The sequence below is a fragment of the Eumetopias jubatus genome, unplaced genomic scaffold (assembly GCF_037043125.1).
Source record: "Eumetopias jubatus isolate StellerSeaLion01/CBP00866 unplaced genomic scaffold, mEumJub1_p1.0 scaffold_7, whole genome shotgun sequence".
In the NCBI taxonomy this organism is placed as follows: domain Eukaryota; kingdom Metazoa; phylum Chordata; class Mammalia; order Carnivora; family Otariidae; genus Eumetopias; species Eumetopias jubatus.
The window spans coordinates 108,328,281-108,433,210 of NW_028274813.1; the positions used below are offsets into that span (position 1 = coordinate 108,328,281).

The 104,930-nt window shown below is 50.4% G+C and overlaps 1 protein-coding gene across 1 annotated transcript; it reads left to right on the plus strand.

The window, feature by feature from the left end:
- The first annotated feature begins 22,066 nt into the window (after positions 1 to 22,066).
- On the plus strand, positions 22,067 to 80,383 carry CORO2B (coronin 2B). Its single transcript, XM_028100349.2, has 11 exons — positions 22,067 to 22,267; positions 60,942 to 61,058; positions 68,285 to 68,434; positions 69,090 to 69,254; positions 71,079 to 71,195; positions 71,332 to 71,436; positions 71,965 to 72,061; positions 75,630 to 75,742; positions 76,088 to 76,178; positions 76,415 to 76,554; positions 80,140 to 80,383. Exons 1-11 carry the CDS (start codon positions 22,067 to 22,069, stop codon positions 80,269 to 80,271), a joined length of 1,428 nt encoding a protein of 475 aa, XP_027956150.1. The 3' UTR covers positions 80,272 to 80,383.
- The last annotated feature ends 24,547 nt before the right edge of the window (positions 80,384 to 104,930 follow it).

Genomic DNA, 104,930 nt, shown 5'->3' on the forward strand with positions numbered 1-104,930 from the left:
TGTTAGGGATGCAGTGTGGCTCACGAGGCCAGGCTTTGGAGACCAGAAAGAACTAGGTTCAAAGCCCAGCTTCGCTCCTGCCAACGATGTGACCTTGAACAAGTCGTTTTACCTTCTGAGCCTTGGTTTTCCATCTTTAAAATGGGGATAGAGAGCCCTTCCTCTTAGGAGAATTCAATGAGACTGAGAGGGGGACTTAGCCCAAAGCCTGGTTTATAGTGAGTGCTCAGTATGTTAAGTACTACTGTTGTCGGTGATGATGGTGGCGACTGCTCAGTGGGTGGCTGTGTGTGTAAGGTGGACTCGAGTGTGTGCAAGTGTGCACTTGAGTGTGTTTTTGAGAACATCCGTCTGGGTGGCTCATATGACAACAGCGTGAGGAGGCAAGGGCTGGCTTTACACGCCCTTGAGTGTGAGACGACTAGACAACCTTTGGCTGAGGGCTGCTGGTGGCTGGAAGGATGGGATGAGTGAGCCTGTCATTCGCTCTGAATTGGAAAGGACACTTGAGGTGTCATCCAGTTCAACCTGAACCTGATATGGGAGCCTCATCTCTGACACCTGTGCCAAAGGACCTTCCAATTTCATTAATTGCCTCCAGTGATGGGGAACTTACCACTTGCAAATAATCCATTCTGTCGTTGGACATCTCTGGCTACTCATTAGAAATAAAACCGTCACCCCTGTAGAGTGCCCGCAGAGTCACAAGATACATCCCCATCCCTTCTTCTCTCCTTCCTTCCCTCCTTCCTTCCTTTCTTCATAGATATTTGCTGAGCCCCTATTATTTCCAGGCACTATTCTCAATCCTGGGAGGGCATCGGGGGAACAAGGCAGACACAGGTTCTATCCTCATGAAATTTGCAGTTTTGTTTATTTTATCTCACTACCTCCCTGGGAGGTAGACATGGTGGGATTAGAACTATACCCATTTAACAGACTGGGAAACTGAGGATGGTGATAACGATGGTGACAAGCAAAGATTTAAAGAGTTCTGGAATGTGTCAGGTGCTTTACATACTTTATGGACTCTAATCTTCACATCAGCCATATGGGGTAAGCACTATTAATATCATCCTCATTTTATACGTGAGGAAACAGGCTCAAAGAAACTGAGGCTAGAAGCTGCCTGCCCCGGGGTCACACAGCAAGGAAGTGGCCCACCCGTACTGCCTGTGGGATTAAGGTCCTGACACTTGCCAGAGCAGCAGAGCTGAGGCCCGAACTGAAGCAGCTGGACTGAGACCCCGGGCTCTTTGCACACCATTGGAGGGTTGTTCGGGGACCCTGGCAGTGTCCAGCGTGTGCAAGCTGACATGAGTGAGCTCCGGCCCTCCCCACCCACAGCCATATTCAGTCTTCCTCCTCAGCCCTGCCCTGCTTCATCCCAAGAGGGCACATGGTTCGAGTGTGTACAGGAGTTACAAGAACCATAATGAGGAAGGGAAGACCCCACTTCCCTTCTGAAGGAGCGGCAGTGGGAATGTGGCCCCAAAGTGGGCCAGAGCTTCTGGTTTTCTGGTTTTTCCAGAAAAGGAAGGAGTCTGGATTTTTATTTGCAGTGTCCTGATTTTTTTAATGTTGGCAAGTAATTCAGAACAATTTTAATCATTGTGCTGGCCCTTAAGCCCCACATCTGCAGGCCAGATTGAGTCTGTGGGTCTCTGTCTCATGGGCTGGGGCTTTTGCTGCGCTAAGTGCTAGGGATGCAAAGAGAAAGGATTCTTGCCTCCGAGTTGATCACACATCAGTGGGAGAAACCAGGCTTGTAGAGCAGTAGAGCAGTAATTACCCACTGGGGTAAGGGTCCCAGGAGCCATGTAAAAAGATATTTTGAGAAGACAGTATCATACCTCGTACCCAGCACTGTCCTGAAAGTCTCCCCAGATGAGGTTACTTTGAGGTGAGCCTTGATGAAGGAGTAGGAGTTTGCCCATAGCAGGGACGTGTCATTCGGAAGGATTAGCCTGGGCAAGGACTGTGGGCACGGAAGAGGCTGCCCCCCGCCCCCGAGAGAATGGCAGGTCAGCAGGTGTGAGTGAGCCCTTTGGGCACAGAGGTGGATTTATTATAAATTTCCTTCGTGGATTTGACCCTGAAGTACTGGTTTTTCAAATCAGGAAGTCGGCACGGCCTGGGTTGTTTTGCTCTTATAACATATTCTACCAAAGATCTAACTGTCCATCGTACTGGAAGTCTTGCCATGTCCTTCGGTGGACACGTTGTGGTGCTATGTCCAGCGGCTCGCCCTTTTCCCTGGGAGGCCCGGGGCTCTGGGGCTTTCTGGCCCTTTCTATCAGATGTACTTGGAGGACCAAAGCCAGCTCCCAGGGGAGACTGAGGACCAAACTGCACAAACATGTAAATAGCTGAAAGACGGTGCTGGTGGCCAGCGAGTTGGAACGATGTCATTAAGCCTTAAGGTTGGAAACACCGGGATGGGGGGGCGTGAAGGGGGTGTCCAGTGTCCTGGAGGAAGTGAAAAAACCTCGAGACAAGTCCAGACTCACATTCTAAAGCCTTTAGACTGGCGGTTTGTCCTTCTCACTGAGCAGGGTTTTTAAAAATGCAGATGCCCAGGCCCTGGGACCAGCCGCCCGGGTTAACTCCCAGTCTCACCACTAACTGCAGGAGCTTCGCTCAGGGCCGCAGAAGGAAGAGGGGCCCAGGGCATGCAGCAGCCCCCCTCCAGGTGAGGCAGAGCCCCTGTCATGGGGCGAAGGGGTGGCAGTGTTCCCCCTTGCCCCCCACACCCAGCTGGGCCCGCACGTGGCTCACCTCCCACCAGCTCTGGCATCCCAGAGGTTGCTCTGCAATGGGGAGGTCACAGAAAAGAGAGGCCTGAGGCGGGCCGGAGCCGTGTCCCATTCACTCACTTATTCACTCAGCAAGTGTTCGCTAAGCCTCCACCATAAGGCCCCACAGGGGATGCCACCGTTACAGCCCTGGTCCTTGCGCTCCAGAAGCCTCCAGTCCAAGAGACATTGGCCTCGCTGTGCTGTGCCTCTCACACAAAGTTGGCATAATATGGGCGGGGCGGGGCTAGAAATATAAAGTGTTCTGATGGCCCAGGGAAGGAAGGCGTTGATCTGCCTGGGAGATCTAGGAAGGCTTCCTAGAGCAAGCAGCCCCGGGGATTCTTAGGCAACTCAGTTATTATTTGCTGAGTTGAACCTTGCAGGTGCAGCCTGTTCCCTTCATCTGCTTCCCTAGCCCCGTTTACTTCCAGCCTCTCTGTATTGGAGCCAAATTGATTTGCTATGTGTCCTCAAGTTCCAGGGGGCTCTGTGCTGGGGGGCTTTATTCACCCTCCCCTTGATAACCTGCCATCTTCTCTCCTGGCCCCTAAACTGGAAACCCAGCAGGAGACCTTGTACAAAGAGTGCCAAAGCTCCTGCCCACCGCCACCACCAAAACGCAGCCACATCAGCACTGGAGGGGAGGGAAAAGGGGCAAGAAGGGGTAGCTTGATTTCGGTGGGTGCTTCGCACATGTTAGTAATACCAATTATAAATGTTCGACAACAACAATACACTAACATAATGACCAACATTGAGTGCCTTCTGTGTGCCAAGCACGTCGGGTGCATTATCTCATTTAATTCCCACACTAGCCACCAAGAAGTGCTATGGCAATACACCCAGTGGAGCTGGAAGGCTTGGGTTCAAATCTCTCCTCCACGTCTTCTATATGGGACCCTGGGCAAGTTACTGAACCTCTGTGCCTCAGTTTCCTCCCGTGTAACTAGGGGAAGATAATAGCACCTACTATAGCTCTGAATTGCTATGAGGATTGAGTTAACATTGGTAAATGCTTAGAATAGTACCTGACACATAGCAAGTACAATGCTGTGTCAGATACATTACACATGGATTATATTGCTTCATCCAGGTTAAAACAAAGAATCAGGAACAGCTAAGTCAAGGGACTGTACAGTAGTTAAGCGTATTGAGCACATAATATGTGCCAGGTAATGTCAAGAGCATTCTACGTGCATTTTCTCACTTAATCCCCACATCAAGCCACCTCCTGTGGTTTGAGGAAGCACCACTAATAGCCCTTATTTCTCTGACAACTTGTAATCGTAGCCAGTTAGTGGTAGAGAAAGACCTTCAACCCGGGCGGGATGAGAGCACAGGAGGGTAGGACCCCCCGTGTCTCCCGGGATAGCTGTGTGGTTCACCTCCAGACGGGGCAGGGAGGAATGAATTGGAATTGGGGGTGATAGAGGTGCAGTGGCATTAACCAGCATGAGCAGAGAAGAGCCCAGGGACTGACACCTACCGGAAGGTGCTGGGTGAACCACGGGATTATGCTGGGGAGTACTAAGTAGGTCTTGGTGTTTTGTGAAGTTGTTGCCCCCTGAGCTAGTCTGCCCCACATTGGAAGTTCTGGAGTAGTCAGTGTCTGAGAATAGCATTTAGGTCAGAAACACAGGAGGGTAATTAGAAAGGCTCCATGAATGGCTACCGTGTACAGTTGTGCAGGTTGTGCCCTGCACAAGGGCACCTGGCAGAGAAGCAAGTCCAGCTCACGTTTCACTCACCAAGCTATGGGCTCTGATCTGGGTCTACATCTGCCTAAAGGAAGGGGCACCATTTTTTATTTTCACAGAAGTGCCCTACACACATGGGGTGGTCTTGACTCCAGGGGAGGGGGAATTAGAGAGACTTTATCTGTAGAGATGAGTCTGCAGAGGTCAGATGTTGCCAGTGGGCTGGCACCTGGGGAATCATGGCTTTGGTTTCCATAGTGACCTGGAGGCCCTGAAGGAAAGAACGCAGCCTGGGATCTTGTCGATGGAAGACTGAGCAACTTCTGGGGCTTCCTAATGTGCTCACAGAGTGGATGGGGACCAGCAGAAGCGTCCATGACAGGAGCAGCCCCTGTGGGGATCAGATCAGGAAGGTTGGGATGGGGCTGAAGAAGATGTTAACCCTGTGACCCTGACCCCAGCTCTCTGTGGAGTCAGGGAGGTTAGGCTCTTGAGCCAGCAGTGTGTGTGTGTGTGTGTGTGTGTGTGTGTGTGTGTGCGCGCGCATCGTGTGTGTGTGTGCGCGCGCATCGTGTGTGTGTGTGCGCGCGCATCGTGTGTGTGTGTGTGTGTGCGCATCGTGTGTGTCACTACCATGAGGGAAAGGAAAAACGGTACCTCAAAAAGAACGAATCCCAACGGACAGCGGGAGGGTATCCTGCCCAAGGCACTGCCACCCTTTGGGAGCTGCCCAGTGCCCACGTTTTGTCACCCGCTTTGCTGCCATGTTAGGGGGGAGGAAGGGTGCTGGTGTGTGTTTGCTCATCGCCCACCAGGCCCGGGCCAGATGTTTTAGACACATGACCTCAGTTTCCCCTCCACCCTTTTCCCTCCTCCTTTCTGTAGCAATGATAGCTTTCAGTAGAATAGAAAAGGCGGGGCGGGGGGATCTCCTTTCAAGTCTCCACAGCGTTGCTGGGCCCGGGATGTGCTGTGTGGAGCGGCTGTGTAGCAATAGGCACTATGAATCGGATTCTCGCTCCCCCCTGACACCCCCGGATCCATGCGACTTTTCCAGCAAGCACACAGGAAGAAGAGGCAGCTGCCTCAGCCCACCCCAAGGAGCTCTGCTGGGAGAGGAGAGAAAACCTGGAAGGGCAAGGGAGGGGGGTCCTGGTTTTCTTCATCCTCTGGCAGAGGTCTGGGCTGGGTAGTATCTGGGCCTCCTTACCATCTCTGGGTTTTTGACTGTGGGGGTGACACAGAGACCTCACAGAGACCTGCCATGGGCAGTGTCCAAAGACTCAAACATCCATTACCCCCTGCCCTTTCTTCTATCAGCTGCGATGCTTTGGGCTACAAGTAGCAAAAAAAGGTCAACCAAGAAAGACTCAAGCTGTAGGCATGTTTCTGTTTTCTCGAACAAGAGGTCTCTGGGAAGGAGGACTGAGGGCCAAGTGGGGGCTGCATCCAGGCAGTGCTCCAGGTGCTCAGGGAGGGTGAGTCCCTGGGGACAGGGTGGCAGGGACCTACTGGGGCCAATTCATGGTCGTCTTGGAGCCAGCACCACACAATGGAGAAAGTCCTGACATGCCCGCACAAGGAGAGCCCCTTCTCGAGCTGCCAAAGATGAATGGTGTCCCTCCGCATTGCCGCAGTGGGTTCTCTGTTGGTTCTAGAAGCGGACCCTGTTATCGTTACTAATAGGAGGCAAGAGAGTGAGCGGCAGGCAGGTCTCGCAGGCTCCCAGGGGCAGCCACGTGACCAGGCACCGGAAGCCGGGAATGACGTTTCAGATCTGCAAGTGCCCAGGATCCCGAGGGTTATCTGTCTGCTCAAGCCTGGCCTCGGGGATACTGATGAGGTCTCTCTTACTCTGCCTCTTGCCTCTGGAGCCTCTTCCTCATTGTGAAGGGACTGGCAGCACCCTCCCCCATGCGAACCCGCGCTCTGTAACCCCAGGGGGCGCTATTCACAAAGTCACATGTGCAGTGCACGGCCTTCACGGCCTTACATGGTCGGCCCTGACAACTTGGACGCGCAGAGAAGATAGAGATTCTTTATCTTCTCCAAAGCTGATGTGCTCTCATTCGGAAGCCCCACCTCACAGAGTCACGGTGATAAAACACATTCAGCCCAGTCCAGCGGAGTCAGTCTGATTCAGTCATTTAAATAGTCTTGTGAGGTAAACACTCAGCCCCTTCGGAGTAATTTGGCTTCTGCTTGAATGATGCCAAAGGGCTTATCTTTCAGAGCTCCTCCTCCTCTGGCTCTTTTTCAAAATGACATCTGTGGATATAGATGGCTGAGGCTTATGTGACCTCAGGTGTCAGGGGAAGGGGGCCTCTGGTTCTGTGCTGGTCCTTACACGTGTCTTGGCTGATGTCCACTAAGGTGTGGCTGGTCTGTCCTATCCCAGAGCATTCTTTGGGCACCTACCACTGAACTCTGCAACTGACAGACTCATGGTCCATTTCTTCTTGGCCCTAATGACAAGGTCCATTCCCAGCTGGGCCTTTGTCTCATATCCACCTTGCCCCCGGCCTCTGATGCAGTTGGCTTGTCCCTCACAATAGCAACTTCTTGGTCGCATGTGGCTCTTAGACCTTCCCTGCCCTCCCTCAGAGGTGTACAGGGACTGATTGCTGGGTTCTCTCCACCAGCCAGGAGCTGAAGGGAGCTCAGGCTTGTACACCCAGCCCCCTCTGGCCATTCCCCTTGGCCATCTTAATCCTGGGAGGCCACATCTTGTTTGAATAGTGATCTCCTTCCAGAATCCTTTTTTCTTTTGTAAAGTAGGCTCCATGCCCAGCGTGGAGCCTAGTGTGGGGCTAGAACTCACGACCATGTGATCAAGACCTGAGCTGAGATCAAGGGTCGGACGCTCAACTGACTGAGCCACCCAGATGCCCCTCTTTCCAGAATCCTAACCAAGAAGTTGGAGGGAAACCTCTCCATCTACCAAGCACATTGCCCCTGAGATTTTGACCCGAGGCATGGAAAATCAGGACACACTCCTGAACATGAACTTCGGTTCTGATTTCCCTTCACATTCTCCATCTCCATCTTCGAGGAGTGGGCTTTCCCCTTCCTGTGGTGGCTCACCAGAGTCAGCCAAAGGAGACTCTTCATTTGCTAATAGGGGAAGATGGGAGTCCAGAAAAGCCTCTTAGGTCTGGCTCTTAAGACTGTCGTGTAGCTGCAAAATCCTATTTTGGATATCAGAACCTGCATTTTTTTTTTATTCCTGCTTTAACCGTCCTAAGCCTTTCTGGATAAATGGTTGCTGATAAGAGGAAAAAGGAGAAGGTCACAGTTAGCCAATGCAAAGGAGTAAAAGATGCTTACATATCTAAAAAGTAAAACTGACCCTCTTTATGCTTCTCTGTGTCAGGACGCCTGGGTGGCTCAGTCGTTAAGCATCTGCCTTCGGCTCGGGTCACGATCCCAAGGTCCTGGGATGGAGCCCCGCATCGAACTCCCTGCTCTGTGGGGAGCCTGCTTCTCCCTCTGCCTCTGCCTCTGCCTCTGCCTCTCTCTCGGTCTCTCATGAATAAATAAATAAAATCTGTATGCTTCTCCAGGTCTTCTTCTCCATCCCCCTTCTCTGGGCCTGTGGCTCCTTCCTCTGCCACCAACTGCTGGCTCCCCGTAGCTCACATGTAAACCCTCCAAGGAAGGAGTTGAGTGGTTGAACTAATCACCATTGAGTGTGGGTCTCCCCTACTGTGCAGAGCTCTGGAGCTGGGCTAGAGGTCCCTGTGGGACACAACATGGCCACCTCAATGAGGCCGTGTCCCTCCTGAGTTTGGGAAGCAGTGGCTGTCATAGGGGACTCGTTGGCCAAAGATCAAAGAAGATTCCCCTTTCCTTGCCAGGTCTTAAATTAATTAGTAGGTTCTTTTTATAAGGCAATGAGTGACTGAAAGGTAGAGAACATCATGAGACAGTCATCAGTCAGACGGTTTTTTAAACAAAAACCTTTTTATTTTCTCAGTGACATTAAGTTTCATCAAAAAGTTTCCACTCTAGTTTCTAGACCTCCAGCTGATGAAGTTTTTCCAGTGTCTTGGAGGAAATGGCGACTCCTACACACACACACACACACACACCCCGCACACACACATCCCTAGGGGGGATAGTGGAGGGCGAGCAACATAAAGAGTTAATCTCCAAATCAGCTGTGTGCATGTGGCCTGGTGTCTGCTTCTCTGTGGGCAAGATGATGGCCCACTTTGTCTGTGCCCAAGATGGTTAAGAGTAACATGAATGTCTTCAGCTTTCGGGGCGCCTGAGTGGCTCCCTCGGTTAAGCATCAGACTTCAGCTCAGGTCAGGATCTCAGCAATCTTGGGATGGAGCCCCACGTCAGGCTCTGTGCTCAGTGGGGAGTCTGCTTCTCCCTCTCCCTCTGCCCCACCCCCTGCTCGTTGTCACGCAAGCGTGCTCTCTCTCTCCCCCAAATGAATTAAATCTTCAAAAAAATAAAAAGGTCTTCAGCTTTCCCTTTCTCACTTGGGACACTGAGAGATGGGTCAGCTTCCTCTGTTCTCTAACGGAGACCCTACTACGGAGCATGCAGACTGTCCTGCTCATCCATGGCCTCCCTGGATTGCAATCTAGATAAATTATCTCTCGGGAAGGGGGAGGCCCAGGCCTGGTGACCACATTACCCCCTCCCCCCCAACCTGTAACAGTTTATCAGCCCGTCTTTGTCTTCACTACCAGGTAACAGGGGGCCAAGGTCTTGTTCTGTGAGGTACGTGGTCCTAGGACCCCTGGCCACAGGGACCAACACGTGGAAGTCTCCTCAGCAGGCCCCCAGGGAAGCTCGTGGGACTCCGCCCCACAAGTGGCTCTGAATGCCCCCTTCCCGGCAAGTACACCTGACACATTGTTTCGGGAGTTTTCCGTGACAGGAGCAGCATCGGCCATGCGAGGTCTGACCACACATGTCTGAGCCCTGAAGTGCGCTGGCTTGGGGATGCCTGGATGGCAGATCCCGCCACGGGGAAGAAGCCCAGCGATAAGGGGCTGGACCAGGTGCCCTGCACATGGGATCCCCAATCATCCTAAGCATCAGGCAGTCCATTTTACAGGTGAAGAGCCTGAAGGGTCTCCCCAGCCCAGCCTTTAGCCTCAACTTCCAAACAACCTTTAAAAAAAAAAGTTGCTTAGCCTCACCTAGCAAGAGACCAGAGGGCCACGGAGGAGGGTGTGAGAAGTCAAGATTGTGGGGAAAAGAGAATCAGGCTGAGAACCAGAAGTCTTGGGTGGAATGCCATCAGCCCTTATTAAGCACTTACTGCATGCCTGGCCTTGCCGCTCTGCAGTCTAGGAATGCAGAGTAAAGCCGTCGAGGAACAGTTAGGCCAGCTCTTTGATTGACTCGCCCTACAGCAGGGCAAATGAGATCACCTTAAGTACTTTTTAAGGAACAAATGGATTTATATAATAACTTCCGTATAGTAGTTCACACAATGCTCCCCACATGTCACTATTTCACGGGGACCTCACAACTATCCTAGGGAGAAGGTATGGATTCTATCATTTCACAGATGCAGAAACTGAGACTCAGCAAAGCAAAGGGATTTATGAAAGGTCACAGAACTAGGGCTTCAAAGGGCACAGTGCTCTCTGCACCACGGCTCAAGGACTTACGTCCCCCTGGAGCACCTGACAGCTTGTTAGAAATGCAGAGTCTTGCCGCCCCCCCCCCCCACCCCGGACTTCTTGAATCAGACACTCTGAAGGTGGGGCCTAGTGGTCTGTGCTTTACCAAGCCCTCACTCAAGTTTGGGAAGCGCTGACTAAAGCACTGTTTCTCAACTTTTACATCTCTGCAGATCACCTGGGATCTTGCAAAACTGGATTCTGCTTCAGCCCTGAGTGGGGCCTGGGATTCCGCATTTCTGATCAGCCCCCAGAGAATGCCGGTGCTGTCGGCCCACAGATAGTACACTGAAGAGCAGGAATCACCTGGGGAGCTCGGTTCAAATGCAGATTCCCTGGTCCACTCCCGGAGAGCGTGATCCTACAGGCCGGAAGTGGGGCCCAACCACGTGAATTTCCACAGATACCTCCGGTGACTCTGAGACAGGTGGCCTGGGGCTCACCTTCTGAGGATCCCTTCTCCAGAGTTCAGGCTTGCAGACATCCACCCCAGCCTCATTTTCAAAGGTTTGCCTCCTCCACTCCCCATCTCCAGTGGCCTTGAACCACCCATCTGATCCCCTGCCAAACTGTGGGTTAAGGGGTGTGAGTGGGAGGCCATCCGTGAGCCAGTGGGGGCCTCAGTTCCTCAAAATAGGTCAGAAGTCTGGCACAGATGAGGCTCAGTGGCTGCAAATAGAAACCATCTGTTGGGCCTGTGCTTTGAGCTCCCCTGCTCTCCTCCCTCACTGGGCAGAGGAATATAGAACTCAGAACCCCAGTGGTGGGTGGGCGCTTCTCTGAGCAGGGCCTGCCCACCCCAGACCCTCCCGCCGGGCCTGCCTGTTGAGGAAATGAGCGGCCCCGTGTTGCTCACAACCCTATCCTCTCACCACACTTCATACCCTACCCACAGGAGTCTTACAGATGTGCATCACATAACCTTGCTGTGTGACCTTGGACAAATCACTTACCCTTTCTGGGCCTTCGTCTATAAAATGAGAGGCTGGGTTTTCATGGACCCAAGGGTGCTTTTCTGCTCTGACAGGCTATGGAAAAAGGCTTTCAATGTCAGCACCCACAGGTAGGAGAAGTCGGGCCCCTAGAGAAGCAGACATTTCCTTCTCCTGGCTTTCTGCCCAGGTCGGATCTTACAAGTTGGCTGCTGATCCTGCGGATTTCCAGAAGGGGATGGGCAAGGTCTGTGATCTGGGAGTGCCAAGGGGGCTTTTGGAGGCTTTGAGGGGAAGTGACGCGGTCCCCCTTCCTTATTCCTCTCTTCATCCCTTCACTCATTCGTGCATTTACTAAACATGTAGCAATATTGTATTCAGCCTAATGGTAAGCCCTGGACAAATGAGGGAGAATGACACCTAGTTCCTGCCCTCCATCCCATCCAGCGTGACTGGGGAGCAGAGATGTAATGTAGAGCCCAGGTGTCAGACCTGAGTTCAGACCCAGCGCCTCCATTTATGTGGCCTTAGAAGCCCAGGTGCATCTGGCCTTGGGGATTATTATTGTATCTATTCCTAGGGTTATTATCAGGATTACAGGATGTAATGAACATAAAATACTTGGCTCACAGCAAGCACTTAAACATTGGCTATTGTTATGGGTGTGCTGAGCCAGGAAAAGGAGAGCACAGGACAGAGCCTGGGGTCTTGGGGAAAGACTTCCCCACTCGGCAGCCATCTTGAGGGAGGTGGGAAGCTCTCCTGAAAATCTCGGAGCAGTGCAGGCCGGCAGCCTTCTCCTCACGTGTCCAGTCCTGCTCAGCAGAACAGGAAAGACTGCAGGGATTCAGGGCAGAAGCCTGCTCCAGGAATAGACTTGATGTCTGGCTGGACTTGCATTGGGTGATGGGCAGTGGGCAGCATCCTTGGGAGCTGGAGCTGGATCCTCCCATCGGCAGGCTGTTGAGAATGTGCCATCCCAACCATGTTCATTCCCACTTTGATCTGCTCTGAGAGCATAAGGGAGGCAGGACAGAGCTGGGAAGGATCCCTTTTCATGGCGGAGAAAGGCTTGCACAAGAGGCTCTGGGAATCCATGGGGGCGCTGGCCCGGAACCCAGGCATTCCACGTTTGCTGGGGGTGGAGAAAAAGTCATTGGGGTGACTCTGGATCATGGCCTTCCTTGGTCCCCCTGCATCCTGGCTGGGAACTACTGGGTATGGAGGTTCAGTTTGATTAGTCTCTGCTAGGATGTGACTTTTGGGGGCTAACCGATATTCTACCAGTGCTGTCCAAGAGAATTTTTTGCAGGGATGAAAACACTCTGTAATCTGTACTGTTCAATATGGTAGCCCCTAGCCACATATGGCTAGTGAGCACTCAAAATGTGGTTAGTCTAACTAAGGAACTGAATTTTTAATTGGATTTTACTTTAATTAATCAGTCACATGTAGCTAGTAGCTACCACATGGGACAGTGCCGCTTGGCCCACTCCTAGGTACAGGGGCTAGAGCAGATATCCTCAAAAGCTGCCGTCCACAGGTACACGCCTTTGTAACACGCCCCTCAGATGATTCCCGTGTGCAGTCAAGTTAGGGAATCACCGGACCAGGGATCTGAGAGACACTGTACTGAGGGAAGTGGTCAGCATCCCACAACGTATGGGAGCCTCACACCATCTGTCCATCGGTCTGTCTGCCTTTCGGCCTCTACCTCTTTTTCCGTCATCTGATTTCCACTGCTGTTTAATCCCAGACCAGCTACACATTCAGTGATGCCACAGTCACGGTGGGAGCATTTACACCACGGAAACTGGTAAATACTAACAACCAGGGCGCCCCCTCCCTCAGTGAGCTGGTTGGTAAGCATTTACCAGCACACCCCTGCCCTAGACCCACTGACAGGTACGTTCTTTGAGTCTTTGCCATGTACTGAGCATAGTTTTAGGCATTGCTGATGCTGCAGTGAGCAGGGGAGACAGAAATGCCTGCCCTCCTGGAGCTGACATTCTAGTGGAGAAGGGCACAACCAGATGTGTCAGATGCGTCGTGTGGTTGATGATGGCACGTGCCTGGGGAAGGTCTCACTGAGACATCACCTTTGAGAAAAGACCTACAGGAAGTGAGCAAAGCATTGCAAGGAGGAGGAGCAGCATCCTCCTGAGCAGGTCACGTCACAGACAAAAGGAACAGGGTCTCAGACGGGTTCGGGACCTCATGCCCGGTGGGTGTGGAGCCAGAGTACGAACGTGGGTCACCTGACCACGGCCGTGCTGTGGAGCTGTGAGCTCTGGCCTAAAGGTGGAGCAGGGTCAGTGAGCCAGCCTCCTGCCTCCTGGGTCCCTGTTGACACTGGGTGTGCCGTGGGAAGCAGAGGATTCAGGGGGAGGCCCTACGGAGCTCTCTGGAGGCCCAAACCCAGCAGATCCAGCAGCCAGAGTACAGGTCAGAGAGAACATGAGCGGTCCAGCATCTCCGTGCTGGTAGTTGCTCAGATGGCCACGGCATCTTCTCAGGAGTACTGAAAGCCAGTGAGAACTTGGTGTCCTGGGCTAGACCACAATATGGCGGAGCTGTGTGGTGAGCCATTTGGCCCAAACACCTCCTGTGGCAGAAGGAGCGATTGGTAGAAGGCCCCCAGCAAGTGAGAGGTTGCGCCAGCTGGAATGCAGGTTTCTGGCATTTTCCTCATACCAGAGGTTCTCAAATTGGGCTCCACAGGGGCCCAGGCTTCCACAGTGTGGTCGCAGACCACTGCATGAAGGTGCTCCCAGCTTCCTTCTCGAGTTGTACACAAGCATCTCCAGCTTCGCCTGTGTACACTTTGGAGGTCTGAGTAATGCTCTATTGAGAGAAAGGGTATCCCCGCTGAAAGGAAAGACCATAGCCCTCAGTCTCACAGAGAAGGAAACAGAGGCCTGGAGTCGGTCAGTACGACTGCCCGGCCTGGTGCGCTTCTCAGGACCCTGAGCAACAGTCACTTCTGCTCCCTCCAGTCTGGGAACATGTGCCGGGTTCCGCCCGTGTGTCCAGCCCTGGGCTCAGAGACGGAGGAGGGCCAGTGAGTGGCTGTCGCTCAGGGACCCTGATCATTGTGGTCGAATGAGAGGAGAATAGTGATACTAGACCTGCCCCTTGTTATAGGCGTGTGCCATTCGCAAAGCACGTCCCCCTGTGTTCTCCTGTCCCATCCTCACAGAGATTCGGGACAGAGGTGCGGTTGACGCCCACATTGCACCGAGGAGGACTCTGAGCCGGGGGAAGGAAGGTGACTTGACCCACGTCATGCGGCTAGTGATCCCCACAAGACGGAAGAGGTCAGCCTTCCTCTGGCAGCTCTTGGACAGAAAGTGGCTCTCCCACGGATCCCGATGGGCTGCCACAGGGCTCCTGGGCTCCCTGGCTGACAGGGCTCCCCTGGGGATGTAGCCACGAGCTTCCCCCCTCATCTGAGTCAGAGACAAGGAAAAAAAAAAAAAAAACCTGCCCTGGTACATTTTTGTGTTCCAGTTAAAGGACTGAATTTTAGTCATCATCATCTAGAAAATGCACCCGCTGGCCGCAATAAATCATTTTTAGGATCGGAGGAGAGGATACAATTTGCTTCCACGTGGAGTGTACATAGTGATTATCTCAAAGGAGAAAAAAGACAGCCTCCATTTCTTAAGAGGCTATAAGGGCCATTCAGCTGCGAAATGAATGCTTCTTCCTTCCGGGCCCTCCCCGTGTCAGAGCGAGACCAGCATGGCGCTGGGCCCGGGGAAGGGCCTCCAGGGAGCCGGCCCAGCAGCTTCGCACATCTGGAGGCCAGAGCCTCTCCCTCCCTCCTCCTGACCCTCAGCCCAGCCCAGCCCCCTCCTGCTCCGGGCAGATCCTGGCCTCCCCAAGTAAACACTTAACTGAGGTCAGAGCCTCTCCCTTGCAGGACCAGGGGAGAGGTTGGAGCTAGTGTTTGGCAAGCTCCTAGCCTGGGCCTGACACCTTGCAGGGTACTTTGGATTTGGTCATTTCACTGCATCCAGTGAAGTGAGCCAGGTGACATTATTTGCGTTTTATGGGTAGGTAAACTAATGCTCAGAGAGGTTAGTCACACAGCCAACAAATTACAAGAGAGTGACCTCTGGATTCTTTCTGACTCCCAAACGCTGCCTACTCGATAGTTTCTTGACACTTCTGTAGCATGCCCTGCGTTATATGGAGCCCGCGTGGAGGGATAAAAGTTGAGGGAGAGGCCAAAGGAAGAGAAGATGTGTATTATCTTGGAAAGAACAGTAGACTAAGAGTCAAAAGGTCTTGGCTGGTCTTGGCTCTGCCACATTCATAGCTTGGGACTTCGGGCTAGTCTCTTAACACCTCTGAGCCTCGAAGTCATCACTTATGCTCTATATTTGCAGGGAGGTTATAGTACCTGCCCAGCTCTGCGCACTGGTCAGCTGGGGTGGAGGGAAGTGAACGAGGTGGTGTCTAGACTGGGTCTTGGCTATGACACAGGTGGGCTTCTTGGGGCCATTCTGCAGGCACTGGTCCCCTTGCAGATACTGTGCCGTCCACAGCAAGGGGAGCCATACTGAATTCAGGGGCCTTGGCCTCCCGGCGACAAGGGGCCCAGAGGACATGGGGGCTGCATGACTGCTAGGACAAACACTGCAAGGAAGGGCATGGACCCAGAAGCTCTAGTGGGGGAGGGTAAGGACCAGACCCTCATCCTATGGGCAGGAGTGGGACATCAGCTTGAGAAGGCAACTTGAAACTTCAGGAAGCTGAAGTCACAGCCCTGGGGTGAGGTTCCTGGGGGAGACTCCAGCCTGTCCCATCCGGGGAGCTGGGCAGCTGTGCCTGATCTCGCCTCGCACCCTGCCACCATACTGAGAGTTTATTCAACCGGCGTCACTGTGAGGGTCCTGCTAGACAGGAGTCCAGGACCAGGCCTGGGGTGGGGTGCGCAGAAGGGGTTGGATGATCAGGTAACCCCTAAGCTAGTAACAGGAGAGAGAAAACACACAGCTAAAGCTTAGAATAAGTAGCACTAATCAGCCCTTGGGACACCCTAGGGGGAGATGGCAGTTGCCATGGGAGTGGTTGTCATTCACGGTCACCACCGCCCAGCTGACCTGGCATCAGGCTCCCTGCCCTGGCCAGGGTGACAGAACGAGGACCTTCGCTGGGCACTCTGGCCCCCACGCCCCTTTCTATGACAACACAATGCCTTTCATAGAGGAGCTCTGTGATCTCATCTTGGGGCTGGAAGACGGGCTGGTCCTATCCATTATTCCACGCCACCCTGATCAGAGGTCATCCACCAGAATCTCGAACCCCTCCAGGGATGGGAAGCTCATTACCTCTCAAGGCAGCTTCCTCTCCCATCTCAGGCAGCAGTAACCATTAAGAAAGTCCTCCCTTGTAGGGAGCTAAATGTGTCTCAGTCTGTGCTGATTGCTCCTGAAAGGTTCAGAGAGAGAGAGTGTGTGTCCCGCCCTCACCAGAATTAGCTGGGACAACCCACCAGGATCGAGGCTGTGCTTGGGGGCACGGGATAAAAGGCAAAGGGCCAGGTTCTAGGTCATCTCTTGGCTGCCACTCGGACTTCGCTTTGAGGTCTGGGCACCTGCTGCATCCCGGCCTCGGCATGGCCTCCTCCTCTGGCAGAGGGCGGAGTGCTTTCTGTTCCCTGCCCCCACATGCAGCCAGCTGATCTCAGAGTGAAGTCAGCCCCTTGGGAACTGCAGGTGGAAAGGTCAGCCCCCCAGAGCCTGTGGTCACCCTGCTTGGGTCCACAGTGCGTGTCTGTGCCTGATCCGGCCTCCCAGGCCTTCCAGCCTTCTGTCCACCACCCTCCAGACCCTGGGTGCGCCTAGCCCATCCCTCCCTGCCACCAGTCGGACCAGGTGCGTGTGACTCATTCTCTCTGCCTTCTCCTCCATCCTCGCCCCCACCAAAGCCGAGCGATGAATAATAGGGTCCTCTTTCACCTGAATTGAATCAAAGCTTTACACCTGACTCCTGAAGTTTACAGGGAATATGGGAATGACTTTGAATCTGTCACAACACAACATGTGATAGGTCGCTGGGACGTTTTATTACACAGCTGACTCGGTGTCTTCAAAAAGTCAATACCACAAAAAAGAAAAAAAAAGGAAAGAAAGAAAACAACAACAAAAAAAGGTGATGGGAATGTTCTAGATTGAAAGGAGGCAAAAGAGAGATCACCACCAAATGAAACCCATGGGACTAACCCGTGGCTCCCCGTTCTGGTTGTTCATGATATGGAATAGCTGTAAAAGGCATTTTGGAGCATTTTATATATGGATTGGGTCTTCGATGGGATTGAGGAATTGTTAAATTTTCTTAGACGTGATAATAGTAATGTAGGAAATTGTCCTCCTTTGTAGGAAATGCATGCAGGTGTAATAGGAGACAAGAGTCATGTGTGCAACCTCCTTTCAAATGATTCCACAAAAGAAAAAAAGGACAGACACGCACATGTGCGCGCGCACACACCCACACGCAGAGAGAAAAAGAAACGCAAAATGTTAATGACAATTAACCTAGGTGCTGGGTGGTTATTTTACCATTCCCCCAACTATTTTTATGTATTGAAATCGTTCATAATAAAAGGTTTGAGATAACCTGATCTGGGCTGCAGAGTCAGAAAGACCAGGTTCAAGTCGCCCCTGTGCTCGCCATCTGAGGTTGGGCTAGGTGTTTCCCACCCTGTACAAGGACAGCCGGAGCTCCCCCATGGGGATTGTGTGCAGCCCCGTGCTCTCTGGGTGCCTGGTGCAGGCGAACGGCCCCTACCCCCATGAAGCCCACCCTGATCCCCCTCTTCCCTGACCTCCCATCCCCATAGCACTTCTGTTCCGCAGTCTGTTTGCCACCAAGTGACTGTCCGACCACCATGAATTTGTCAGGTACGGGCTTTTCCTTCTCCGTATTTGAAAGCAGGACATGTGCCCGTGCTCTCCTGGGCCCCCTCAATGGCCTGGGCCCACGGGAACAGCGGTGGCATCGTTATCTCATTTTGATTCCTCAAACAACCACATAAAATCAGAAATTATGGATCTCATTTTAGAAATGGAGCACCTGATACTCAGAGAGGCAAAGTGTCTTTTCCAAGGTTAGCAGGAGTCAGAGTTGGGAGTGGAAACCCAGGGTCCAGCACTCTGCCGTGCTCTTGCTGTGGGCCCGTGTGGGGTGAGGCTGCAGGCCCAGTGATGAGGACCACGATCGGCAAGGGCCCTTCCGAAGGCCCAACTAAGAGATCCAGCCCCAGCCTACCCGCCAGTGGGAAGACACCAGCAGCGAGCTTGCTGAGAACAAAGCCCTTGGAAAAACTCTCTTCCTAGGAAGCAGGCTGGCATCGTTCGAGGGCCTGCCGGGGCCCAACCCCAGGAGGCAGGCTCGCTGGAAGAACAGGCCTGCTGAGTGCAGGCCCCAAGCCCCAGGGCTGGGCTCAGGCCCCCCAGGATGCCGGGCTGTGAGGGGCACCAGTGGGTTATGTTCAAGGAGAATACAGGTGCACCCACTAGGAGCCTTGACCACAAATGCTTCTTTGTGTACGTACGCTCGGGAATGGGGCAGTGGGGAGATGGGGTGGGGGGAAGAAAAGGCAGAGAAGGGGGACAATGCAGGAAGGATGGGGGAGAGAGTAAGGAAAGAGTGGAGGAGAGACGGAGGAGGAAGAGGTGAAGTCAGATGGGAAGATTGATCCAGGTATAGCCAGCACCAGTGGGCTCCACCCAGGGAAACATGGGTGTTGTAGGGAGAGTTCTGGAGAGCCTGTCAGGTCAGCTGGTCTCACTGTTACCGGAGCTCTGGAGCTAGGCATTTCTCAGGAGGCCCGTGTGGACCCCCCCCACCCATGGCAGACCCAGGCTGGAAGCCATGAGGACCTGGGTGCAGGCCCCACCCCTGAACCTGCAGGCCTCTGGGGATTCAGAATAAGCAGGGAGTACAGGTCGGGGGACTCACAAAGGCCAGCCCTTCCTCTCCTGCCTCCTATTCTGCTCTGTTAAGTGAGCATCCAGAGGGGTGCCAGGCCTGTGCTATGCATGTCACGGCATCTTGGCCTTGACTCCTCGGCACTCGTGGAGGTAGTGGGGATTATTAGCCTCCTTTATGTAAGAGCGGGCGGAGGTAGCTCAGAGAGGTTAAGCGGTTTGCCCACGTCACACAGCTAGGCAGCAGCAAAGAGGGCCCTGCATCTGCGGCCACGTGGCTCCCAGTCTGGTTCTTGTTACCCTTCCCCTCACAGCACCCATGAGACCCTACAGTGAAGCCCGCACTGGGGAGGAGTGTAGTGCTGGGCCATTATCGACAGGCCTGGTTCAGCCCATCCCAGGTGCCAGGCCAGGGGCTGTGCTTGGAGTGGAAAGAGAAACTGTCATCCGGCTCACCAGATGTGGACTAGGAAGTGGCTCCTCGAGCCTTATGTGCTGGGGGAGGCTGAACCACACCAGCTGTCTCCCCCTGGGTGGTGGGGCTCCCTTTGGAGAGGGGCTGGACCTGTCAGGGACTGGGTGCCCAGCAGGTCTCCCCATGGCATCTGGGACTCGTGTGGGCTGCCCAGGAAGAGCGAAGACCAATCTGCAGTCCGGCTCAGAGGCCCTGGGATCACCACCTACTGTCACGGAGCTGAGATTGTCTTCCCGGGAAGAGAGAGCTGGGAACACAGTGGAGACTAGTCCCTGAGGGAGAGGTGCTGGCTGTCCAGGGGCTCTGAGGAGTCTGGGGCTGTGGAGTCCGAGTTGAGCTGGGCCCTCAAGGCTAAGGGTGGGCTGGGCAGGGAAGAGGCATAAAGGCTTTCCAGGCTGGGAATGCACCAACAAAGAATAGGAGGTAGAATTTCTCTTTCTTTCTCTTTCGTGGGAACTGTGGAATCTAGAATGTTCTACCTGGAAGGAACAGAGCGATTCCTAGCACTCCCATATCAGATTGAATTTTTGCCAGGTCTATGCTATATTTTTCATATTGTATTTTTTGTATTTGATTCGTTATTTTTTAACTTAGCCTTATTAGCGGTAATATCTATGAAATCATGAATTCGGAGTACAAGTTTTAATATTTCTAATGCAAATTAAAATGAACACCTAACTACTAAAATTAAACACTTCATCTCTGTACCGTGTAAGGGGATCACAAGTGAGCCCCTGGGACCCCACCCTGGGCATCGCTGATGTAATCCTGATGCGGAGCTGATGCCCTGAATGTGCGAGGGGCTTGCGTGAGGTCATGCAGCCAGTGGTGCTGACCGGGCTCCCATCCATGTCCAGCAGGACTTTGTCCTGAGTAGTCCCGGCAGACCTGGGCAGGGACCAAAGCAGGCAGATTGGAGTGGATGGCGGTGTGGGCCGAGGCGGGGAGGGAGGGAGGAGTGGCGAGCAGGGAAAGCAGGGAGAAGTCCCCTGGCAGGGTGCACAGCGACCCCGGGGCAGTGGAGAAAGTGGGGGTGGGGGACCTCCCCCACACACCGAGAACCTCCTTATTGGATCTGAACTCCTTCCTTCAACGAAGAGAACTTTGCAGCTGGGCTCCTGGCTTTATTTAAATCAAATGCAAAGTTTTGTTTTCAGATTCCCAGAGTTGGTGTCCTGATTCTGTAGCGGTGCTTCCTTTTGGTTTTCCTTCCCGTGGAAATTTCCTGTAGGGAAATCACCCTTGCCTCGTTCTGTACCGAGATGTGGTAGGAGACAATAGGAGAATTGTCAGGAAGGGGAAGGCATTGGTCGTGGCAAAGTTGGGCCAGCAGCATATTCATTTACAAAGTGCTGTTGAGCTCTAGCTGTATGCTAGGCCCTGGCTGGGTACTGCGGGTGGCCTGTCGCACCTGGAGGCACGTCTACCCAGAGAACACCTACTCGGGTTCCGTCTGTGAACGTGACCATTTGTAGGGCTTCCCTTTAGGAGGCACCATCCTGTAGCAAAGCTGGACTCCATCGTGGGCTGCCCACTCGGTCCTCCAGCCGCCCTTGTGCACATCTCTGTTCTTGGCTGCATGGCACGGGACACACATGCAGTAGGGGCCAACTGGTTGCTTTGTTGGAACCTGTGTTATCGATGGTGGGTAGAGAGGGGGTTGGGCTCTCAAACTTCAATGTACTTCTGTTTCACTGGGCATTTCCTGCAGGTGGGAGAAAAGCAGAATTAAAATGTTAATTTCTGGCCCCATCCCCCAAATATTGGGTTCAGTAGGTCTGGACCGGGACCCAGGGATCAGCATTTCTCACAAACAACATGCAAGGCTGAGATGATTTTGACACAGGTGATCCTTAGACCACACACTGAGAAACCTTGCTGCAAAGGGTATTCGGACACAGGAAAGAGTCTCAGATTTCCAGTCAGGAGACCTGTGTTCAGGGCTCTACTTATTAGCTGTGTGGCCTTGGACAAGTCACTTAACCTCTCTGTGCCTGAGGATGATGATGATGATGATGATGATGATATATAGGACTAAGAGATTTCTGAGGGTGCATTTGTGGATTAGAAGCTCTAGAGAGAATCAGAGGAGGGATGATAATGGATGGTTGTTTGTCTCTGCACAGAAAAGGGGACACCCCCCCCATCCTCACCGACAGCAGTGTTCTTTGTCTCTGCGGCCTCCCAGCCTCCTCTGTTTGTACCTCCCATACTGAATTGAGCACAGTCTTTGATATGCAGGAGGCTTCCCATACGTGTTGTTGGGGGGGTGGTCTGCTCCGTCACGTCAGGTCCCTAGCAAGTGAAAGGACCTTCCATGTTTTCCGGAAAGTGCAATGGGAGTGTGCACCAAAGGTGGGAAATGTATGAGTACCCTCATGCCAGTCTTCACTCTTGTAGGACTTTCTTTATTAAGAGAGTTAAATCCTCTAGCACGGGGCCGGGGCAACAGAGGGCCCCGCATTCTTGGAGGCTTCCTCCCCTCTCTCCACTTCCTTCCCCCCCGATGCCCAGCCCAGGCCCCTCCAGAAGCAGTGACCTGCCTGACCCTTGTCTCTCCTGGTCCCTCACAGATGTCCTGGCGTCCACAGTACCGCAGCTCCAAGTTCCGGAACGTCTACGGGAAGGTGGCCAACCGGGAGCACTGCTTCGACGGTATCCCCATCACGAAAAATGTGCACGATAACCACTTCTGTGCTGTCAACACCCGCTTCTTGGCCATTGTCACCGAGAGCGCGGGAGGTGGCTCCTTCCTGGTCATCCCCCTGGAGCAGGTAGGACCCGCACCTCCCTAGCTCCGGCAGCTGTCCAGAGCAGGGAGAAGCTCGCCTTGGTCACTGTTGGGATTGTTGCCTCCATTTCTCTCTGTGCCCCCCCCCCACCGCCCTTTTACTGTCTCATCATGTGTCCAGTGGCTGTGCCCTCCCCAGGGTTTTCCTGAGATTCGCCAGAACAAGCGCAGGCCAGGATCCAGCAGACCTGAGATTTGTTCCCAAAACTTCCCCAAAGATTGCAGTTGGACAAGTCACTTCCCTTCGGATACATGGGGCTCCCATTAACACTCGGGATTGGAACATCTGATCTCCAGGTGATCTCCAAGACCGGGTCCCGCTCCGCAATTCTGTGTCCTGGGTTGTCCTTTTTGGTACAGAGCTGGAAGGGATGAAGACCCAGCCATAGGCACATGGGGCATCTGCAGAAATGACACACTCATTAAAAAAACATAGCGAGTTCTCCACTGAGAGGCTGGAAATAATTTACCTTCCCTCTTATCCCCACTTCCTAGCTAAAGGTTTTCCCCCTTCTGTCGCTGCCTTTGTGAATATAGCAAATTAAATCTGCAAAGCCTAGATCATGAAATTTTGAAGCTCTGCGTTCAGGCAGAGTCCCTGGAGGCCCGTGGGAGGTCACGCGCCTCAGGGAAAGTGCTCGCTGTCAGCCTCACTTGTTTATGGCTGAGCTCTCCCTTCCCGGCCTGACTCATCTCCACTCCCACCCTCCGCCAAACCGCTCAGGGGAGGAGGAGGTACATGCGGAAGGAAGCCTTAGTTCTCGAAATCTACCGTCAGCTGGTGGTGGAGGATGGATTTTTCCAGTCTCTCCTGCCCACAGTGGGAGAACACAGATTTGAGAAAGCCTTAGGCCATAGCCTCCCTCCCACCAAAGGGGGCACAGCCGCAGTGACACCAAGAGGTCTGAGATCAGAGCCCGATGGACAGAGAGTCTGAGGAGCCATGGCCTTGGTGGCAGGAGGTCTGGGTTCTAGTTGGGTCTGCCACTTGCCAGCCATGTGATCTCGGGCATGTCACTTACCCTCTCTGCACCTTATCTTCCTGTAATAGTAAAACGAGGATGCTGAATCTTCCGTCTACATGCGTGTTGTTGGCATGGAGTGGGATGATAGACATGGAAGCTCCTCGTGAACCACATAGCATGTTAAAGATGTTTGCGTATTTTCCTGGGAAAATCTATTAGCTCTGCTCATGGCCTTGGCCTGTAAATGCCCAGCATTTATACAGCAGCTCTAACACATTCGGAAGGACTCTGAAATGTAGCTTGTCTCCCCTCTCAAACCAGATGGGCTCAGATACCTATTACCTTGGGGGCCAGCTAAGCTCCAGCCACAGCAGGTCCCCAGCCACGTGTGGGTCGGTCTATACAGGGGCTCAAGCCTATTGCGGGCACCCTGTGATGCTCCACTGTGTGGCTTACAAAGGTCAATAGCCAGTACCTCACGCTGTAACAACAATTAATTCCAGATGTGTTAAAGGTCTAAACACTAAAAGAGAAAGAAGAAAAAAGGAGAGAATAAAAGAAAAAGAAAAGCTACCAAGTATATTATAGGAAAAGAGAGTATTTTTTAAATCATGCAATGAGGAAAGGCTTTCTAAACAAGACAAGAATCCCAGGACCATAAAGGAAATGATCTATAGATGAGAACAAATTTTTTAAAAAGGTAAAATTTCTGTACTACAGTAAGACATGTAAGGAAACTTAAAAGCAAACCCCATAACTGATACAGACAAAAAGATCCATGTCCAAAATAGATAGGGGTTCCAGAAAAATCAATAAGCAAAAGAACCCTGTTTAAAAAAAAAAGGCAAAGGATATGAATAAGCAGTTCACAAAAGATGAAAATAAGTCTTTTAACCTATTAAAATAGGAAGCGATTTAAAAGAGTAATTACCTTTGGTATCGCCAAGTGTGCGAGAAAGCAGGTGCCCAAATACATTCTCGGTGTATTTGATGTATTTACATCAAATTTACAGGTAACTTAGCACTAACTATTAACATGTAAATGCGCACGTCCCCTGGCTTAGCAATTCCACTTCTAGAAATCTATCCAACAGAAATATTCTCAAGTATGCCCAAAATGTTTGTAACATTTTTTAGTACTCCATTCTTTTTTTACAATTTATTTTCTACAGAGATAAAGTTTCTCTCTCAAATTGCTTAAAAGTTTTGAAACTCTTCCTCTCAGTTTCTATAATGGTATCAAAGAGTTTTATATTATCAGTGGCCCTAGTCTAGAATATGATCAGATTTTGTAAACACTTCAGGGACAGCAGGGAAAAAGGTACTCTACAGAGTGTGAGACTCTGCATAGAGATAAACAGTGTATTTGAACACATGCATATATAGCCAATGCACACAGAGCTTTTCAACTTTATTTGTTCATATTTTGTGATACATTGTGTTTAATTTGATTGCTAGGGACCGGTGGTGATGGCTCGCTCTACCAGTTGGTTTCTGTTGTTTTCTCTGAATCCAATAGATTTTCACTTTATATAAGTGCATGATGGTTTGTGCAGCACTTTTATAATGAAAATTGGAAGCAACCTGCAGGTCTATCAATAAGGAAATGTGTGAAAGAATTAGGGACATCCACATAAAGGGATACCAAGCAGTCATCAAAATTGATGATGTAGAACAGTTGTTCCCAAGTGCTCAGCTCAGAATCATTTTACACTTTTTAAAAGTATTGAGGATGCCAAAGAGCTTTTACTTAGATGGGTTCTATATCAATATTTGGCATAATCAAAATTTAAAAAAAGGAATTTAAAAAATATCTATTTGTTAATTCACTTAAAATAACATCAGGGGCGCCTGGGTGGCTCAGTCAGTTGAGCATCCCACGCCTGACTTTTGCTCAGGTCATGATCTTGCGGTTGTGGGATCTGGCCCCACTTCGGGCTCCGCACTTAGCACGGAGCCTGCTTGAGATTTTCTCCCTCTCCCTGTGCCCCTCCCACTTGACACATGTGTGCAAGCACTCCCTCTGTCTCTCTCAAATAAATAAATAAATAAAATCTTTAAAAAAAAATAACTTTAATGAACCCATTTCATGTTCTCCCAAAAAACATTTTTATGAAAAATAACTTTTTTCCAAAACACAAAAAATTAATGAGAAGAAAGGCATTGTTTTACCCTTTTGCAAATCTCTTTAAGTTAGTCTGGCTTAATAGAAGATTTGCATGTTATATATGTATATATTAGAAGACTTGCGTGTTTACTTTTGCATTCAGCCTGTTTTAATACCATGCACGCAGCCTCTGGAAACTCCACCATACGCTCCTAAGTGAATGGCAGTGAAAAGGCAAATAACGTCCTAGTATTATTAGGAATATTGTTTCAACCCAACAGAATCCGTGAAAGTCTTGGGAACCCCCAGGGACCCCCAAACACACTTTGAGAACCACTGATGCAGGGGAATTTTTCATGAGAGAAAATTTTATGACATACTGTTAAGGGAAACAAAAAGGTAAAATATAATTAATCCCATTAGAAAATTTCTATGTGGGGCGCCTCGGTGGCTCAGTCGGTTAAGTGTCAGACTCTTGGTTTCAGCTCAGGTCATGAGGTCGAGCCCGTGTTGGGCTCCATGCTCAGCTGGGAGTCCGCCTAAGATTCTTTTCCTCTGCCCCTCCCCTGCTCGCATGTGCTCTCTCTCCCCCACGCCCTCTCTCAAATAAATAAATAAATCTTTTAAAAAGAAAATTTCTATCTATCATCCAGAAAAGACTGGGCGAATATATACCTAAGGATAATAATGGTTATCTCCGAGTATTGGGATCATGAAGTTTCTTTCATTTTCTTCTTTTTCCATAGCTATAGCTTCTTAACTTTTTTTAGGTGAACACTTAATGTTTTGTATTTCAGAAAACAAACAATAAAAGCAGTATGTTGACATAAAGAGGGAGCCCCTGAGGTTTGAGAGGCTATAGAGAGGAGCTCAGTTCAGCCCTCCATTTTGTTCGTTGCAAATGTTTTCTCCCAGAGTTACACACGCTTAAGAGCTTGCTGGTGAAAAGGCTAACAAGACAATGAGGGCGAGGGGTGGCAGTGGGGTGGGTGGGTGAGGCAACTCTTTCATCCGGGGGATTCACTTAGTTTGGGTGTCTGAGACCATGTGGAGCAAGTTTCCACACCCAAAGAGTAGCTCCTTAGGAATCGGGGCAAAGGCCTGCCGTCCCGTGCTGCACGGGCCACAGCTGTCAGTGTCCTGCCCACAGTGGCCACGTCGAGCCAACAGGCATAGCCCAGCTGGTCTGGGGACAGGGCTTACCAGCCATAAAAGTAATGCCAAATTCAGAACCCGCTTATTATCGGTCAGCAATAGAGATGAGCTGTTCCACGTTGGCCAGTTTTCTAGGAAGAAGGTTCTATTATTTTAGCGCCAGGTTCTTTTCCCTCAGTTTGATAGAAATCTCTCTACAAACAGCTTCCTGTGTTTTTCAGCACAAACACCGAAAAGATTTTGGCCCTTTCTTAGCGGATCCTAATCATTGCTTTGAGCAGCGTTCATTATGAGCTGTGGACTCCTGGGGATGCACTTTTGTCCCTACACCAAATGACTCCAGGCGATTTTCCCCGAGCCAGCCGGAAGCCACAGAACATTGTCTGCTGTTGTCGTTCTTTTCTGAATTTTTCCGTCTGCTATCAGGTGTCCTTCCCATTTCCCTTCTTGCTTCTCTGAGAGGTTCGGGCCAAATGAGAATAGCACTACCCGGGACCCCCAGATCCCTGCCCTGAGACTGAGCCTTCGGAGGGAGGCTCCAGCTGTCCCTTTGTTCAGGTTCCCTCGAACCGAAGCAAGCCGGCTTTGCCTAAGATGCCAACATTTGTAATGGAAAAGTTTTCTCCGGGCTGGGAGGCACGTCCACAGAGACTCCAAACGACAGCCGTGCGGATGTTTTGCCTTTGCACAGTGCTCGAATCCAACAAAATCTGACACTCGATCCTCCTGGGTGGTGGGTCGAGCCATCCGCATTTCACAGCTGGGGAAACCAAGGCTGGGGAGACGGGCCTCCCGTGGGTCAGCGCGGGAGCCGGACCTGAGGCCAGCTTCCTGCTTTCCAAAGGCGCAGCTCTTTGCAGCGCCCCTGACGCTGGTGAACAGAAACGCTCCGGATGGCTGGCTGGTCTTGAAGAAGTGCATTTGTCTTCCCCGGGGCTGTCGTTCGGGCTGCTCTTGGGAAGGCCGGGGCCTGTTGTTTCCCTAGTTAACATTCAGCCGCTAGCTCTCTCCTCTCTGGAGTGGAATGTTAAGCTGCAGATGGGGGAGCAATCAGCACCCTGATTGCCTGGCACAGCTGGAGGGGCCTTATGAATATTCCAGAGACCAGGCACTGTGCCCAGCGGCCTGATTAACCACTTGGGCCTCCCCAGGTGCACCGCCCCTTTCCTGCCGCACTCCACCCGGGCTGCCTGCCCGCCTCCAGATCCGGGCTGCAGGAAGGCCAGAGCTGGGAGCAGAGTCTTGCCCGCCGAAGCTTTAGGCAGCTACCCGGTAGCCCCACGGGCACCTGGTGGACGAAGAATGAGACCTGGCCTGGACGTCAGGAGTCGGGCTTGTCCCCGTGGCCCAGCGGTTCTCAGTCCCGGCCGTGCACTAGAATCAGCAGGACAGATTTTGAGAGTCTAACGTACCTACTGCTTTTGACTCTCACCTCAAGTCCCATGATGAAGATATAGTTATTCTCCCCATTTTACAGATGACGAAACAGAGGCTCGGAGAAGTCAAGTGACTCCTTTGAGATTGCACAGCCCACAAGTGGCAGAATTTAAACCCAGGGCTCTCCCAGTGCTCACCTTCCAGAGGATTAGGCAGAGGATGACTGGACATGTGCCTTGTATTGTTACTACTGTTGTTTGAATGTCTCCAAGGACTTCCTTGGACATTAATTCAACCAGTACTTTATGAGCTCCTCTGATATGCCAACACCATTTGTCTATCCCTGCTGGAAGCCAGGAGAACGGGTATTTCCTAGACTCAGTGGGAAGCTTCTGCTCTGAAGGCCTGAAGCAGCAATTTCAGTTGGCAGGAAGAGATGGAGAGAGGTGTCTTGAAGCAGAAACCAGACAAGATGGCGTCCTTCCTACAGTCAGCAGACTGAGTCATGGACTGAGCACTCAGCCCCGTAGGGGGCACTGGGGACCCAAGTTACATCTGGCCTGGTCTCTGAGAGTCTCAGAGGACTTCCATTGGTGGGCCAGGCAGGTGGGAGTTTCCTGAGAGGGTCCTGCCTACGTATGTCTTGCTCACAGAACCAACCCCATGGTGCGTGCTGGAAGCTTTTGAACGTGCCCATCTTAACGGCTCCCTGCCAGCCATTCAAAATGATTGGACATTATTACATTCTCCAGGAACGGGGACCCTGGTTAATTTATGTTCAGATTTAGCTGCCTATAGTGCAAAATAACCTGATTCTGGGATCGGGATGTTACGCTTAGTCTCCGGGGAGAGTCACTTCTAACCCTCGTGCAAGCTGAGTCTTAGTGACCTGGTGGCAGAATATTTCTCCCTTTGACTTGGGTCTGGGGTGCTGTATTCTCATCCCCCAACCCAATCGGTGTGGCCTCTCTTGCTTTTTGTCCTGTCTTCGGTGTTTGAGGGTAGGAGCCTAACCGGGGCTGGGCAGGTGTTCCCCATCACCCAGCCCTGCAGGGGTGGGTGGTAGAGGCGAGCTTGAGCAGGAATGGGAGCAAAACGCCACAAGGCTTCTCAGTGAGGAGAGCAGAGCCCTGGAGCAGGAGAGCAGCACAGGACAGGGGCTAAGAGATCAGGCTCTAGAAGCTGACAGACCTTGCTTGAGTCTCTGTCTTGCCACTTAGTTGCTTTGTGACCTCGGGTGAGTTACTTAACCTTCCTATGCCCTAGTCTTCCCTTCTGCAAAATGGTGGGTTTGGGCCACACGCTCTCTCTGGTTCAGTTTAGCTCTGGTGGTCCCTTCCCCTCCCACACCGTTTTGTTCAAATATGCCCTCACGAGTGTGCTGGTAGGCACCGCGCAGAATACAAGAATGGCTCCTTCTCATCCCTCAAGGCCCAACTCAAACGAGGCTTTCCCCATCCCAACACCCACCCAGAGACAGTCTGTGACTGCCGCTGTTAGGCTACTTCCTAAATGCTTCATTATTGTCCTAAGCTGTTGGTGTACCCATCCAACTATCCACCCACCCACCCATCCATTCAACAGATGTTTATTGAGCACCTACTATGCTTCAGTCCCAGTTGCAAGACCAGGGATACAGCAATAAACTCGACCAAGTGCAAACAAAACCAAAACTTCAGGAGTTTGCGCTTCAGTGATTTGCTTTGATTGGCCTGAGAGCCCTGAGGGTGGGGAATGTGTCTGACTTGTACAAGGCCTGTACACAGTAGGTGCTCAGCAAGGGGGGCATTGGGCTGACCTGAGGCCAGGTCCCAAGGCTCCCATGCCCCGTCTCCCTAGCTGGGGTTTTCTCTCTGCTGGTCCTGGAAGCCCCTCTCCTGCAGGTCCTAGGGACAGTGCGGTGCCCTGCGGGGGGCTTCCCAGCCTCAAGAGGAGGCTGCACCCTTCCCCCTAAAGCCCTTAGAACAGTATTGCCGGCCCAGCTGCTCTTACTCTGGAATCGACCGCAGAAGTTGGCAGACCAGTTAGCTCCATGACTCACCGTATGTTTGAGGCCTGATCATAAAAGAAGGACCAGAAATGAGTGCCTAGCTCAGTGCCGAAGACTGTAGTAAAAATCAGACTTTCTGCTCCCCTGAAGCCTTTGCTTCCATTCCAGATTTCTGGAACACTCCCTCTCCCTATCACTGCCTGCCTCAGCACTGAGCTCCTCAATCCTGCTGGCTCCCATGGAAAAGCCCCAAATCTCCATCCCTGCTCCCCTCTGCAGACAGGTCTCCCCCTCTCTGGGGGGAATTCAAAGAGTCTTTTCCAAATCCATTTTTCAGATCTTTCCTCAATCGTTCTTTGTTCTTCACGCTGCCTTCCGCTTGGTGCAATTTGCATCTCAAAGCCTGTGACAGCCTGAATGTACAGTAAGTGACTTTGGGAAAAGGGGGGGAGAATTGTGCTCTGAGAGAGAAGTCACAACTTCATTCCATTTGTCTGAGGGCCGAGATTGACAGCCTTGCTTTGTGTTTTTCCCTTTTTTGGAAGAACGACTGCTTATTTTTGAGAAAAGTGAAGCCATGCTCTTCAGCAGACATGGAAGTGTTGCTCCCTTATTTTAGTTCACGGTTATGGGATGGGACCCTCTGGATTGAGGTACAGGGGGCCAGGGAGGCAGCCTGACTGATAAATATCCTGAGAGGTCAAACAATCCATCCCTCTGCCTTGGGTCAGGGCCTCTGTGGAGCTGTCTCCCTGGCTTCATTCTGAGCACAGCCAGTGAGGCTGTGAACTTGGGCCATGGACCTAACCCACTCCCCCACCCCACCCCACCCCGAGGCACCAGCCTGGACACCAGACCAATTTGCCAGATAGCTGGATCTGCTCTCTGCGTTCCTTCTCAGGCCTGGAGCCTCCCACGTCTTTAGAAATCGTAACTCCATCCCTTGGCTGTGACCCCCTGGGCAATGTACCCTCACTGTGCCTCGCTTTCTCCATTTGTGAAATAATAAGATTCTCGTTGCTCAGGGGGCCGCAATGGTTAAACAAGCACTCGGCCCATTGCCGGGCACATGGTGTGTGTTCAGGAAGCAGGAGCTTGGTGGGGACAAGGGCTTTTGCCCACTCCCTCCTCTTCCTTGGTCCACGTAGGCCCAGAAATAGCCCGTGGGCTCCCCAGCCTGCAGCCAGCAAGGAGGAGGCTTGTCTCTGGCCTTCTTAGAACTGTCTCGCTTGCTACAGTCACTGAGCATTGTAGAGAGGAAGGCACTCACAGCCCCGTCATTTGTGCCCCAAAGGGCCTGGGGATGGTGATGCAGGGGCACACAGTTGGGACTGATGGGAATGCCCGCAGGAGGGGGAGCTTGGGGAGGAGTCTGGGCACATTCTGGTGGCTGATCGTGCACCTCTCAGCCTGTTGCTTACCTGGAGTCCACCTGTCTGCCAGGGTTAAATGAGATAAGGCATGGAAAGGTTTACCATCGTGTCTGGTATACAGCAGGGGCTCAATAAACTGAGCTCTCATAACTGCTATAACCCCCTTCTATCATAACTTGCAGTTCTATCAGAACCGCTATCCTACGCTTCACATCACGGGGAGAAGAGGTGCTGGGGATCGGGATCGGGACAGGGGCTCTCTGGAGTCTAGCCGGCTCGGATCCGAGCACAGGACCGCTGGGTGGGTGTGAGCTTGAGATTCTGTGCTCTGAGCCTGCCTGAGGCCTCACAGTCCCCGGAGCCTTTGCCCCCCCCCCCCGCCCACCTCCCCAGTGCCCCAGTTCCAGCCTTGAGTTGACACGATGCCAGAGTCGGAGGACCCTCCAGTGTGGGGGATGTGATCACATGGTCTCAGTACCAAGTTGTATCCCTGAGAAATCCTGACCCCAAAGAGAAGCATCTTACCAAGGCTTCAGGGAGCCCCCAGATGCCCTTGGGGCCCTTTCCCAGGGGTCCTTGCCAGAGGCCCATATCAGACCTACCGAGGAATTGGTGGCAACAGTGGCTTCCCTTCACCAAGGGAATTTGCCTTTGGTTAAGGTTAGGGTGAGATTTAAGGAGACCAAAGCCTTGAGACCCAAAGGAATGTGTGGCTAATGGGAGGATTTCAGCCCGTGAGATCGGTTTACCCAGGACAGCCATCCCCAAGCCCTGGAGAGGAACTTGCCTGTTCTCTGAGGTCTGGGGCTGTAAGGGCACAGCACCTGGAGCTCCCTCCTCCAGTGTCCATCGACTCCCGACACTTCAGGGAGCAAAAGTGATAAAGGGTACAGGAGGGGCGGGGTAGGGAATGGAACGAAGGTGGCCTGGCTTGAAACAGGGCATCTCCCCGGGGGGCCAATGGGGCCCCCAGGCCTTGGCCAAGACCCCTCCTAACTGGTCCTTCTCATGGCAGCTTCCAGAACAATGAGTGTGTGTTTGCCTTGCCTGAGAAACTCCAAGCCCGATTTAGTTTGGGCTAAGAGAAGGGAAGTTTTCTTTGTAGGGTGGCCTTCCTAAAGTCCCTGCCCCCAGCTCCATCCCAAGGCTCTTAAAGGGCCAGGTCACCTTAAGGTGCAGGGAGAGGTCACAGCACTCAGCTTCTTAAAACGCAAGATAGGGACACCTGGGTGGCTCAGTCGGTTAAGCGTCTGCCTTCGGCTCAGGTCATGATCTCAGGGTCCTGGGATCAAGTCTCTTGTCGGGCTTCCTGATCAGTGGGGAGCCTGCTTCTCCCTCTCCCTCTGCCCCTCCTCCCGCTCATTGTCTCTCTCTCTCTCAAATAAATAAAATCTTTAAAAAAAAAAAAAACCACCAAGAGATGGCTTTGTGGCATCAGCATCACATGGTGCTAGCCCGTCCTCCCCCCTTTCTATTCCACTCAGCCAAGACCTTGATTTCAGTTGCTAGGCAACCCATGCCTAAGTTTCCAAGTGGGTCATCTGAACACGGGAGGGGGCAGGTAGGGACTACCGTGCTTAGAACCCTGCGTTTTATAGATGGAGACACTGAGGCCCAGAGAGGGCTAGGGACTTGGTCAAGGCTGCACAGCTAGTTGGTGCCCTGTGTGTCAGGGGATCAGCTGGGGCTGGAAAACCTTCATAATCTCATTTCCCCACGCACCTTCCCCCCACCACGAGAAGCACCCAGGCAGCAGCAACACCTTGGGGACTTTCTATGAGAAGCTTCCATCTGCCCAGACAGGGAGGCAGACGCCCAGGGATGAGGCAGAAAGGCTCTGGCATCGTGTGCCTGGATTCCAACCCCAGCTCCACCATTCACTAGCCATGTGCTTTGGGCTAATACCTAATATTCTGTGCCTCAGTTTCCTCAGCTGCAAAATGGAAGAAATGCTAAGTCTCAACCCCAAGGCCATTGCGAGGATTCAGTGAGGTGTCACATAAAGCTTGAAAGGGCACCTGCTACAGGGACTCCCCACCGGGGTGCCAGCCCCCAGTCCTCCAGCTTACTCCTTTGTCTCCAGTGACTTCAGCCCCAGTCTTTGTTTTCTGACGTAACAGATACCGCACAAAAGTTGTCAAACTTTGGTTTTTAACACTGGTACATTTTGTCCAAATAAAACAAGTTCTTCATTTTGTTTTTAAGATTTATTTATTTATTTGAGAGAGAGAGAGAATGGGAGGAGGAGCAGAGGAAGAGGGAGAGAAGCAGACTCCTCTCCGAGCGCAGAGCCCGATGCGGGGCCCGATCTCACAACCCATGAGATCATGACCTGAGCTGAAACCGAGAGCTGGATACTTGACCGACGGAGCCCCCCAAGCCCCCCAAATAAAGCAGGTTCTTAACTGTAAGGGGGGGCAATCTGGATAAGCCCACGGACCCCTTCAGAGAATAACAATTTTAATCACACAAAATAAGATAAACAGGATTAGAAGAGAAACCGACTATGTTGAAATATAGTTATCAAAATGTATGCCAGAACTGTGACATAGTATTATCTGTGCTTTTATATTAACGCATTAAGTAACATGATCAAAGTGGAGGACCTCGTGAGTACAGTCATTTCAAAGCAGTGCTGAGTATAAACCTTATTTCTGGGCAGCAATAACAAAATAATGTTATCTGAAAATATCTGTGATTATTGATGAAAAAGTCCCAGGTTCGGCTAATCTTACTGGGATTTGTTGCCTACATTTATAAACAAAAGAAATATTAAATTTCAGTCAGAAGCTAGTGAAATTTCTCTCCTGTCCAAGCTCACAGACCTAAAAGGTCTGTAGACCCAGATAAAGACCCCTGAAATAAAGTCACAAGTAGACCATCAGTGTATAAAATCAGGATGAGTAGAACTGCTCTGCGGGAAGCTTGGTCTGGAGGACCAACAGAACCTGCCTGAGCACCCCTCCCTGCTAAATCCTAAGCTTTGCTGGCAGTGAGGAAACCTGACTTCCCTGACTGGTTCGGTGTGGGCTTGGACAAGTCCCTTTGCCTTCCTGGGCCTCAGTTTCCCCATCTGTAAAAGGAGACATTGGACCCGTCGTCCTCTAAGATCTTGTCCGGCTCCGAAGTCCTGAGAGTCATGCTTCTCCCCTCCCCCCCCCACTGGGCCCCCCAGAGACAAAGGCCTCAGAAGTGTGGGTTTGCAGGAGCCCTGGACCAGAGAGAGGGAACAGCTGGGGCCAGGCTGGCCAGTTCCCAATTGTTCAAAGCAGGAGGAGGAGGAGATGCACGGTGCTCTCCAAAGCGACAGCTGGGTGAGCCTGGCTGGGGGCCTTGTCCTCGTCTACCATCTGTGCCTCCTTCCTGCAGTCCGCCAGCAGGGGAGGGGGGTGCGGATGGGGCCCGAGGCCAGGCAGCAACCTGGGTGAGAGGGGGAGGGGGCTGCCAGGGACGAGCACGGTGGCTTAGTGTTGGGTGCTTAACTCTTTCCACCCTCCCTTTTTCCACCCTGGTCTTAGAGAGAGTTCTGGAGAGGGGAAGATACGCAGCCCTGGGTCCAGTTAGGTTACTTCATGGCTGTGTGACCTCTGACAAGCTCCTTGACCTCTCTGAGCTGCACTCTTCTTTGTCCGACAGACATCATTCTTAAAACTGCCCCTTGGGATCTGAATGAGATTTAAGTGACATGGGATAGGTAAAGTGCCCCGAAACAGCACTGACAGAGATAGGACTGTGGGCTCAGTGCTGGAGGTCATCCCAAGAGGGCTTACACCCCCCGGGAGCTCCTTCACACCTTCGCTCTGGCTCCTTCCCCCTCCGGACTGCCCTTACTCACCAGTATCTGCAGACAGAAAGTTTTACCCATTTAGAATAACATCTATCTATACATAAGTACTTATTTTCAGGTAGTAAAACCTTCACATAGTTTAGACTTCAAAAGCAATCAAAGGACATACAGTGAAGAGTCTGCCTCTCACACCTAGCTTCCAGTTTTCTTTCTTTCTTTTTTTTAAGATTTATTTATTTATTTGAGAGAGGGTGTGTGTGCACAGGAGCAGGGAGGGGAGGGGCTGAGGGAGAGAGAATGTCAAGCAGACTCCCTGCTGAGCGAGTGGAGCCTGACAACCCTCGATCCCACGACCCTGAGATCATGACCTAGAACCAAGATCAAGAGTCGGATGCGTAACTGACTGAGCCACCCAGGCACCCCCTAGTTTCCAGTTTTTGGTGTTTTTACCAGGAGGCAACTAGTATAACAGTTCCTCAGGTGTCTTTCCTGAATAAATGCCCAGAAATTGAATTGATGGTTCAAGAGGTTTGTGATTTCTCCCGAGAAACACACACACACGCACACGCACGCACACACATGCACACACACGCACGAGAACTTCTTCCTGACATTGTAAGTAGGCAGAGGTTGCTTAACAGGGCACAGAAAGCAATAATTATAAAAACCACTGACCATCTGAGCAAAAAAACTTTTGCTCATCAAAAGATACCATTAAGAAAGCAAAAAGGGGACGCCTGGGTGGCTCAGTCGTTAAACGTCTGCCTTCGGCTCAGGTCATGATCCCGGGGTCCTGGGATCGAGCCCCGCATCGGGCTCCCTGCTCCGCGGGAAGCCCGCTTCTCCCTCTCCCACTCCCCCTGCTTGTGTTCCCTCTCTCGCTGTCTCTCTCTCTGTCAAATAAATAAATAAAATCTTAAAAAAAAAAAAAGAAAAAGAAAGTATGTTTCTAAGAAAGCGAAAAGGCAGACCACAGACATGGGGGCAATATGTTCAGTGCATATTCCTGGCAGAGGACCGGTGTCCATAGTATATGACGGGTGAAAATAAAGAGGCAAGCCTTAGATGAGTATTGTGTAAAAGTGAATATCCAAAAAGCTGATCAGCCTACGGAGAGGTGCTACTTTCTCGGGGTAGTTTTGATTTAGCATTTTTATTAAGACTGAGGCTGAAAATCTCTTTACGTGTTTAGACCTATTTGCACTTCATGGGGTCATTACTCACTAGGAAAATGCAAATTAAAACAGGCGTTAGTACCATACACTCACTAGAGCAGTCAAAATTTAAAAGACTGACAACTTCAAGTGTTGCTGAGGATGCAGAGCCATTGGAACTGTCCTGATTTGCTGGTGGGATGTAAAATGTTACAGCCACTTTAGAAAACTGTTCTGAGTCTCTGATACAGTGAAACAAATGTCTACCCAAGTAATCCCACTCATAGGTTTAAACCCAAGAAAAATGACTACGTATATCCACAAGAAAAGACTCGTAAAAGAACGTTCTTAGTGGGGCGCCTGGGTGGCTCAGTCCTTAAGCGTCTGCCTTCAGCTCAGGTCATGATCCCAGGGTCCTGGGATCGAGCCCCACATCGGGCTCCCTGCTCCATGGGAAGCCTGCTTCTCCCTCTCCCACTCCCCCTGCTTGTGTTCCCTCTCTCTCTATGTCTCTCTCTGTCAAATAAATAAATAAAATCTTAAAAAAAAATTGAGTCTTGGCATACTTTTAATTTTTTTGCTAAGATGATGTGTGGGAAACTTTCTCAGAGTGGCTTCAAGTAGCATTTCTATGAAAAATGAAGTTGGAATATCTTCATATGTTTAAAGTCTATCTGCATTTCTGTTTTGTGTGAATTGTCTGTCCATTTCCTTCATCTGTTTTTCTCCAGGGTCATTGATTCTTTTACTGATTGCATAAGTTCTTTATATATCAGGGAAATTGGCCCTTTATTTGGAATATGAGTTGCAACTGTACCTTTCAAATGGTGTTTTTTGCAATGCAGATTCCTTCTTCTAAATCTCAAGAAGTCTAATTTACCAGTCTCTCCCTCTGGATCGTGAGCCATGGTTAGAAAAGGCTTCCGTTCTCCGATGTTATACAGTAGTTTTCTCACTATGCCTCCCAGTACTTTATAATTTCATTTTTATATTCAAATCTTTGATACATTTAAATTTCCTTTGGCATAAAGTATGATGTATAGATTCATCTTATATGTTTTTCTACATGGCCCTCAGGTTGTCTTAATACCACTTAGTGAGGGCGCCTGGGTGGCTCAGTTGGTTAAGCGACTGCCTTCGGCTCAGGTCATGATCCTGGAGTCCCGGGATCGAGTCCCACATCGGGCTCCCTGCTCAGCAGGGAGTCTGCTTCTCCCTCTGACCCTCTTCCCTCTCGTGCTTTCTATCTCTCGTTCTCTCTCTCTCAAATAAATAAATAAAATCTTTAAAAAAAAAATACCACTTAGTGAGCCCTCTGTCTTTCAGATCATCTGATTTGAGATGCAGTCTTTGCTACATTCAGCATTTCTGGATGTATTTGGGTTTATTTATGGACCATCCAATCTTTTCTACTGATTTCTCTATTCACATACCAGTATGACAATGCTGTGTTACTAAGGCTTTATAATGTGTTTTAATATCTATAAGGCTGGTCATCATTCATTTTCTCAAACATTAGCTGCCTCTTCTTGTTTGTTATTTTAGTATTTAATTTTAGAATCTGTTCATATAGATACAAAATGAGACCCTCTTCTTTTTATTGGGATTATGTTCAATGCCTAGGAAAAATTAAAGAGAGTGGACAGTCCTATGATGTTGAGTCTATGATTGCAGTTGACTTGTTCTGGTCCTTTGTGCCCTTTTGTAGTACGTTAAAAATCTTCTCCATACAGATCTTATGTATTTCTTGTTATCTGCATTTACTGCTTTGCTGTGGGTATTGTATACAGGGCCTTTTCCCCATTATATCTGTGAATTGGCGACTGTCTATTGGAAAGCCATTCGTTGTCCTATGTTAATTTTTTATCTCACCATGTTACTGAATTCACTAATTGTTGATAGTACTTTGTAAGTGTTTTCTGTTAGGTGTTCTGGGGATACTGTCTTATCATTTGCAAGTTTCACCTCTTTACTTACAATTTTCTGGTATACCTTTTCTTTTCTGATTGCATTGGATAGCACCTCCAAGAAAGTGTTAAGCAATAGTGGTGTCTTTTTTTTTCCAAGATTTTATTTATTTATTTATTTGACAGAGAGAGACACAGCGAGAAAAGGAACACAAGCAGGGGGAGTGGGAGAGGGAGAAGCAGGCTCCCACCGAGCAGGGAGCCCAATGCGGGACTCGATCCCAGGACCCTGGGATCATGACCTGAGCCAAAGGCAGCTGCTTGACGACTGAGGCACCCAGGTGCTCCCAATAGTGGTGTCTTTTTCCTAACTCTGATGACCCTACATCACATGTTTACCCAGTATATACTTGGAGTTGAGAAAGATAGCTTTCTTCCACCAACATTTTGTTATGAAACTTTGCAAACATTCCTTAAAGTTTAACTGGTTTTGCAGAGACCATCACCCAGATTCTATCAATAGCATACTTTACTTGCCAATGCTGGGTGCCCTATTTCTTTGAGGCAGGGAAGGGGCTTCAGACAGAGAATTCCCTGGAGACGTTCTGTGGGGCTGAGCATCACATGACGCTCAGATGTACAAATACCGAGAATGAGGCGCCAGGCCACTTAGTGCCCTGCCCAAGGTGTCACACGGGCCTCAGAAGTAGAGGGAAGGGCCGCCTGGGTGGCTCATTCGGTTAAGCCTCTGACTCTTAGTTCTGGCTCAGGTCATGATCTCAGGACTATGGGATCAAGCCCTGCGTTGGGCTCCATACTCAGCGGGGAGTCTGCTTGAGAGTCTCTCCCCTCCCTCCACCTCTGCCCCTCCCCGTGCTCTCTCTCTCTCTCTCTAAAATAAATAAATAAATCTTAAAAAAAAAAGAAGAAGAAGAAGTAGAGGGGAGCCCAGATGTCAGGACATGAAGTGGGTGAGGTGGTGCTCAAGTGAAAGAAGACAAAGGATGACAGCCTCCCTCAACACCCCGCCCCCCGCCAGCATTCTGAGCTTCTCCCCAACCCCCAGCGCTCTGAGCTTCCACAGGACCCGGGGACTGCAGCAGCATTTCCGAGAGATATCCTCTTTCCTGACAGCTGGTGGGGATTTTCTTTCTTCCGTCCTTTCTCTGTCTCCTGCTCCTGCCTAGCTGACCCCTCCTAGCAGAGCCCCAGACAAAGAAAGGGAAGTGAACTGAGAAGGGACTTCCCTGGGGCGCCTGGGTGGCTCAGTCAGTTAAGCGTCTGCCTTCAGCTCAGGTCATTTTTCCAGGGTCCCCGGATCGAGCCCCACATCGGGCTCCTTGCTCAGCGGGAAACCTGCTTCTCCCTCTGCTCCCTCTGCTTGTACTCTCTCTCTCCATCAAATAAATGGAGAAATAAAATCTTAAAAAAAAAAAAAAAAAAACAGAAGGGACTTCCCTCCTCTGAATGACCTGTTCCTGGAAAGCTGGAGTGGGCAGCAAGGTGGAGGGCTGGGGCTGGGGAAACGGTAAGGAAGGGGTCGAGGGAATTTTGTGCCGGCCCAGGGTGGTATACAGGGGGCTTCTGCATTGTCATTTTTATTTATAATATTGCAGTCCCCCCTTGAGTTTAAATAAATAAATAAATAAAAATTTTTATGTATACATTTATGATTTTTATATGTAATTTATATATATAAATATATACATACATATATATACACGGGTGTCTAGTCAGATAGACTTGAGTTCAAATCTCGGCACTGCCAGAAACTAGCTGTGTGACCTTGGGAGAGTTACGATTCTCACTCCTCTCCAGGACAGTGAGAGGGCCTGCAGTCCCAGGGGAAGGGCGAGTCTGCACCTGCCCGAGGGAGGCCCTTGGCAAATGGGCACTGGGGGCCCCTCTCCCCAGCCTTGCCCCTCCCGACTCTCTCCCACTTGCATGGGGCCGTCTCCCACTCTGAAAGTTCCCACTCCCCTCCCTCTCCCGGTGAAGCTCACAACTGTCCTGGCTCCACAGAATCTCGCCCACCCGCCACATCCGACCCCCGTCCCACTCCGGAGCTGGTCCCGGTCTTTGCTACCCCGTGCCCTTCTCCCTCCATCCCACACAGCTTCAGGGTACCACCTAGGGGAAGCTCCCCAGAGCCACCGTGCAGCCACCAGACTGTTGACACCTGTCCCTGCCACGTAGCTGACCTAGTTCTGTGTTCACACCTGTGGCTGCTGTACCTGCCGGGCTCCTCGGGGCCAGGGACAATGCCCACTCATCCTTCTATTCCCAACACCCAGGGTTCCTCCAGGATACTGGACCAGGAGCTTTGGGGACCAGGAAGCATTTTGAGTGACAAGTCTTGGTGACAAGTCTTGGCCAAAACCTGATGTCTGCTGGACTATGAGCTATGAATGTAAGGCCCTGGCAGAGGGGCATGATGGGTGAGGCCCTGGGGACAAGACAGAGGCTTCTGGAAGATCCCAGCTCAGCCACCTGCAGCCATTCCCCCGCATGAAGGAGCAGCCTGAATGGGTGTCTGGAAGCAGTACCCAGTGACCTTGGCGTCACGAAACTGGGTTTGCCCTGGGCTTCTCTGCTCACCCACGTGCCCCCTCTCAGCCTGTTTGCCCGATCCGTGAGATGGGAGAGCACCCTGAAGACTGTGGTATTGTGGGCACTGCCTCATGCTGGAGGAACACAGAAAAAGCTAGTCCTGTATGTGTTAGGGTGCAGTTGCTGGGCAAGGGGAGAGAATTCAGACCAGTTAGTTCCATCTCTGTAAAAAGAATTGGAATATGTGGCCATGAAGTCATGGGCTTTGGGGCTTAGAATCCTGACTCAGCTACTTCCTAGCTAAGCTATTAGACCCTAAAGCCTTGGTTTTCTTATTTATAAACTAGAGGTAATAAATCCTATCTGACAGGGCTGTTACAAGAACAATTTCTTACACCTGTTGAGCCCATCCAGTGGGCCAGGGATTGTTCCATGTCTTAAAGGAATGCTCACTGCAACCGTATGAAACAGGGGCTGTCCCGTGCTACAGAGGAGGAAACTGAGTCACAGGACAGTTAGGTAACTTACCCAAAGTCACACAACTGGAAAGTGTTAGAACCAGAAGAAACCTGGATGATGTGGGTCAAGAGGTCAGCAGTCACTGACATGCTAAACCTCAGTCAGCAACATGGCCTGGGTCATCTGCCCCACTGAGTACCCTGACTTGGCAATCTGCAGCGGGCAGGGAGGGACAGCAGCAAAGGGAACTACTGGAGGTCAGAGAACCTTCTGGATCACGCAAACAGTACAGACAGTTGTGCAGACAAGGTTCCTGTTCTCAGGAGCTATGTGGGCCAGTAACGGAGACCGACAGTAAACAAGGGAACAAAGTAGTCATTAAGATTATTTCAGGGCGCCTGGGTGGCTCAGTCAGTTAAGCGTCTGCCTTCGGCTCGGGTCATGATCCCAGGGTCCTGGGATCGAGTCCCACATCGGGCTCCCTGCTCCGCGGGAAGCCTGCTTCTCCCTCTCCCACTCCCCCTGCTTGTGTTCCCTCTCTCACTGTGTCTCTCTCTGTCAAATAAATAAATAAAATCTTAAAAAAAAAAAAAAAGATTATTTCAGACAGTGAGTGCTGTGAAAAAAAAAAGCCCAGCTCAATGATGTGATAGAGACTTGGGAGGGTTAGATAAGATGGTTAAGAAAGACCTCTCTGAAAACTTGATGGGAAGGAGCCAGTTATGTAAAGACCACAGGGAAGAATGTCTTCGCAAGAGGGAACAGCATGTGTTAAGGCTCGAGGCAGCAAAGAAGACCAATGTAGGGCATCGTGGGTGAGTAGCAGAGAAGAGATGCAGGAGACATGGACAGTTAGGCAGGGGCTAGATGACCCAGAACCTGGAGATCATACGAAGGAGTGTGAGTTTTTACCTAGGTGCAGTGGAAGCCATTCAAGCTCAAGGTTGCCTCTTACTTGAGCTAAGCAAAGAAATACACATAAAACACATCCCTTAGAAAACCTGAGACAGGATTTGACCTTGAGAAGCAGGGTATCTTGTCCACATTTGGACCATGGCTCATTTGCTGGCATATTTGCTTATCTGCAAATGGGCAACAGGGCCTCTCTCTGGTCAGGGCAAAGTGGAGGTGGCTGTGAAGAGTGTGGTAGATTTGTTTCACCCAGTGAGGGGGATGCGTTCTCTGAAAGAAATTGCAGCACTTTGCATAAAGGCGGGAGTGGGCCAGAGTCAGGAGCACTAACAAGAAAAGCAGTCCTGTGGTTGCCCCCGCTTTTGGTATACCACTGGATGGCCCCACTTCCTTTGAGAACAAAGAGCAAGGTTATCTCTGAGCTAGCTATGATTTGATGCCCCTGGACCAGAAACAAATATGAACTCACTGGAGAGATCGTTCCAGGGTGGTTGGAGGGCTCAATAAAGAAATCCCTGACAGTTTTCCTGCTAATAAAAAGGTTGTGTTTATTACAGATAACCATTATAAGGAACTGGATAGGGACCAAGAAGGTGAAGTGAAAATGTTCAGAATCATTAGTTTTTGTATTTGTTTTCTACTGTTGCTTAAGAAATTACCCCAAAACTGAGCTGGGGAGATCTGGCTCAGGATCTCTCGGGAGGTTGCTCAGAGGCTGTCAGCTGGGCTGCAGTCATCTGAAGGCTCAACTGGGGCACATAGGTTTCCAAGCTCACTCACATAGCTGTTGGCTGGAGGCCCTAATTCCTTGCCACCCGGGTCCCTCCATAGGCTAAATGTCCTCACTCATGGCAGCTGACTTCCCCTGAGTGGCGATCCAAGAGAGGAAGGGCCCCAGGCAGAGACCATTAGCTTTTACAGTTCTCACCACATCCCGTTAGCATCACAGAGCAACCCTGATAAAACTTGGGAGGGGACTACACTGAGCTGGGTCTGCCAGGAGGTGGAGATTACAGGGGGCCACCTTGAAGGCTGCCTCCCACACATCCCAGAGTTAAAGTGCTTTACAGGGATAGGTAGTGTTCTGAGGGGGAATGGGGACAGGGCAGGCGGATGATGCTCACTCACAGAATTTTGACTATGCCTGACTTTTTCAGAAGCTCAGGAATGTGTGATGGGGGATCCACAGGGATAGCAAATAGGGAGGGATGAAAGGACCCTACTCCACTTAGTCACTGAGTGCACCTTGGGGAAGACTTACACTATAAATAGTAAGATTATCCCCGTGGAAAACAGAACAACTTGGTCATTTGGAGTTGGGGTGTGTGGGGTGTGTGTGTGTGTGTGTGTGTGTGTCTGTGTGTGTTGTGTATACTTTTTGGATGTCTTCAAGTTGTCTTCTTTGAGTATGTATAATCATCTGACTCTCCAGAGAAGCCACAAATGGTGCAGTGGCTCAGCTTTGGAAGTGAGAAGGAAAGGCACCACTAGAACCAGAAAGAATGCTGGTCCAGAAAGAACAGTGGCCCGGGGAGAGGTGCAAAGGGAATAAGATCGATCAAGGCAACAAACCAGGTTCTGAGGTGGGGACGTGCCACCCATGAACCCGTCCTCCCTGCTCCCCACCGAGTGGCCAGGCATTCTGGGACCACAGGTGGAATGTGAGCTCAGGGACCTGTGACTTGAGTCGATGCACTTAGTGGAAGGTGTCGGGGTCGCCCGACTGACGATGGTAGAGGTGGATGAGGAGCAGCTAGGAGAACCCAAACTCGAAAGGAAAGGGACCAAGAACAGGCTGTGGCATGGAGGGTGATGAAGGAGTACCCGGGAGCCATTGTGAATGCTGGAAACCCAAGCCAAGAGGTGGGGGGTGCGGGGTCCCCTCTCCTGCCCTTCCAGAGTAACCATGAAAGGGACGTCGTTGGGAAGGTCAGAATTGGAAGGAGCCTTGGGATTCATCAGGGTCCATTCCCTTGTCTTATGGGTAAGGAATAAAGACCCAGAGAAGGAAAGTGTCTTACCAAAGTCACCCAGCACTGTGGATGGCCAACTCGGACAGAGACTCCCAACTCCCAAGAGCTGGCAAATAAAAAGTGGTTGACTTTGTGTGGCTCCAGAAGCAGAGCGAGGCACTTACGGTAAGACACACAAGGAGGTGGATTTTCATCTCAATATAAAGAAGTATTTTCTAGCGAATTGAGCACAATAGTGAGCTACAGTTGACTGGGAGCTTTCAAGTCAGCTGGAATGTGAGTCGGGAACCCCAGCCTTAGGAAGATCTGGTCTGTGGAATTTCCTCCCACACTCTACAGAATTCTGGGTGCGGCTGAGAGCAGTGCTGCCACCGCCCTCTGCTGGTGGAATTGCAGTAGCACAGCTTCCCCTGCTTGGCCACTACACTGTCCTCGGGCCCCGCAAGGCTTTCCAGATGGAAAGCAACCCTTTGCGATCTGAGAGCTCCCTGCTGGAGCTTCCAGAAACGAGATGGGGGGTATCCCCTGCACATATGTGCCAGAAGGCAGGAGAGGTAGGCAGAATGCCCCACCAGTGTCTGTAAGCTGAGAATGAACCCCGTGAACCATCCTCAGGTGACCCCTTACTACCCCCTTCCCACAAGCAGAGCCTCCAGAATTGATGGGGGGGTGGGTACTGGGCACTGAACCTGAGTGTCTGCAGACCTGGGTGTGGCCCTGGGTATAGCCGTTGTTCACAGACTCACAGGGTGACTTGAGCAAGTGCCCTCCCTTCTTTGGGTTTCATACTGATGGTGGGGTGGAGGGGCAGGGACTCTGGCCACCAGAGAGGTTCATTGGTAGGAGCTCTTCTGTGGGACACAGCATGAAGATCACTAAACTCGGGGATGGTCAATGACCTCATCGGCCAAAGTCTGAGGTTAAGAGTTTGCACTGACCCCGGCCACTTCATTCATTCCCATCTCCCCCTCTCCACACTTCCAACCAGTATGCTTAGTTCTTTCCCCTCAGATCTGCCTCAAGGAAAGTTCCCAAAGCGCACTCAGATGAGTTGCAGTGACCAGCAACATCTCCCACCACTATGCACTACTCAGTAGTATTTATATGTTAAAAGCAGCAAGGTGTAATGCCAAAGGAATGAATCCCTAATGGTGGAGTTTCAGGTATGAGTCAACTTAAGAGTCAGTGATCCTTTTATAAACTGGCAAGATTTTAGAGTCAAGAAAGCTTCCCCCTTCCTTTTGTTCTGGTCAAACCACAGGCTGGAAGTACAGTATTGTTCTCCGCTCTATGAGCCATACTTTAATTGGGAAATAGAGCAGAAGGTAATCTGAAGAAGGCAGCCATGATGGCAGAAATACTTCTGATCCAGCAGGAACTGGATTGTTTGTAACCCCCACCTTCCATGTGCTCTGGATTGCCCTTCCAATGTCTGCCTTCTGCTTTGCTGTCATTCCTTTATGAGGCTTTCACAGTACCTGGGGGAAAACAAGCTTGTGTTAATTCTCCTTCCTCAGCCCATCCCAGCCTCTGCTTGGGACTGCAAATCTGTCCCTTCCTCTAGCTGATTTTCCCAGGGAAAGAGTACATTTCTGAGGGCAGGAATAGCACTTTCTAGGCACAGGAGAGATGCCTTGGTGTCTGAAAAGAGGTGGGGCTCGGGGGAAGTCCGAGGTCCTGCTTTCAGCTCTGCTACTTTTTTGCTTTGTGACCTTGAACAAGTCAATGAAACTTTCTAGGCCTCGGTTCTCTCATCTCTAAAATTAGGGAACTAGTACCTCCCCCAGGGGAGTGGGGAGAACTCAGGTACCATGTTTATAAATGTTTGCAAACCATAAAACCAGTATCACTAATAGAATAATACACTTAGATCCATCCAGTCCCTGCAAGACAGCTTTGAATCCTGCCTCCCCATGTCATCTTAGACAAGTCATTTATAAAAGGGAAATAACAAGTTAACACATATTTAAAGTACTTAGAAAACACAAACTCAGTAGGTGCTCATTAAATGTGAGTTATGACTACATCTCCTGGAAGAGAGAATTCATTCAGTCAGCCAATTTTTGCTGAGCACCGACTATGTGCCGGGTACTGTTGGAAGAACTAGGGACCCAACAGGAAACAAAACATAAAAATCCTGGCCTTCCTGGGGCCCATGTTCCAGTGCAGGAGACAGACAATAGAGTAAGTTGTTGAGTATAATAGAAGATAATGCTAGGAAAAAAAAATAGAGAAAGGGACAGGAATAGGGGAGGGTGAAGTGGTAGTGACAACTTTAAATGCAGTGGTCAGTTACTCTGATTGGCCCAATTTGAATTAGATGTTCATCCTGGTCCAATCAGCTGTATATGAAGGAGGGGGTGTGAATCCAAATCTGATTGGCTCAGCTTTAATTCATGTTCATTCTGATCCAATCAACTGTGGGTGTGGGTGTGTGTGTGTGTGTTTGGGGAGTGGCTAACATGGCTGCAAGCCTCCCCATCTATGGATAAGGGCCATTGTGAGCTGCACAGACATTCCAAGGGAGGACCCCTGAATTCAAGCAGTATGTTCTTCTCTTCCTGGTCTGCCTTGGCTTTCGACTTCCTAGGACCAATCTAGCTGAAGGTCTTTTTCTTCAGCTATCAGGATTAGGGAGCCAGAGGTTAAGGGGGCCACTTGAATAGCAAAGATAAATGCCCCCTGGTACCCCAGGTGCCGCTGTCCCTTTCTGACTGAGGCTTACTGTGTACGTGACATCCCCAGGAGAGTTGCTTAGCATGCATGCTGCTGGCTGCTAGCTCATCCTGCAACCCTGGGTGGGTTAGAGCCCCCTTCCCACCCAGGCTGAGCCAGGCATGGCCTCGGGCTCCGCGGTACAGGGTGTGGGCTCTGGCGGACGAGAAAGCCCCAATTTCTGTGCTGATAGGAGCCCTCTCTTCCTTCTCTCGCCCAGAGCCCCCAGAAGGTGGCCTTGGGGGCCAGGGGACAACAAACGGATGGGGTCCCAGGCATCGGCGGGTGGGCAGCCAAGACTGAGCTCAGAGGAGCTGCCCACTCTGTGTCCTATGGGGGTCCCCAGACGCGCAGGCACTGCACTCCCAACCCCCAGCCTTCACGGCTACATCTGTTGCTGTTCCTAACACAGACCAGGCCTTGTGTCCCATTTATTGTTTGAGAATTAGAGTAGCCCCAGGTCACGGGAAAGATAATGGATCTGGCTGGAGGCCCGGTAGCAGGCCTACCAGGGGATGTGCTCCCTGCCCCACCCCCTCCGGCAGCCCAGCTCTGCTCCTCTTCGGTAGGAGCCAGTCCCTGCCTGGGCCCTATGCGCAGATGAGGGAGGGTATGGACCTTTTGCAAAAGGTCACCTGCTTCGCACTCATACCTCCATTCAATAAAAACTTATTGAGAGTCTATCCTATTCCCAGCACTGTGCTAGGTAGCCGTGACCAAAACAGACCGAATGTCACAGAGCTCACATTCAAAGGGTGGGGGCGGATTTCCTTTCTAGGCGGCCAGTGCCAAGCCCAGGGAGGGTCCCTGTCTGTGTTGGATGAGCAAATGGGTGGAAGTTCAATTTATAACCGCAGCCAGTCAGAGCTGGAAGGGCCCTGATGTCTCAGCTCCGTCCCACAGACACTTCTGAGCACGTGTGCAGGGGCTGTGCTGGGCTGGGGTTGCAGCTTGGATTAGGCGCCTGACTTACCCGTGGAGAGCGCACCGATGGACGGAAGAGAGGCAGCCCAGAGGCACTGAGCACAGTGGGGGGGAGAGGGGGTCCTGGGTGCAGAACACAGGGGCAGGGTGGGGACACGGACCCTTATTTTGTAGATAATAATGATAAGTGAGGTTTATTGAGTGCGTATTTGGTGCCAGGGCTGTGCGGAGGGGCTTACGTTTATTGTTTCCTGAAGGAAACTGAAGTCCCGGGAGGAAGGGACTTGCTCACTCATTGGTGTGCGCAGAGCCAGAGCCAGATACTGGCTCCAGGAGCTCAGAGGGCGTGCGGTACATCCCTTCACCCACCACCCAGCTGCCGAGCACCACCTGGCTTCAGCAGATACAGTGAGAGAAGGCTTGAGATGGGGTGGGAGGGCATCTAAGAAGTGAGCTGCTCACCCTCCATTTAAAGGGGGCTTTCAAGGCCACTGATGTCCCAGGGTTATTTATTGCCTCCAAGGTGGCGCAGCCTCTTAGATATCCCTGATGGACCGAGGCCAGGGGTGTGAGCCACAGGTCCCCCGCCCTGCCTTCGGGTTCCGCAGCTTCTATGTAGGCAGTGCCAGCCCAGGGCTGAGACTTGGCCATGAAGATGCCAGGCCTTGGGTCCCTGCAGAGTCTGCATGCTCTTGATGGTTGGGCTCTCTCAGGGGATAATTCCAAAGAGACGAAGCAGAGGAGTGGCCCAGCTCTGGGGAGTGTGAATAGTGCCCTATGATCCCCTCCCACTGCTGACAAAAGCAGCATCTGGGCAACTGGCATGTGGTTGGGGGATTATTTGACCCTGAATATAGACTGACATTGTGTTTAGAGCCAGAGGGCATAAGAAGCATGTTTTATACTTCGTAGGTTTCACTGGGTCCCATACTCTGCTGAGAACCCTCCATGATTATCTCATCTAAGATGAAGGTGCTGATGGTGCACCTGGCTGGCTCAGTTGGTTGAGCATCCAACTCTTCATCTCAGGCCTTGATCTCGGTGTCGTGAGTTCAAGCCCCGTGTTGGGCTCCATGCTGAGTGTGGAACCTATATTAAACAAACAAACAAAAAAAAACAATGAAGGTGCTGATAAACTCTTGGGGAAGACAACCAACATCCGGTGAAAGGAAGCAAACAATACAAGATAATGCTAAATTGAGAAGCAGGGCAGCATCGAGGTTAGAGAACCACAGAAGGCTATACACCTTGTGAATGGTACCTCCTTTGAGTTGTGCAGTGCACAACCCATGCAGCTATACAGGGGATCTGATTTGGTCCAGAGTTTGTAGCATTATTCTCACTCAGACCGTTTATAGCTTTCAATAAAAATTTACTGAGATCCTGCCATCGGTCAGGCACAATTGCAGGCATTCAGGTTTCAGCAGAGACCAAAACCAAGCACCAGGCCTTGCGTAACTTAAGTCCTAATTCAGAAGTCATGCAGACTGAGGCCTGAGTCCTGGCCTTGCCACTGTATTAATTAATCTCTCTGAGCTTTGGTTTCCTCATCTGTAAAATGGCCACAATGATGATATGTACCTCATAAGGTTCTTGTGATAATTGAAATAACACTTGGTTTCAGGTGTGACACTTGAAGGTCCTCAGTAAACGGCAGTCAGCATTATCACCAGTGGTGGTTCATGGGGGGACAGGCTTGTGAAGCTGATGGAAGGGGGTAGTCACAGGATGTGGAGGAGTCAAACAAGATGTCTTAGCAGGAACAGGAATCAAGGTGGCTCCTGAAGGATGGTAGGGCTTACAGAGGGTTCAGAAGAACAGACCCTTCCAAGGATGGGTGTCCTGAGGAATGTGGGGATGGGCAGTGAGGCAGTCATGGGCCAGTGGGGAGTCCTCCGATTTGGGGACCATATTTTCCCCAACCAAGGGTCAGGACACACATGATCCGGCAAAAAATTTCTGTGTTTCTTCCAGATGTGAGAAGCAGTCTGAGATAAGGTTTGGTCATCAAAATTCTGGAATTTCAGGAGATTTCTGTGTTTTATTAGAACCTGAGACATAACGTTTAACATAGGGTCTGTCTCTCGACAGATCTGAGAAGTATGACCCCAATAGAGTTGGACAAACTGGTGGGTGAGGTTAGGGGAGGGCAGGTGGATCAGGATGTGGGCCCCCAAAAGCCAAGCAGATAAGCTTGAGGAGGTAGGGACAAGGCAGATGCCTCAGTCAGGATTCCTGGTTACTAACAAGCGGTCACGCTGGTCCTCGTAAGCAGTCGGGGATTGGGGGCTTTCACGGATTCAAGGGGCTAGGGGCGGTGAAGGGCCAGACTAGGAACACAGAGAGGCACCCAGTCAGCCCTGAGGGCCCAGAGCAGGAACTTGAGTCAGTCGTTGGCCAACCTGGGTGGGAAGTATCATTGGCCGTGTCCAGTCGGACGCCCCTCCTCGGCCCCCATAGGACGCTGGGGTGGAGGAGTCCCACTTCAGCTCTCGTGATGCAAGGTGAGGAGCTGCATCCCATCGGTCCCCCAAATCAGGAATGGAACTTGGATATCCAACTGCCCAAATTCCTACAAATGGTTATACCCATGGAAGGTTCTGGAGGGGCTGTACCATGAGAGTGATAATTATGGAATGCCGACCTCACACTGGGGTTCCAGAGGAGCCAAGCACCCAGGAGACCAATTGGAAGGCTGCTGGAGCACCTGGGGGCGGGGGGGGGGGCGTGGGCACAGTGGGTCTGGAAGGGACAGATGTGAAGGCATTTATGGGGATTAACTTACCAGAGGCCTCGGGGGTCCTCTCAGTGCTGAGAGCTGCCCCGCATCTCTGGGGCTTGGCGAACAGCTGTCAGGGCTCTAGAGGGTCACGTGGCCCCGGGCAGACATTCAGACGTCCTCTTGCTGATCGCCCAGAAGGAGCGCAGGGCTCAGGCAGGATGCAGTGAGCCATTAGCAAAGCCTGCTGTAGAGAGAGATAGGAGCCCCGGGGTGACAGGTGTACCATGGGGTTGTTGTTCTGGGGCCCTCCAGAATGCCCCCACTGTTCTGAAGGAGAGACTGAGGCCCCGAGAGGCGGGAACTCGTCCCAGGCCACCAGCCAGTGAGCAGCAGGGCTGACATAAGCCCAAGTACCCTGACCCCCAGGCTACTGGCCTTCTAACTGGGACGGAGGTTCAGTGGTGTTCCCCGGATGCCGGGGGGACTGGGCAAAAACAGTAACCCCGAAGGAGCTTCCTTTCACACTGCAGGAGACATACGCAGGGGTGTCTCAGTAAGAGCCCCAGGCCAGAGGGTATCCCTTTCTCTCTCCAGAGAGCAAGTGGAAGGGATTTTTATATTCTTGGCAATATCCCTGGAAAACACAAGAAGGCCTGGGGGGGTGGGGGTCTCTGTCGAGATGGCCCCTGGTGTATCAGGCGTTCAGGCGTTCAGGCCTCTGGGCCAAAAAGCAGAGGGCTGACCGGGGAGCTGCTCCTGACCTTGACTAGGTTGCCCCTCAGGCCCATCCAGGCCTCCATCCCTTCCGAGGCTGCTCCCATTTGAGGTGGGTTTCCATTAGGGCCCTCTCTGTGGCCGGGCCCCCGGGGAGAGGCACCAACCAGGCTCTGGAAGGAGCACGCAGGATGAGGCCTGTTTGGGGCCAAGAAATGGGGAGACAGCAGAGCCTGTGACTGACCCCACAGTGGCCCAGGCCACATGTCCCCAGGGCTCCCCACCTTCCGGGAGAGCCGGGGGGCAGGGGGGAGGGCTTGGTGCTCCCCTTGACCTTGAGAGCATGTGTGAGCACGCTTTTTCTTTCGATTTTCTGCCTAGACTAGAAATTGCTTTTCTATTCATCGTAAAACAAACAAAATTAAGTCTTTCCCCACAATTTGCATAGATGCTGTCTTGTACTTTGTATTTTTGTATGTTTTATATTTTTGTCGTGTGTATTTTTTTTGTATTTTTGCCAATTCTTTCACGGTTCCAACAGGTTACATTTTAGGGGTTTCTGCCCACACACCCCTTCTCTGTCGTGGGAAACTGGGAAGTGGGAGGCCTGGGATGCTGGAGAATCTCCTTCCCTGCGGTCTCTCCCCCACACCCTGTCCCCCATCACACTCGAGGCCTGGGATACCAGGAAACATGCTCCCTGGGCTGGGAGTCCCTCCCCCAGCCCCTCAGCTCCCTGAGTATATATAACATCGTTCTTGCTCTGCAGGAATTGCTGGGCACACCTGGGTCCCACGGCAGCCCATTCTCCTGCATTAAACCATTAAAGGCTCCCATTGCCATGGGGTAGAGGCCAGACTCCTTCCCAAGACCAGCAACTTCCTCAACTGTCTGTCTAGGCCTTCCTCTGTGGCCTTGTCTCTCTCCACTTACTTTGCTTTCCAGATATACCCGGGCCTTTGCAGGCGCTGGTCCTTCTGTGTCTTAAGCATCTCCCATGCTATCCTTGGCTGTGTACTATCATTCCTTTGGATCTTTGGCACCTCCTCTGGGAAGACCGTCCTGATTTCAGAGTCTCCAGACTTTCCCTCCTCTGTGCTCCCATAACCTCCCCTTTCCCCACATTTCCCCCACTAAAGCACAGCCCACCAATTGTCTGTTTCCCCCCGTAGATTCGTAGCAGCCAAGGGCACAAACCCACCCCCAGGACATCCCATCAGATTTGTCAGTTTGGAGTTTTCTTATCTTCTTTATGTATTTTAGCATAGGGTTTTATGAAAGGGGCCAGTAATCAGGAAACCGCAGGGATAGGCATGAACTCTGAGGTCCCAGGAAGCCCCCTCCCCAATACACACACACACACACACACACACACACACACACACCCTCAGTGTCACTCAACATCTTCCTATCCCAGACCCAGGGATCTTGTTATCTCTTCTCATGGGGTCTGCAAAAGGATACTGCCTAGGACTGTGGACAAAGGTGGCCCCATCACCTGTTCTTCCTGGAGCCTGGAAGAAGTGAGTGTGTCTCCCAGAGCTGAAATACCCAAAGAAACAGAATTCTTCACTGCTGTTCCCCACACAACACCTTCTCTCCACCCCCGAACCCGCCCCCCCCCCCCCCCCGCTGAGCCTTTTCCCACTCCCTCTGCCCATGCACACATACACACGTACAAACACACCAGGGATCTTAACTGGAGAATTAGCAAACCCTTTTCATCTTGAAAAACACAAAGATGAAAGAATGAGGGGGAAAATCACAACAGGAAGTCGTGGGGTTAGGAGGCTTTCTGGGGTCCTGCCATGAGCTGGTCTCTGTCCGGATGTCTAACTTGAGAGCATTCACAGCCCCTTTCCCACACTCTGCCCTTTGACTCCGCATCTACCCCTGAAGCTCAGCCCCAGATGTAGAGTTTCTCAAGGTCACAAGAGAGGATCCAGAATTATCTCCCAGCATAGGGATGGGAGAGAGCATTTGTCTAGTCTTTGGATGATATTTTCTAGGTGCTGAGGATGGGAAGGGGGGTCCGGGCTAAGGGAACAGCATGAGCAAAGGCCCAGAGGTGGGAAATTGGGTGGCAGTCATTCACCTAGCTTGAGCTCCTGCTCCGAGCTGGGCCCTGAACAAGGCCCCAGCCATGCCTTTGTCAAGGTCACTGACCTCATGGTGCTCGCAGCCTTGTGGCAGGGGTGAACCAGGAACAAAAGTCATCTAGGTAGTGGGAGCATCGGAGGCAGGGGCACGGAGGTGTATGTAAAGCCATGGTGTGGCATCAGCAGTGGGGTGAGGGATTCTGTCGAAGCAGGACCGAGCTGGACTACAATGGCTCTGATGTCTGAATAAGAAGTTCAGCTTTTCAAATCTAAGCAATAGGGAGTCATTGAGTCTTATGGAGCGAGGGAGTTACTGCGGCAGAGGTGGACTCTAGGTGACAGTACAGAAGATGAATCGGGGAGAGAATTGAAGAGGGCGGACACCAGAGGCAAACAGACAAATCGGGGACCCACTTCAGGAATCCCGCAGAACAATCCTGTAAGCTCTAGCATGAGTAAAGCCCTCCATCCCAAATAGATCTCCTCCCAGACTGCCTGAGAGTCTGAAAACCCAGGAGAGTTACTTGGGGGCCAGAAGGCTCTCTAAAGGCTCCTGTCGGTACCCGCATCGACGAACTTCAAGCAGGAACAGACTGACCCATTATCCCCCAGTGCCCTCCTTAGAAGGCTTTTGTTTATTGGATTAACTGGCCAAAGAGATCGGGGCCTGAACTATGGGACATGAGACCGGTGCGTTCTGATCGGAATGGAGCGGGGGAAGGAGCAGTCAGAGGCCTGGACACAAATGGCCACGTGCGTCGTGCGTGCACATGTGTATAAATGTCTATGCACGAGCAAGTGTGTTGGGGACCGTCACTGGCAAATCAGGTATACTCTGGGGGGCACCCACACTTTGGGTGAGGGGCATACCGAGTTTAGGAGTTTTACCCGCGCTGGGAAGGCCGTGGTGGCGCCCAGGGCCCCAAACCTGCACAGACTCGTCCTGGCTGTCATTTCAGGTGTGGTGACCAGGAGCGACTGCCCTCCCTTGTCCAGTCACACCGTCCCTGGGCGATGCTCATTAAGTACACGTACGTGGAAGTGCTTTGTGGAGTGTCAAGGGCTGTGAGTTGGGGGCCAGGCTTCCTTCAAGCCCAGGGCCAGGACACAGGAGCCATGAGGAGAAGGACTTGGCTTCCCATTTTATGGTGACTCTCTCTCTCAGGTAGTCTCATCTTCCATCTGGAGGAGAGAGAACAGAGAAGACTGCAAGCAGCCGAATGGGGTGGTCTGGGAGGGCGTGGGACAGTGCAGAGCAGGAGCGCGATGACCGGGTGGCCAAAAATGGCTCCCCCCTCAAAGCTCGGGATGCCACCGTTAGAACTCCCAAACTTTGTAGCCCATTGGAATACTTGGGGATCTTGAAAAAATACTGATGTCTGTCTGGCTCCCCGGTCCCAGTCATGGCGATTAAATCAAGAGGAGTGCAACCAGGGCTTTGGGGTTTTTTAAAACTCCTTAGGTGATTCTAAAATGTAGCCAAGTTTGAGAATCACCGGGGAGAAGGGAGAGACTGTGTGAGGGAAGGGGGTTCCCTGAGAGCAAGTTCAAGGGGCTTCACAACAGAGCTGCCAGCCAGCCAGTCCCGAGAAGCTCACGAGAACTTCTGAGGTCCTACTTGTGACCGATGACCACTTTTCTCCCTCGTTAGCAAGTGTCCCACCTCCCGTGTGAGACAGCAAGTGGCAGAGCAGAGGGGCCTCCGGCCTCCCAGCTCCTCACCTTCAGCATGGCAGCCCAGGAGCTCAGTCTTCTTATCCCTAAGATGGATTGGTCCTGGAGGGTTAGAAGCATTTTGTGAAGCTTTGTAGGGTTGTTACAAGATTTAAATAAAAAATAACGTACATAAATTGCTCAGCATGAGGCTTAGGGGCTTGTGAGCACTTGTCCACTGATCTTTTGTTACCATCTTTGTCATCATCATTGTCATCATGAGCATGGCCATCCCGCATCTTTCCGATCACTGTCTTGATGTGACTCTCCACATTCTGTCCCGGTACCAGAGGCAAGGCGCTCTGGCTGCAGCCCAGCCTGGCTTCATGCAGTTAAAAGGACAGCCACGAAGAAGCAGGAAAGGTGATAGCCCAGGGTGTAGGAATCTGGGAAGCCCAGAGAGACCAAGGGCCATGTTCAAGGTCACTCGGCTGCTGAGGTGAGTGCTGGAACTGGGCCTGGCAACCCTCCCTCCAGCTCAGAGTCTGTCCTTGAAGCCCTGAGCTGATTCCCCAGGTAAGAAATGTTTTGCTTTTGTGTACAAAATTCAGCTTTGCCACAGTGGGAAATTCTAAGAGGCTGAAGCTGCAGTGCAGGTTGTTTTGAAACTCTCTGGTCCTCAGTCAGTTCACTGGGTTCAGGTAGAGCCTGGACAGAGACCCAGAGCACCCGCCGCTCCCCTGGGCCGCCTTTCCCAGGGAGGGCCTGGCCTCAGCACACTCAGAAACCTGCTTGCAGTCAATTATACAATTTTATTCCATTTCAGGGAGCTTGTTTTCCCCCAAACCATTCGTGGGGTAACAAGGGAGTAGAGAAGCTGTGTGAGCAAACATACTTATGTTCCCCACCCTGCCAAAGCTCTGAAATATATATATCTGGTGGACACCAGTCTACCCCTCACTTCTTTAGGACCTACTTGACCAAAGCCAGAGAGGAATGTCTTTCAGTCAGAGCTGAGGAATGGGTATGTGTGTATTTTTAATAACATCTATCTTTGGGGGCGCCTGGGTGGCTCAGTCATTAGGCGTCTGCCTTCGGCTCAGGTCATGATCCCAGGGTCCTGGGATCGAGCCCCGCATCGGGCTCCCTGCTCCGCGGGAAGCCTGCTTCTCCCTCTCCCGCTCCCCCTGCTTGTGTTCCCTCTCTCGCTGTCTTTCTCTGTCAAATAAATAAATTTTAAAAAATCTATCTTTGGGATACAAATTGTAAATGTTCATCATGGAAGAATTGGAAACCATGAATATCCAACTAGCCAGAGATCACCGCTCTTAACGTCTTGACGTATTTTCTCACAGACTATGTGTTTTTTTAATAGATAGGGATCATTTTATGTGCATAGCTTGCTTCTGACTATTTCACTAAACATTAGCTCTTGAGCAACTCTCGAGTCATTAAGTATTCTTTGAAAATACAATTTTCAGTGACCTCATAATATTCTGTAATACCGGTGTACCATAATTCATTTTGGCGGTGTCCCCTTGTTGGGCATTTATTATATTGTTCTCTATTATAAATAACACAGCAGTGAATGTTTTCCCGTGCTTCTCTGTGGATCCCCCTGGGATAAGTTCCCCAAGTGGAATTATTGGCCAAAGGCTATGAACCTTTTAAAAGTCCTTGAGAAACTAGATCAAATGTACCTGCAGGAAGGTCCAGAGAGGCTGGTGTCCCAGCGTCTACCAACGTTGCCTTCTGGTAGACAAGGTATATTTGAGATATGACCAGACTCCCAGCACCGGGCTTCTCCTTGAGAAGGCTCAGGGTATGAAACTGCAGCTCCCCAACATTTGATGTTGAAGGTCTGTCTCACTGAAGGGGGTTTGGATTTGTCCTTTGAGGCCTCCAGGCTAAGGCCCACACCAACAGCACGACGATTTCTGTCAGGATTCTAGGATTCTAGACACCAAGGAACGGGCTTCCCCACCCCACCCCAGGCAGCAGGATCTCTGCCCCAGCTCTGTTGAGGCTGAAGCTGTCTTTGAGGTTCAAGGACCAGATGGCAGGATAGACCCCAGGACCCCTGACACCCTACCACTGGGGCACTGTAAACCGACCATCTCCGCAGTGATCCTAACCTTACGAAACACTGACAAACCTTGACTCTGCTCCTTGGACACGTTCTACCTCTCTGCTCCCTTGGCTGTGAGATGAAGCTCTTATGAGGATGAAATCTGATTACATTAATGATGGCTGTTAGTGTCGCTGTGCGAATTAGGAGGAGAGTGAGTGAGAGAAGGCGGTGTTGCGTAGAAGTCACAGACCAGATCCGGATTTGGTCTCAAGCCACCCCCCCATACAGAAAATGGAATAGAAAACAGAGGGATTTGGGGGCCTGGGGAGAGGACGCTTCACATTTTTTTTTTTAAATACAGAACAAGCTTCCTTTAGAACATCTGGCACCTGCATTTTATTTCTTTGTTCTTTAATTTTTATGCCTCTCAAAGCAGTAATGGTCCAGAGCTCACACTGCCTAGTGACGCTACAAGGCCTAGAGCATAAGTGGTGCGCCGCAGTCTGCTCGTACCGGCTCATGAGAGCCTGTTGCTACATTCTTAGGAGCTCTGCAAGCCGATTGGTACACATTATTAATTATTGGTACACAGTATTAATTATTAAAAATCAAGTTACACAAACTTGCAATTAAATAAATTCCATCAAAAACAAAGGTACTAAATGTTAACAATTTGTTACTCCCTAGTTACTTGACTAATCTGCGTGCTCTCCAGGTGACTGGTGTCTATTATACCCATGGTAGAAATCTCACATGACTGTGGACTGTTGTGAGTCTCTTCTGAGCCTACTGTTGGTGACATCAACCTGGTAGATCAAAGTTAGCATGGTGGGAATATTTACACCACTGAAATTGGCAAATGCTCCAAATGGGGTCTTTTTTTCCCGGAAAACCAGTTAAACAGTTACCGGCACACCCCTGCCTGTAACTTCAGTCCCTCCCCCACTTCACTACAATCCCCAAAGGGAGCTCCCTTCATGGATTTTAGCTGTTTCTTTTTGCACTTATCCCCATATTTCTTAATTACATGCTTTCACCGCCATGTCTAGATTTTTTAAATCTTAGACGTTGTATGTTGACTTCCTATTATGGAAGATGAGGATCTGGCTCTCTTCCAGCTCTTACTACACACACACACACACACACACACACACACACACACACACACTTTCCCTACCTCTGTGCTCCCAGTATGTTATAGTATAACTCTTGTTTCAATAAATATTCAAGATTTACATTATTACAGCTATGTAAATATTATACATATATCATTATCACTATGATTTACATTAGCTTTCTTACACAACCTTTTTCCTGGAGTTAATAATTACATTTTTTATTTACTTGATTTCTCCGTAGAACAGTGGTTTTCAGATGTTTTTTCTTAATAGTGGAACTTGTCTTTCAACCAAAATGTTATGTGAAACCTTACCGTATAAAATAGGAAAAGCAGAGTCGCCAGGTCGAAAGGGAGTTCTTCCCTTGAGGGCTGCCATGTACAGCTAAGTAGGTTGTGCACTGCGCAACTGCAGAGGTCACCGTTCACATAAGCAACAATGTGATTTAGTCACGACAATCATAATTCCCCACCCTACTGGGGAATGCATCCATTGTGTAAGGCAAGGTCCTCCTGGGAGTATACATTACATCAGGATCATTCTCGGCTTTAAAAAGACTTATTCCCTTCCCAATGCAGGGCTCTGACCTCACTCCATTCTGAATAGGTTCCAGCGATGTTGCTTAACCTGTCCCTCTCGGCTTCGGGCCAGAAGCTGCTGTTAGCTGATGGCCACCTATTGACTGATTCAGTGCCCCTTTGGATATGCCTGGGCTGGGCTGGGTGCCAAAAGCGTAATGCAGACAGCTTTGCTCAGGGATCACTCAGATGCAGCCTGTGGGATCAAATGTAAGGAATGGTGCTGTCAGAGAGTGTGTGAGCTGTGGGAGCAGACAAGGCAGGGCCTATCTGCCCTTGGAAGTCAGGGCTGGAGGAGAAGCGTTGGCCCAAATGAGCAGTGGGATTCAAAAAGCTCAGCCTTGAGGGTCACCCCTAGGCAGGAACCCCTGATTTGCTTTCATCTGGGTAAACTTGGGCAAGTGACTTAAGCTTTCTGGGTCTTCAGTTCCTCAGACCTAAATCACAGGATGTGTGAGAGTAAAAGATCATGTGTAACCCTGACAGATGCCATGGTCACATGTGGCTCAGTCTCTGCTTAGAGTCTCACTTAAAGAAACAGTCAAACAGCCCAAAAATAATTGAAAAGGTATCCCCGTTCTAACTGCATCCCCCATAGAATGGCAAAGGGGACCCCATTCCTAACTTCTGGTGGTGCCCCCCAGATCTCCTTTGCCTCCATTCTGTAATTTTCCCACAATGCACGGTGCCCGCGAAGCTCCCCTTTGTACACCTCCGATACATTTTTCCCCCTCTCTCTGTCGCTGCCTCATTTCTCACCCTCTGTACCATTGCCATTTAACGTTGGATCTGTTTCTTCTCTACCCATCTCGGCCACTGCTGTGTCACAAAAAGTCAGAGGATCTGGAAATGAGCTGCTAGACATGTGGGCAGAAAGCGGGTGGGGAGAGGTTACAGCAGGACACACTCTGAAATCACTCTTGCCCCATCATGCTGGTGAAGCATAAGGCACATGAAGCAGAGGCTTTGCAAAAATTGGTTCTCTTCTTCGTTAGTCCATTGAGGGACCTAAAGCGGGGGTCAGGGATGGCCTGCCTGAGGTGCCTCCAATGACCTACCCACTATCAGCCGATGGGAAATGACTGGGAAACTCCTCCCTATTTCCTCTGATGCCCCCAAAAACCTAGTATTAAAAAGTCCTGGGGAGGGAAACACAGCTTCTGCCTATAATTTTCCTTCCCTTCATTAAACATGGACTTCCCTTCCCTTCCCCTTCCCCCACATTCTTTGTTCCATCTTTTGTGGAATTCATTCCCTTTGAAGGACATCTTTCAGGTCATGTACCTAGCACAGAGCCTGTGCCAGGCTTGTAAGGAGCTGGATAATCAGAGACAAGAGACAGATTCTGTCCTCAGCTGCTCGCAGACAAATAGAAACAGGCTGCAATTGCACATGATGGTGCCTGTAATAGAAAGAAGCCTAGAATGTTATGAGCACCCAGAGGAGGAGCTCTTCACCCATTGAGGGATCAGGGAAGACTTCCTGGAGGAGGTGTTATTATCTAATCTGTATGATAATAATACTACTAACATATATTGAGCATTCACTGTAATGATAATCTCCACACGAAGCACTTTGCTAAGCATCAGCTCATTCAATCTTCACCAAAGGCTAAGAGGCAGATGTTACTCCCCTCATTTCAGAAATGAGGAAAGTGAAGCTCATAGAACTTCACTGACTTTCCCACGGCCATGTCGCTAAAAGGTAGCAGAGCTGTAATTCAAACACAGGTCTGTGTGCCTCCGTAGACTATGCTTTGAACCACAGGGCACTGTGTACAGGTGTTTAAGATGTGCACTGAACAAGCATCCACATCTGGGAGTGGCACAGTTCACAGCGTAGGCAGAGTGACACGTATGACAGTGTTCAGGTGGACCCAGAGACTCGGGCCTCTTTGCTGACTCCTGGAGCAGCAGGAAGGAGCCTCCTCCCCTGGAGGGCAGGGGGCGGGTATGGGCACTGGGGAGAGTACATATGTTCCCGTGTCTGGAGGTGTGGGCTGCCCACTAGGCTTTGGTTGTTCAGGCGAATAGGACCATTCTAACTTTAAACTTTTTTACTTGAGGAAGGGATACCTTTTCCTAATTTGCACAAAGGCATCCATGGACCACCAGTGGTCCTGCCTTATCGCTCTGCTGTGTGTCCCCTGCCCCATGACCATTTGGTGTTGGGGAGGACACAGGCACGGAACAATCTGGAACAGCCTGAGGCAGGGAGGCAAAGGTGAATAAGACAATGGCAGGTCCTCTGGGACCTTCCAGTCCAGTTTAGAAGCCTAGAATAAAGGCTCTCCTTTCAGGGTCACCCGAGGACCATCGGACTAATCCTCTTCTCTCTTTCTTTCTCCTTGGCAGACGGGCAGGATTGAACCCAACTACCCCAAGGTCTGTGGTCACCAGGGCAACGTGCTGGACATCAAGTGGAACCCATTCATTGACAACATCATTGCCTCGTGCTCAGAGGACACATCGGTGAGCAGGAGTGGTGCTCCCCACGAGGGCGGACCCCCAGGGGGCTCCTCCCTGCTCTCCCCCTGGAGACCTCCCTTCCTAAACTCCTCTCTTTCTCCCTTCTTTGCCCTTCTTCTGTCTTCTTTTCATCCTTCCAGCTAGCCCCAGGATGGGGAGGGAGTTAGGAAAAGGACTGAGAGAGCGAATCCATGGAATATTTGGCAGATCTTGCGCCTTTAGTGTGATGTCGTTTGGAGGTGTTGATTTTGTAGGTGAGAATTAAAACACAAAGTTTAGGTATGTGATTCAGCACTTGTGTGTGGTCTCAAGAGAAGACCGTCCTCCCTGTCCTGGGCTGGGCAGGATGCGGCTGGAGCTGGGGGGTTGCAGGGCGCAGGGGTCGGTGCGGCGAGCACAGGGGGGCAGCAGGAGAGACAGCAGGTGGAGGAAATGCCCATCCTGCTCTTCGGGGTGCAGGGAACTCAAGGAGGCATGCCAGCGACCACAGCTGGCTCCGTCTCTGCCTGCTGAGGTGTTGGGTGCCTGTCACCAGCCATGAGGGAGCAGACACGCTCCAGCTCGGGGCTGCCTCATACCGAGTGCCATTGGTCCTCACGGCCACGGCCACCCCCACACTGAGGGCCGGGCAAGGCCCCATGCTAGGAAGTACAGGAGGGCTGCCGGCCGCCCAGGCCCCACTCCCCCTGCTCAGCCACGGTTCGTCAGGACACCGACCCACATGCTCCGGGCTGGAAGCCTCTGGCCCTCTCCCCAGGGCAGCGGGCTGGGAAGGAGAGGAGCAGTGAGCAGCTTGGTGAGGGGACGGACAGATAAGCCAGGGCTCTCGGACTCAGTGGCCACCCTGGCTCCACCTCTGGTTCAAATCTCTGCCAGACTAAGGGCGAGGGCAGGAGGGTCACTGACCGGGGCAGCCCTGCCCGGCTCTAGCTCAGCACCTTACTTCCGCCGGGGGTGAGTCAGGCACCTGTTGCTCCACGGGCCCGGCTAATAAACCAGGCGTCCACGCTGTGGCTGCAGGAAAAGCGTCAGGCCCGGTGCCCAGTCCGCTAGGGGAGCGGCTCTCTTCAGTTCGCACACTCGGATCCCCGCGCACGGACCGGGATTGCATCTCCGCCTGCCCGCTTGCCGGCTGGGTGACCAAGGGCAGGTGACTTGCCCTCTCTGGGCCTCAGTTTTGCTCCTCCGTGTCACAGCAGTGATGAGATGGGCCTTGGGCAGTTGCTATGAGGAGGAAAAGGGGTCTGTGCCTAACACTGCGCCCGCTGGTCTGTCCTGCCCCAGAAACACCACCCGTAGAAGGGCAGGGACAGACCGCGCACTGAAGTGCCATGCAGAATGAAGTCACTGCGCCACGGAGGTGGGACAGAGGGCCCTGTGCTCAGGGAGGTAGGATTCATGTTGCCAGAAGGGGAGGGGTAGAGGTGGGGGGGGAGATTCGAGAAAGCGGGGCCCTGGAGAAGCAGGACTGAGAGCAGAGAAGGGGTGGAAGGAGACCCGGGGGGAGGGTCTCGGGCCCCAAGCCTCTGTAACAAAACACCAGGCCGGGCGGCTTATAAAGAGCAGGCGTTCATTGCTCCCAGTTCTGGAGGCGGAAGTCCAAGGTCGGGCGCCAGCATGGTTGGGGAGGGCCTTCTTTTTGTCATATGCCCACGTGGCGGCCGGGGCTGGGGTCTCTCGGGAAGCTCTCTGATAAGGGCACTAACCCCGTTCCGGAGGGTTCCACCCTCGTGACCTCCCACCTCAATACTATCAGCTTAGGGGGAAGGATCTCAACATATGTGGGGGACACTGCGCACCCCGGGGGTCAGGGAAGGGGAGTAGCAGGCCAGAGCAGGGGTCACGGCTGGCTCTGCGGGGGAGGGCCCCACCAGCCCCGGGATGTGGCTCTGCCAAGAGGAGGGGAGCACCCAGGGAGGAGCGAGGCTGCCAGGGGTGGGAGACAAAGGGAAAGGAGAGCAGGCCCTGGGGGCACAGCGGGGATGGCTGGCCCGGGGGGGCCCCCCCAAGCCACAGAGAAGGAGATGAAGTCTTCAGTCAGAGAGGAACTAAGCTCTCGTTCCACCCCTGGTCCAGCTGCCGCCCCCCCCCCCACTTAGCCCCTGTCAGGTGTCCATACCCCCCAGAACCTCAGGACCAGTGGAGCCAACAGGTCCCCCAGGCTGGAGCAGCCCCTCCCGGAGAAGGTCCCTGAGGCCCAGGGTCACACGGGGAGGCGGGGCACAGGGAGGGCCGGCCCCCCTCAGCACCTCACTGTCGGTCCTGGGTTTCCAGGTGAGGGAACTGAGGCACGGAGCCACGCAGGCCTGGCAGTTTGGATCCATCCAACACTCAGTATTGACATCTCTGAGTCTTCTCTGAGCAGGGCCCAGCCCGGACACCCACCGAGGGCACAGCGGGGAGGCATCCTCCGAAGCAGGGCCTGGGAGGAGTGGCACAGAAGGGGAAGGAGCCTGCAGCTCCCCAGCTCAGGTGAGGAGGCCTGTCCGCAGACCTCAGTGCCAGGCACCATGCTCCTCACGGGGGCTGGGGAGCTGGAGAGGAGCTGTGGAAGCAGGTCTGGCCCGGGTCCCCATGTCTCTCTGCCCACCTCTGCTTGGACACTGAAGGGAGTCAGCAAGCCCTCCTTGCTCCCCGGCTCCCTTCCCATATCCCCCACCCCTGAAAAACCTCCAGGGAAATCCAGGCCCCATGCCCAGCCCCTCCCCCAGAGCCGAGGAGGGCCTTAGGAGTCTGACCCCGTCCCTCCAGGGCTCCGGTGGCACATACCCAGGCCCTTTCCCAATGGGCTCCTGTCCTGCGGGAGAGGTAGGGGCCATAACTCTCCCTGGCATCTGGCAGAATCCAGTTCTTTCCGCCGCTGGGTGATGTCACCTATTGTTGAACGGCTGTGCTTTTTATAGCTTCGGCTGCAGCTAGGGCGGGTGGTTGGCAGGCGGCAGGGAAGGGCTCTACGGGCTTCCAGCTCATGCTCCCAGCCTTCCCAGAGGCCCAGCAGCTGCAGAGAAAGGGAGAGGTTTCTGACATCTCAAGGAGAGGGGAAAGAGTGGTCCCAGAAGGGAGGGGGAGGCAGGCCCCTCTCCCTGGTGGGCTGAGCTCAGCAGCTTTTCCTCTGCTCCTTTATCCAAAGGCTGCCGTCCCACCCCACCCCCACCTCCCAGAAAGGATGCCCCTCCCCGAGGAGCTGGGAGTGGGATGGGGCAGGATGTCAGCCCAGCAGGGAGCATCCAGAAGCCACCCACCACCCTGCCCTTCTCATCTACACACACGCACACACGCACGCACACACACGCACACACACGCATGCTAGAGAACTGATACCTCTCGGAGCTGGAAGGGAGCACCGTGCCCCTTCCAGCGATGGAAGGACAGTAGCCCAAGAGAGGTCAACGGGCTGATGGCGGCCTCGCCCACAGACCTGGGACTGCAGAGCGAGTGACAGTGTGGCTCTGTAGCTGGGCTCAGGAGTCCGCAGGCCTATAGGCTCTGCCACTTCCCAGGCCTGTGACCTTGAAACAGTTTCTTTAGCTCTCTGGGCACAAGTTGCCCTCCTGTCAAATGGAGATCATACTGGACTCAGCATCAGAGCCAAACGAATATACAATGTTTCATGTTTCTTGTCTACTAAGAACTCTAGGGCCCCTGGGGAGTCAGAGAGCTGGAGCTGGAGACCCGGGGCTCTTTCCTCTGCATCTCATTCTTTGCTCTTTGAGCCCCCAGGTAGGCCTTCTGTCACTGGTTTCCAAAAAAAGACTAAGCTGAATGGTGAACCTCAAGATCCAAGAGAGAAATCCCCCACCCTTTCCAAACCAGGAGTACAGGGGTGAATCCCCATCTACCCGGCTCACCACCGGCCAGAATCAAGGCTGGCCAGCTCCCTCCAAGTCGGGGGCTGACTCATTGTTGAGCCTGCTGCTGATGTGATAGCAAGGTTTCTGGGCTTCTAGGATTCTTCCATTGGCTCATGCATTCCAAAGGGATGTGCCAAGCACTGTCCCTTGCACTGAAGGCAAAGGTGGGACTTAGAAGATCGCACCCCTGTACGGAGGAGTCAGCCATCCAGCAGGATGGCCTGGCAGGTTGTCGGTGCCCCCAGAAAGGTGATGTCTGCATACTTGGCACTGGGGAGCTGCTCTCTTTTGGGGGATAGATAAGCAGGACAAAGCATGGCCTCTCCAAGGTGTCAGATTCAATCCAGAGGAGAAGGAAGGCTTTGGCCCGCCATGTAAGGTCAGGGCCTGAATTTGAACAGAGCTTGTCAGACTGCAAAGGCTCTCACGTTGTTGGCCTGCTGCTCCCTCCCCAAGCACAGGGACACTTGGTCCTTTGCTGTCTCCCCCACAAAACTGTGAGCTGCCCCCAGTCTAGTATGTGGGACCCAGGCAGACTCTGAGCATATTTTGTTGGATTGAATGTAACTGACTTAAACAGGGCTCTGACCCAGGGAACTACGAAGGGGCACAGCTGGCTTGCTAGGGAGAGCATTTTGCCCCAGCTCTCCACCCCTTCCTTCCAGAAATCCGGTTCCTCCAGCCCTATCAGGTTTCCTGTTGAAGCAACCTCTGAGCAGATCCACAATGCTCCTCCCACACCCATCCTTTCTTTGCTTCAAACAAATCCCTTGAATACCAAAGGATTGGAATTCCTTTTTCCAGCTACTTAGGCCCACTATGACCTCCAGCTCCTATAGCGCTTGGGGCCAACTATTCGCTGTAGCAGTAGATCAAGTAAAGCCAGTCTCTCCCACCTTCCCCAGGGATATACTCACTGATGTCAAAAGCAGAGAACTTGGGGAGATTAACTAGTATTGCCTCAAAGTGCAGATGAGAACACTGGGAAGGAAGTGGCTGGGGTCAAATGAGGTTATGGGAAGGTACCTCTCTCCCTCTCTGCAGGACATTTTTCATCGTGTCCCTCCAGCCCCGCCTGGGATCCTACATCTCACAGTTCTTGGTGAAAACTGCTCTTTGGGCCTCCCCCTGCAGGTCTCGGCTCCCTGGGACTCGGATCCAACCCAGAGGCTGAACCTGGGCACAGACACAACCCGCCCTCCCCATCCCCTTGGTTTAGCTCCTGGGTTCCTAGGCAGAGCTGTCTTCCTAACAAGTCAGCTCATCTGGCTAGAAAGCCTCAGACTCACAAAGACATGAAGCCCAGTTTAGTTTAACCCACACACCTCTAAATGGTGCACCTGTCTCTGTTCATCAACTGGACAAGGAACCTGAGCCTCGGAGAGGTCCCCTGGCTTTCCCAGGTCATCCAGCCAGTGGGTGGGATTAGAGCCTGGGTAGACCCTCACTTCACAGCTTCCCTCATGCCTCTACCTTCGCCTGGCATGGGACATTACCCAGGGATGTGCCTCGGTTAGCTGGATGCTCAGGAATTAGGCTGTTGGGGGAAGGGTCCCCTAATTAGAAACTTTTTCTCCAGCATGTTTGTTAAACTGAGAAGGGTACACCAAAGGGTGACCCCAAACCTTTGATTGAACTTGCTTTCTCACCCTGAGGCCTCCCGTGTCTACATGTGCAGAGCTGGGTCTTCGGGGGACACAACAAGAAGGGAAACCGCCACCGGAAAGGCCTTGGGGGCACCCCCAGTTGCCAGCCCTCCCCCCTGTCCTGCGGACTGCCTTTGGAGTTCCGTGTTTATTCATAGGCTTCAGAATTATCATCCACTAGTTAATATCGCATAATAACATGACATACTAAATTGCTCCCCAAATGTCGGTCACTTGGAGTGTTTCTAAATTTTCCGTGTTGCGGTGAACACCTTCATGCACGGAGATTTTTGCTTATATTGGATTTTCAGAGTGAAATTACCAGGTCAAGCAATACGACATAAATGTCTTTATGGTTCCTGCAAAAGATTGCCAGATTGCTTCCAAAAGAATTACTCAGATTTATAATACTACCAACACCGATCGCATCTACCAGTTCCAGTATATAATCTTGCCAACTTCGGCTCTCCCCCCACCTCCCAGTTGGCTACTTTAGAAGATTATAAATGGTATCTCAAAGCTGTTTTTCCAGTTTTTCTCCTTACTGGCAAGGGTGGAGTTCAGATTTTCAAAAGATTTGCTTTAAAGGTGCCCTAAGTTGTAGAGACATGTGCTCTTTCTAGTCAGAGCATAATCAATAGCATTCATGCTGACAACGATTATAACAAGGATGAGAATTCCTTAGGTCTTTTGAGCACTTTACAGTTTACAAACTTGGGCAACTAGCATCTCATTCTATTCCTCCAGGAGGCAAGGCAAGGCAAAGAGTTTTTTTCTCCCATTTGTGGATGAAACAGTCGCAACTAGGCAGAGCATGTTTGGCCCAGGAAATGGAAGCCCACCCGGGGCTGTTGTCAGTAATCCGGAGGGTACTCAAAGATGGCGGACCAACTGCGCACTTCCGCTCTCTGGGGACACGTGGTCTCTGCTCTCTGTTCCTCTGTATGTCCCATCCTCCTCTTGGCCCATCATCTCTTTCTGCTGCTTGCTTTCTTCCTCTTTCTTTTCTTTCTTTCTTTCTTTCTTTCTTTCTTTCTTTCTTTCTTTCTTTCTTTCTTTCTAAGATTTTATTCATTTTAGAGAGAGAGAGAGCACAAGTGGAGAGGAGAGGCAGAGGAAGGAGCAGACTCCCCATTGAGCACAGAGCCCAACTCAGGGCTCCATCCCAGGACCCGGAGATCATGACCTGAGCTGAAGGCAGACGCTTAACCAACTGAGCCCCCCAGGCGCCCTTCTTTCTGCTTCTTTACCAGCATCTACAAGACTGAAAATAGCAGCTGCATCCAGGCTCTGCCCGTCCTCCTGGTATAGGCTCCAAACATCTGATCAGGCTCTGCCCCTTGGAGCCTCACCTCTCAGGAGAGACTCTGGGCCTCCCAGCCTCCCAGATGGGTTTTCCTCTGCTCTCGAGTCCACCTTGGTGAGGAGCAGAGTGAGGGACAGGGCCGTGTGAAACCAACAGAGCTGCCGAGGCTGAGGTCAGAGCTCTTAGCAGGGCGTGGGACGTGGGAAGCAGAGGGAGACTTTTAATACGACACTCGCCGAGAGGTGCTTACTGTGTGATGTGCGTCCTGGAGCCTCCCCCGGACCTCAGTCAGGCTCTGCCCACCGGACGGGCCAGGGGGTGTCCCACGGCACAGATCTGGGGAAGCCTGGGGTCTCAGGGAGAGGGCCGGCAGGGGCTGCCCCTGGCCCTGCCCACCCAGCCTCGGCCCTCCACCCCGCTCTGCAGGTGCGGATCTGGGAGATCCCCGAGGGGGGGTTGAAGCGGAACATGACAGAGGCTCTCCTGGAACTGCACGGGCACAGCCGGCGCGTGGGGCTGGTCGAGTGGCACCCCACTACCAACAACATCCTGTTCAGTGCTGGCTATGACTACAAGGTGAGCAGCCTGACAGCAGCTGTGTCCCAAGCCAGCTCAGTGCTGGGGGTGGGGGGGGGGTAGGGAGGACTCTTCAGAAGCCACCTGTAGGAGTACAGTTACTCTCCTGAGCATGTTCACCAACATCGTCCCGTCTGTCTGTTCATTCATTCATTCATTCATTCATTCCACAGGACTGGGCATCTTCGGTGTGCCCTGTCATTCCTGGGGTCCACAGAGGCTGCCCCCCTGGTTTCTCTGGCCCTGACGGACTAGAAGAGAATGCCCACACTCCATGCCCACAACCCTCTCCGGAGCCACTTCTTAAATCCAGAAGTGACTCTTGCCCTCCTGGTAGGAAAAAGGAGCAACCAGAATTGCTGGAGGGAAGAGAATGGCATGCCCTCAAAAGAGGTGTGCCAGTCATGGGCCCTGGCCAGGAACATTGATCCTTCTTGCTAGTAGCAGAACCCTGGGGCTGGGCTCTGCTGAGGGACGGTAGCGGATTTGTCCGACAGGGAGCATCAGCCTTTGATACAGAGTTTCATGCCCCTGTCCTGCTTCCCAGCACACCCCGACCCCACATGGGACATCTCTCCCAGGGCCATTGAGTGCAGACCAGGGACAGACGCCTCAGGGCTGACCTGCCTCCGGCATGCCTACCCTCCCCTCGCAGGTCCTCATCTGGAACCTGGACGTGGGTGAGCCGGTGAAGATGATAGACTGCCACTCGGATGTGATCCTCTGCATGTCCTTCAACACGGACGGCAGCCTGCTCACCACCACGTGCAAGGACAAGAAGCTTCGTGTGATCGAGCCCCGCTCCGGCCGCGTCCTGCAGGTGAAGCCCCACAGCCTTTGAGGGAAAGGGCAGGTGTCAGGATCTGGGCCGTGGCTTTTAGTCAGGCCTAGAGGAAAAGGCTATACCAGCTCCCCTTCTCCCCCACACATGGCCTGCACTTCCATGGACCAGCCCCTGTGTTCTGGGTTCTTCTCAACTCACAGGGACCCTGCCTTAGTCTGGGTGGGGAGGGACCTCGGTACCCTTTCTCATCCCCACTGTACCCCTCTTCCCAGGTGGGATTCTTCTGGTGACACCCTTCAGCCCACAAATCCCGGGGTGTTCCCCAAGCCCCATCATGAGCCCAGGAAAGGGGGCTTTGGACTCACTGCCCAGCCACCTGCTTGGGACGAGCCCGAGGGAGATGGCTCAGGGCACCAGCCCCAGGACGGCTCCAGGTGGGGAGGTTGCTGGTGAATTTAGCTCCAGCTTGATCTTTGAGTCTCCTGGGTCTTGACTGTGAAGAAGGAATTAGATGCCATTTGGGAGTAAGAAGTGAACACTTCCTGAGCACCTACTGCATGCCAGTCGAGGGGCTAGGTGGGGTGGAAAATGTGGATGAAATGTGAAGTTTACCTCCTACACAAGAAAGGACTGATGCTCGACCCGGTGCTGTTTATCTCGGAAGAGTCCGAACTTGCAAGAGCAGAAAGTCATGTACTACGTCCATTACAGATAATCACACTCAGAGTTACTAGCATCCTTAGGATCCAGCAGCCTTGACTCCCAGCTCGCTGTGGGGCTCCACGTCGTGACTCACTGCATCCTCCTGACAGCCTGCGAAGGTGGGCACGGCTACTCTGCCCGCTTCACACAGGGGAACTGAGCCTTGGAGAGGGCTTGAGATGGAAGCTTAGTTACAGGCGGAGCTAGAATCCAAGCCCAGCCAGTGGCCCCCAGAGCCCCTGCTGAGCAGAAGAGCAGAGACTCCAAGCTCCACCTCACAGACATGACACGGGCCGGCGAGGTGGGACCCCTGGGGACGACACTCGTTGGGCAGGACCGGAAGTGACACTGCACCACAAGCCTCTGGTTTCTGTCCTGATGCTGACTCATCCCAGCAAAGAGCTGTTGTGTGTTAGGAGGAAGAGGAAGGGTCATGACTTGAGAGGCAGGGGCGGGGGGGGGGTAGGTGGCAGAGGATGGCCTGCTTAGAAGGAGCCCTGGGTGAAGCAAGTCGCCGAGCAGTGACCCAGGGAGTCCCCTGTGCTCCTGAGCCTCATCTTCATCCTCGGAGATTCCCGTCAGTAGGTCCTGTCATGACTCTTGGAAGAGATGCCTCGCTGAGAGCACCTGGCACGGCTGACGTTAGCCCCCCTTCCCGAGCCCCCCCACCTCTGGGACACACAGCGAGGCCTGGTTTCCTGGCCCCAGGGCCCCTTTGCTCCACAGCACCTGCGTTAGCCCCCGCTGGCGGCTATAAGGACTTTCCACCGTCAGGGGCTTGGCTTACAGCAACACAAAGTGCTTCTCTCGCAGTTCCAGAGGCCACAAGTCCAAAGTCAAAGCTGCGCTCCCTCGGGAGGCTCCGGGACAGAACCCTTCCTCGCCTCTTCCAGCTTGTGGCCGCATCCCTCCAATCTCTGCCTCTGGAGTCACATCACCTCCGCTGTGTGTCTGCAGCGCCTCCCTTTTTCTTACCTCTTACAAGGATGCTCGAGATGACTTTTAGGGCCCACTTGGATGATGCAAAGCAGTTAAGGGCCCCATCTCACAGGCTCCAGGGATGAAGGCCCAAACCGATCTTTTGGGGGCCCCGTTCAGCCCATTGCACTTCCCTAGTGTCCGGGGCCCTGGCTTACCTGCTCTCTCTGTCCCCACCAGGAGGCAAACTGCAAAAACCACAGAGTGAACCGGGTGGTGTTTCTGGGAAACATGAAACGGCTTCTCACGACAGGGGTGTCCAGGTGGAACACGAGACAAATCGCCCTCTGGGACCAGGTCAGCCATGGGGAGGCCAGATGGTGACACAGAAGGGTGGTCGCTCTGGGGGCTTTGCCGGGGTCGGGGAAGGTAAGGTGCCATCCTGCCGGGACACAGGCTGATACCGGTCTTCATCCCCTCCCCCCACCCCAAGGAGGACCTGTCCATGCCCCTGATCGAGGAGGAAATTGATGGGCTGTCAGGCCTCCTGTTTCCCTTCTACGATGCTGACACCCACATGCTCTACCTGGCTGGAAAGGTAGTAGAAGATGGAGGGTGGGAGGCACGGGGCGGCCTGTGGGAGACCCTACCCCCATAGTGCCCCTGCTCCTGCCCTACCCCCTAGGAAGAACCAGGCTAACCTCTCTGGGTCTTCCCCTCGGGCTCTCACTCTCTTCCATCAGAACATGCCCTCGGGTCTGCCACTCAATCCTACTGAAGGGTCAATGACTGGGAATGACTTCAGAGGTGCACTGGGGTGGGGTTTACACCGGAATAAGGATCAGAGCCAGAAGTGTAGAGGACAGAGACTCGTCGTGGCATTTGAGGCACCTGCCAGGTGCTCTTTGGCAAATATGGCCTTGTGTATCAGAAGCGCTGTCTACACACACACGGCGCCCCCACCCCACCACCCCCATCAGTGCCCTGTGGCAGCCGGCCCCGGGTCTAGAGGCCAGGTCTCCCTAGTCTTTTGACCACCCCTGAGGCACACCAGAGGCTTTCTTCAGCAGACCCCCAGGACCACCCGCTGCTTTCCTCACCTCCCTTCCTTTCTCCCTGCCCCCAGGGAGATGGAAACATCCGGTACTACGAGATCAGCACTGAGAAGCCCTTCTTGAGTTACCTCATGGAGTTCCGCTCCCCAGCCCCGCAGAAAGGCCTAGGTAAGTGTGGTCCAGAGGCTTCCATGGCTGTGATGCTATAAAAGAGAGGCTGGACGTTTGGCTCATGGGTCACCCTGCCTTTACATGAAATAGCAGACTCAGAAGCCCATAGCTCCTGGGCAATGAGCATAGAAGCTACAGCTGCTGGCCCTGAGGTCATCCCGCCCTCTTCAGCCAGCCTGTCAGCACCCACCTGACGGACTGCTAGTCCGCGCTGCCTGACGTCCTCCACCATCTCTGGTCATCAGCCCACAGGGGTGTTCACCATGTCTTCACTCCCGTCTGCAGATGGGGAGACTGCAGCCCAAAGTGGTTCTGACCCTGCGGGAGGTGGTGGCGTAACTAAAGGTCAGAGCAAGGTCTAGGCCCAGACCCTTTCGTGAAGCCTTTGGGAACCAGCACACCACCCAGTCCTCAGGAGCAGCTCTTTTCTTGCCTGAGAGGACAGGAGGAAGTTCTAGGGGGTCCCCCATCACTGCACCCCCAGGCTCCCCAGAGGGCCTGGGATTGACGGAGCATCATGAGTCAGGGCAGGGATGAGATGTTCTTCACAGCCCACATTCTACCACCACTAAAGTCTTACAGCAAAATGTTCATTCCTGTCAACTAACACTGGCATCACATATCATTCAGCAATTCCCTGCTTGGGGTCAGAGTCATCCAGTTGGAAGGAGTTTCGTCCGGGGCTCTGTTCCCTCCTTAGCTTGGAGCCCGAGTCTGGCTTGTTCCCTCTGGGGATCTGGTGTTAGGGATAGGGCCTGCGAGCCAGCTTCCAGGTCATCAGTGCTGTAAGGGCCCAAAAGCCCACCTCAGTGACTGACAGCAAGATGGTGGCCCAGAGATATGCCTGAGGTCCCAATGAGCATTCCACTGACTTCAGCCTTCGCCGACTCCGTCATCTCCTCCTCACTGTCACCTCTTCACTGAGTAGAATAAAAAGCAGCCTGGACTTTGGGTCAGACCTAGATTTACATTTGGACTCAAATGCATACCTCACCCTTCTGAGGCTCAGTTCCTCCATCTGTAAAATAGGGAAAACCAAACCTACCTTTAGGTAGGGCTGTTGTAAAGCTTAGATAGAGCACCTGGCAGAGCACCTGGTTCTTCCAGGTGCTCTTTCACATAGTCATTCAACAAACACTTACTGGGTGGCAGCCCCCAGACTCAGTGGTAAATAATATGTTACCCAGCCTTGCTCTCGTGGGGCTCACATTCCACGAAAGGGAAACAGACAAACAAATAGGAAGGAAAATCCTAGATGGTCGTAAGTTCTAGGCAGAGATTCAAATAAAGCAATAGAACTAGGGGCTATTTGGGGACCAGATAGTCAGGGAAGGCCTCACTGTGGAGGTGAACTTTTAAGCCAAGATCTATAAGGCAGGAAGGGGGAAGAGTAGGGCCAGCAGGAGGAACAGTCGGTGCAAAGTCCTTGTGGCAAGAATGAGCCTGGCATGTTCTAGAAACAGAGGTTAGTGTGATTAAGTATAGGCTCTGTAACGTGGCAGAAGATGGGGAGGGGGTTGGGATGTGAATCTGGAGCTAAGGGCAGGGGCCAGATGCCATGGGATGGATTAGAAGGATGTATTCGTGAAGGGGTCTCCAGAGAAACAGAAAAAAAAAAATATATATATATGTAATATATATCTCCTGAGATTGAGCCCCGTGTCAGGCTCCTTGCTCAGCGGGGAGTCTGCTTCTCCCTCTCCCTCTGCCCCTCCCCCTGCTCTCTCTCTCAAATAAATAAATAAAATCTTAAAAAAAAAAAAAGTCCCATGATCTGCTGGCTTTCTGGAGACCCAAGTCAGTCCAAGTCTAAAGACCCGAGAACCAGGGAAGTTGACGGTGTGAATCCCAGTCTAAGGGCAGGAGAAGATGGCATGAGCTGTCCTGGTTCAGATGGTGAGGCAGGGAAAAAAGGGGTGGCTTCCTCCTTCCTCTGCCTTTTGTTCTGTTCAGACCCTCCGCGGATGGGATGATGCCCATCCACCCTGGGGAGGGTGACCTGCTTTCCTGAGCCCGCAGACACATACAGTTAACCGTCACACAGGGGAAGGAGTTTGGGTTTTACTGGGAACTCACTGGAGGGTTTTCTTTGTCTTGGGCGGACGGGTGGGAGATGGGACAGCATGACGTGATCGGAAATGTTAGTCTAAGGTTGCTCTGGCTTCTGTAGGGAGAACGGGTTTGGTTTTCTTGTTTTTTGTTTGGGAGTGGGGGAGAACGGATTTGGAAAGCACAGGAGGGAGGCAGAGAGACCAGTTCGGAGGCCACTGTGGACTTCTAGCCAAGAAAGGGTGGTAACTGGAGAGGTGGCAGGAAGATGGGGCGATGAATCCAGGTGTTTAGGAAGTAAGGTCAGCAGGACTTGAGGAAGAGGGAAGAGGGGAGGGAGGAATCAAGGAGAATTGTTTCTCCTCTCCCCCTCATCTGTGGCCACTGTGGAGCATCTGCCGGAAGCCAGGCACTTTTCATAGGTTCTGAGTAGCTAAGTAGATCTATGTGACTGGCCAAGTGGTGGGCGGGGGGGGGGAGAGGAGGTGGTCAAGCAGGTCACATAGATTCTAAGTGGCAGAGCCAGAATTCAAAGCCAGGTCTGCTGGCTCTAAACCCCACTCAGGTACCTTTACAGTACTTCCCTCCAGCTCCTAGAATTCCTTTATCTGGAAAAGCAGCCTTCCATTCCAGTCAAGGAGAGCTGGGACCTTAACTCAGGTTCACATCATGGAAAAAGAAACTAACGTTATCTGTGCTCACGATGTTGCCAGACAGTCAACGAGCATCTTCTCGCTCAGTCCCCTGACCATCTCATGAAGGGTCATACTGTCCGCCTCTAACCAGCCAGGGAACCTGAAGTTCAGAGATGCAGTGAGGTTTTTTTTTGCCCCAGACCTCCCAGCCAGGGGGAGGGGCAGAGTCAGGACTCAGAACCAAGTGTGTCTGACCCCAAAGCTTGCGTTCCTAACCCCACACCACTCAGTTTCCTCAGTAGGTACACAGTAGACGCCGCTGTTAGGAACACGGTGGCTAGTGTGCACACGTGGATAAGTAGTACACGCACACACTCATGCAGGCACGCCCTGTCAGTCCCAGATATACGACGGAACAGCAATCTCAGGCTCGAGGGTGCATGGAGAAAGGTTTCTCTCTCCTTCGTTCTCTCTGAGGACCAGAAACACAGAGGCTGAGGGAAACTAGTTTATTTTAGAAGGTAACAGGCTCAGTGGCCCTGCCCTAACCATACTCTGTGACCTGGGGCAAGCCCCCTCCCTTAAACCGGCAGGAGTCTCATCTATCAAAAGAATGGAATAGACTCAAATATTTCAATAGCCCCTAACAGTTACAAAAGGCCCCAGTTCCAAAGCATGCACTTGGTGAGGCACATCTGGCCCGAGGGGCTTATCTGAGATGTTGCTCCCAGAGACAGAGCCTGGCCCCCAGCCCACCTGCTGCCCTGTGCCTAGATCATTGCCTCCTAAGTGCTCAGGGACACCTGGACCAAGGACACGAGGGAGGAGAGGCGCTGAGAGGTACCCCGAGATCCCACAGAGCTGCGTGTGCCTGTCCACAGGGGTCATGCCCAAGCATGGGCTGGATGTGTCAGCCTGCGAGGTGTTCCGCTTCTACAAGCTGGTGACTCTCAAGGGCCTGATCGAGCCCATCTCTATGATCGTGCCCCGGAGGGTAAGTGGGGCTGTGCTGGGCTCCAAAGGGACCCCCACACTCAATCCTAGCTGGCTCGCCACAGGCTATAAGCCTGGGGAACCCAGAAGAAGAAGTTCCTGTGGACTGGGGTCTTTGGGCCCAATTGGGGGGTGGCGGGGGGAAGATGGGGGCCATTCTAGGGTGGGGGCAGCCTGGCTTGCTGACAAATGCAGGGTGGGGATTCCACGCGGGAGACGCCCAAGTGCTAAGGCTTGGGGGCAGGACAGCGGGAGCACGGTGGGAGGTCAGCCAGGAGGCACTGCTGAAGAGCAGGGGTTCTCTCAGCGGCCCCTATCTGTCCACTCTTCTGCTCCCCCCCTGCAGTCGGATTCCTACCAGGAAGACATTTACCCCATGACGCCAGGCACGGAGCCAGCTCTGACCCCCGATGAATGGCTGGGGGGCATCAACCGAGGTACTTACTGCACGGGTGGGCTCCCCGGGAGAGGCTTCGAGACTGCAGCTTCTGCCTTCGCTCGGTTCACCCATTGCCCCTCGCTGCAGCCTCCTGCTTGACCCCCCACACCCACCCACACACACACACACACACACACACACTCGACCAGCTGTCAAGCATGGTGCGAACGAAAGATGCCATCACTTCACATGCCACCAAATTGTCGGCATGAACGTTTCTCTTGCCTTCTGTAGATCCTGTGCTGATGTCTTTGAAGGAAGGCTATAAGAAGTCCTCAAAAATGGTATTTAAGGCTCCCATCAAAGAAAAGAAGAGCGTTGTGGTCAATGGAATAGATTTATTAGAGAATGTCCCGCCCAGGACAGAGAACGAGGTAAGGAATATAAGTTATTACGTCCACAGGTCCTGGAAGAGCGAGACCTTTACATTTCAATTATGGGCTTCAGGCCTTTAAGCTGGCTCCATCTGGGGCATTTTTCTTTCTGTGACAAATACCATAAGTAGCCTGCTATTGGCTTCCATTGCCTCTGACCCCAATAAATAGAGGCTGGGATCTGGTAGCGATATTGATGCCCCACCCCCACCCCTGGCCCTCACTAGCCAGACCCGCGTCTCATTTCAGAACAGGGTTGTCATTTGCTGTTACGGGAGTTATAAATTACTGACTAACAGAGGAAAGCCTGGCCTCATGCCTTACAGCACTGCCTTCCTCCCTGGCATCGTGGCAGTGACAGGGTCTGACAGTTCCCTGTTGTGGGGGAAGAGGCTATGTTTATGAAAGTACTTTGCACCCTTTAGAATGGGAGCAGCTCATTCTGATCCATGTCCCCCTGCCCCCCGAAGGCTTCTCCTTTCCACTGTACGCCCAGGCCCCAGTGCCAAGACCAGGGGCTGAGTTCAGCTCCGCCAGGGTTCACGGATGCCCACCCTGTGCCAGGCACTTTGCCTGATGCAGCTGAAGTAGAGATAGCTGCATGGACCCACCTGCATCTGAATCGGGGCTCTGCTATTTCCCGGCTGTGCCCAAACAAGTTTCCTGGCCTTTCTCCTGGTAAAGTGGGGATGGGAAATAACACATAGGAATAGCACAAGATACTTCCTAAGTGTCTAGCGCTCTTCCTGGCCCATATGAAGTGCTCAGTGAGGCTCCCTGTATTAGTTATCTATTGCTGTGTAAGGCGTCACTCCAAAACTTAGTGACTTAAACCCGTAAACATTTATTATCTCATAGTATCTCAGAATGGATGCCCATGGTTCAAGGTCTCTCAGGAGACCTCGTAGTTAAACTGGTGCCTGGGCTGCAGCCACATCCGAAGGCTCAACTGGGGAGGGATCTGCTTCCACATTCACTCACATGGTTGCTGGAAGGACTCATTTCCTCACAGGTTGCTGGACTGAGGGTCTCGGTTCCTCATGGATTATCAGCCAGAGGCGTCCCTCAGGTCTTTACCGTATGGACCGCTCCGTAGGGCAGCTCACAACATGGTAGCTGGCATCCCTCCAAGTGAGCAAGAGAAGGTGTCCAAGATGGAAGTCATGGTCTTTTTGTAGCCTAACCTTGGAAATGACATCCCATCACTTCTGCCATATTCTATTCATCTGAAGCAAGTTTCCAGGTCCAGTCCACCCTTGAAGGGAGGGGTAACATAGGGGCTATATTAAAGGTTTCTCGTCACACCAACTTATGATTATCACTATTATTCATAAAAAGACTATTCCTGACCTCAGGGAGCTCACAGTCTTAAAGGAAAATTTGAAAGGTGAACTGATAATTGCTATACAATATATTCAGTACCATTCTAGAGGGATGTTCAGATGTCTAGGATTGGATGGAATCGGGTGATGAATGAGATTTGCTTCAAAATAATCCCGGATAGAGGTGGTGCAGGTGAAGTGGGTAGGAATAGAGATAAAGCAAGAATGGTCACATGTTCTTTCTTAAAGCCGGTTAATGAGTACTTGGAGGTTCATAGTGCTAATCTTTCCACTTTTGTATCTATTTGGCATTTTTCATTAAAAAAAAATTAAGCCCCCTGAGAAGGTAGAAGGTACCTGAGTTGCTGGGATAGCCCAGGCGGGCCCTAACAAGAGACCGAGCTCAGTCCTAATACCCAGTGTAGGAGAGGCAGGGTTGAGCAGGAGTGAAATCAAGTAACATTTTGTTTCAACTTGTTTATATGAACGGAAACTGATGACCCAGAGGGAAATTTTCAAGGATCTCTGAGCAGGCAACACAGATGCCACAATCGGTCTGCACTAAATCTTGTACACCTTTGTTATTGCAAAGAAATCCACTCAGAGCCTGTTGACTCCGGGTTTATCCACAGTTTCAACTATCGCAGCCAACTGGGAGCAACCAGTTAGAAAATTGGACTGTACATGGTGGACACATTGGTCTATGTGCGAAGAGAAACTGGTAGCTTGATACAGGGGAAGAGACATGAATACAACTCTGAATTCTAGTACAAATCAGTTAATTGTACACTTAAAATGAGTGGAATTTAGGGTATGTGAATTACACCTCAATAAAACCGTTTTGTTTTTTAAACAAAAGCTGACTAAAAGATTATGCAAAGGAATTTTGAGAACTTGGAAGCCACGGGAGTGCGTGAAGTCGTTGAATGCAGGGGCAAATAGCACATCATCCCTCCAAAGGGATGTAACCAGTACCCATTTGTTGGTTAAAAAAAAAGAAGTCAGTTAAAGAAAGAATCATAAAAATGATAAAAACATTCTTTAAACCATTTATTTTCATTTAAGGCATTAAGTAAATAGTGCTGGCTTCGGCAGCACACACACTAACACATTAAAATACATACATACCTACATACGTACATCCTACTTTGATTCAGGACCAAGACTCTGCTTTGAGGAGATTCCTGGTTGGGAATCTGCTATGTCGTTCACAAATAAATCACCCTTTCACTCCAAATTGCAGTTTCAGTTTCTTTGAGGTGGAGCAACTGACCATGACTTTGAAAACAAAGCCCGAGTTTTTTTTCAGAGTTGTCCCCCGTTTTTTCTTGTTTTAGACAGATTTATTGAGGTATAATTTCCCTGGGGTAAAAGTCATCCTTTGCAGTGTCCCATTCCATGAGTTTTGACCAACACATACAGCCAGGTCACCACTATGGGACAATCAAGATATAAACTATTTCTGATCTCTTATGTTTACACCGCCCACCCCCAGCTCAGAAGCAACTCTGTTAGCATCCCCTTTATCTAACGCGTTCAACTTTGTTTTCCTGGGAACCTTTTCGAACCATTTCATTATTGTCTGTCCCATCTCACTAAAGTATACAGTTACAAAAACACATGCAGCTCACACCAGGGAATGTGAGGACACCCACAGGTGCGTGTCAGGAACATTCAGTTCAAGAGCGGGGTCCTCCTGGGGCCCGCTGCCTTGCAGGGCTCAGTGTTTTGCAGGCATCTGGCAGTCTGCTTTCCAGTGGGAGGGGCGAGACTGGTTAATCCAGGGGCTTGTCTAAGTAAAGGGCTGTCCGATGCCCCTGCTTTGCCCATGCCCGCCCCACCAGTGAATGCCAGCGCGGTGCGGACCTTGGTGGCCGAGATAGTACCCCCCTCCCCCGGCAGCAGAAAAGCGGGCTTCCATTCTGTATCTGAGCTTCCTTAAGAAAAGAAGGATACAAAACATTTTAGAAAGATTCCCATTCAGAATGGTAAATAAGAGTACTATGTCTGCACCCCTAAAAGGGTGAGCTCAAGATATTTGGGGAAGGGGCGGTGTTGGACTCCGAGAGGAAGTAGGAGCGGTGAGCTGGGTCTGGAGAAGGGCACCGCTGCAGGGACGAGAGCCTACGGGGACACTAAAGCCCGGGCAGGGGGAGAGGGGGAGGCAGGGGCGGGGCAGGCGCGACCCCCGCTCGCGAGAACTCGCCTTCTCACCTGCTCTCTCCCGCCCCACCACCGCCCCTCTCTTCTTCGTCCACCCCAGCTCCTCCGAATGTTCTTCCGGCAGCAGGATGAGATCCGGCGGATGAAAGAGGAGCTGGCCCAGAAGGACATCCGCATTCGGCAGCTGCAGCTGGAGCTGAAAAACTTGCGCAACAGCCCCAAGAACTGTTAGCTCCCCGGCGGGGCTGCCTTCTAAGCTGACCTCCGATCTCTCCGTGGTGTCTCCGCGCCCCTAACTCCCCCTTCTCCGGCGCCCCCAGAGACAGAGCGGGGACTGGAGCTGGGGAACAGCCTGACAACCCCCACCTGGCCACCGCCAGGACTGGAAGCTGACCTTTGACCTCTCGACCTCCTGCTGAGAAAGTCCCCAGCCTCTCCTGGAGACCCACCGCTGGAGACCCACCCCTGCCCTGCCTTTGCCTGGGAGGGGCGAAGACCAGGGACTCCCTGCAGGGCGCCCTCAAAGGACCAGGGAGCAGAGGGCCAAGCCAGGACCCCAGCAGATGGAGAACTTGAAGTTTTCGCCCCCACCAAGGGGCTGCCGGGACATCTCGGCACTCCCTGCCCGGGCTCACAGCATCCCTGCCGTTGGCGCAATAAGGGCTGGATTACCGGCCCGGGCTGTCCGGCCTCCCCCGCCCCCGCACCTCCCTCCCTTCCCTGGCCAGCCTGGCAAGCCTGACTCACCTGACAAGGGTTGCAAGCAGCCCAGCTCCTTTCTGTCTCTTGCCCCCTCTCTCTTGTCTTCAGGGAATTAAGAGGATTGCTCACCAAGGCCATAATGACCCCTTGCCTTCCCATGATTCTCTTCAAAGCTCTTGGAACACCCCTTTCCCGTTTAATTTGTGAGGTAGGCAGGGTAGGGAATAGTGTCCCCATTTTACGAAGGACAGAACTGAGGGTTGCAATGGGGAAGTGACTTACGAAGTCTCCCAGAAGGTCAACAGTTGACCCAGGACCAGGACCCAGCATGTCCAGACTGTGGGCCAGGGCCCTTCCCACCGCATCAAGATGCCAGTCGCATGGGGGCTTCCCCAGCGCCCAAGTCTCTGTGGAGAATGAGAACTGGAAGCCACTTGCTACCATCTGCCCAACACCGTAGTGCCAATGTGTCACACCGCCCGGTTGAGGCCCCTCCCACTCAGTGCCCCTACCCGCTCCCGGCCCCCACCATCTGCTCTCCCTCCCCAGGGGACTCCCTCAGATGAGGCCCCTTCCTCCTGGAAGCCAAGGCTGAGAAAGGTGGAGCTCGGCCCCGGGGAAGGCAGAGCAGGGGTCTGATCACTTCGAGGGATGCTCCGCACATGTCTCTCGCCACTTCTGTCTCAGCCACTTTCAGCCTTACACTCGTAGAAGGACCACAGCCCCTCCTGTCCGTATAGCACTTTAAAGTTTACACGGTTCTTTGACCCGTAGCATCTCATTTAAGCCTCACGTCCGCTCCAAGAGGTGGGGAGCATTCTCCAAGCCTCATATCCACTCCAAGAGGTGGGGAGCATTACGCAGATGAGGACATAGAAGTGGCCCAAGGTCACAGGACTCTTTGAGATGTCATATTTCATTTGGTCTTCTACACATTTTCTTTTTTGTTTCCTTATTTTCTCCCGTCATTTCCCACTACCCACAGAGTCTATAAACACTGCTGTCAGAAAAGTCACATTTCAGGGGCGAGATCTGGCCCGGGGGTCAAGAAATGGGTGTCCACTCCTCTCTCATTAGCTAGGATCTACTAGATGCATTATGCCCCATACCCGCTTTTCCTGTGGCCACCCTGCAGTACATCCCTCAACAGAGGCCGGGGCTCCCTCAGCTCCTCCAGGTCCCCTGGGCAGGGAAAGCCCCCCAGCCCTCAGGCTTTTCCTCCAAGAACCCTCCACCCTCTCGGCCAGCTAAAGCAGGGTCTCCGGGCCCTCCACCCCCTGCAGCTAGACAGTGTCTGCTCTCATCTCCTCACACTTCTGGACCTTTTTTTTCTTCCCCATTGACCTTTGTGGTCTTCTGTGATTATTTATGCTGCCTCCCAAGGATAGAATTGAAATAAAATGTTTTCAACTTACCAAATGTGGACATGACCCTCTCATTTAATCCCGGTTGCTGCCACTCTTGGTCACCATGGTATCTTGATGGTCAACTTCCCAGCCACAACTCTTGCCTTTCTGGAACAACAAACCATGTCTGTGCCTACAGATATCATTTTACACTTTTGTTCATCGACAGCAAGGCTTCTGAACCAGCACCACTGACATTTGGGGCCAGATAAGTCTTTGCTGTGAGGGCTGTAAGATGTTTAGCAATATCCCTGGCCTCTGCCAATCAAACACCATAGCAGCCCCTACCCAGTTGTGACAAGTAAAAATGTTTCCCAGGATCACCCAATATTCCCTAGGATAGAAAAATCGCCCCCAGTTGAGAACCACGGTTCTTCAGTTATTCGGTAAGCATCTGCTCTGGTTAGGGTCTGGGGGACACCAGTGTTTTACACTGGAATGACGCTTCGCAGTTTCCATGTACTTGATTCTTGATCTTCACAGCAGCTCTAGACGCTGTGTTCTAATATTATTTCCATTTTCAAGAAGAGCAGTCAGATCCAGAGCAATGAAGTGCTCAAGGTCACTCAGCTGGTGTAATGGGGAAGACACACAAGGATGTGGATTTTCTGAGCCCAGAGCTGGAGGAGGCACATGCTCCCAGTCCCCCCGGCCAGGCTCAGTGCTGGGCAGAGTCTGGTCTGAGAGGAGGGTTGGGGCCCATCATGAGACAAGGGATGGTGGGCAGGAGGGGCTGCCGGGCCCGGGAGACACTCCCTCTCTCACCAAGCCAAGGTTGTCATGGAGCCGACTTGTCAGGCTGCAAAGTGGGCAGGTGCGTGGCAGGGCGGACACCACAGGGAACTCACAAGAGCCAGAGGAAAGCAAGGAAAGTCAGAGAAGAGGGCTGGAGAGGAAATGGCAAAGGGCGGCGGGGGAGCTTTGGGCAGGACGCAGGAGACCTCAGTTCTGCCTCTGACTGGCTGTGTGACCTCGAGTAGTTCACTACTCCTCTCTGGCCCTCACTTTCTCCTTCTATAAAGTGAGGGAATAAGACAATTTTAGGGTCCCTTCCTGGTCTAACAGTTCAGTTTCCATTATGTGAGCAGTTGAGAGAATGGGACAAATCACCAAGAGTACCCAGTGTCCAGCTCAAGTAGTGTGAACAAGAAATATGTCAGGAGAAAGGAAACAGCAGAACGGTGTCTTGTGGGGTTTGGGTGCAGAAAAGTACTTTTGCCAAACATGAGTTCGAACAAAGACACCTCTAGAGTTTCTGCTCTAGATCATCGCACAAAGTCCTGGGCTTGAAAAAAATGTTGAGGTCACTGAGAGTCCGGTTATTGGGAGCTCCTTCTCCTGGCTGGGATGCTGAGGAAGAGGCATTCTACCTTGACTGAGACATCCTCCTCCCCAGGTTCGGGGGCGCTGGTGAATGGACAAGGAGACCTGTCTCATGTGTGCCTCTGTCCCACCGAATCCCCAATTCTGAGCCCAACTGGCCCGCTCTTTAATCACTACCAAAATAATGGCAAATTGTCCAAGGTCAGGGTCGAATGTGATTTCCCCCAAGTAGCCCATTTTCCCAGCAGCATTGTTGAATAACCCATCAGTTTCTCATTGGTTGTCTTTAGGTCCTTTAGTTGTCATATGCTAGAAAATATCCCATGCCTGGTCTGTGATGCTGATCCCGCTGCCGGTTATGTCCTAGCCCACCACATTGTTTTGATTGTTGTAACCATGTAGGAAAGCAAGCCCCTTTACGGCTCTTTGAACCAGCTTCTATAGCCATGTTCCCCAGCTCATACTTGCTCCCTTCTTTTCTCCAGGTGAGGCTATCTTAGGCTAAACTCCAGATCCTTCTCTTCTTTGGAGAGGTCCCTCCTGGGCATACCTAGAACTCCTTGTCCTGCACCCCAGACACCTACTTGAATTTTCAGCAGAATCCAACACATGCCGAGTAGCTGGATCTACTCAGTACTGGGCCCTGGGAATCCAGAAATGGGAAAGAACAAGGCCTGCCCTTGAAGGGCTCTGCCAGGAGCCCATCTATGGGCATCATGTGGCCCAATGGGACACAGAACTCCTGGAGGCTGGAAAATGAGCTTTCCCTTCTACTGGGTTCAATGTAGGGTAAGTGGTTGTTTTGGGATTTGTTGTCTCCTGGGTTCTCTTCCAGCCAGATTCCTGAGATTCCGAGATGGGCTTGGGGCATTTTTAGACTCTCTGCTGGTGCTGAGCAAAACACCCTAGGTTGCCAGTGGAGCATGTGGGATGTAGCTGCTTCTTCACTGTGGGAAATGACTTCATACTGAAAACACCCCCACCACCAGGCCCCCGCTTCCCAGCCTTACTGTTTGGAAGGGCCACACGCACTCACAGGTGCTGCCCAGAGCAGGAGCCGACACTTACCTCGACCACAGGAAGCATTACCAGATCCCTTTCCTCCCCGGAGGGTGTGTGGGGCAGGGAGGGGAGGAGGGCTCTGTCTGGGATGTTGGCAGAAGCTCCTTGTTCTCTGTGCACATGTGTTTCTATTTGGAAACAACCTGCAGCCTGTCATTCCTTGGGATTTTAATTCGGTCACAAACACAAATGGGTCAGCCTTACTTGGCGCAGGTGAGCCTCGACAGGGCCAGGTCTGAGCAGTCCTACGACGCTCCTGGCTCGGAGGCCCTCCCTTGCAGCTGGCTATCACACTGCAAGCTACTTCCCGTTAGTACATAGCCCCTTTGGGTTAAGCACTGTCTTTGCCGGAGCCCTCTTCATAGACAGACGCATCCCTGGGGCTGGGATGCTAGCGTGAGTAGGGTTAACACACCTAGTGAGGAAAACATGGGGCAGTGGAGAGGGGCGGGCCTCAAGTGGGAGGGCGGTGGGGACACTGGATGGAGATCTGGGATTTCAAGGTCACAGTGATGAAGGCAAGATTCAAAGACCAGGAAGGGTTTGCTGGGAGCCTGAATCCAGCCAGCAGGTGGCAGCTGATGGCCTTCCTATCAAGCCCATTTCTCCTGAGCTGGGTCCCTTCTGCCACCTCCCATGCCACCCCAGAATTAATGACCCAACTGTAGTCCCCAGGACTTCATGGCAAAGCAGACACACGGAAGAGCCAGGATCTGAAATGCTCCTAGTATAGAAGAAGGGAGGCTCAAAAGGGCAGCCAGGCCCTCTCCCTGCCCCAGCCCAGCTGCCTCAAGAAGCAGCCAAAGGAGGGCGCTCGTGCCTCCTTCCTCCAAGGCCACCTGCCCTAAGAAGCTGGAAAGAGGCTAGATCTGGATTCCTGTCCCTGGCCTGCTCTGTGACCTTGAGCAGCTTCCCCTTCCCCCACCCCTCCCCGTGACCCCCTTCCCTTAGGGACAATGACAGGGAGGGCCTGGAGAGTCTGCAATTCCAGGAGGCTTGGGCCTGAGGAGGGGACTGAAGGAAGAGCTGGGGACAGGAAGCATGGGGAAGAGGAAAAGGTGGGTGGGAGGAGCAGGGTCCCAGGCCAGACTTCTGCTGCCTGGTGGTCATAGCCCACCCAGCCCTGGGGCTCACCAGTGCCAGCCCCGGGCAGTTCCCAGGAAGTTACTGATGAGAGTGATGGGAGCAGCCTGGGGCACAAGAAGAGGGGGTCACAGCCAGACCACGGAAGCCCTAAATCCCTGCTCTGGGCGCTGGGCTCCACTCTCCGCACCCGGGAGCCACGGAAGGAATGGAAGCGGGAATGGACACCTTCTTCTAGCTGCTGTGAGGCGAAAGAATCAGAGGGCAGCCCTGAAGCAGGGAGTCCGGTGGGGGCTGGCGGGCCCGTGGTCCAGGGGGGCATCCAGGGGAAGGTGGGACACGGCCGCAGTCAGGGCAGGCTTCAGAGTGGATGTCTGTGGTCAGGGGGCTGAGGGCAGGAGGAAGGGGATCAGGGCTAGGGATGGGGACATGGGAGAAGAGCCCCCCAGGAATGGAACCAGAGCTGGGAGATGAGCCGCCCTCTGCCAACAGACGGGGCCCTCCACAGAGGTGGGCACAGCGCTTCCCACCTCTCTCTTTTTTTTTTTTTAATTTTATTTATTTATTCATGAGAGAGAGAGAGAGGCAGAGGGAGAAGCAGGCTCCCAAGGAGCAGGGAGCCCGATGCGGGCCTCGATCCCAGGACCCTGGGATCATGACCTGAGCCGAAGGCAGACGCTTAATCATCTGAGCCACCCAGGCGCCCCCCACCTCTCTTAAACCAGCACCACCCGACGGGACAGAGGATAGCATGGCCGCCGCACCCTGCTTAGCAAGTGTCCTTCAGATTAATTCGATTCTTTTTTAATATCTGCATTTTTCCACAATAAACAATTTTTTTTAATAAAAGAGGAAGTATTTTTTTTTAAGTTATTTTAAACATGTAAAAGCTTGGGATTTGCCACCAACACTAACTGTCTGCCTTGGGGTGAAACCTCAGACTTCAAATGTTCAGTCTACCAGGTATGGGTGCTGGGGCTTTTCCTACTCTATCACCGCTGCCCCGGTGGCCCAGAAGAGACTGTCCCTGTGAGTCGTTGGAAGGGATGAGCATATTTAGGTCTGGCCAGGTGTTACTTCTGTTGGACGCTTGATGAGCATCCAGGAGGCTCCCAGCTCCCTACCCCTGAGATGTACGGCTCACATGGATGCCTGCAGAAGCAAGGGTGGCAACAGATTTTCCCCGGGCCCTGGCTCAGCCTTCCCTGGATCCTCTTGATGCTGACTGGGCCTTTCTTGATCCCTCTAGGTCTGGTGCCACCCACTGACCTCCCACTCGACCGCAAGTGCCCCCAATCCCTAATCTTGCCTGTGGAGGGCAGGCTACACTGGCTCTTCACCTAACTTATTCCCCTGTTGTGGCATAAACCCTATGACCCGGCATTGAACCCTTTCTCTTCAAGTCAGAAGTCTTGGCTTTCAAGACTATTTGTTGTCTCAGTCATGAATTTTTGAAAATCTGTTTGGAAACCCAAAAGCCTGAGTATTGACTACTTGTTTATTTATGCATTCCGGCTCTCAGAATCCCGATCTTCCCTCCGGCAATGAATGCTTCTGGCTGGGGGCAGGCATAGGGAAGGTACATCAAGTAGAGGCCACTTTTAGGCCACCTGAGTAAGGCAAAGGGCTCAAAGCGCCCACTGAGCTGAATGCAAACAGGCTCCTTAAGCGACCCACCTCGAAATAACCATAGGCCCTAACTGACCAATTACAACCAGGCACAATTTCTAAGATTACAAAAAAAAAGGGGGGGGGGGAAATGCCATACATCCCCATACTTCCTCACTCTGTCTTATAACTATAGCCCCTCACCACTGCCTCATCACAGTCTCCCCTTCGCTGTCCTGCCCATTATTACTCCCTTGCAGTGCGTTCTACAAACTTCTATCTCTTTTGTTCTGCCTTGGGTGAATTCTTTCACTGCCCGTGCCACCAGCCCCCATCCAATTGGGATACCCCATATTTGGTGGCCCCCTTCATCTTATCAGAGCGCCCCGCACATCAGGGACTACAACATCAACCACTGTTATTTCCAAAACCTACCCTCTCCACCACCCAGAACATGCACGTGTGTGCAAACACACACGTATATCACTGGATCATTAAAATGGCCAGAAAGATTAAGATCATATGGAACTGGGAGAAATTTAATTAATGACATGAAACTGGAGAACAGTGTTCTTTTGCTAATTTTCAGTTAACATCTGCTGGACAATGACATTCCATTAGGTGCCAGTGATATAAAACTGAGATACATGTAAGTCGTTGGCCTTGGGTTTATTGAGGGATGCAGACGTGGGCATGAGTAATCATAATTCAGTGAATAACTACGATCTCAGAGCTGTATAGAGGAGCAATCAAAACCTAGAAGACAGACCTCGTGATGGTAGGTAATCTGAGTTCCGATTTTTTATTTATGGAGATACGATTTACATATAATATCGTGTGAGTTTAAGGTACACACACTGTAGTGTTAGCTAACACCTCCATCACGTCACAGGATTGTCATTCTCTTTTGTGGTGAGGACATTTAAGATCTAGTCTGTTAGCAGTGTTGAAGTACATAATACAGTATTGTATTACAAGGTATTGTGATGCAATATTGTGTACAATTACACTGCATAATACTATGCATTAGATCCCCAGAACTTATTTATCAACTAGTTGCAAGTTCGTACCCTTTGACCAACATCCCCACAGCCCCCTCCCTACCCGCCAGCTTCCAGTAACCACCATTCTGCTCTCCATTTCTATGAGTTCAGCATTTTTAGATTCCATACAGAAGTGATACCATATAATATTTGTCTTTCTCTGTCTGGCTTATCTCACCTAGCATAATGCCCTCAAGGTCCACCTATGTTGTCACAAATGGGCAGGATTTCCTTCTTTCTAGTAACCTGAGGTGTTGAAGTGAAAGCAGTTTCCACCTGAGAAGGGAAAGAGGCATTCCAGCCAGGGAATGGCATGTGCAAAGTCACAGAAGGGAAAAGGGATGACATCTGGCAGGGGAATTACAAAGGCCCTTGAGTTGCTGAAGCCAAGGAGAAGGCAGGTGGATGGATAGTCTGCAGAGGGCCTTATACTCAGGCTATTTATTTGAAGTGCACTTTTAAGCAATGGAAAGCCTCAGGAGGTTTTTAAGCATCAGAATGATCAGTCAGATGAAATCTGCATTTAAGAAAAAGCAATGGGGAACGTGGAAGAGAGAGGAAAGACTAAAGGCAAGGAGGCTGGTGAGAAGCTTCTGGGAGTTCCCAGTGAGATATGAAGGGGAAGTGAATTTGAGAATCAGGAGCAGTCAGGAGGGAAGTGGGCTGCAGTGTATAATAAAATACCACACTGTGTTGCAGAGAATTAAATAAAGGAATTATTCTTAATGGGTCATGACGTCAATTTAGTGGGTTGCAACCAGCATTTTTTAGTAGAATAGGATAGAATTAAGTAGAATAGAAAAGAAATATTGGTATGCATCACACAAAATAAGGGTTAAGTACACAGGTAGCGTACATGTGTGTACCGCTGTACATGTGTGTGAAACAGAAGGAGAGGGTGGTGTGGCATGTGTACTGAGATGCAAAGCAAAATACGTGTTTTTCTCTGTGGGTCGCAATCAACCACGTTTGTGAGCCACTGATCTAGAACATGCTAATGGTGCAAAGCAGAGAGTAATTGCCAGTGGGATTCCCAGGAGAGAGAGATTCAATCCGTGTGTGGCTGTCAGGGATGGCTCCCCAGAGGGTGTTCGGGAGTGGGGATTAGGCCTCCGAGGAGAATAGGGGAAGGATGGGGGGGAGGGGAGGGAGCATCGTCCATGGTAGAGAGAAGGCCTTGAGAGGGTTGGTCCGGAGCAGTCCTGCTGGATCCTTCCCTAGCCTTAGCCCCTTTTAACAGCCTCAGGATGGTTATCTTAGGGGGATGACAGTTCAGTCTCAACACAGAACGGCATCTGCTGACAGCTCATCTTTTCCTCCAGCTCTTCCGCAAGACCTATCTGGCAAATAATTCCCGTCTCTTTTGACCTCCTCCACAGGAGTATCAGGTTCATTCTCGAAACAGCTCACTTGACTAACAAACAAGGGACATTTTCCATTGTCAGGAAAACTCCCAAGGGAAAGAGAATTGAATGAGCTGGGATCTGGGTTCAAGTTCTGGCTCAGAAATGCGTTCATCTGGTCAATGACCATTTTCTAAACTCCATTTTTGCCCATCATGAAACGAGCTCATCAGAACCACCCATCCCTTCTCCCAAACCTGCGAGCACCAAATCAAATGACAATGGGATCAAACCTAAATTACCACCAGTGCAGACCAATTACTTTTTCCATTGGCCAGAAGGCCCAACCTAAGGTCAGATCTCCCAAAGAGTAAACACGATTTGGCAAACTTGTCATTGTTGTAGCAGATAAGAGAAGCTATTACTTTATCAGCGGGCACCAGAGTTCCTTTTAGGGAAGGAAATGTCTTTGTTTAGGAAAATACCTTGATAGGCCCCTTGGGGGTGGGGGGTAGAAGGTGAGGCCCTAAGGACATGGGTGGGGAGGGAAAAGACAAAGAGAGCTAAATAACTCCACCTAAGCCGTGAACAAGAATTTGAGGATGAGGAAGAACAAAGAGAAAAAAAGGAAAACCAAGCAAAATGGTCAAAGACAAAAGAGGAAAGTTGGGGAAGCTTTTTTAAAAAATGTATTTATTTTTGTGAGAGCAAGGGAGAGCGCACGAGCATGTGCACAAGCAGGGGGAGGGGCAGAGTGAGAGGGAGAGAGAATCTCAAGCAGACTCTATGCTGAGTGTGGAGCCTGACTCGGGGCTCAATTCCAGGAAACCGAGAGTCAGATGCTTAACCAGCTGGGCCCCCCAGGTGCCCCAATATATATATACATATTTTTAAAGAGAGATCTCTGGCTGCAATTCTGTAATCCAGCCGTCTCTCCAATGTAATCCATTCCCCAAATCACCAACAAATGTCCATTCCACAAAGTCACCTCGTGGGGGAGCAGAGTTAGGGGGTGTCACAGAGAAGGGGTTGTGTGCAACTCTGAGGACAGTCCTGGGATAGAGATAAAGGTGTGGCCACAATTCAGCAAAGAAAAACATTTAGAGTCAGAGGTGACACCGAGAAATCTAAATCCAAGGAATTAACAAATCTTGGGGAAGGCCTGGGTGTTCCCTACCTTATGAGGTGGGCTTTCAACCAATCACATGGAGAGTGGAGGTGTTAGGATGAGCACAGTAGGTAGCTGAAACCATCAACCATCTGATTCCGACCACAAGAACCATTTTTCCAGGCTTCTCTCTGGCTGAAGTCAGTATTATTTGGCTAGTATTGATCGAACTTCAGTCATAATTTAAGAACCAACCATACAAGAGAGTATGGCGGCTTTTATCTCCTCTTTTCTGACTGCATCCTGACCAATATATGCTCTGGGCAGTATTAATCCAATGCAGGTAAGTGATTCCTTTATGATAATAATCTGCTGCATCTGCATGCTATCTAAAATTCTTCACCATCTTAGCTCATTGGATACCGGGTCTTCAAAATAACCCTATGAAAGCAGGAAAGACATGGATTATCAATTTCATGTTAACGATGAGGACACTGAGGCCCAAAGAATCAAAAAACTAAAACGAATTAGGTATGAGAAATAATTCCAGATCTTACGGAATGTCAGATTGAAAAAATATAAATGCATGAAAAGTCAAATAACAGCATAAAAGGAGTAGGAATAAATATAAAAATAAATGTTGTAGGGGTGATTGGTTGGTTCACTAGGTAGAGCATGGACCCTTGATCTCAGGGTTGTGAGTTTGAGCCCAACAAATGAGTGTAGAGATTACTTAAAAAAATAAAATCTTAAAAAAACTAAAACTAAAAAAAGTTGTAAGGAAGCACACTATTGCTGGAAGAATGGTAGAAGTCATCATGCATCCAAAATCACAGGAGGGCCAGCTCAACCTTCTCATGACCCCACCCACTTCTTTCCACCTTCATGACCTCCCAAGGACATCATTGTCTCCATCAAGATTACCATAATAGCTTTCTCAGTAGTCTCTCTGACTCCAGGCTTTTTTTTTTTTTTTTAAGAGAGAGAGCATGCAAGGTGGCAGGGAGGGGCAGAGGGAGACAGAGAATCTTAAGCAGGCTCCACACTCAGCATGGAGCCCAGTGCAGGGCTTGATCTCGCAACCCTGAGATCATGACCTGAGCCGAAATCAAAAGTCGGATGATGCTTAACCGACTGAGCCACCCAGGCACCCCTCCAGGCTTGTTTTTCTAATCAGTTCTCCAAACAGGATGACCTTTATAACATGCAAGTATCACCCCTTCCCTCCCCTCCTTGACCCTTTAGTGGCTCCCCACTGCCCTAATCTCAAGTAGAACTCTTCAGCCTCATCTACAAGTCTGTCTTGATCTGGTCCTCTCACCTCCCAGGCCTCCTCTCTTGCCATTTGTTGCCTGAAACCTTCTCCTCCTTAGAGACTGCTGTATAATAATTAAAAAAAAAAAAAAAAATCTGGTCTTTGTCTCTTTCCCTGACACAAAGGTCCTAAAACATTTGAGATTTCCTGGGTGATAGGAGTGTCTTTTGTTATTCATAAGTCCCTTCCTGTCTCACCTGAGTTTATACTAATGAAATGACTTAAGGGGGTCCCCTAGATTGCCTCAGGATGGGGCTGGTCACCAGAAAGACCAGTGACTAGAGGGTCAGAACCTCCAGCCCCACCCACAACTTCCTGGGAGTTGGGGAGGGGAGGCTGGAGGAGAGGTCTATAAAAACTTGGACAAGACCCTGAGAAATTTGGTATTGGGTGAACACACTCAGGTGTTGGGAGGGTGGTGCACTCCAACTTCATTTAGACAGAAGTTCCTATGTTTCTGATGTCTCCCTTGGTACCTCCTCATCTGGCTGTTGATTTGTATCCTTTATAATAAACTATGAAATGTAAGTAACGTGCTTTCCTGAGTTCTGTGGACTGATGTAGCAAATTATTGAACCCAAGGCCCTGGGAACTTCCAATTTATAGCTAGTCAAAAGTATGGGTGATCTGAGACTTGGTAACTGGCATCGGAACTGGGGACAGTCTTATGGGCCTGGGCCCTTTAGCTGTGGGGTCTGTGCTAACTCTGAGTAGGTAGTTTCAGAATCGACACTCAGCTGGTGTTGGAGAACTGGCTGGTGTCAGAAAACATCCCACATAGGTATTTGTTTTTGTTTTGCTTTCCCTATTTCCTGGGCTGTGTTTCCAGGCCCTCAGCCTCCTGGCCTTTGTGCACATCATCCCTTCTGCTTACATCACTCCTGCCCACACTCCTCGTCTGGTGAATTTCATTTCATCCTTCATGTCTTGCTTTGATGCCACCTCCCAAGAGAGGTCCTTGCCACCACTAGCATGCGTTAGCACCTACATCCTGCTTCTTTGTAGCATCTTTGACTTCCCCTTCCTAACAATTACTTATATAATTATCTTCTCCAAGAGCGAAGTCGCTCTGTAACTCACTGACGGATGGGCCATGTCTGTCTGTCTGTCTTGCTCTTCATCATATCCAGCGCTTGTCATTGTGCCTAGTGTGTTGTAGATTCTTAAGTATATTGGGTTAAAATGAATGAATGGGTGTCGTAGGAATTTAGGAAAAAAAGAAAGCAGTATAGCTTGAGATGGTCAGGAAAGACGTAGGGTAGGACTTGAATGACAAGTGGAGAAGCTTTGGCAGCCAACCGATAACATCAGTGACAAACCATGGCTCCTTCCTCCATCCTGGGAGGCAGCTGCGGTGTGGAGGACAGAACACTGAACTAGAAGACAGTAAAAAAAAAAAAAAAAAAAAAATTAGGTGATAAAAAACACTGACAAATTATAGGGATTATTTATTTGGCCCCAAGTGTATATGCACACACATGCAATATTCAAAAAAGAGAAGGTGGTTGAAAAATGCAAAGAATAAAACAAGAAAGAATGATATCCTGGCAAATAAACAAAGTCACTTGTCCCTCCAGGGCAAAGGTTGGCCAGGTTTGCTTGCATCTTATACAACGTTGGGTTTATTTATTTTAAAACAGCTCTATTGAGGGATGCCTAGGTGGCTCAGTTGGTTAAGCATCTGCCTTCGGCTCAGATCATGATCCCAGGGGCCTGGGATCGAGTCCCACGTCGGGCTCCTTGTTCAGCAGGAAACCTGCTTCTCCCTCAGCCTGCCGCTCCTCCTGCTTGTGCTCTCTCTCTTCTCTGACAAATAAGTAAATAAAATCTTGAAAATAAAGAAATAAAACAGCTCTATTGAGGCATAATTGATATCAAAGGATTATACGCATTTAATATGTACAATTTTATGGGTTTGGACATGTGCAAATACTCGTGCTGCAATTGTCACAAACAAGGTAACAGACCTATCCATCGCCTCCCCAAGTTTCCTCATGTCCCTTTCTTTCTTTATGATAAGAACACTTAACACCCTAATAGTGACTAAAAGTCATGAGAGTGACTTCCAAGCAACCTGTAGGTGATAAGGACAAAATCAAAAATAGGGAAGTTGTTGGTCCCAGGGGCCCGGTGAGGTGTTAGACTCCAGGAAGTGATGTAATCCAGGAAGTGACATATTTCACAGAAAGATGCAATCCAGGAAGTGGTGTTTGAGTTCCATTTGAAAGTGCGGGAGGCGGACATCATTGCTGAGACTCTGCATAGGGATCTACCAAAGCAAAGAGCTCAGGCTAAGAGGTAAAGCTTTGCAGGAGATGCAGGGGCTGGGGAGGAAGAAGACAGGGCTGGGGAGGTGGCAAACTCTGAGCCTGGGACTCTCCATCAACAAGTACATTCATGGGATGACACAGGACCAGGAAGCAGGCTTCTTCCAGGCTCCATGTTTGCCCATTTTCATCATGAGGGAAGAAGAGCTGAAAAGAACAGACATTTTAAGTATTTCTGTAAAACAATGCTTTAATTAAGTAAGGGAATAAAGAAAAGGAGAGGAAAAAGAAAAAGAAGCACAAACACCAAAGTGCCAATAGGAGGAGCAGTGATGAGAAAGATCTGAAAGAAGATGAAAAATTCTGTCCCTTTTTGCCACAAAGCCCTGAGTCCAGCTTAGGGGCCCTGACCAGAGGTCACAGATTCCCCTGACTTCTGGATGCAAAGGGAATTTATAGATTCAGGAACGGTGGTATCAGTACAAGAAACTCCCTCAAGTCACCTGCAAGATAGCAGGGAAGAAAAATAAACAGGAGACTGAGTTTTAGGGCAGTAAAGTGGGGTCCCCAAGATACAGAAAACATCCCATTTTAAGATCAACAATAAAGGAGGAGATAGAAGCCTTCACTCCTAAAAAAAAAAAAAACAACAAAAAAGCCCCCAAATATTCCAGAAAACTAAGGAGAAGAATGATAGAAAAAAAGAAAAAGCTCAGGGGAGGAAGAAGGCAGGCTGAATGCCCCCCAAGAAGCATGAAAAGCATGATGGAAAGAAGAGGGTTGCAAAATTAGGGTCCCCCACCAGGCGCTCCATCCAGAGCCTGAGCTGTGCAAGGTGCAGGGTCAGGTGTACTGAAACATGCTTCCTGCTGAGACGTCAGAGCACACCTCTTTATGAGAAGATGAAACTTTACTCCTTTCTCAGCTTTCCTGGTACAGAGCCCGTTTCCTTAGAAATTCCTTTTACACCATCTATCTCAAATGCTCTTTCTCCAAAGATCAAATCGTCATTTTTCCGTGACTCTCCTCCTTCCTGGAAAGCTCGAGAGCCCGTCTCTCTTCCCAGAAGCCTGAGCTGACCACGCACCAGCCTCAGAGATGTGCCCAGGGGCAAGGGAGGGCTCCTTCACCTGCCACGCAGGGCTGTCTTGGAACCAGACCGCCTCCCTCTTAGGCAGCCGCGCCTTGCTCTCCGGATCAGCAATGACTCCCCCCTCACCAGTGTGCACCCAGGCCTCCTGCCACCACCTCAGCCAGGACCTTTCAGAAAAGGGATTCCCTTTAAAAGGATCGCTCATAGACACCTTGCACATCCTGGTGAAAATTATCTTAAACTTTCCTTTAATTGGTGGGTGTTTACAGAAAGTTTCAAATCGGCTTGGGAAGATTCTAGGGAGTAAAAACTTAGAAATGGAGGAAACAGTTCTAAAAATGCTAAAAAGAAAACTAAACTACACGTTAATCACTTGAAGAACATTTGTATTTGGTAGGTGACTTTAGTAGGCGATCATGCCGAATTATCGCCCAGGTAACAGGGTCATGCGGCTCGGTGCTATTTATCCCTGAATCTGGGTTAGTTCTTTTTTTTTTTTTTTTTTTTTTTTAACGCACAGGGGCCACATGCCCCTTCACATCCAGTCACTTTGGGTGTTTCTGATGATATTGGTGCGGGGATGAATTCAAATATCAGGAATCTGGAATTAAATGTCTTTCTAAACCCCTAACAAGCTCGGTATAAGAACACACGCATCGTGAAAAAGATTCAAATAATTTGGAAGTGTACAAAGCAAAGTCCCCTTTCCCTCCTACACTCCCACAGCCAGGGGTGTTTGAAGTGAATATCCTTAATTGTTTAATTATCCTTCCAGACCTTTTAATAGCTATCTATCTGCCATCTGATCGATACATCGCATCACATATATTGAAACACACTCGTGCTGTTCAAACTGCCCAGCAGCCTTCCTTTTAATTGTTTTTTAACAAGACAATACATTATGGACATAGGTTGAGGTTGTTATATATAAAGATTTACTTCCTTCATTATCATGGTCACACCGTCTCCCACAGTGTGGGTTGATAACAATATCAACTCCAGGCTTCTCAAATACATTTCTACTACTTCAAAATAGCATATTGGTATGATGCTTAAGAGCACAAGACTTGTACCAGGGTGCCTGGGTCCAGTCCTGTCTCTGCCGCTAGCGTTACCCACTCTGGGTCTCAAGCCTTTGTATCTTTAAAGCTGGGGGAGCAGCCCCCACCTCGCAGCGCTACGCCCATTAGACGCATTCGGATCTGTAAAGCACTTTGCAGTGCACCTGCCGCATCCCAAGAGCTTGCCTTTAGTGTTATATACGCCTTTGAAACTGGTGTTGGTATTTCTGAAAGGTAGCTTTCTAGAGGTCGAATTTAAGAGATTGGCCAAAATGCCTTTCAAGAAGTCTGACCAATTTACACAGCCACCAGGAATGTACAGGAATGTCCTTCCTCCCTTACCTCTGTGGTGACACTCTTCCGATTCCGCTCTCGGACTTTGATTTCAGGTCCATCCTTCTCAAACATTCCTGGTCCATGATTTCCTTAGTTTGAGTCAGTGTGAAGCAGCCTGGAAATTTAAACTTGAGCTTAGAACACCTGCCGAAATTTCAAATACCTATACTCTTTAATCCAGCAGCGCCGATTCTGGGAACTGATCCTACAGACATACGAACGGACTTGCCAAAGGACATGTCTACAGGGTTATTCGTTGCGGTATTGTTTATAACAGCAATAGACGGGAAGCTTATAGGAGACTGGTTAAATAACTGATGACTCATCCACACAATGGATTACTATATAGCCATTTTTCTTAAAAAGAGAGATGCTGTCTTTGTACCAACACAGAACAATATCCCAGATATATTTTTAGGTGAAAACAAGAGTATAATAGCTAACACTTGGATCCCACATTTCAATTCTAAGATGTGCATTTTTTTCACTTTGTTACATTTTTGAAATAAGAATGCGTTATGGTCAAAGGCATGTCATAATTTAATTGGAATGGCTTTTCTTTCCTAGCCCATGAAATAACAATGTCTCACAATCCATGGCATCTTGGATCTGATGAAATACAGTAGTGCTTACCAAGCCCAAGGCATCGTTCGTCTCGGCCTCACCACCACCCTGGGAGGATAAGTACTATTCTTTTCCACACTTCACAGGTGAGGAGATGAGATCTGACCTTGGGCCGTCTTGCTCCAGAGCCCCTGCCCTTAGAATCCTGACCCCACACCTGCCTGTGATGACAGCACCTAGTGTCCCATATACAGGACTCCCTGCGAGCCAGGCCCTGACCTACATGCTTCCTACCTGTATTTGCTCATCTAATCCTCAGTTACCATATGAGACAGATACTAATATGTCTTCATTATACAGAAGAGGAAACTGAGGCACTAAGAGGTTATGAAACTTGCTTAAAGCCACACAGCTAACGGGTGGAGGAACTGGTGTCTGGCTTCAGGAGGCATTTCCTTAGTACTCTTTATGCTGCCTTTTGTATAAAAAGAGGGGGGTTATAATGATATACTCATATTTGCAAAATGGCGTCTTGGAATAAAAGAAGCAATTACAAGTGTATCAGCAGGGTCGTAGATGGGAGCTGAGCAGCTGGGGAGAGGGTAGGACACAGAACTTCTTATTTATACCTTTTTGTTATTTGATTTTTTTTAAAGATTTTATTTATTTATTTGAGAGAAAGAATGAGAGAGAGAGAGCACATGAGAGGGGGCAGGGTCAGAGGGAGAAGCAGACTCCCCGCTGAGCAGGGAGCCCGATGCGGGACTCGATCCCGGGACTCCAGGATCATGACCAGAGCCGAAGGCAGTCGCCTAACCAACTGAGCCACCCAGGCGCCCTGTCATGACTCCTGTCAGTGTATTACCTATTTAACCCAAACACAATGGCAATTTTAACTTTGCTTTAAATTAATATACCAGTGGTGTGAGAGAAGTGGTCCTAAGTATCCAGTTAATAAGATTTCTGTGAGCAGATTAACCATCTACTCTTTTAATATCTATCTTTCAAGCCCCAGAAGGATTTTTGTTTTATTGTTATTAAAGTAGCAATGGAAAACAGATGAAAACCTCCATCGATCCTCATCACAAATACCAGGATTTCAAGGCTTGAGTCCCATCATAACATGGCATATGCGGCTCTGCCAAACCAGGTCGATACAAGGATGGTAACACCTAACGCACGCCAGGTCCTGCCCCTCTCTTTGACCACTGTCCTTCCAGTGAGTGAACAGTGGAGAAGCGTGAGCATCAGTTGTGCTGTGTATTGATTTCCTAAAGTCTTTTAACTCACTATAATGTTCAATTTATAGAGCCACTGACTCTCCTGACATTTTCCTCCATCATAATTCAGACAATCTGAATCTCTTGAATATCTAGGTTCCCCCCCAAATCCCACCTTGAAGGATGGGGACTTGGATTGCCTTGTATTTATATTACACAGTTGTGGCATCAGCTTTAAGGTGAATTTTAAAACACCTTGGCTTTCCAGCAAAGATCATAAAATGTCTACTTTTAATTCATATTTAGTTTTTGAAGCTCCCCTGCTGTTACATATATGACAGACATGATGGGGGGGAGGGGTGCGTGGCTGGCTCAGACAGTAGAGCACCTGACTCTTAATTTCAGGGTCGTGAGTTCAAGTCCCACATTGTACATGGAGCCTACTTAAAAAAATAAATAAGGACAAGACATGATACATTTTGGTTTTGTTAAACAGTTGCCTTGAGTTGGTAGCTCAGCACCCCACCCCGATGCTCCAGGGGGGCTGGGCAGAAAGCGGCCATCCTTCCAATGTTGATCTTTCCCCGAACTATTCCAGCTCGAGGGGAAAATACCCAAGGGTTCTGTTTCTTTCTAGATAAAGTCCTAAATAATCAGCTAATATGATTCCAGTATGCCTAGATCAGGGCATACTGTACTCAAAGGACTCAGGGCTCACTGTAGATTCCCTAAGCCATCAGAAGAGACCTCAGCAAATGCCTTTTTTTTTTTTTTTTTTAAGAGAGAGAGAGAGCAAGAGCAGGGGGAACAGAGGTAGAGGGAGAAGCAGGCTCCTCACTGAGCAGGGAGCCTGATGAGGGACTCGGTCCCAGGATCCCGGGATCATGACCGGAGCCTAAAGCAGACGCTTAACTGACTGAGCCACCCAAGCGCCCAGCGAATGCCATTTTTTAGGATTCCTAGTGAAGCGATAAAATGAAGAAATGCTTGAATGGGGCCACAAAATTATGGCATATTTGAAATATACACATTTTTAAGTCAGTCCTTTGAATATAAAAAAACCCAGAAATAACAAAATGTATTATATTTGTACTGATTGGAAGATAATTACAGAATTCATACAAATATTAACTCATAGCACGTGATCAGCAGTGTGGTCCAGGGATGGGCCACATGTTTAAAGATGCTGGATGATTATCTTCTTTCAGTTTTGTTGGTGTGTTTCTGTGGTTATGTGTATAATCTCATTTGGAAATAAGATTAAAATTCTATATTTACAATGGTCTGTTCTTGTGAGGCCTGGGGGAATTCAGCGAAATTCTCGAGGCAGGGGAGAATTATTCTTACAAAATAGAAATTAGAAGAATCCTGACAGTACTTCTGCTCTTTGGCATAAGTTCTGTGAGGATTGGTATAAGCCAGCTTTGAATCAGGCATATCAAAGTTACTAGGATACCTCTCTATTTTTTTTGTATTAATTTGTTCACCCACAAGAAGGTATATAGGGAGTAAAGCGAGTGAATTCAGCAATGCTACCTGGTCTTTGCACTTTTAGGTTCTTTTCATTATGGATAACTAAGAGTTCACTATATATTTTTTTACAAGTATTTAATTAGACTTCTCATCACCCATTTTCCATTTTAAAGAAGCTCTTTAGAAAATAGAGCTCCCATGCAATGACTACATGCAAAAGAATGGAACTGGACCACTGGCTGACACCATATACAAAGATAAATTCAAGATGGATTAAGGACCTAAATGTGAGACCTGAAACCATAAAAATCCCAGAAGAGAACACAGGCAGTAATTTCTCTGACATTGACATTGGCCATAGCAAATTTTTTCTAGGGGGTTCTCTTGGGGCAAAGGAAACAAAAGCAAAAATAAACTACTGGGACCACATCAAAATAAGAAGCTTCTACACAGTGAAAGAAGCAACTAACAAAACTAAAAGACAACCTACTGAATGGGAGAAGATATTTGCAAATGACATCTCTGATAAAGGGTTAGTGTCCAAAATATATGAAGAACTTATAAACTCAACACCCCCGAAACAAATAATCCAGTTTAAAAAAATGGGCAGAAGACATGAACAGACATTTCTCCAAAGAAGAAATACAGATGGCCAACAGACACATGAAAAGATGCTCAACATCACTCAGCATCAGGAAAATGCAAATAACAACTACGATGAGAGATCACCTCACACCTGTCAGAATGGCTAAAATCAAAAACACATGAAACAACAAGTGTTGGAGATGATGTGGAGAAATAGGAACGCTCATGCCCTGTTGGTGGGAACGCAAGCTGGTGCAGCCACTGTGGAAAACAGTATGGAGGTTCTTCAAAAAGTTAAAAATGCAACTTCCCTACTATCCAACAATCACACTACTGGATATTTACCCAAGAAAATACCAAAATACTAATTCAAAGGGATACATGCTTATAGCAGCATTAAGCACAATAGCCAAATCATGGAAGTGGTCTGTGTCCATTGACTGATGAGTAGATAAAGAAGATATAGTATATGTATACAATGCAATATTATTCAGCCATAAAAAATGAAACCTTGCCATTTGCAACAACATGGGTGGAGCTAAAGTGTATAATGCTAAGTGAAATAAACCGGGTGGAGAAAGACAAATATATGATTTCACTCATATGTGGAATTTAAGAAACAACACAAATGAACAAAGGCAAAAAAAGAGATAAACCAAGAAACAGCCTCTTAACTATAGAAAATAAACAGATGATTACGAACAGGAGGGGGGTGGGGTGATGGGTGAAGCAGGTGATGGGGATTAAGGAGGGCGCTTGTGATGAGCACCGGGTGTTGTATGGAAGTGTTGAATCACTATATTGTACACCTGAAACTAAAATAATACCATATGTTAACTATACTGGAATTAAAATTTAAAACTTAATAAAAAAAAAAGTGGGTCCTAGGTGGCTTGGTCAGTTAAGCATTTGACTCTTGATTTCAGCTCAGGTCATGATCTCGAGGTCATGAAATCTGCCCTCAGCGGGAGTCTGCTTGAGATTCTTTCTCTCCTTCTGCCCCTCCCGCTCCTTGCTCACAGTCTCTCTCTCTCTTTCAAATAAATAAATAAATCTTTTAAAAAAATCTTAATTAAAAAAAATAAAATATAGCTCCCATGCAAGTATCAATTAAAAAAAAAAGGCAGGAGTGGCTATATTATTATCAGATAAATTGAACTTCAGAGTTAAGAATCTTACCAGGGACATTACACAATGATAATGGGACCTATCTACCAAGAAAGCATAGCAATCCTAAGTGTGTGCACGCCAACAACCGTGCTGCAAAATATATGAAGCGAAAACTGATAGAACTAGTGGAGAAATAGACACATTCACACTTAGTGTTGAAGACATCAATACCTCTTTCTCAACAATTGATAGACTGAGACAGCAGATCAGCAAGGATAGAGAAAAACACACCAAGCAGTGAGCAGACCTCACAGAAATTTTTAGAACATTCCGCTCAACAACAGCAGAGCAGACATTCTTTTCAAGCACTTATGGAGCACATATCGAGATATGCCAGGATAGGCCACATACTGGGCCCTAAAACAAGCCTCGACAAATCTAAGACTTAAAGGCATTCAGAGTTTTTCTTTGAACACAATGGAATCAAAATAGATAACCAAAAGGTACCGGTGAAATTTTCAAACAGTTGGAAAATAAACTGACTACTATAAAGATCCATGGGTCAAAGAAGATCGTACAAGAGAGATAAAAAAAAAAAATACATTGAACTGAATTCAAATGAAAATAAAACACACCGAAATTTGTGGAATGCAGGTAAAGCGGCGCTGAGAGGGAAATTTTAGCACTCCATGCATACATTTGAAAAGAGGGAAAATCCCAGATGAGCAATCTAAACCCTCACCTCAAGAACCTAGAAAAAGAGTAAAATAAACTCAAAGCAAGAAGAAGGAAATAATAAAGACAAGTAGGGAAATCAATGAAATTGAAAGCAGAAAAACAGTAGAGAAAAATCAGTGAAACAAAGAGCTGGGTCTTTGAAAAGATCAATAAAACTGACAAAACTAGGAAGACAGGAAAAGAAAAGAAAAAGTGAGAGAACACATGAATTCCCAACACCAGGAATGAATGTGGGGATCTTACTACAGACCCTGCCAGGATTAAAAAGAAACTAAGGTGACACTTTGAGCAACTCTACACACATAAATTTGCCAACTTAGATGGAAAAAACCAATTCCTCAAAAACCACAAACTGCCACAATTCACTTACTATGGGATAGATAACTTGAGTAGCCCTATACTACAAGGAAATTGAATTCATATGTTAAAGAATTAGCATCAATTCTATACACTCTTATTCAGAAAATAAGAGAGAAGGGTCGCCTGGGTCACTCAGTCCGTTAAGTGTCTGCCTTCAGCTCTGGTCATGATCCCAGGGTCCTGGGGCCCAGCCCCTTCTCCGGCTCCCTGCTCAGCGGGGAGTCTGCTTCTCCGGCTCCCACTCCCTCCATCCCTCCCTTTGCTCATGCTCTCCCTCTGCCCCTCCTCCCACTCATTCTCTCTCTCTCTCCTCTCAAATAAATAAAACCTTAAAAAAGAAAATAGGAGAGAATATTTACCAATTTATTTTTTTAAGATTTTACTTATTTATTTTATTTGAGAGAGAGAGAGAGAAAGTGTGTGAGTGGGGAGAGAGGCAGAGGGAAAGGGAGAGAGAGATCATCAAGCAAACTCCCCACTGAGCACGGGCCCCTGACACAGGGCTTGAGCTCACAAGCCAGAGATCGTGACCTGAGCTGAAATCCAGAGTCAGACACTTCACTGACTGAGCCACCCAGGCAACCCCCCCCACAATTTATTTTATGAAACTAATATCACCCTGATACCAAAACTGAATAAAAATAGTACAAAAAAGAAAACTACAACCCGATATCCATCATGAATATAGATGTGAAAATCCTAAATGAAATATTAGCCAGTAAAATCCAGCACTATATAAAAAGAATTATATAGTAAGACAAACTGGGTTTCTCCCCAGCCTGCAAGTTCGACTCAACATTTAAAATCAATTAATGTAATCCACATGAACAGTCTAAAGGAAAGAAAAACACACACACATGATCATGTGTATCATTGCAGGAAAAGCATTTGACAGAATTTAGCATCCATTCCTGATAAAAAGTCTTAGAAAAAAAGGAATAGAGAGGAACTTCCTTCCCCAATTTGATACAAAAAAACCTATGGGTAGTATTATACTTACCGGAGCAAGACTGGATGCATTCTCCCAAATTTCAGGGACAAGTCAAGAATGTTCACTGTCATCACTCTTACACAGTGCAGGAAGTTCTTTCTTGTCAGAGCATTAAGTCAAGAAAAGAAATTAAAGGCATACAGATCAGGGCGCCTGGGTGGCTCAGATGGTTAAGCGTCTGCCTTCGGCTCAGGTCATGATCCCAGGGTCCTGGGATTGAGCCCCGCATCGGGCTCCCTGCTCGGAAGGGGGCCTGCTTTTTCCTCTCCCTCTGCTGCTCCCCCTGCTTGTGCTTTTTCACTCTCTCTGTCAAATAAATAAATAAAATCTTAAAAATAAATAAATAAATAAATAAATAAATAAATAAATAAAATAAAGGCATACAGATCAGAAGGAAGAAATGAAACTCCCTATTTGCAGATGATATGATTATCTGCATAGAAAACTTTCTTTCTAGATAGAAAACTCCAAGGAATCTATAAAAAAAAAACTTCCTAGGACTAATGAGTGAGTTCAGCAAGGTCGCGAGATACAAGCCCAACATAAGAAAAATCACTTGCTTTTCTATATCCTAGTAATGAACACGTGGACACTGAAATTAAAAATAAAATACCATTTAAAATGGCTTTAAAAATCTGAACTACTTAAGTATAAACCTAACAAAACATGTATAAGACTTATGTGTGGAAAACTACAAAACACTAAAAAAGAAATTAAAGAATATCTAAATGGAGAGACAGATGGAGTTAAGGGATTGGAACACTCAAAACATAGTAAGGATGCTACTTATCTTGATATACAAATCGATATATAAGTTTAATGCAATTTCTATCAATATCCCATAAAGATTTTTTCGGTAAACATAAACAAGGTTTTTCTAAAATTTATATGGAAATGCAAAGGGACTAGAGTAGCTAAAACAATTTTGAATAAGAAGAATAATGTGGGAGGAATAGTCTACCTAATTTCAAGATTTATTAAATAGTTACAGTAATCAAGACTGTGCTTTTGGCGGAGGGATGAACACATAGATCAATAGAATGGCATACCCAGAAATCAATCATCAATCAATTAATCAATCAATCCACATATGTGCCCAT

Excerpts from the sequence above, each read along its gene's own strand:
- CORO2B (XM_028100349.2), top strand. The coding sequence starts at position 22,067 with ATGTCCTGGCGTCCACAGTACCGCAGCTCCAAGTTCCGGAACGTCTAC. Across the intron at positions 71,196-71,331 it reads AAATCGCCCTCTGGGACCAG|GAGGACCTGTCCATGCCCCT; the intron begins GTCAGCCATGGG and ends CCCCACCCCAAG. Across the intron at positions 71,437-71,964 it reads TGCTCTACCTGGCTGGAAAG|GGAGATGGAAACATCCGGTA; the intron begins GTAGTAGAAGAT and ends CCCTGCCCCCAG.